Below are 125,214 nucleotides of genomic sequence, written 5' to 3' on the forward strand. Positions count from 1 at the left end.
GCTATACTTGTGGTGAACATAGTATAATGCATAAAGTTGTCAAATCATTAAGTTGTACACTTGAAACTAACATAACATTGTATGTCAACTATAGTCAAATAAAATTAATAAATATATTTAAAAAAATACTGGACAATAGCTAAACATTGAAATGAATGGGATTAAGAATGACCGTAAATATTAGAAGGTCACATGCTGTATGTAATATTATGTAAGAAACACTAAAAGTTTCCCATCCATCATTTAAAAATCTTCCTAGTTAGGGCACCTGAGTGGCTCAGTTGGTTAAGCCTCCAACTGTTGATTTTGGCTCAGGTCATGATCTCATGGTTTGTAAGATCGAGCCCCACATCAGGCTTTGTGCTTCTAGCGTAGAGCCTGCTTGGGATTCTCTGTCTCCTTCTCTCCCTGGCCCACCCCTAACCCCCAATAAATAAACCTTTAGAAAAATAAAAACATTAAAATATCCCTGGTTATCACCAGTCTACCACAGTTGCCTAAATTCCTGTCTTACTCTTTCAGATATTTCAAAATGATGGCACACCCACATCCAATAAACTATCCATTAACATCTCAACAGAAATTACTTTATCATATTAGCTAGTCACTTTCAAGAAACTGTTTAGAAAACTCAAATTATGAAGAAATTGGAATAAAGTTAGATGTGTGAAAAATTGCCAGCATTAATGAGAAACCACAGTGAGGGGATATGGGAACCTAGCAACATGATAAATGGCCCAAATATAATCAGAGCAACACTGGAATGGTACTAACATGTTAAGATACATACTTTTTGTAGAAATTTTGTTTCCCTGGAAAGAAAAAGCTAATAAAAGGAAAGAAAGTTTACCTCTTTTATAGTTTGCATTTCATTCAATTTAAGTAAAATGCCATTAGTTCATAACCCAATTGATTCAAAGTTTGTCATTATTCAGTTAGAGATTTTTATTTTTCCAAATTTTTGTTTTGTTAAGCGAATCAATGCAGTTAAGATTATGAATATTTAAACTGTTCTATTTTTTAAGTACTGGAATAAAAATCAGCAATTAATTTTAGTTTCAGTTTGGCTATTACTTGTACTTGACATCAATGAATAAGAGCCTCTCTGAATTTGTCCCTTTACCAACAAAATGAAGATTTTCCTTACTAAATAAACTCTATGACACTTTCCTATTCTTCTTTCCTACCTTTATGGATTATGACCAGCAAACGAGGCATAATTTCACTGTAGTAATAAACACTTCAACATATGCCTCTAAAAAACAAAGTTGTTTTTTTTTCACAGCTAATTGCAGTACAATATCACAATAAAGTCTCAACACTGTTTAATATTCAGTTAACATCCAAATTTCCCCTATTGTCTCATGATTTATTGTTTACAGTTGATTTTTTTTTCAAATTGACATCCAATCAAAACCACAGATTGCAAAAGCTATTAGGTCTTTTCTGAATCTATATATCCCCTCCCCGCCACGCACACACACTTTATTTTCTTTCTTTTTTCCCCCGATGCACTTGCTTAAGAAGCAGAGTTCTTTCCATAGAATTTTTCGTACTCTGGTTTAGCTGATGGTGTCCCCTTTGGTGTCACCTAGCAAGTCTTTCTATCTCCTCTCCTATGAGCTAATAATAAGACCTTGAAGCTTGATAACAATAACCAATATTTTGGCAAGATTACCTCACAAGTAATAATGTGTACTTTCTATTGTGCATACTGTTTTGGTTGTTATGATTGATCAGGGTGTTATCCTGAACTATGCATTTAAAAACTCCTATCAGCTTTTCACCTGTTTTTACAATTATTGATGACCGTTCCCTAGATACATTATTTTATTAGGGATAGTAAAATGATCATATCCTGATTTTATCATTTTCCCACACTTAATAGTTGAAATCCTTCCTTAAAGAAAAACCTCCCAACTTCCAATTTCTGGTCCAACATGTAGGGAGCTTAGAAGTCAGCACTCCGACCTATCAACAAGTAAAAAACTAAACAGACCAAAAATCAACAACTTCTCTTGAATCTAGTGGAGAAGTGAAGTGGCAGGACAAACTTCTGTCATTAAAATTGGAGAGGTAGACAGATGGATTCAGAGAACGACTACTTATGAAAGCAGAAACCCACAAGCAGAAAACTGTGAGATCCTGTGTCAGGGTAGGCAAATACTGGATGCTAAGCAAGGACAACACTGAGAGTTAAAAACTCCAAAAGATTCCACTTTTGGGGGAGGGAGGGGACCATAGTTTTGCGAGTTTTACTCCAGGAGCTGTAGCAGAGAAAAATCCCCTCATGTTCTGGCAAGAAGAGAACAACCATTTTGAAATACATCAGAGTATTCCCTTTTTGTTAAAACGTCTGCCCACAGGAGACACTATTTTATGAGAGCTGAACTGCTAGGATTTTACCACAACCTAACCAACCTGGGAGAATAGAAATCCCCAACTCCAGCCCATTCTAGGCCATTCGTTCTCACTAAGGGGAGCTGGTGGTGAGATGCACTGGTGATGTTCACAGTCCAAGGGCACAGGCTCAGTAAAAGGCTGAGACTTAATCATAGGACTACAAAACACTTCTCTGTCCTCATACCTTACCGTTACATTAGGCCTATTTGCCAGTTTCTTTTACCCAGTACATTATGTCCACTTTTCTATCAGAACAGCAAATCACAAGGCAAACTTAAAGGCAAAAACCCAACAAATAAGCCAAAACAAAAAGCAATTTAAAGAGATTGCATCAGAAGCATCAGAACAGAGTCAGATATAGCAGAAATGCTGGAATTATTAAACCAGGAATTTTTTTTAATTTAATTTTTTATTTTTTAAAATTTACATACAAATTAGTTGGCATATAGTGCAACAATGATTTCAGGAGTAGATTCCTTAGCGCCCCTTACCCATTTAGCCCATCTCCCCCTCCCACAACCCCTTCAGTAACCCTCAGTTTGTTTTCCATATTTATGAGTCTCTTCTGTTTTGTCCCCCTCCCTGTTTTTATATTATTTTTGTTTCCCTTCCCTTATGTTCATCTGTTTTGTCTCTTAAAGTCCTCATATGAGTGAAATCATATGATTTTTGTCTTTCCCTGACTAATTTCACTTAGCATAATACCCTCCAGTTCCATCCATGTAGTTGCAAATGGCAAGATTTCATTCTTTTTGATTGCTGAGTAATACTGCATGGTATATATATACCACATCTTCTTTATCCACTCATCCATCAGTGGACATTTGGGCTCTTTCCATACTTTGGCTATTGTTGATAGTGCTGCTAAAAAACATGGGGGTGCATGTGTCCCTTTGAACCAGCACACCTGTATCCCATGGATAAATGCCTGGTAGTGCAATTGCTGGGTCATACGGCAGTTCTATTTTTAGTTTTTTGAGGAACCTCCATACTGTTTTCCAGAGTGGCTGCACCAGCTTGCGTTCCCAAGGCAGGAATTTTTTAAAACTGTAATTAGTATGCTATGGGCTTTAATAATAATTAAAAAAAAAATAGACTACCTGCAAAAGCAAATGGATAATGTAAACAGAGAAATGGAATTTCTAAGAAAGAATCAAAAAAGATTTCTGGGGAAAAAACCCACTGTTAGAGAAATGGAGAATGCCTCTGATGGGCTCATTAGTAGACTGGACACATAAGGATAGAATCTGAGTTTCAGGATATGACAACAGAAAATTCAGAAAGTGAAAAAAAAAAGAACTAAAGGCTAAAAATAAATAGAACATAATATTGAGAACTGTTGGACAATTAATCAATCTAATAGATAAAAGTTTGTTCAAAATAATAACAACAACTTGTTTGAGTATGCATGCACACACACACATATATATATGCACATATAAGCATGTACTTTTACACATATACTCATAAATGCTTACATATTCCTGTGTATAAGTGAAATAAATGACAGCAATGATGCTGTCATGAGGCAGTACGGGTATTATTTGAAAGTGGACTTGGATTAGTGGTAAATATATATTGTAAACTATAGTCCAGCCGCCAACAATGTGGAAGGAAAAAGACGTATAACTGATATGCTTAAGAAGGGAGAGAAAATGGAATTGTGTAAAATGTTCAATTAAAACCACAAAAGGCAGGAGAAAAAAAGCAGAAGGCAAAAATAGGACCAAAGACTCAGCAACAAATAGAATAACAAATAGAAAACAGTAACAAATATGGTAGTTAATCCAACTATATCAATAATCACTTTAGCATTAATGGTTTAAATACACCAATGAAAAGAAATATTGTCAGAAAGGGCAAAAAATAAGAATCAACTGTATGTTGCCTACAAGAAACCCACTTTAAATATAAAAAGAAATATAATTAAAAGTTAAGGGAGGGGCGCCTGGGTGGCGCAGTCGGTTAAGCGTCCGACTTCAGCCAGGTCACGATCTCGCGGTCCGTGAGTTCGAGCCCCGCGACGGGCTCTGGGCTGATGGCTCAGAGCCTGGAGCCTGTTTCTGATTCTGTGTCTCCCTCTCTCTCTGCCCCTCCCCTGTTCATGCTCTGTCTCTCTCTGTCCCAAAAAAATAAATAAACGTTAAAAAAAAAAAATTAAAAAAAAAAAATTAAGGGATAAAGAAATACCATAATAACTTAATAAAAAGAAAGTGGGAGTAGCTATATATATTCCAAACAGAGCAGATGTCAGAAAAAGGAAAGTTATAAGAAATAAAGAGGGACAACACATAATGATAGAGGGGTCAGTTCTGTAAGAAGACATTTGTTGACATTCATGCACCTAACATCACAGGATTAAAATATGTGAGACAAAACGGACAGAGAGGAGAGGAGAAATAGATGACTCTATTATCATATTTGGAAACTTTTACACCCCTGAATCAGAAATGAGCAGAGCTCACAGGCAGAAAATCAGTAAGACATGGTTTAATCCAACAATATCATCAACTGAATATAATTGATATATATAGACTACTTCATCCAGCATCAACAAATTGTTCTTCTCAAGGTCACATAGAATATCCACCAAGATAGAACACATTCTGGGTCATAAAACACATCTTAACAAATTTTAAAAATAGAAATCATACCACGTCTGTTCTCAGAACTAAACTGGAAATCAATAACAGAAATACAGCTGGCAATTCCCCCAAATATTTGCAGATTAAACAAAATACATCTAAATAATACATAAGTAAAATAAGAAATTTCAAGATAAGTTTTAAAATACTTGGAACTAAATGAAAATGAAAATATAATATCAAAATTTGTAGGATGCAGAAAAAAGAGTACTTAGAGGGGAATTTTTTTAGGATTGAATGCATTTATGAGAAAAGAATAAAGATCTAAAATCTGTAATCTATGATTCCACCTGAGGAAACTAGAAAAATAAGGGCAGATTAAGTTCAAAATAAGCAGGGGAAAGAAAAGAAATAATATTAGAGCAGAATTCAATAAAATTGAAAGCAGAAATCAATAGAGAAAAATTAACAAAGCCAAAATCTGGTGCTTTCAAAAGATTGATAAAATTGATAAACCTTTAGCCAGGCTAAGAAAAAAGAGAGATGACACAAATTACTAATATCAGAAATAAAGAGGGAACATCAGTAAAAATAATATGGTCACTAAAAGGATAGTAAGAGAATACTATAAACATCTTTCTGCCCAGAAATTTGTAACCTAATTTAAATGAACTAGCTCCTTGAAAGACAACATCTGCCAAAAGTCACACAGGAAGGAATAGACAGTCTGGCAATCTACATCTATTAAAGAAATTGAATCAATCATTAATAGCCTTCTAAAACAGAAATCAACCAGGGAGGCCAGCATTACCCTAATTCCAAAATCGGACAAAGACGTTACAAAAAGACTATAGGCCAAATATCTCTTATAAACATTGATGCAAAGTCCTCAACAAAATATTAGCAAATAAATCCAACAATGTCTAAAAAGAATATACCACAACCAAATGGAATTTATTCCAGGTATGAAAGTCCGGCTCAACATTTTAAAAACAATTAATATAATCACATCTATAGGCTGAAGAAGAAAAACTACATGATCATATCAGTAAAGGTAGAAAATGCATTTGACAAAATCCAACATTCATGATTAAAAAACAAAACAAAACAAACAAAAAACAAAAAACAAAAAAACTCTCACCAAACCAGGAATAGAAGGGAACTTCCTCAACTTGATAAAGAACATCTATAAAAAAAATGTACAGTTAAAACATCATATCAGTGGTGAGAAACTTGAAACTTTTTAACTGTTTTTCAACATTGTACTGGAAGTCCTAACTAATGCAATAAGACAAGAAAATCAAGTAAAAAGTTTAGAGATTGGGAAGGAAGAAATCAAACTCTTTTTGTTTACAGATAACAAAACTGTCTTTTTAGGAACTCTGAAAGAATTGATGAAAACAGAACTAATAAGCAATAATAGCAAGATTGCAAGATACAAGTTAACATACCAAAATCTATCACTTTCCCATATACCAGCAATAAACAATTGGAATTTGAAATTCAAAACACTTTACTACTTACATTAGCAGTCTTCCCCACCTCAAAAAAAAAAGAATATATATATGTAAATATACATATACACACACTTAAGTATATGTACATAAGTATATATATAAATATATATACACATATATATGATCAATGTGAGGAAAATTTTAAAACTGTGATGCAAGTTTTCAAATAATCACTAAAAAATTGAAGCAATATTCCATGTTCATGAGTAGGCAGGTTGAATAATGTCATGTCAGTTTTTCCAAACTAAACTATAGATTCAATGCAATCCTAATCAAAATACCTGCAAGCTGTATTGTGGATATTAACAACCTTATCTAAAGTTTATATGGAGAGGCAAAAGACCCAGAAGAGCCATCTTGATATTGAAGGAGAGGAATAAAGTCAGAGGACTGACAGTACCTAATTTTAAGACTTACTATGAAGCTATAATACCTAAGAATGCATGATTCTGATTAAAGAACAGATGAATAGATCAACAGAATAGAAACAAGAACCCAGAAATAGACCCACATAAATATAGTCAACATCACTTTGACAAACCAACAAAGGCAATACAATGAAGCAAAGATAGTCCTTTCAACAAATGGTGATGGAACAACTAGACAGCTATATGCTAAAAGAAAAAAAAAAATGAATCAAAACACAAACCTTACACCCTTAACAAAAATTCACTCAAAGTAGATCACAGATCTAAATATAAAATGCAAACCTATGAAAATCTTAGAAGATAACATAGAAGAAAGCCTAACTAACTGGTTGGGTATGGCAGTGAGGTTTCAGATATAACACCAAAGGCACAATCCATGAAAGAAATAGTTGATAAGCTGGACTCTATTAAAATTAAGAACTTCTGCTCCATAAGAGATAATGTCAAGAGAATGAGGAAACAACCCGCAGATTGGGAGAAAATATTTGCAAAATACACAGCTGATAAAGAACTATTGTCCAAAATATACAAAGAACTTTTAAAACTCAAGAATAAAAAAATGAAATGAACGATCCAATTTAAAAATAGGCAAGAGACCTGAACAGATACCTCACCGAAGATGCCAAGAAAGTATGTGGAAAGATATTCAACATCAGGGGTGCCTGGGTGGCTCAGTCAGTTCAGTGTCCGACTTCGGCTCGGGTCACGATCTCGCAGTTCACGAGTTCAAACCCCTCATCAGGCTCTGTGCTGACCGCTCAGAGCCTGAAGCCTGCTTCAGATTCTGTGTCACCCTCTCTCTCTGCCCCTCCCACACTCTCACTCTGTCTCTCTCTCTCTCTCTCTCTCTCTCTCTCTCAAAAATAAAATAAAATAAAAAACATGTAAGATACTCAACATCGTATATCATTACCGAAATGCAAATTAAAATGACAGTGAGATAACACAACACACCTACTAGACTGGCCAAAACCAGAACAGTGACAACACCAGAGGCTGAGGAGGGTGTGGGGCAACACGAGCTCCCGTTTACCGCTGCTTGGAATGCAAAAGGGTACAGTCACTTCGGAAGACCGGTTGGTAGTTTCTTACAAAACTCAACATACTCCTCCCATATGATCCCACAATTGTGCTTCTTGATATTTATCCAAAATAACTAAAAACTTGTGTCCACACGAAAACCTGCACACAGATGTTTATAGCAGCTTTAACATAATTGCCAAAACTTGGAAGCAGCCAGGATATCCTTCAGTAGGTAAATGGATAAATGCAGTACATCCAGACAATGGAATCTTATTCGGCACTAAAAGGAAATGACCTCTTAAGTCATGAAAAGATATGGAAGAATCTTAAATTCATATTATTAAATGAAAGAAGCCAATCTGAAAAGACTATATACTGTATGACTCCAACTATATGGTATTCTGGAAAAGGCAAAACTATAGAAACAATAAAAAAAAAAAAAAGTAGTTGCCAGGGGTTACAGGAGAGAGAGGGATACTGAGGAAGAGAACAGAATTTTTAGGGCAGTGAAACTATTCTGTATGATACAGCAATGTTGGCTATATATCATTATCATACTTGTCAAAACCCATAGATAATAAGTACCATACGAAGAGGGAACCTTGATGTAAACTGAGAAATTCCCATGACAATGCATCAATGTGGGTTCATCGATTGAAGTAAATGTACCACTGTGGTGTGGAATGCTGAGAGTGGGGCAAGTTTAACAGGGTGGCAAGGGTGAGGGTGGTGATGGAAACTACTTTCTGCTCAATTTTGCTGTGAACCTGAAACCTCCCTAAAAAATGAAGTTTATTAATTAAAAAAAGTTACATACCAAAAAAAAAAAAAAAAGAAAAAAGAAAACTTCTCTTCATGAACCATTCAGTTCCCCTGAAATAGGATTCATACAAATAGTCAAGGTAAACAAAAAATGTGTTCTTTTCCATTATTTTGCTAGTTAGAACAATGAAATATTCTCTTGCGTTTTCCAGAGATTCACTGATCTTGATATAGTAACTTGAGGGGCGCCTGGGTGGCTGAGTCAGTTAAGCATCTGACTTCTGCTCAGGTTCGTGGGTTCAAGCCCAACATCAGGCACTGTGATGACAGCTCAGATCCTGGAGCCTGCTTGGAATTCTGTCTCTCTCTCTCTCTCTCTTCCCAATCCCCTGCTCACTCTCTGTCTCTCTCTGTCTCTCAAAAATAAATAAACATTAAAAAAATTAAAAGATAAAATAAATAGTAACTTGAAAAATGGGAGCAAGAATATATAATAGATACGGTCCATGTCCTTACTTTGCAACCAGGCACATAAAACTTTTTACAACTCATAATTGTCTTTTACAATTATAGTTTTAGAAAAATTTGTCATATGTATGCAAAGCAGTTGATAGAAGGATGCAGTGAGATAGAGTATGTTAGGAGTCAAAACACTTGCATTCAAAATGCTAGTGGCACTACCTGGCCCGGTAACCTTGAGATTTTGTCTTAACCTCTCTTGCTTCACTTCCCTTCAGTTTCTCCACATGTAAATGCACACAATAATACCTATTTTATTATGATAAAGACCAGACACAATGTATCTAAAATGCTGGTGCTTGACAAAAAACTATGTATTATCAAATAAGACTTCCATATCATAATACAAAATCATGGGACATTCTACTTCATTTTCTCTGCCTCTGGAGAAACAACTTTGGAACAACCTAAAGGGAGGTTATCTAGCTCATGTTTATAGATGGTCCAGATGCCAGCAGCAAACCTCCCTACACAGTTGTGACAACCAAAAACATCCTCTGGACACTGCCAAATACCCTGAGGTGAGGGGAGGAGGGCAAAATCACTCCTGCCACAAAAGAGTAGTGAGGGTGACCTTCAAAAGGTAAAAAACTGAAATCGTCTTGACCTTTTTTCCAGAAAAACTGCCCTCACATTTTTCACTTTTCCTAAGAGGCTTTTTTTGAACAGAACTGTCTTTGGGGTCCAATGAAACTTCCCCCTAGTTTTCATTTATCTGAAAATGCAAGTGATAAAAGCCTAAGTATTAAGTTCTTTTGAACCTTTATAATCACATTTACATATCCCATTGTTCTATTACCAATTTGTTACAGTTGTAAGGATACTTACTAACTATGCAGGCTAATTATATTCAAATTTTATTCTTTCTCTAAACATTGAATACAATCATTAAAATAAGATAATGATGTAAAATCTTTCAAACAATCCCTTTAAATAGCAAATCATAAAATTTTCATGTTCTATTTTGACAGATTTTCAAGGGATAGACTGAAGATCACAAAAATCAGTCAGTTCCCCCTAAGACCTCAGTAAACATGCAGTCTTCAATCAAGGACCTTCTAGGAGCAATAGAAATAATACTATTTTTACTTTTATAAAATTTATATTTGTAAACATGACACTATTCATTCCCATTAGCTTCCCTTGGCACGTTTATCAAAATCCAATTGATCATGTATGTATTGATCTATGAATAGACTCAATTCTGTTCCGTTACTTAATTTATCTATCTTTTGGTCAATACTACACTGTTTCATTTAGTATAACTTTATGGTAAGTTTTGAAATCAAGTAATCTGAAGCCTCCAAAGTTTTGGGTATTTTAGTCTAGACTCACCTCCAAGACCCCATGAAGGCCTCTACCTATTGTCCACTTTAGGTACCGGGAACGACAAGGTAGGTCTGAATAAAAACTTATTTTGACTAAACTTGCAGCAGGCTGTTCACCAGAATTTCTAACAAATAAGCCCTTCTGTTCACTTATTGGAGTCATAATCAACTAGGAACCAAAACAAAAATACTGTTAATCTGTTAGGTTCTTTAATCATTGAAGAAAAAAACAAAAGATTGGGTCACTGATCTGGCAAAGTGTTCACCGATGGCTTAAAATGGGGAGTATAGGGGTGCCTGGGTGGCTCAGTTGGTTAAGCCTCCGACTTCAGCTCATGTCATGATCTCATGGTTTGTGAGTTCCAGCCCCACATTGGGCTCTGCGCTGACAGCTCGGAACCTGGAACCTGCCTCAGATTCTGTGTCTCTGCCTCTGATCCTCCCCCACTCGCGTGCTGTTTCTCTCTCTTTCAAAAATAAATAAAACATTGAAAAATAACAATAAAAAATCAAATGGGGTGTATAAAAAAAAGCAAAAATTTGTTTTTGTCTGAAAGTCAATTTCTAATATCATTCTATGTAGTTATACATTTTACTTTTCATGTCAAAGATAAGCCTATATCCTGTTTTCCATCGGTTTGCCATAACCAGAAAATGACTTCTAGTAGGAAAAATTTAAATTAGTATTTCACATAAATTTGTTTGTTAGACTTATTAACTATTAGTATTTATTCAATATAAATCTGTCCTCATAGATCAACTACAAGGAGGCATCAAAGTAATGTAAATCCATCCATTTGATAGATTTGAGAAAGTCAAGGAGAGGGAAGAAAAGAGATTGGAAGAAATGGATTTAAAATTCACTGTAATTCATTTTCTAGTGACTCTGCCCCACAAAATGATTATACATAAGAAGGAAGAAAAAATTTAATTTCTAGGATAAATTTTCTTTCCAATCTTTGCAAGAACTGTTTAGATACCTGTAAACATTTCCTATTGAAAAGATAAGCCTTTGCAAGCAGGAAAGTTCTTGAATTTTTTTTTTAACGTTTATCCAGTTTTGAGAGACAGAGAGAAAGCGTGACTGAGGGAGGGGCAGAGAGTGAGGGGAGACACAGAATCTGAATCAGGCTCTGCGGGGCTCCAACTCACAAACTGTGAGATCATGACCTGAGCCAAAGTCGGCCACTCAACCAACTGAGCCACCCAGACACCCTGAGAATCATCTGTTTTAGATGTCACTGTTAATATTACTGCTAACAAAAATAGTAATTACAAATAGATACCACTAATTTGAGCAGCGACTATATGCTTTACATACTTAATCTTCATTATATACGAATGAAAGTAGGATTGTTATCTCTGTCTATGGATAAGAAAAATGAGAGCCATATTAAGCAAATAACATTTTCAAAGTCATATAGCCAGTATGCTAAATTTGTTTTGCATTCATGATTCATGTTTTGTCTGAGAAATCCCTTCCAAACATGAGGTAGATTTTTCTCTATGTTTTCTTATGGTAATTATTTTAGTTTTAGATCTTACATTTTAGATCTATAATCCATTTTCAGCCAATTTTGTATATATTCTGAGACAGGTGTTGAATTCCATTATTTTGCATCTATATCCAAATTTTTTTCAATCTCACATGTTAAAAAGACTATTCATTCCCGTTAGCTTACCTTGGAGCCTTTATCAAAATCCAATTGATCATGTATGTATTGATCTATTTATAGACTCAGTTCTATCCCATTAATTTATCTATCTTGGAGTCAATACTACACTGTTTCATTTAGTATAGGTTTATGGTAAATTCTGAAATCAAGTAGTGTGAATCCTCCAAATTTTTGGATACTTTAAATTGTTTTGAGGAATCTAAGTCTCCTTTGATTTCCACATAAATTTTGGAATCAGTTTGTCAATTTCTACTCAATAACAACAAAAAAGCCTTCTTGGATGTCAATGAGAATTGACGTTTTATCAATATTGAGTCTTCTAATCTATAAATACAGTATTGCTCTCCAGTTATTTATGTCTTCATTAATTTCTCTCAATAATGTTTTGTGGGGTTTTTTTACTGTAATGGCCTTGCATATATTTTTTAAGATTTTATTCCTAAGGATTTGATGTATTTTATGCTATATAAATGGTATTTTTTTACTTCAATTTCCAGTTGTTTGCTGCTTATATATAGAAATACAATTAATTCTTATATGTTGACTTTGTACCTTTTTCCATATTCATTAACATAATGTTATGACTATTTTTAATCCTTTAACACAGTAAAGTACATTAACTGCTGTTTAAATTGTTCAAGCAACCTTGCAGTCCCAGGATAAATCCAGGTTTGTAATTATATTCTATTATTTTTCTATATTGCTAGATTTGATTTGCTAATATTTGTTGATCACTTTTCTGTCTATAATTATGAGAAATATTGGTCTGTATTTTCTTATCTTGTAGTCTCTATGATTTTGTATCAAGATATCAAGGTAATATTGACTTGATAAAATGAGTTTAGAAGTCTATCTTCTTATTTTTCTGGAAGAATTTATAAAATTTTGCTGTGATTACTTCATTAAATATTTAATAGAATTTACCAGTGAAGTCAAGTAATCTTAGAACTTTCTTTGTTGAAATATTTTTAACTACAAATACTACAAATTCAATGTCTTTAATAAAGAACGCTTTTCAGATTACATATTTCTTCTTGCATGCCATTTGGCAGTTTCTATCTTCTAAGAATTTTTTCCCTTTACCTAAGTTGTCAAATTTAAAACCATAAAATTCCTCATAATATTTCCTTATTATATTTTTAAATGTCTTTTTAGGGTCTGTAGTAATGTAAATTTTCATTCCTGATATTTTTAACTTCTACATCCTCTTCTTTTCCTTTGTCTGGCTAACTATTATTCATTTTATCAATCTTTTCAAAGAGCCAGCTTTTGGTTTCCCTTTTCTTATTAGCTTTATTTTTTCTATTTTATCGATTTTTCTCTTAAATGTATTATTTCCTTTATTCTTTACTTTATGTTTAATTTTCTTTTGTTTTTAGGGAGTCTTAAGTGGACGCTTAGATTATTTGGTTTAGCCCGTTGCTTCTCTTCCCTTTTTTTTTTAAATCCAGCTTTATTGAGATATAATTGAATATTTCATGATATAATTCTAAGGTATACAATGTGATGACTTGATACACATATATATTATGAAATATTTACCACAATAAAGCTCATTAACACATCTTGTACATTTCACATCTCATGTGAGAACATGAAATGAAAGCTCTACTTTTAACAACTTTCAAATATACGACACAGTATTGTTAACTATAGTCACCATACTGTATATCATATCCCCAGAAATTATTCATCTTTTAACTGAAAGTTTATATCTTTTGATCACCAGTTTTCTATTTCTCCTACCCCTCAGTCCCTGGCAACCACCATTCTACTGTTTCTATAAATTTGAAATTTCTAGGTTCTTCATATAAGTGAGATCATACAGTATTTGTCTTTGCCTGTCTGTCTTATTTCACTTAGCATGATGTTCATTCAAGGTCCATCCATGTTGTTGCAAATGGCAAGATTTCTTTCTTTTATATTGCTGAAAAATATTCCATTGTGTGTGTATATATACATATACATACGTATATACGTATACTATACATATATATATATATATACATATGCATATGCATATACAGTTTCTTTATTAATTCATTCATCAATAGATACTTAGGTTATTTCCATGTCTTGGCTGTTATAAATAATGCCACAATTAACATAGTTATTGAGATGTCTCTTGACAATAGTGATTTCATCTTCTTTAGATATCTACTCAGAAATGTGAGTGCTAGATCATATGACAGTTCCATTTTTAAGTTTTTGAGGAAACTCTATACTGTTTTCCACACTGGCTATACCAATTTACATTTCTAAGGATTCTTTTTTTTCTTTTTTTCTTTCTTTCTTTTTTTTTTTTTTTTTGAGAGAGAGAGAGAGAGAGAGACAGAGCACAAGCAGAGTAGGGGCACAGAGAGAGGGAGAGACAGATTCCAAAGCAGTCTCCAGCCTCTGAGCCAGTCAGTTCAGACCCTGATGTGGGGCTCAAACCCACAAACTGTGAGATCATGACCGGAGCCACAGTCGGATACTTAACCGGCTGAGCCACCCAGGCATCCCTACCAGTTTACGTTTCTACCTACAGTGCACAAGGGTTCTCTTTTTTCCACATCGCTGCCAGCATGTGTTAGTTCTTGTCTTTTTGATAATATCCATTGTAGCAGATGTGCAATGATATCTTATTGTGGTTTTGATTGGTGTTTTTTTGGATGGTTAGTGATATTGAGCACCCTTTCATGTACCAACTGGCCATTTTGATGTCTTCTTTGGAAAAAAAATGTCCATTTAGTTCTGTCCATTTTTTGAAGGCCTATTTTTTTATTTATTTGAGAAAGAGAGAGAGAGAAAGAAAGAGAGAGAGAGAAAGAGAGAGAGTAGGGGTGAGGGGTAGAGGGAGAGAGAGAGAGAGAGAGAGAGAGAGAGAGACTCCTAAGCAGGCTCCACGTTCAGCACAGAGTCTGATGCAAAGCTCGATCCCGTAACACTGGGATCATGACCTGAGCTGAAATCAAGAGTGGGTCACCTAAGTGACTGAGCCATCTAGGCACCCCAGTTGTGTCCATTTTTTAGTTTGTTTGGGTTTTCTGCTATTGAGCTGTATGGATTCTTTATACATTTGTTTTTTTTTTTTTTAATATATTTTGGACATTAGCCCCTTGTCAAATACATGGTTTGTAAATATTTCCTGTAGTTTGACTTTTCATTTTGTTGATTTTTCCTTTTGCTGTGCAGAAGATTATTAGTTTGACGTAGTCCCACTTGTTAATTTTTGCTTTTGTTGCTTGTGATTTTGTTGTTTCATTGCCTTTTTTTCTTTACTAATATAACCATTTGATGCTATACATTTGCAATTTAGCAGCTCTTTGGCTGCATCCCTTCAAATTTAATTTGTCATATTTTTATTATCATTCAGTTCAACGTATTTTCTAATATACTTGTGATTTATTTTTTGGCCTATGGGATATTTGGAAGTTTAATTTCCAAATACTTAGAGATTTTTCCAAGTATCTTTCTGATATTAAATTCTGATTTGATTTTATTTTGGTCTAAACATAAATTGTATGGTTTCATTTCTTTAGCATTTGTGGCATTTTGAATGGCCGATAGAATGTTATTCATTAATGTTCCATATCTATTTAAAAAGGATATGCATTTTGCTAGTATTTGTTGAAATAATCTATAAACGTCAGTGTCATAAAGATGGTTAATAGTATGGTGCGAATCTTCTTACTGACTTTGTTTTGTCTACATGAACCATTTAAAAAGAGAAAAATATTGAAGTCTCTGATTACAATTGTGGATGTCTCTTTATTCTTTCAATTCTATCAGTTTTTTTTCTCATACATTCTGAAGCTCTAATTTTGAAGAATGCATATTTAAGAGTGTTAAAGTTCCTGGATTAAAGGACCTCTTCATCATTATGTAATGTCCCTTTATATCTCTTGTAATGTCTCTTGTTTTAATGTCTACTTTGTCTAATGCTAATATATATGCTTCAGTTTCATTTGATTAGTGTTTATATACTTTTTCCATCATTTGACTTTGAATCTATCTATATCTTTATATTTAAAGTGAGTTTTTTTGTAGACAGACTATAGATGGATCTTGCTGTTGTTAATCCAATTTAATAATATTTAGCTTTTTTTTTTTTAATTTTTTTTTCAACGTTTATTTATTTTTGGGACAGAGAGAGACAGAGCATGAACGGGGGAGGGGCAGAGAGAGAGGGAGACACAGAATCAGAAACAGGCTCCAGGCTCCGAGCCATCAGCCCAGAGCCTGACGCGGGGCTTGAACTCACGGACCGCGAGATCATGACCTGGCTGAAGTCGGACGCTTAACCGACTGCGCCACCCAGGCGCCCCAATATTTAGCTTTTAAATGACATGTTTACACCATTTATATTTGATATAGTCATCAATAGGGTTGTATTTAAATCTATCTTTTTACTATTTGCCTTCTAAGTATGCCATATATTCTTTGTTCTTTTTCTTTTTTCCTGCCGTCTTTTGGTAAATGAGTGTTTTTCTGACTCAGTTTTATCTCCAACATTGGCCTATTAGTTACAGCTTTTTGTTTTGCTTTTTCGTGTTTTCTAGAGGGTTTACAATATGCATGTTTAACTTCTCACCACGTATTTTCCAAAAATGTATTACTTCAATATAAGAGCCACACAATATTATTTCCTTCCACTAATTCCTCACTATTATTTTTGTATGTTTTACTCCTATGTCATAAATCCCACAATACAGTGTTACTATTTTTGCTTAGACACTCAATTATCTTCTTAAAGTGATTTAAAAACAGAAAAAAAAATGTTTTGTATTCTCACATTTTTATCATTCACAGCATTCAATCTCATAGATCCAAAGATTCATCTTGTATCATATTTCTTCTACCTAAAATACTTCCTTTAACATTTCTTACAGTGCAAATTTACCATTGATGAATTTTCTCATTATTGTGCTTACTGAACGAGTCCTCTATTTTACTTTCATGTTTCGAAACCATTTTGCGTGGTATAAAATTACCAATTAACGCTTCCTTTTTTTTTTCCTTTCAGCACCTTAAAGATACATGTCCATTACCATCTGCCTTGTTTAGTCTCTAATAAGAAGCCTATTGCCATTCTTATCTTTTGTCTTCTGTGGATGAGGTTTCTTTTTCTTCCTCTGGATGCTTTCCAGATTTTTTTTTCATATTTTGTTTGAAGAAATTTGGCTATGATGTGTCTAAGTGTGTTTTTTTCTTTTAATTGATTGTGCTTGAGAGTCTCTAGCTTCTTTGTTCTTCGTTGTTGTTGTTTATTTTATTTATTTTGAGAGAGAGAAGTGGGGGTGCATGTGCAAGTTTTGTTTTAGTTTAGATAATTTCTACTGGTTTAATTTTAAGTTCACCAGTTTTTTCCACTGCTAACCCAGACTGCTAAGCCCAACAGTTGAAATTTTCTTCTCTGTTAGCATGTTTTTCATTGCCACCATTTTCATTATATTTTTTTAATCTCCATATGCCTGTTGAAATTTCCCACCTGTTCATTCATGTATTGTTCCTTTCTTCTACATGATTTCAGATGTTTAATATAGTCATCTCAAAGGACTTCATATAATATTTCATAATCAGGGTCATATCTTGCTTTGAGTCTGTTGACAGTTTATCTCCTGCTAATTGGTTATTGTTGTTGTTGCCGCTGCTTTTTTTGTGTATTGTATGAGAAACGGTCAAATGCAGATCAAATGCTGCTTTTTTGTGTGTTTTGTATAATAAATGAGCAAATGCAGCTTATAAAAGAATGACAGCAAAGTAAAATTAAAACAGGAAATGGGTACATTTCTTCTTCTGTCAGTCCATTAATGTGAAGGTTCGGTAAATCTAAGCAGTAGTTGAACTCAGGTGCATTTGGTTATTGCTTTAATTACCTTTCGTTCACAGCAGACTTCAAGCTCCTCCAGTGGTTGACTGCTACCATCTTGTATGCAGTGTGAGACGTAGAGTGCTGGAGGAGTTTTATCAGTATTTCTGCTCCATCGTCACCTTTTAGCACACTCTGCGTGCCTGTGCCACAGAGAGGATCTCTCTCCAGAATCTCTCTCCTCCCGCTGAGACAGACTATCTGCTTTAGCTTCTTACTAAGTGCAAGGCTTATGTGGGTGCCTGAGAATTTTCAGTCTCTTGTTTTCGCTTTCTTAGCATTACTTCGCCTTTCATGATGGTAGTGAAAATCTGCCTTGTAGTGGTTGAGCGGCTTGTGAAAAATTGAGTCATGTGGTCCTATCCTTTAACAGAACCCTGATATTATCAGTACAAGATCTTGTAAATTTCCTCTTGTAAATTACAAGATCTTGTAAATTTCCAAGCTCAAGTAAATTTCCTATTCCATTCCTTAGTGGCAGACAAAGTTTTTTTCTGCTACTCCTACCCCAATAATAACCAAGTTTTGTCTGATATCAGGGGTGAGAGGCTATAGATTTACCTACCCCTTGCCCAGTGGCAGATACCTTTTTTTTTTTTAATTCATGTAATAAAATTATTCAGAACAGGACCAGACATTTACACCTTTCCTCAGTAGCAGCCTGTCACCAGCCACATGCCTGCACCATTAAAGAGTTTCTCAGGTCTCCTACCATGCCTCTCATTCAGAAGCATCCAGCTAGGGCCCATGAGCAAGCATTGGTGAGTGCCTGCAGATTCTTCTTTGTCTGGGGCTTTCAAGTTTTCTAAACTGTCATACAGGTGCATATGTAATTGTTAAGAATTTATTAAATATTTAGTTTCTATTGGTCAGAGTTCTCCAAAGAAATAGGGCCAATAGGATGTGTGTGTGTTTGTACGTGTGTATAAAGAAATTTATTATAAGGAAATAGCTCATGTAATTTTAAAGGCTGAGAAGTCCAGACCCAGGAGAGTTGATGGCATACTTTTAGTTTGAGTCTGAAGGTCTGAGAAGCAGGAGAGCCAATAGTATACATTTCAGTCCAAGTTCAAGTCTAAAGGCAGAAAGAAGACCAATGTCCCAGCTCAAAGACAGGCAGAGAGAAAGAATACTTTCTTACTCAACCTTTTATTCTATTCAGGCCATTAGGGATTAGATGAGACCCACCCACAATGGGAAGGTCAATTTGCTTTACTCAGTCTATTTATTCAAATATTAATCTCATTTAGAAACCATCCTCACAGACACATGGAATAATAATTTTAATAATAAGAAAACTCATTTAACCAACTACCTGGGCATCTCATGGCCCAGTTAAGTTGACACACAAAATAAAGACTGCACAATTGTTCTCTTATCTGCTTTTATGGCCGCCTCCTTATCTTGCTGTGCTCTACCAAAGGTAATTGTTTGGTGGCCCTCATCTCTTTAGAGGGACTTGTCGTCCTTTGGAATTCAGTGATCCTAGTTGCTCTGCAACCTCAGTTCTTTGATGACAACAAATAAATCATGGTTTTATAGATTATCCCATATTTTTGTTGTTAGATTAGGAATGATCTATATCCAAAGAATAGGCAGTTTTCCCAAGTACTCCCAACATTCAGAGTAAAAAACTTGAATCAAGACATGTTTATTAAACACCTGTCAGCTTTGTTTTTATTTTTTCACAGTAACTAGAAAGACAAGTAATGATGCGATGTCTCTACTCTCAAGGCATTATAAATGTAGTGCATGAGAATGTTGGGTGTGCAACAATAATTCTAATAGTCCAGTGGGAATAATGAAAATAATGATATTGTTTAAGCTAGGACCCAGGATCAGACACTTTCTAAACTACAAAAATAGCTTTGTCACTCAAATTTTGCATAAGGCCAGTCCTGTGTTGCTCAATATTAAAATAATACTGTCATTGGCCCGAAAAGATAATTTATGGTATGCTTCTATCTCTAGATATTTCACATGCAGAATATTTGTAATAGCTTTCTTTGTCTTATATTTGTCATCCTTTGTAAGGATAAAATTAAGGTTCTTTATTTTTTGATAATCATTCTAGGCTCCCTACATTAAAAAAAATTTTTTTTTGAATCTTTATTTATTTTTGAGAGAGAGACAGAGTGCGAGTGGAGGAGGAACAGAGAGAGAGGGAGACACAGAATCCGAAACAGGCTCCAGGCTCTGAGCTATCAGCACAGAGCCTGACACAGGGCTCGGACTCATGAACTGTGAGATCTTGACGTGAGCTGAAGTTGGCCGCTTAACCAACTGAGCCACCCAGGCGCCCCTAGGCTCCCTAAATTTTATTCCTAAATTCCAACAAGCATCATGCTTAGCATCTTCTTATCTTTTATGAAGAGTATTAGATTTAGCAGCTAAAATGTGATGGCCTTCATCACGAGGCAAAGATGCACCTTGTTTTCTTTGCTGAATAAAAGCATGGAAAGAGGAAGGTAGCTTGATAGAGATTGGCTACATTTTATATTAAAGTTTTTCTCATAACCAACATAAAAAAATGCACCCCGCAATAAAGATTATTTACATACTACTGCTGAAGAATTTAGTAAAATAACAATTGATTATGTTTTTGAATTACATGTTGTAAATAAGTAAAAAAAAAAAAAAAAACTTTCCAGTTTCAACTTCAGTATCAAATTATAAGAATCAGTTTTTAAAAGTTTAGGAGGCAAACATTCTCTGGAACCTTAACAAATTCAAAGGTTCTTGGCACAATGCCTCTAAGCGTATCATAAATAAAATAATCTCACCCCTACCTTCTTTCCCAAGGGTGGTAATAAAGGCAGGGAAGATGTCAAAGGCCAAACCACCAGTAGCAGCAGCTCTGTAGTCCCCAAAGCAAACGATTTATAAACTAACACTAGCAGAAAGAAACATACTTTACATCTTAAAAGGGGAAAGGGGAGATGTGTCCTTAATGAGTGATACACGTTTATGGTTATTCAGATTCATACGCGTGAACACATGAAAAAAGAGAAGTTTCTATTTTCTTTTCTTTTCTTTTCTTTTCTTTTCTTTTCTTTTCTTTTCTTTTAATGTTAATTCATTTTTGAGACAGAGGCAGAGCACGAGTGAGGGAGGGGCAGAGAGAGAGGGAGACACAGAAACTGAAGCCTGCTCCAAGCTCCAAGCCGAGCTGTCAGCAGAGAGTCCGATGCGGGATTCAAACTCACAAAACCATGAGATCGTGACCTGAGCCTAAGTCAGATGCTTAACTAAGACACCCCAGTGCCCCGCCAGTGTTTCTTTAGAAGAAAATACAGACCAACATTCCCTTGGGAAGAGATAATAAATAGTTTCAAAATTACATAAATCTCAGCAGGTATAAACCATGTAATATTCCCCCTAAATTTGGAGAATTCCATTAAACTCGCATCATATTTTCTCCAATATATGAATCATGTTTCCAGGAAAATCTCCACCGTCTTCAACTAATTGTTGCTCACGCTACGCGTGCCGGTGCCAAATTCAAACCCACAAGAATTAACCAAAGATTTAAGTACCTGGAAAAATTATGCTTCCCTCTCATCCCCAGTAATATAGCCAAGAATGGGCTGAGCATGAAAATTCTTACAATTTTGACGCCTTAGGATTTTCTGGAGTCTAACTGACAATGAAAACGTTCTCTAAAATTTTCATTTCAAAAATCTATTCCAGCCTCTCTAGGAATTGTTCAAGAATTGTTCATGAAGAAGTAACAGCATCAAGGACATTTTGTGGGCAGTGGCCAACTTCCACTTGCTCTTCTCCCTCTGTTTTCCCTGTTAACGGGCAGTGAAGAGATGGCAGTGCAATTGGTCTTCCCCGATGGGAAAATTTCTCACTCTTTCTAACCTGTTCAGCGGCCTCACTACAGAGCAAAGTAACGGTCATGGGTCAGCGCCCACCGCTCTTTGCCGTCTGTCTGGTTATCTTTACAGCTACGCTATATGATGATTGTCCTCTGAATTTCAATGTTCTGACGACAAGATCACAAATCTATTTCAACTATTCTGATGTAGAAAGCTAATTAAGTAAACTAGCTCAGCAACTGATCGCGTTTCACTAATTTCAACCATCTGCCTCGACATTTGTTCCTATGTGCACCAGCTTTCGTAGCTTCGTTCCTCTAATAGCAATTAATGAAACTGTTAATAAGCTACATATATCATACAGTGTTGTAACAATTTACCAAAGGATAACATTATGAGATAAATTATATTTAACAATTGTAGAAAAATGACTCTGATTATCAAATGTACAGCGTCTACTGGTTTTCGCTTTAACTCATGCTTCCCAATTACTTCTCTAATTAATTTAACACATATTTTATGTATAATTTGTAATTTTAAACTCTTGGTCAGCTATGCCATCTATTTTTACATGCTGTCTGCTTATATGAGACACATATTAATGAAACACAACCACTGCACAAATTACTAAGGCTTAATTTTATTTTCATTTACAATCTGAAGTTCACTGTGTGTTTTCATAAGAATGACTTTCAAAATTGTGGAATGCATAAAGAGGCAAACTATACTATTACCCACTTTTTTTGCTACATTCAAAAAAAATAGTACGTGCACAAACACACATTTATATCATGATTCTCATTTTTAAAATGAGATTAATTTGTAAATACTTTGAATCAAACAGTACACTGAAAAACAAAACATAAATGGCCCTGAAAAAATAAGTCCTATCAAACTAAATTAATATTTTATAATAGTTTGATGGCTCTGGTAACACTTATACAACTAAAACACTTAAAATCTCATTTGACTTTGCCAAAGATTTGGAGTTTATTTTCATGGTGATTCAGAAAAAAAAAATCAAGCAAAACATATTAACCTGTCTTTAATATGTTTTCATGAAATACACAGTAAATACTAAAGTTTACTTCATCAATACTAAGCAGCTCTCTGTTTAACCACTACTCTTCATTCAAATATACACCCATACGCATGTATTCACCCATACTCACGACTGTACTCTTCTCTATGGTGACCACCACCTTCTGTTTCCATATGCACAATTAAAATGTTGTTATAGAGGAAAAAATCCTCGATGTATGTCATAACCTATCCAAGACATTTTCATAAAGCTGCAAAATATAGAAGGCCTTACACATTTCTCCTCCAATAAGTTGTTTGGATAACATAGACCAAAGCCAAGAATTTTCAAGCTTACTGATTTATAGTGAATGGTATGAAGAAGTAAATATATCTGAAATCATAATGGTAAAAATATATAGCAAGCTTCCAAATGAATTGAGTAAATAGACAATTTGGAATCTTAATGAAATCATAAAATAATTACAGTTACAGAATTATTCCCATCCTACACTAAGCTGTGCTCACCCTATGACTCAGGTGCATCAAGACTGGACACGACCGAAGGACCAATTAAGTGCCTTTACCAAAAGTCTGTTTACAAGATGGACGTAAAAGCCTTTGATAAGTAACTCATTCTAGCACCACTCAGGTTATCTCTAGCTATATACCATTTAGGCAATCTTTAGCTCAGTTCCATGAATCTGTGTTTTATCTTATTTAACCCATGAGGAGATTGAAATTTAAAGAATGTTTGGTTCACGTGATAAAAGTCAAAGTATGACCATTAGCAACTTGACTAAACACGTAACTAGTATTGTCTAACACAGCTCATCAGCCGTTCATTAGTCCTTCCCTGCTCTTCACTTAACTTGCAGATTATGTTTGTCCTTCCCTGCCCCACACTTAAAACAAATCTACTGAGAACACCTTTACGTACATCTCGTGAAAAGTTATTCTTAGATTTTGTTTGATATTATCATTTATAGAGATAAACGAGTACGTATTGATATAGTTGAGTTTGGAGTAAACGACTATAGGTTGAAGGACTGTAATGTGATGCTAAGCAGTCTTGGTTCTCCTGCAATTTGCATATTTTTATATAATTTAGCAATTCTTATGGTAACTATTGCTATTTTACTGTTGGTATAGAGAGAGAATTTAAATAACCCAGAGAAGAGTAATAAAGATAACTCAAAAATGGGAACTAGATTCTTGAAAAGAATGATGAAACAGAATTGGGAACCATACTAGAAAGATTAAGCTCAAGATGATAGTATAAACTAGTCTGGCCTCCCTTAAACCTGAGCATTTTTATTATATAAATATCTTTCATTGTACAATGGATATTCAATGGCTTGCATAATTAAACGATTGGGCTAAAAATCTCCTAAAAGAGGCAGTGGAACTGAAAAGCACTACCCTTTCAATTCGAAGGAGAATAATTCCACCCTAGTAGTCTAGCATTCACTTAAATCACTTCATCAGTAAATTATTTCATTAGTTGTGTTCAAATTAATTTCAGTCTTTAAAATAAAAAGGCACATCATTCATATCTTGTATTTCATCCTAAGCAACACTCACTCTTAAATTTTACATCTACAACTCCAAAAGCAAGGCATACAAATCACAACCCTGCCATTTCTCAATAACTCAATAACAGAGTTATCGTATGGCCCATTCACAGAAAGAACCTGTGAATGGGCCATACATAGGGAAAGACAAATTCTCTCACTTATGTCAGAAGAAAGAAAGGAAGGAATGAGGGAGGAAAAGAGGGAGGAAAAAAATCATGATTATATATTATGTAAATCTCACACCTAAACTCATAAAATCCAATCAATCTGCACTTCACTAGGGACTGTGTCAATGATGGACGGGTGAATGAATGAATGAATGAATGAGAGAAAAAAGTGTGCCCAGTTCAAGGCAATATCACCACATACAAACCACAATGCCTCTAATAGATTGAATATTATGACCCAGGGCAACTTGTGCTTCAAAAGGCATAGCTCAAGTGCCTTTGATATTTATTAAACATGTATAAGAGCTTCTAAGCTTTATTTGCCATTTTCTAACGTCGTTCATAATCACAGTCCCTCCATTGTTTGAAATATTCCAGCCTTTTTTCTTTCCTTTCTCTTTTGGAATTTTTCTCCCTTATTTCTTTCTATTCAAAGAAGCCTATGGAGTGCTTCAAGTTAATTTCCCATCAAAATTTACTATAAAAGACATACATTAGAAGACAAAGAACCAACCCATTAACACCACAATAAAGGGAAAAAACAAGCATTTCAGCATAACCTGAAATAGTTGTAATTTTTTTTTTTTTTTTTTATGTAGCAAAAGGTGGCTGCCATATTTAAACACTGATTTTAGCTGTGAGCTCTCTTTCAGCCAGGGCAAAAAGAAGATACTGGTTTCTATGGTTCTCACTATTCAGGGTCTTATGAGGGCGCCTCCCATGATGAGGAGAAGAATACAAGGAGCCCTGACAATCATAATAGAGGGTCCTTAAATTAGCTGGTTCTCTAGGTATAACTGAGTCCTAAGATGATTCTGGCTCCATTCCTCTTTCCTAAACTAATCCCTTACTCTTGAACTCCATAACCTGGGAAGTGGATAAAAATGGAGACACATACCACAAAATCCAGCGAATACCACTCATGGACTGGCAATGAGAAATCTGGTTCTAAAGATTTCATAGATTGAGATCTAACTCTGCAGGTACTGTAACAGTAAGTGAAAACCTTGGACCCTGCCCCTTCCCTTTACTGCCATTTCAAACACAGCTACTCAGAGAGAGAGAGAGAGAGAAAGAATGAGCAGGAGAGGGGCAGAGAGAGAGAGCAGGAGACACAGAATCCGAAGCAGGCTCCAGGCTCTGAGCTGTCAGCACAGAGCCGATGCAGGGCTCGAACTCTTGAACCACAAGATCTGACCTGAGCCGAAGTCGGATGCTTAACTAACAGGGCCACCCAGGCTCCCCCAAACCCACTTTTTAAAGAAAATTATTTAAACGTCTGTAATGATAACCTCAGGGTTATTCTTCTGATTATTAATTACTGAACGTAGGAACTCATGAGACAGGTTGGGTGCCTTATCTGTGTAAACTGTCCCTAATATGTTTCTCTTTTGCACAAGGAGCTCTCTAATCTTCTTTGAAATCATCTCTCATTTCTCACGGCTGTTGTTGTGTTACTGCTTTTCATCTGCTCCCCATCTATAACAATTGTGTAGGTAAGATTTTCAAAGTGTGCCAGCCTCTTTTCTGGAATAAGCTCTGGACTGTCACCTATCACTTGGGATATTCATTTACTCCCTGATTCATAATTTGATTTCACATTGTGGACTAAAATCTACCTTCTGGACCCACCAAGGTTCACTGTATTGTATATGTTATTGTTGCTTTCCCAGAGCGCATATGTTTAAAATAGATTGGCTTGTGTTACCATAAATAAGAAATAAGAACTTGCCAGGAACTTAGCGTGGCAAGGCTATAGCCTATTAGCCTTAGAGATATTTAAGGAACTTTTAAGTGTCATTCTCATAGGCATCTTGGGTGTTCACCCAAAAAATCCACTTAAATAAGAAAAACATATTTATTTCCATCATGGTCAGCTCTGGCTTTTTAAACCAGGCCAACTCAAATACATGCGTATTACGCAAACCCTTAAGGCAAACCTTAAATATCTACAAAGATTTACAGCTTTTCTCATTAGCGTCCTCTTAATTATTCCTAATCAATTCCTTCATTTTATCTTTATTAACCCCCAGTCTTCTGGATCTGTGACTCTTGACTTCATTACTACTTCTGATATTTGAGCTTCAGCTTTTCCAGTGAACTTGGCTGTTCTTCTGCCTTTTGACTCGATGGGTTACCTCTGATAGAAAGCCCTTGCTATCATTCCAGCAAAGAAAAGGAAGAAGAAACCAGTGCAAACCTAGTCACAGGAGCCCAGCCAGTCACCTTTACACTCTACATAGAGAGGTTTAGACTCCCAGTTTCAAGGCCATTGTGCATTAGACCAAATTCAACTCCAATTGATATTTTGTATCAATTGGAGGCAAGCCATGTTATATATCCTGGCAAAGTGAAAGACTTACGGGATGGATAAATGGAAAAAAAAATACTTCATGATTTCTTTTAATATGTATTCAATCACATCACAGGATTAAGTTTGCAGAAATTTAGTCAGAAACGTGTGAATAGCAAGTTAGTAATGGCTAACTAGGAATACTTAACTCTTCTCAAAACCAAGAAAATTGCCAACCTACTGACTACTCCATAAGGTAATGCAGCAGGATGTTGAGGGAACTTTTCCTATTGTGGAAATTCTGCCTACGCCCCAATAATGAAAGTCCTAAGCAAGAAGCATATTCACCTTCTGAAGAAACAATGTTTAAATACACCTATGCTAGACTTAAGATGGCAGAAATGATGTAACAATTTTATCAATCACAACAACCCACCTCCTGCCTATAGAGAGTAGAAAGTAAATTGGAAAAGTGATTTGTGATGGATCATCAAATGGAGAATGCTGTGTCATTCATTTCCTTTCTCTAACAAGTAAAGAAAGGAACTGCTGCTCCCCACCCTTGAGCAAAGAAAGGTTGAGGTGCCTGAAATTCAGACAGGCATTTAACTTCCCAGCTAAATATTTGCTAAATTAAGGAGATTTGAGGGGACCAGAAGTTAGTGACATGATGAGGTAATTGGAGAGTTTGTGAAGTGTCCCATGGAGACCGGGAACATGGATGAACAAAGAGATGGGCATCCGCTTCCTGCTTGGAAAATTTTGAAGGCAAGGATCTGGGGGATTGTAAGAGGAGACAGTTTGGCTGTGAGATCAATCTGTCCTTTCAGCATCTGGTACGCTTAGAAAGCCTAACTCTCCGTAGGCCAAATGATCACTACTTAAAGTAGATGGGTTCAAATCAAGTCCATGAGATTTTGTCCAAGATGTTACCTTCTGGACTGAGGAGTCCCCGTAGAAGTGGCTAAGTGAAGTGCTCCCCTGGGGTCAGGAAGTAAAGCAGGTGAGGCGGAGTCATTGCTGAGTCAGGGAAAGGGAGCAGGCTCTGAACAAAGTGAGAGCCTACTGTACTATGACCCTAATCCGGTGAAATCATCATGAGTTGTGGACAAGGGGGCAGATGACCATTTGCCAAAGGAGATGAAGAATTTAGTATATTTAAGTGTGGATTTCAGGTGGTAGATCATAATCAATTCTAAAATACAAGTCTTTTTTAAAAATTTTTTTTAATGTTTTTATTTTTGAGACAGAGAGAGACAGAGCATGAACGGGGGAGGGGCAGAGAGAGAGGGAGACACAGAATACAAAACAGGCTCCAGGCTCTGAGCAGTCAGCACAGAGCCCGACGCGGGGCTTGAACTCACAGACAGGGAGATCATGACCTGAGCTGAAGTCAGACGCTTAGCCTACTGAGCCACCCAGGTGCCCCCTAAAATACAAGTCTTAAGAAATCCACGATGGACTGTGCTGCAGAAACAGGTTTATGCTTAAAAATAACACCAAAAATCATGTGTTGGAGCATTCTGGCACATTTTGCACTATCGATATTCTATGCCTGATATGGCTCTGAAGGCTGTGCAGTGAAAAGAAAGAGGGAAATGTGAGTAAGAAAGCCCTAAGCCATTGGCAACACAATGATATAGGGCCTTGATTTAATGCCAACAAATAGAGATATTTCAAGTAATGACTTGGCCTTTTGGAAACAGATATTGAGGACGACTCCAAAGAAACAGTATGGTAGTCTCAGCAATACTCCCAAATTGGTAGACTGTCACAAGTAAAAGGCAAGGACACAGCAGAAGTGGCCGTCCTCCCTCGTTTGGTGACAGACCCAAAGCTTGGGAGTGAAAAGCTCGGGATTTATTCCGCGATCAAAGTACTAAACGTGAACCTTTCTCTTCTTTCTAAAAATACCCCTTTGCTTTAATACAGCAAACCCACTGACTACATGAGGAGATAATCCAACTCCGACGGTTGTCAGCAAAACTTGAAAACAGTACTTTGGTTGCTAAAGTGGTATTCAGTTCCAAATCGGAAACTGGGACGATACGCATCAACACGCACCTTCTTTGGAAGAAAGGGAAAGAATTTAAATTTGAACAAGTGATCTGATCTGTGGTGCACTCTTGCATTACAAACCACATGCCTTCCAATACTTTCAAAACCTACTGTGTCTTTTCTAGACATTATTCTGCCAACCTTAGACCTTCGTCAAATGTCACCACTCTGATTTCTAAAATGATCTTGTTCAGATATAACAAGCCACATCTTCTTGTTTTCAGGCGTTCCAGATTATTTAAACTCTATGAATGGTTGTTTGCAGTAGTACCTGGAAAATCTGAAAAAAAGTGTTCACATCATTTAGAAATTCACCTTGGATTCAACGTTTTGGAAAAAAAGAAGAGGTAATGACATAGGTTCCATATTTGGAGGGTTTTTTTGGTTTACCTCGGGGTTTAATTGAACAGAGGATCTTTCTAAATCCTAATATTGGGAGTTTCCTATTCTTCTGGTTCTAGAAGAGGGTTTGTTTTTTTTTTTTAAACAGAATTTTTTTTATTAAAATCATATTCTCATTTTCTTCTCACACATTTCTCAGTTTTCTGCCAAACTGATTGGAGGTTGCTGGGTTTGAAAAACATGTTTATATTTTCTGACTCCTGGAAACCACTTTAAAAATGTGTCGATGTTAGAGGCAAATAATATCAACCACCCTTTTTTTTTAATGTTTATTTTTGAGAGAGAGAAAGAGAGAGAGAGAGAGAGGGCGAGTGGGGGGAGGAACAGAGAGAGAGGGAGACACAGAATCTCAAGCAGGCTCCAGGTTCTGAGCTGCCAGCAAAGAGCCCGACACAGGGCTTGAACTCCCGTTGGTGAGATCATGACCTGAGCCAAAGTCAGACGCTTAACTGACTGAGCCACCCAGGTGCCCCAATATCAACCACATTTTTAAAATTAATGTGGGGCACCTGGGTGGCTCCGTCGGTTAAGCGTCCGACTTCAGCTCAGGTCATGATCTCTCAGTCCGTGAGTTCGAGCCCTGCGTCGCGCTCTGGGCTGATGGCTCAAAGCCTGGAGCCTGCTTCCGATTCTGTGTCTCCCTCTCTCTGCCCCTCCCCCGTTCATGCTCTGTCTCTCTCTGTCTCAAAATAAATAAACGTTAAAATTTTTTTTTTAAATTAATTTAAGAGTGGAGGTAAATGCTGTGTTTATAGGCCCAGATTCTGTTCGGACACATCTGGCCTTCCTGCCCTGCTTACCAGTTAGATGTGTGGTAGATTAGTGTAGTCCAGCTGTAGAAATACAATCACGCATGAGAGGGATGAAAATGAACTGCAGAATGTGAGGCTGATATGGTGTTTTACCTCTCCAAAGATCAAGCAGGGTACATCAGGCAGGTGAGGGTTGGGAGGTGACCCCAATAGCCAGCTCTCTCCCCAAATCCTTTATAACTAAGGAATGATTGTTTTCTCCAGCATTATGTGCAAATGATAAAAGAAAAATTCAAAAATATAAAAAAAAAGTTTCCATGTGTCAGGTGCCACCTACCTCTGCCTACGGATCTTCATGACGCACATTGAGAAGAGCCCGCATATGTCACTAGACAGAGGGGGTTGGAGTTCATAGCACGAATCCCATTGGCAAGGATGTGCTTTAGTGGGTGGAATTCTACCCATCTGATAAACAACATTTGGGTTCACCACAGGGAAGGCTTGGAAAGAGAGAGCCTGTTCACGAAGAGATGCTGACACCTGAGAAGAAGCAGTGAGGAAGCGTGGCAGAACAAAACCCCATTTAACGCTCCGTGATGGCTTCTCCAGCATGAGACCTGGCTGTCCATTGCCATCTTGGAAGAAGTTGTGTGCAGATACTGATATGCCCGGATAAAACAAAAATAGGCTCATTCTTCAAATAACTTACTTCACTTAAAGTTATCCTTCAAATAACTTACCATACCTATAGCATTCTGCTGCGGAAAGCCTATAAAAAACAAACTTCAGAGAATGTTAACATCATTTGGGATAGACTCTTTCCACAGATGCAACTGGATTAAAATTAATTCCACTTCTGAGTCTGCCTAAAATTTTGCATTCGGCTCAGTGGCATAGCTAACACTTTGAAGTTCATTTCAGCTCCTACAAGTGTATCATATATATATGAAAGCAAGCAATATTTTTCTCAACTGACCTCTTATACAGCAAGCTTGCTAAATTAACTTATAAAGGCTAATAATTTAGCTATAGATGCTTCTAAATATTTTAGTTTAAGCAGTCATATCACCTAAAATATGATGACAATTGCATTTCTTCCTTCCAATTGTCATACCTCCTTTTTCTTGACTGACTACGTTGGTTAGGCTCTGCAGGGCAGCACTGAAAAGAAGCAAATATTCAGCTAACTTTTCCATTCCTTCAAATCAAAAGGAGAGCCTCAGGGGCGACTCGGTGGCTCAGTCAGTTAAGTGCCTGACTTCAGCTCGGCTCATGATCTCACGGGTTGTGAGTTTGAGCCCCACGTCAGGCTCTGTGCTGACAGCTCTGAGCCTGGAGACTGCTTCGGATTCTGAGTCTCTCTCTGTGTCTCTTTCTTTCTCTGCCCCTCCCCCACTTGCACTCTCTTTCCAAATAAATCAATCACTTACAAAAAAAAAAAAAAAAAGGAAAGCCTCAGCATTTCCCATTAAAGGTGATATTTCTAGATTTATTTTGTAGATACCATTTATTAAATTAAGAATCTTCTATTACTAGCTTATGAAAACTTTTGATCATAATAAGAACTGAATTCTATCATAAGTTTCCTCCATTTATTGATGTGGGCACATGATTATTCTCCTTTATTTATGAAATGTACTCTTTGTTTTTTAATGATAAATCAACTTTGCATTCCTAGAATAAATTGAACTTAATCATGGTGAACCTTTTTTTGGGTATTACTATATTGGGTTTGCTAATATTTTGTTTAGGGCTTTTAATATCTATGCTCATGAGTAAGCTTGGCCTATAAATTTCCTTACTTATAATGCCCTTATGAGTTTTCAGTGTCAGGATTATACACTGGCCACATAAAACAAGTTGGGGGGGGTGTCCCTTTATTCTCTGGTAGAATTTATCTAAATTGATGTATTTCTTTTTAATTTATGTGATAGGATTCATCAAAGATGACAAATGAATTGGGAGTAGTCTTTGTGGCAAATTGAATTTTGTTTGTTGATTTGTTTATTTTTTTAATTTCGAACTCAATACCTTTGGGGCACCTGGGTGGCTCAGTTGGTTAAGCGTCCGATTTCAGCTCAGGTCATGATCTCACACTCCGTGAGTTCGAGCCCCACATTTTCCTCTGTGCTGACAGCTTAGAGCTTGGAGCCTGCTTCAGATTCTATGCCTCCCTCTCTCTCTTCCCTCCCCTGTTTGCTCTCTCTCTTAAAAATAAATAAACATTTTAAAAGTTAAAAAAAAAAAGCTCAATATCTTTAACAGTCAAAGAACCATTCCTGTTTTTTTTCTTGTATCAGTTTTGGTAAGTTGTGTATTTTTAGGAATTTATCAATATTCAAATTTATTATTATAGAGTTGTTCATAATATCCTCTTTTGTTTTTTTTAATTTCTGAAGGATCTATTACAATGTCATTTGTTTTTCCATTTTTTTTGTTGGCTATTTGTGCCTTCTTACTGTTTTTCTTGATCATTCTTACTATTTATCTATGTTTTAATCTTTTCAAAAAACTAATTTTTGGCTTTGTTGATTTGTATTTTATGATTGCTTTTAGTTACATTGTTATCTGCTTTTTAAAAATTATTTACTGTCTTCTACTTTTATGGGGTTTAACTTACTGTTTTTAATTTTTTGAGATTGATGTCTGCCTCACTGATTTTCAACCATTCTTCGTTTCTAATACATGTATCATAAGATTTGATGTATAGTGTTTTTACCATCTTTATTTATACATTTTCCATTTTTTTTTTTTTAATTTTTTTTTCAACGTTTTTTATTTATTTTTGGGACAGAGAGAGACAGAGCATGAACGGGGGAGGGGCAGAGAGAGAGGGAGACACAGAATCGGAAACAGGCTCCAGGCTCTGAGCCATCAGCCCAGAGCCCGATGCGGGGCTCGAACTCACGGACCGCGAGATCGTGACCTGGCTGAAGTCGGACGCTTAACCGACTGCGCCACCCAGGCGCCCCTACATTTTCCATTTTTTATTGTAATTTTTTTTCTTAGAACCATAGTTTACCTAGAAATATGCATTTTGATTTCCAAATACATAAAGATTTTGTAGTTATCTTCCTGACTGATTTCTATCTAGCCCAACTGCATTGTAGTTCAATAACGTACTCTGTTTTCATTCCTTTGAAATATTTGAGAGTTGATTTGCAGTCTAATATAATGTGCCTCTTGAAATATCATATTGTTGAAACGTTTGTGATCTGAAAAATTTTTTTTTTTTTAATTTTTTTTTTCAACGTTTATTTATTTTTGGGACAGAGAGAGACAGAGCATGAACGGGGGAGGGGCAGAGAGAGAGGGAGACACAGAATCGGAAACAGGCTCCAGGCTCTGAGCCATCAGCCCAGAGCCTGACGCGGGGCTCAAACTCCCGGACCGCGAGATCGTGACCTGGCTGAAGTCGGACGCTTAACCGACTGCGCCACCCAGGCGCCCCATCATCTGAAAATATTTTTAATGAAAACATTAATCCCTTTACATTGAACACAGCTACTGATACTCATGGTTTAAATATATTATTTTGCCTTTTTGTTTTCTATTTTTTTTACCTGTTCTTTCTTTTTTCTTTCACACTTTATCTTCATTTCTCACACTTTACCTTCATTTAGATTGATTTTAAATTCTTCCACTTTCCCCCCTATATTAGTTTGCAAGTTTTACTTATTTCTACCATTCTTTGTGCACTTAGCCTAGAAATTACAGTGTGCATTCTTAACATATCAAAGTCTAACATGGTACTTTTACCACTTTCTGAACAATATAAGCACCTTGGATTATTTTAAGTCACTACCCCCATATTATATGCCATTGTTTTATATTTTAATTCTCTGTGTACTTTAAATTTTATATCATTATTATTACTATTGGGTTATACAGTCAGTTCCACTTAGATTTATATATATTTTATAATTTTGTTATTCTCATTACTCCTTGTTCTTTTCTGAATCTCCAAGAATTTCTCTGAATTCTATGTAGAATTATTTTTTTTTTCCCTTTCCTCTGAAAAATATCGCTTAGTATGTCCTTTAGTATGTGAGTCTGCTGGTCATAAATCTCTTGGGTTGTTTCTTTGGTTTTTTTCCTAAAGATTTTTATCAGCTATGGATAAATCATCTGTCAGCAATTATTTTGCTAATAATACTTTAAAGAAATCATTGTATTGGTTTTGGTTTCTTTTTTTTTTCTTGGTTTTGGTTGTATTTATCTGTTTTGGTTTGTTTACTTTTTGAGAAATCACTTATCAGCTAATTGTTACTCCTTTGACGGTAACCAGTGTCTTTTCTTTAGTGACATTTAAGTTTTTCTTCTGAGCTTTAGTTTTCTGATTTTTAACCATGATTTTCTTAGGTTTCCTCTTCATCATAGCTTGGGGTTTTTAGTATCTTAAATATTTGGCTTAATGTCTTTTAGCAGTTTTGGATAATTATCATCAATTATCTCTGCAATTATTGCTTCTGCCTCATACTTTTTCTTCTTTCCTATTAGACTTTGGTTAAACATATGTTAACTCTTCTCACTGTATTCCCCCATCTCTTACCCTCTTTTCTTTTTTTTTTTCAACTTTTTTTTTTTTTTTTTATTTTTGGGATAGAGAGAGACAGAGCATGAACGGGGGAGGGGCAGAGAGAGAGGGAGACACAGAATCTGCAACAGGCTCCAGGCTCTGAGCCATCAGCCCAGAGCCTGACGCGGGGCTCGAACTCACGGACCGCGAGATCGTGACCTGGCTGAAGTCGGACGCTTAACCGACTGCGCCACCCCGGCGCCCCTCTTACCCTCTTTTCTATATATTCCATTCTTTCCTCTCTCTGAGCATCACTGTCTAAAGTGGCGCTCAGCCTCTAATCCTCTCTGTGTCCTCCCTCTGCAATTACCTAATTCCCCCCCGCCCCGGGGAAAATCATCCCTAAACCCTGTCTCTCTGCCCTCCCCACCTCGAGCCCCACTTTTATTTGTCTCTCATACTGTCCATATTTCTCTCTATTTTGTTAAAGTTCTAAAGAGTTCAAGTGAATGTTTAATTTTTATATTTTGTTTAAATTTTCTAGTTTTTCTCAGCAGGAGGATAGGTTGCATATACCTCATCCACCGACACCTCTGCCTATAGTGTGTGTGTATATATATATAATATATATATATTATATATATATATTAAAAAACTGATGCACTTACATTCCCATTGGCTGAATCATCCTCAAAATTTGAGAAGACATCCATATTACAGAACTAGAAAGGTATCTAGACAGTACTTTTTTTGGGTTGATACCCTTGGTTTCTTGGGTTACATCTGATACCTACAACGTGAAGAAGCAGAGACAAAGATATCCATAGTTCCATAACACTGAGATAAGTGAAATTTGCCTTTAGTGAGTGTCTTTTTGGATTCTCTTTCCCAAGGCCCGTAACTTTTCTCAATGATGTCAGAATAGGGTGGAAAGGATGTCTTGGGGCCTCAAATCAATCATCTTTCTCTGTGCATATAAGGATGTTAATGGTTTAGAATACGAAATGTGGAAAAAGCTTTAGAGTTCAAAAGTACTCGGAGCATAGTTAACAGAGCTTCAAGATATTACAGACTTGTGGGATAATATTTTGACACATTTTTTAAAATTGTCTCTCAAATTAAAACACACAAATAACCCCCTAAGTCCATCCCTGAGCAGAAGGGTTGTCCGTCAGCCGCAGGAGCAGGTTTGTGACAATGCTAATCAGGAAATTACAGCAGCCCCCACTTACTGAACACTTACTATAGAAGTAGGAATGTGCTGTATTCTCTACCTACATTATCTTACTTTTTCTTCACTAACACCCAATGACAATTTGCCCAAAGCTATTCAATTGCAAAGTGTCACAGCCAGGATTCAAACCAAAACCACATCATCTCACCTCAGGGTTCATGCTCTACGAATGGGAATGGTACGTAAGGAGTGAAAATGACTATTTCTCCCAATATACATTTTTTTTTTCCAGAACTTTGACTCTTCATTAGTATTCTTTCTTTTTGTTTATAATTTAACTCATAAATTCAGTAGGCTCAATATTTGTTTAATTGGGTCTTGGTTAAGCAAATAATAACTAGGCCACTACATTCCATGGGCTAATGACTGGCTAATCTTTGGGAAATAAATGATAAGAATGATGTATTGGAAATCAGGATTTATAATGCTAAGGCAGAACTCTTGGGAAAAGAGTACAGATAAGTCTGTGGAGAATTCACAATCAAAGACAATAAAGAAGCCCTTGGTCAAAGAGTAAGCAGGAAAGTAAAGTCAAATATTCACAGTCCACATCTCCTTTCTCAGTGGTTCCACTGACCCATTGATGCCCCATTTCCTTGGTATTTATTTAGGTATTTTTTGATGTCTGCATCCCCCCATTATTAGGGAACTTCTGGGTAGCTGGAATAAAAATGTATCCCACATTCCCTCTTCACACCATACCAGGCACATGGATACAGTGAATAAATGAGAAAAGAAAATAAGGAAGGTTCTCCAGATACTTGAGGATCATGAAATGGTTCCTATAATAAAATTCTTCTCCTCTTGAGTGGGAGGGGGACTAGAGGTTTAAAGCTGAGTTCAATACAGTACCTGGTGGAATACCCTGACATTAAATAAGGTAGATATTTCTACATTAAAATTAAATAAGAAGCTGTCTTTACTAAGAAAGGAAAGAATAAAATGCACATTTCTGCCAATTATAAAGTTCTCTAAATTAAATTTCCAGTAGCAATTTGTTACTATACCACTGTATTTTCATTTAAAAAATTATTGTGTTTGAAAAGGTGGAGGAAGTTTCTGGAGAAAATGAAGTCTATTATTTGACACAGCTCAGATGGATAGCTGATCATCCACCAAAGTATAGATAACCCTCTATACTTTTTAAAACTTATTTTTATTTTTTAGAGACAGGGGAGAAGAGGGGCAGAGGGAGAGAGAGAGAGAGAGAGAGAGAGAGAGAATCTTAAGCAGTCTCCATGTTCAGCACAAAGTCTGACTCAGGGCTCCATTCCTCTGGGATGGACCCTGGAATCATGACCTGAGCCAAAATCAAGAGTTGGATGCTCAACTGATTGAGCCACCCAGGTGCCCCAACCCTCTATAGTTTTCAACTTTGTGCTCTTGACCTGAACTCTGAAAAATATTTCTAATAGCCTGGCCAAACATTCCCACTGCAAGTATTATAGACAGAGTTTCTCCACAAATACAACACATATTCCTGTCTATTTGAACAGCACTTCCTCCCTTGAGAAAACAGTCATCTTTGTATGGATAAATTGATTAGTTAAGCCCATACTGGTCCAATTTTAAAATAGCATGAAGAGCTATGTTTCAACACTCAAAGATGAGGAGTTTCTTACTTAAGTAATGAGATACTCTTCAAAGTAGTGACAATAGCAGAACAAGATAAATATTCTGTGTGAAGTAGAAAGCTACTTCAGCTAATGATTAAAAGGAAATAAAAAATGAGGACCCAATATTATATAAGGTAAAGGAAACAACAAAAAGGGAAACCAAGTGTCTGGATTTGAGGGGTTTATGATCTTTGGTGGTTATGCTGATAAATTATCCATATAAATGTCTATATATAAACTCTCTGACTGCAAGGTAGGACACTGTGTTCAAAATATTTAAAAGGTATTGTGGGTAATTTTTAATCTACATGTAAAATTTACATTTGAATTTAATTTCAACTTAATTTAATTTAATCTACATGTGAATTTCCATTCACATGGAAGCACGTAATAAGGACAAAATTATCAGAGAACAAATAATCATGGCACTTTCCACCCACTCCATCGGACCCCCTAGGACTCAGTGCTGAGACTAGTCGTAAGTCAAGAACAAGAAGATCCCATTTTATTTTAATTAATATGGGCAATGTTATTGTAGTTTGTCAGATAGAACACTGTGCTGAATCAGGTGTATGAAAAGATAGTGAAAAGCACAAGTTAAGGAAGAATGGACTAACAGCCAAGCCGAAAGCAGATAAACATTGTGTAATTACAGACCACGCAAAGCTACAGTATCGCACAACTCCAAGGGCACCACTTTCGAAGAACAAAGTGGTGGTGCTTGCCAGAATCATGCAATGGCATTTCCTCTAAGAACTTGCCTGGTGAGGATATATGATATGATCAAGGCTGTAAGTATTGCATCTGATAAGAGAAAGGATTTGATTAGTGAAAAAGTCAAGAGTTTAATAATTATACGTTTTGTTCAAGACAGACCGGAATATTGTCAGACTGCAATAGCGATTGCTGGTTTGTCCAGTGCAATTGTGGGTCTTGTAATTCTTTTAAGTAGACCACTAAAATTTGTAGCAAACTCTGAAATCGAAAAGAATGAGAACCACTGAACTTAGCAAGAAAATTCCTCAGTGCAGCAAAATCAGTGACCTCTTTGGGTTGAGTGACTTAAGGAAAAGCCAAAGACCCCTCTTCTCAGAATGTCCCCCAGGTCAGTCTACTATGATGCCAGTCCACTCATGGAGGCCTATTTTCAGTTTCAACATTAAAGGATTTGGGGGTAGTACAGGTATTTCTTTCTCTCCATTCTTTATTTATCTCAGTGGTCTTTTTTCAAAAAGAAAGAAGAAAGAAAGAAAGAAAGAAAGAAAGAAAGAAAGAAAGAAAGAAGTTTGAGAATGACTTACATTTACACAAGAACCTGCACATAGATGTTCACAGCAGCTTTATTCATAATTGCAAAAACTTGGAAACAGCCAAGATGTCATTCAGTAGGTGAGTAGATAATAAACTGTGACAGATCCAGACAGTGGAATATTATTCAGCACTAAAAACATGAGCTATCAAACCATAAGGCGACATGAAAGAGGTTTAACTGGCATTACTAAGTGAAAGAAGCCAATCTGAAAGGGCTACATGCTCTGTTATCCAAACCATTTGACATTCCGGAAAAGGCAAAACTGTGGAGACCGTAAAAAGATCAGTGATTGCCGGGAGGTAGATAGGAGGAAGGATGAATAGGTAGAGCACAGACGACTTTTAGGACAGTGAAAATATGGTACTGTGGTACCGTAAGTCTGTATTCTATAACGATGGATGCATGCCATTATCCATCTGTCCAAATCCTCAGAATAAATAACCCCAAGAATGAACTGTAATGTGAACTATGGACTTGGAGTGATGACGATGTGTCGATGTAGGTTCATCATATACACATTTCAGGCACATAAGGTAGTATTTATATACCTTGTCCCTAAGGTCTGTGGCCAATGTGGTCTGGGAACTGTGGGCTTCTGCTTTCTTACGATATAGCGAGTTCTTGGGTTTAGTTTCCAACCTTTTTGTTGTTGTTATTACTGCTGCAAGCACTACTCTATAGTGTCATAACTGAAAAAAAAAATGACAATATTTAACAAAACCATTTATCAAAAAAATGTACATGCAGAGAATCATGGCAACTGCCATTAATTGCCACCTTAGCATTTGATAAGCATCTACCACGTGCATCTACCAAAACCAGACACAGAGCTAGGTGTTTTGCAGTTCTCACAAATATGCATCAAAATATGCATCAAGTATGCATCAAAATCCACAGCTTGTACCTGAGGACACCGGGGTACCTAAGCCCCAACACACACAAAAAGGAAAAAACAGCACAGCTAAGATATAACTTTGAGACTCAGTGACCTCAAACTCTGTCAGCTCTTCACTATACCCGGCTGTCTCCCTAAGAGAATTTTGTATATGTGGTTCTCTACTCAATGTTTTGGTTTTTTACAAAAAATAAATTATGGGTAAGTACTCATTTGCCAATGCAACTAGACCTTTAATGCACAAAAACACCAACAAACAGAACAGTAAAGACAAAAGAAAACAATGCAAATTATAGCCAGCTTATAGCCATGTACACTAATGAACCCAGAGCACTTTAGACAGACCAGCTGTACCAATCATACATCTATGAAGACCGGTGTTGTGTGCTTTCCTTCCTAGGCCAGGCTTCCTCACCGGCAGACAAACAGAAATCAGTAAATAAAAATTCCTTATAGAGTCAAATTCTGGTGACACCCCCAAGGGAGTTACCGGTGAAGGTATACATGAGAGAAAAGAAATAAATTAAATAAAGTATCGGTTTTATAAACCCTCAACTATTCATTATTATTATTTTACAATCTGAATCTTAGTCCCAGTAGTATGTTTGAGCGTTTAGTAGACTTTTTTAAGTAAACTCTATGCCAAATCAACATGGCATGTTGGACTCACGACCCCAAGATCAACGGTTGCATGCTCTGTAGACTGAGCCAGCCAGGTGCCCCAATAGACTTTATTTTTTAGAGCAGTTTTATTTTCCAGCAAAACTGAGCAGAAAGTACATAGAGTTCCCATACTCTTCCTGTCCACCAACATTCATAGCCACCCCCACTATCAAGATCATGGACCAGAGTGGTACATAAAGTACTCATATTTTAATAAGTTATACAGTATTTCCATCCTTTCCATAGAATTTGTTGAGTACTGGTTCATCATGTTCCAACTCCCTGAAAACCAGTTAAGGCTTACAGAAATTCTCATATAATCAACATGTAAGATGAATCCAAATAGCTCATCTCCAGCCATTTCAGAAATATCAGAATTGTAGCTGACAGTTGCTGAATGTTTCATTTGTCTGTGCTTTTCTAGCCCTTGAGTTCTAAGAAGTCATTTAATTCTCCTAACAAATAGTGAAAAGTGGGTGAGTATACATATTTTAATCAACTATAAATGTCTCCATTCTCTCCATGGAATTTGTGGCATCCACATATGCAAGCTACATGTGCCAGAGGTAGATCAGCTAATGCATCCAGGAAAGGCAGGAAATCAATCTAGACTTATAGAAAAATACAATAGTCATATCTTGGGGGAATAATACGGTTCATACCACATATTGTCATGTGTACTTGTGTTTCCCTCCAAATGGCCACATAAAATGGAAAGAGAAATTATTTAAACAAATAGGACAAAATCCGTTGGAGATATTGTTCATCGTACTAAAATGTACATTATTATGAAGAATCTTGACTCTGCATAAAATAGATAAAATGAAAAGTAAACAAGCTAATGCCAGGGATTGTATTTTCCTAAAAGGAATTTCTATGTCAGTACAATATTTGAACAGATTTTCTTAATGAACTGTGTCTTCCAGAGCTGGCTTATGACAGAATTATCATTAAAGTCCATGATTATGACCTTGGGATATGACAAATCTTGAAATACCTTCTGAGTCATTCTTTAGAAAGAAAATTATCTGCAACGCCTGGCAGTTAAGTATCCAGCTCTTGATTTGGGCTTGGTCATGATTTCGAGATTCATGAGTTTGAGCCCTGAGTCAGGCTCCATGCTAAGTGTGGAGCCTGCTTGGGATTCTCTGTCTCTCCCTCTCTCTCTGCCCTTCCCCGACTCATGCTATCTCTCAAATAAATAAATAAATTTAAAAACAAAACAAAAAAAAGAATCTTCATTATCGGGGTATGGTTAAAAATGGTCTGTGGTATGAATTGTAACCTGTCTAAGCATAAGGAATTAAAGAAAAATCTTTTTCAAAATTCTGTAGTCCCTACATGTTGTTTTTGTATCCACTTATTGAGCAAATGCATAGTGACAAAACTCCTAGGACTTTTAGTGCATTCACATTTTATTAATTACAGCTGCGTGTGTGTGTGTGTGTGTATGTGTGTGTGTGCGCGCGTGCTAGGGAAATGGTTAGGGATGTTTTGCATATGTGAGAGAAGAAAAAGAAAGACTCATTTTATCTTGCCAATGCTCACTGCACAGAAGTGTCCGTGGTGGTATCATAGCCGCTTCACAACTTGAAGTGGTCCGTGAGGCACACCTCTGCAAATACTGGTCCATCATGTCCTAGTGCCCTAAAAACTGGTTAAATCATGTAAAAACTCACATAAACTCAATTTTACAATGAATCCAAGTAGCCTATTCCTGGCCATTTCAGAACCATGAAACTCAGAGCTGACACTTGTGTGTGTTTTCTTTGTCTGTGCTCCTTTGATCACTTGGCTTGTTAGTTCATTTCTCCTTCGCAACAGCCTCGTGAGGTGGATGCTCTTATCACTCTCCATGTTACAGATGAGAAAAACAAAAGCCCGGGAAAGTTAAAGTACTTGGCCAGCATCACAAAGGGAAAAAAGTCAGAACCGAGATTCAAACCCAAGTTGTCTATCACCAAAGCCTTCACTTACAGGATGAATGGGGTTCTAGTTTCATTTGTGGAGGCATAATACTTGATTAGATGAGACTGTCCCACACATTTTAGGACATTAAACATTCCTTCCCTTCTCCCATTAAATGCAACTCATAGCCCTCATATATTATGACGGTTAAAAGTGGTTCCCAATTCCCAGTTTTTCCAAACACGCACTTGGGAGAGGAATTGTCTAGGTTAAAAACACTACAAGCCTTATTTTCCAAGCAATAGCACAGCTCTCTGAGCATTTACACACGCACACACACGCACACACATGCACACATACACACACACACACACACACACACCACGTATACATATACATATTCACGTACTCATACACAGCCACAATTTGAAGGGGAAATAAAAGTCAGTTGAGTCAAACATTTGTCTTCCTCATTTTACTTTCTCAACAAACATTGCCTTTACTCCATCCCCCATGTCTCGATGGCACAGACAGGACAAAGGAGAGGAAAGGTAAAAAAAAATTTTAAAAGAACAGAAAATATAAAAAAACAAAGGTGAAGAAAAGAAGTGGGAAGAACAGAAATCAAATAGAAGACAAAAAAATGTTATCTCTACGACCTATTGAGATAGGAACTAACTGCTCACAAGTCACTGAACAATATAAAAGCAGTCACAAAGCCAAATCCATCAGCTGATGTGACTTGTCTCAAAATATGTTTATATATTTTCGAGAACCATTGAATTTCAGAATGGTGAATTTCAGACCCAGCAAATGACTGCGGTCCAAACGCCCACCAAATGGAAGAAGGCCCCTGACAACTTTTGCGACAGATGGCCATGCAGCCTCTGCCGCATGTCATTTCCAAAAGCAAGGCAGATCATTATCTACTTTTAGAAGGAATCCGTGTCTCTTTTGTGTGGTACTAATTGTTAGAAAGTCTTTCTCAGAATAGAAAACGGCTGCGCCTCAGCCCCATTTCGACTCTCTGTAACCATATGGAAGACGTTGCATCCTTCTTCCACATGCTACTGCTCCAAAATTTTGAAGCAGTTGTTATGTTGCCCCGAGTCTTCTTTTACCCAAAATCAACGTATGCAAAACATACGACATGTCCTCCAAAACCAGGATACCTGGTAGTAGGAGCGTGTCTTCAAAAGGCCTGTTTCATTTCTTTCTCCATAGTACTCTTTCTCTTCCAGAGCTCCAAATCAGCACATCTGGTGTGTGTTTGTTTGGGTGTGCTTTGTGCACTCCATACATGCATATGCATGTAACGACGGATATGTGCCCACAAACATAAACGGCACATGGAGTTTGTGTGTTTGCATGTAAATATATAGACATAGATGTGTGCACACGTGTCAAATCTACATGTTGCTCATCTCTCCTGCGCTCTCAAATGTTCCTTCTTTGCGTGGGTCCAGTTCAGCCCCAATATGTGTGTAGGGGGGGAGTTCCCCTAATTCCAGAGTGATTTGATCCCTCTAGAAATATCAGGGGCAGGGGGGCTTTAGAGCTGTCTTCCCCTCTCTCAAGTCAACTGTGAATGGATGTGTGCACGCTTCTGTCTCCAGTGTTTCCAGCCTTGAGTAATTAGTTAATCCTCAGCTTCCAAAGGGAAAGAAAACACTTAGACACTCCACGTCAGAAGAGCAGAGTAACTCTGAAGCTATGTGATAATGTAAACAAAATTCAGATTCTGTGATAAAATACAAGCCTGACATTAATCTAAATCTATTCTTCTTTTCTACTCTGAGCTTCATTTCCAGTTAGGTATTGCTTCCACCATACCTCAGTTCGTATATCACTTGTCCATTTCTTAGGCTGTTTTCAGATTTTAAAAATCTACTTTGATATTGCGGGAAATGTCCAAAGGGCCCTGAGTTCAAATCTCTTTTATTTCTCACACTGTTTTTGAGTTTCACAGTTCAGTACTTTAACAAGCCTCAAATGAGAGGGTTGTTTCAAGGTTATGATAACGTAATTGGATCCAAAGTCATTGTCATCATTTCAGCCCACAGACAGTTATTTTGATCTTTCTCCTGGGGGCAGGAGTTGAGTTGGTGGGGGCGGGGGGGACAGCAACTTGCTGTATTTGAAAGGCTTTAATTTCATCCCACTTCTTCATAGCACATGAAAAGTGCCCTCAAATGCCCTCCATAGCTCTTGCTATCTGCCCCTCCCATGACACTTCTTTTTCTACTCCTCTTTGTTAAAATGGAGGTCATAAAGAGAACAGAAAGGTACCAGGGTAAGAAGGATGAGAAGAGAAGTGTCAGGACATGTTCTGAGAGTATTATTTGTATAGGCTCCTGGAGAACCCAGAGGTGGCCCAAACTGGGCATGTGGAGCTCCCTGGGGGTCAGGACAGAGGACTGGGCACCAAGCACTCTTTTCACTTCACCTGGCAATTTTGCTCTGGCCAAGCCCTAAAGAGACCTGGCCACGTCTTTGTTCTTTTAACCCAAACTCTGCATATAAGTCACTGAAACTTTTAAGGGAGTGATGTCAGAGAGCAGCTGGAGATTAATCCAGTTTCTCCCAAAAGAGACAGAGGCAGAATTTTTTTCTATCATTGATAATAGATTTTCAAAGGTAAAGCCCCTACACACCTGTGGTCATTAAGTACGCCTCCTTCCACCAAAAAAAGCAAACAGCAACAACAGCAAAAAAACCCTAGTACCTACCTCCTACTCTAACCTGTGTGAGTTCTATGAATGCTTCAAGATCCAACCATTCCACTTCCTCCAAGAGGTAAGAAGTGTTTCGTGACATCCTGCTTCCCACCAAGGTGGTCAGAAATCACACTCCATATCTGTTTCCCCCTCACCCTCTGTCACTTCTGCCTCATGAATGTTATGCGACTCTCCAGATCCCCACTCTGTTCTGTTGTCACTCAGTGTGTTTTCCCCTGGATTAGAGACATTGCTTTAAATGTCATTGGCTCCCAACTTGTCATGTCTGCCCTGTACTTATTTAAAACAATCTGAAGGCTTCATGCACAAATTCTCTCAACTTTCCTTGCTTCCTATCCACTCATCCTTATCTGCCCTGGAACAGGTACAATTTCAAAATGAGACTTGCCCCTAGTCCTTTCTAATGAATTAAATAATCCACCTGGGTTTGTAAGCCTATTATCTGTCTCCTCTGGGACTTCACTTTTATCTGATAAGACCTTATCTACTCTCCATCTTTAATCGTACCATCTTCCTGCCTTAGTCTGGAAAACACCCAGCTCTTCTCTAACCTCCAATAAAAGACAGTCTCATCAAGCTACTGACTTATGCCTATTGTTCCCTTATTTGTAAGAAAATTTTAAATAAAAGCATTTATTAAAAGATCTTACTTATTTATAAGAAAAAGCATTCACTTACTTATAAGATTTATTTACAAGAAATTTTACCATAAATTATGCTTATGAGAAGCATTACAATGTAGTGCATACATTTTCTCAATGAAGAGATGTTGCCTTTAAGGGGGCAATAATTGGACTTTGGGGCAAAAAATTCTAAAATATTACAATTGTTTCTGGCCCTCCAAAGCTCAACTCTACTCAACAAAATAGTAATTCTGAGTAATTAATTTATCTCTCTTTAGGGAGTTTTAATTTAATTTTTTCTCCCAAGGAGTGGGGTCCAATAATGAAAAGGCGATTGAGAAATACTGGTGTGGATCCAGACTACCTGAGTTCACATCCTGGACCCACCAATACTCAACTGGTTGTGTGAGCTTTGGCAGGTTACTTAACCTCACTATGCCTCGGTTTTCTTATCTGTAAAATAGGGATATTAGCACACACACAGGTGATTTTTTTCCCTTTTTTTATTTTTTTAAATTTTACTTAAATCCAAGTTGGTTAGTATATAGCGTAATAATGGGTTCAGGAGTAGAATTTAGTGATTCATCATTTACGTATAACACCCAGTGCTCATCCCAACAAATGCCCTCCTTAATGCCCATCACTCATTTAGTCCTTCCCCCCACTGACCTCTCCTCGAGCAACCTGTAGTCTGTTCTTTGTACTTAAGAGTCTCTTATGGTTTGCCTCCCTCTCTGTTTTTATCTTATTTTTCCTTCCCTTCCCTTATGTTCATCTGTTTTGCCTCTTCAATTCCACCTGTACCGTTGATTTTTTAAAAAGACTACCTGAGGTAATGTACGTAATGCCAGGAATGCAAGCCCGCTCTCTTAGCCAATTCAATCATGTATACAACAAATTAGCTATGATATCTGGCCCCTGCCTACCTCTCCAAATTCATCTCCTTCCACTCCAGGTCTCACCCCTTCTTTTCCAGCTACATGTGCATTTCCACCAATCCCCTGCACTCCGGGCTTGGGCCCAATTTCTGGTCTTGGCTCGTTCTGTTTTCTCCACCTGGAATCGCTTCCCCTGGATGTTCTCATGGGTCACTCCCTCACTTGGTTCGGGTTTATGCTTAGATACTATCTCTTTAAAGGGGCATTCCTGATTTATATGCTTATTGATCCCTTTCTCTTCCCTTTTCTCTTTCTAGCATGCATCAGTACCTGACACTGTATTTTTCCTCAGGTTACTTAGTTGCGTACCCCCCACTAGAGTGGAACTATAGAAGCATGGACCCTTCTCTGGTTTAGTCATTCTTGTAGTCTCAGTGCCCAGAACATTGTGAACAGGTTGCATATTGCATGATTCCATTTACATGAAATATCCAGAATAGGTAAATCCATAGGCACAGAAAGCAGATCAGACCGCCAGGGACTGAGGGAGGGGAAGTGTGGGGAGTGAAGGCTTAATGAGTTGGGGTGTCCTTTTGAGGTAATGAACATTTTTTGTTGCCTGTACAACATTGTGAATGTATTGGATGGCACTGAATTATTCACTTTAAAATAGTTTTATGTTATATGAATTTCACCTCAATAAAAACAGATTCACTTGAAAATGACCAAAGATCTCTTAACTGGCAAATCTAAAGGATTATTTTTAGAATACATTTGGTTTAATTTCTTAGAAGCCTCTGACCCTGTTGACTGTCTTCTGTTCCCTCCTCCCTGGGATTTCTTGACTACTTTTTCCCAGACTTCCTCTTCTCTATTCTTTCTCATTCTCTTCTTTACTATACACTTCTTCTACCTTCCTTGTATGATTTTCCCAGCTATTTCAGGTCTTGTTCTCTCTGCCATGTTAGAGTAATCTTATAGTAATCTTATGCATACAATACTAAATATATGCTTATGACTCTACAAAGGCCTTGAGCCTTGGCTTCTTTACAAAAATCCAAACCAATTTTTTTTTTTTTTTTTTTTACAAAGCATCTCTAATCAAATATCCATTGGCATATGAAACTCAGCATGACCAATCAAAATTATCATCATCCTCCACAGACTTCTTTCTCCTCTACGCTCCTCATTCTTAGCAATTAGCCTCATTAGGGAATTTGTTATAAATTACTAGTAAGTTCCGGGATTCATTGCAGACTCACTCAATCAGAAACTTTGGCTTTAAGGCCACTAGAGCCCTGGGTGATTCTGGTTCAGGCTAAAGTTTGGAAACCACGGGATAAAAATATAACAGCTACCCAGTCACCCAAGTAAAAATCTTGAGTTTCTTCTATACTCCCTGGGGTTATAATTGATTACTAAACCGTCCTAACCATTGAGGTCTGTTCTCCCACCACTCGCACCCCCACCCACTTTCACCCTCTTTCTATACTTCTAAAGCCCTCACCATCACTCTTGGAAATGGACCCTGGCACAATTTCCATCTTTGGTCTGGGTCTGGAATCCCTTCCTATCCATAAGGTGAATTCATACACAATCATCACCAGCAGAAGCCTTCTCAGCCACCCCCCAATAAATCAGTGGCTTGTTTCACTTTCTTTAATTTTAATATTAATATATTTGCTGCCTCTATTGAACCATGGAGCCTCAAAGTATGATTCTTGGTTCACCTGTATCAGAATCATGCAATAATCTAATTAAAAATCTAGATTCCTAGATTCTGACCTCAAAATCTCTGAGGGTGAAACATGGCAATCTATAATTTAACAATCCCTCCCCATGAGCTTTTTGATATACAGTAAAATTGGGAACAACTATACTAAACTATGAGCGTGAGTTTTTTGTTTTCCCAAAGCCTAGTACATGATTGGTACTCAATAAATATTTGGTAACAATAATGTGATACACACACGCGCACGCGCGCGCACACACACACACACACACTTATATAATCAGCATATATATTTTGCATTTTCAATTCAAGTATAATTAACATATAATGTTATATTGGTTTCGTGTGTACAATGTAGAATATAATCATTAACAATTCTATACATTTCTCAGTACTCATAAAGATAAGTGTGCTCTTAATCCCTTTATCTTTCACCCATCCCCCACCCTCTCTGTTTTGGCAACCATCAGTTTGTTCTCTGTTTTTAAAAGTCTTTTTTGTTTCTCTTTTTTTCTTTGTTCATTTTGTTTCTTGAATTCCACATATGAAAGAAATGATATAGTATTTGTCTTCCTCTGACAGACCTATTTCATTTAGCATTATACTTCCTAGGTCCATCAATGTTTTGCAAATGGCAAGATTTCATTTTTTTATGGATGAGTAATAGTCGTGTGTGTGTGTGTGTGTGTGTGTGTGTGTGCGTGTATCACATTGTTGTTACCCATTCATCTACCAATGGACAGTTGGGCTGCTTCTATATTTTGGCTATTATAAATAATGCTGCTATAAACATAGGGGTGCATATATTGTAGAATTATTGGATCATAAGGTAATTCTATTGTTGATTTTTTGAGGGATTCACATACTGTTTTCCACAGTGGCTGCAACAGTTTGAATGCTCACCAATAGTCCACAAAGGTTCTTTTTTCTTTACATTCTAGCCAACACGTATTATTTCTTGTGTGTTTTTATTTTAGCCATTCTCACAGGTGTAAAGTGATGTCTCATTGTGATTTTAATTTGCATTTCCCTGTTGATTAGTGATGTTGAGCATTTTTTTTTCATGTCTGTTAGCCATCTGTCTTCTTTAGAAAAATGTCTATTCAAGTCCTTTGCCCATTTTTTAACTTACTTGATTTCTTTTTGTTGTTAATCTCCATATATATTTCAAACCCAACATGCTTAAGTCTAAACTTCTCTTTTCTCTCAAACTATCCTTGTTCTCCCTGCCTTACCTGTCTGAGTTAGTGAAGCCCTTGTAAGAGTCACCCTGTAGTATTTTCTTTTTTTATCCCCAAATTCATAATTAACAATACCAACGGCTCTATTAGCTTCATATTTGAGTTACAAGTCTTGGGCTCATTGACGACTTGACTTTTAGGCATTTTCATTTTCTTTTTTCTGATTAGTAGTGAAATTTTTTATCCACAGGAGATACTCCATTAATGTCTTCCATTTAAATTTATTAAATTTTTCCTAATTAAAATAAAATAATCCAGAATTAAAATTGGCCAGGGGCCTATAATAGAAGCACAAATGTTGACTTGGTTCTACTCTTCAATGATCAGTGAAAACTGAGGTCCAAGCACGGTATAATCTCTTTTGAGGAAGGTCTTGCTTTCTTTAAACACAGGCTTAACTGGTTGTGATTCACCACCATTAACATAGGAAACGCTTTTCTTTTTTTTATTATTATTTTTTTACATTTATTTATTTTTGAGAAACAAGAGTGAGACAAAGCGTGAGCGGGGGAGGGGCAGAGAGAAAAGGAGACACAGAATCCGAAGCAGGCTCCAGGCTCTGAGCAAGCGGTCAGCACAGAGCCTGCTGTGGGGCTCGAACCCACCAACTGTGAGATCATGACCTGAGCCAAAGTGGGACGCTCAACCGATTGTGCCACCCAGGCGCCCCAGACCCTTTTCAAGAACAAATGTCTAATGGAATATTACAACAGCTCTCCTTCTCTGGGCCTTACCTTAGACACTGAGGCCATTTCTTAACCAGCTTTCAAACATTCTAAAGAAGGAGACATATACCAATGCTTAAATGGCTGCCAGAATTTATAGTCAATTGTCTTCTTTGGAGGAACTGGTCCGAATGGAATGAGATTCTGATTTGTATTTTCAGTCTACCCATGGATTTTGCAATAACTCCAGCCTTAAATTATAATTCAATCTTCTCTCTTTTTTGTGTGTGGATTTTGTTCACAGGATGGTGATATCCTGTTAAACACAATTTCTCTTTATCTACAAAAAAAAAAAAAAAAAAAAGAATTTTGAAGGAAAAAACATAACCATATTAAAACAAGAAAGCAAAATGATATGTGACATATACTTGGCATTCTTACTTGAATTTCCCAAATGAATAATAATTTCATCCCATATTGTCTTTAAGTAGAATCCATAAATTTATATCTAACTTCAAATTCAGTGACGCATCCATAGATTATCATTATTCTCTGTAAAATATATGTCTAAATATATTTTTTTAACGCCGTTGTAATTAGAGGTAAGCAGTTGAGTAAAAATCATAAAAGAAAGTAGATGTTAAGTAATTGGAATTTACTTATATAGTCAAGAGCTATTCAAATACCCTGAGAAAGTAATTTTACTGCAAAGCCAGAGAACTAGAACTCGTGCTTCTCAGATTCTATATTTCAACTGGAGAAGTTTAAGGACAGAAATAAAAACATGTTTATTAATCTCCACCGATTAACAATGAAGATGATTCAAAGATATTTGCCATGGAAGTAGAATAAAGGTTCAGTTCCCACACTATACACAGCGCTGTCCTACTGAACAGTCCATGAACTTGTCTGGGAGAACCTAGTGGCAGGAACTCAGTAAATTTTCAAATTTGGTTACTGTTAATATAATTGTTTTGACAGCAACCGAGTAAAGGACAACCCTCTTCCTACCGATACACCCATTTTACAGAAGAAAAATATTATTATTATTTTTTTTTACTACACAGGTGGAGTCAGAATGAAAATTAGAACAGTGTCTCCAAAAGCCTCCCAAGGACTACTTGATAACTCAAGGTTTATAGACCGATATCCACTCCAACAAAGTGTGTGCAGATTCTTGAGAAATTTGATCAGTTAAAGCTCCCATTTGGGATGACAACTAGAAGTATCTTACATAGCCAACCCACCCATATATGTTTTCTGTTGGTAATATGGACATTAATACAGCTAAAACAAGAAACAAAAACAAACAAACAAACAAAAAAACAGCACCTTTTACCTATTTGAAAGGTCATCTGTTGGATAGTGTGTGTATTCACTTCTATTAAGTGTAGAATTTCTTAATTTCTTTATTTTCTATTTCTTTGTATTTACACTTTTGTCATTCATATGAACATCACGTGTCCACACAAGAGAGGAAAAAGAGGAGAGATGTATAGCTGTCGGGGGTCACAGAAATTATTGCTAGGTTCCTGAAGATCCATAGTGTTGGGTTTGTAATGTAGTTTAAAACCAACTTCTGTCATCCTAACAGATTCTTATAGACTCACTGGTGGGGGGGGGGGGGGGGGAGGATGGGGAAGAGGCTGAAAGAGGCCCGTAGAGGAGCTTTTTCATGTGTGACATACCCATAATCATGTCTATTAATAATCAAGTCAGTACTTTAGACCAAGTCTATCAATCCACTCTTTCCATTACAGGGGACTGGGTCAATGCTTCTTTCCTTTCTTATGTACTCTTCACATCTTATTCTGTATTTTATATCAGCTGGAACTCAAGACTAAGGCAGAGTTAATACAGAACTTTACCTTAAGTAGATAAGCCAACACTCTCCTTTAATTTTCTTAACAATTTTCTCTCCTGTTGCAAGTGCTTTATGTTTTGATTTGTATGGACAAACCAGAGACAGAGAGACAGAGGGAGAAAGAAATCATTGTTCTTTGATCAAATGAATATCGAAGACTCAGGATATTTTTCGAGCAGTGTTTTACAACTGTCAAGATGAAGTAAGGATGTAATAAGTGTTGACTTTTCTAACATGAGTTTGATTAATTCCAGATGCTGTTTGAGGTGGAGATGTTGTTGGACAAGACTTACATCTTGGATAGTAAAATATTTCAAAGAATCCTATTTTCATATTTAAAGCAATATCGTAACATAAACCACATATCCACGATATGAGAAATAACTTCTCACTGTATTTTGGAACTTGGATCCCAATTAGTTGCACTATGTTTTATGTTGAAGGTATTCTATTTCAGTGGAGTTTCAAAGCCATTAGGGGCAGAAACAATGTTACCAACTTCAAAGTTTCGGGTCTGTAGTGAGTTCTCCGTGAGCAATGGTTCACTGAACCCAAAATAAAGGAAATAAGAATAGCAAGGAAAAATAAAATACTCAACTATACTTCTTGTCCTATTGCCAAAATCATGTTAGTCATCAGGCTTCTTATCTGATTTTCAAGGAGAGGTTGTGTTCAGTCTCCCACATGCACCCCCCACTGCTATCACACAAAAGATCAGCAACCAGATTAGAGACACTGACTATCATTCAATAGAAAAAGAATTTTAACTTGTTTTCTCTAATCTTTACATTCACCTGCAAGGCAAAACTTGTTTTCTTCTTCTTCTTCTTCTTCTTCTTCTTCTTCTTCTTCTTCTTTTTTAATGGAAGAGTAAACACACAAAATTAACTAATTTACAAGATTATACAGGGAGAGAAGCAGTGCTCTGTGGCATTTAGCCACGTGGACTGTCGTGCCACACATTTATTAGAGATCCAATCCTCCTTTTCCACTTCAAGTTCTTTGACCTCTCTAAGCTGTGTTTCTGTGATAAAGAAAAAAAGTGATAGTTCTTTCTTTATTAATGTTTTTAATGTTTATTTATTTTTGAAAGAGGAGAGACAGAGTGCAGTCAGGGGAGGAGCAGAGAGAGGGAGGCACAGAAACCAAAGCAGGCTCCAAGCTCTGAGCTATCAGCACAGAGCCCAATGCAAAGCTCGGACTCACAAACCATGAGATCATGACCTGAGCCTAAGCCGGATGCTTACCCAACTGAGCTACCCAGGCGCCCCAACAAAGTGATAGTTCTAACTGTGTCTTCCCTACTGGGTTGTTTGGAAATTAAGTGAGATGCTCAATGGAAAGAGACTAGTAAAGTGTTTGGAACATATTGGGTACACACGCATGCACTCATGCACGCTCAAGCCAAAGCCTATGTTTCCAATCATGCTTGTTCTCAGAAATTTATTTCCCATCAGGTATTATACGTCTCTTCACTTCTGTGATTCTGTTAATTTTTCTTAACGTTTTTTTAATTATTATTTATTTTTGAGACAAAGAGAGACAAAGCATGAACGGGGGAGGGTCAGAGAGAGGGAGACACAGAATCCGAAACAGACTCCAGGCTCTGAGCTGTCAGCATGGAGCATGACGTGGGGCTCGAACCCACAGACCACGAGATCATGACCTGAGCCGAAGTCGGCCTCTCAACCGACTGAGCCACCCAGGCGCCCCTGTGATTCTGTTAATTTATCTGCCTTTCACCATCCAACTAATATTTCTTTTCTCAGACCACAATATGAGCCGAAATAACTATATTGTCATTCATCTCTCAACATTAAGGAAAATTTCTTCAAAAATTATCATGCAGCCCCAAACTAAGCGAGGTCCCCATAGAATCCAGTATATTATTCTCTCATATTATTTATTATGTACTATAGATGTGCCTACCTGTCCACGTCCACCAATAGAGTGTGAGATCCCAGACAAGCTCTATGCCCTTTACTTAATATCCCTCAACACCCAACACAGGCCCTGAGTCATAAAACATAATAAATATTGGAAAGGTGGATGAATCACAGCAGGGAGGAAATGGCTGAGGTACCAAGGCTGTCATCCATGTGGACATCCCAAATCTGAGTGAGCAGCTGCTGAATAAAAAGGAGAATTGGGGATTCAAGAAACATGTTACTATAGCTGCACTTATCTAGTTCTCTGCTTTGGGGCAAGGTGCTAATTTAAAAACCAAATGCTACAGCAATGCGTAAGTATGGAGAATTCAGAATTTGTCCTTCTTGGGGTGCCTGGATGACTCAGTGGGTTAAGTGTCCAACTCGATTTCAGATCAGGTCATGATTTCACAGTTCATGAGATTGAGCCCTGTGTCGGGCTCTGTGTTGACAGCACAGAGTCTGCTTGGGATTCTCTCTCCCTCTCTTTCTGCCCCTCCCTCCCAGTCTCTCTCCCTCTCTCTCTCTCTCTGTCTCAATAAATAAATTTTTTTTTAATTTTTTTTTTTAACATTTATTTATTTTTGAGACAGAGGGAGACAGAGCATGATGGGGGAGGGTCAGAGAGAGGGAGACACAGAATCTGAAACAGGCTCCAGGCTCTGAGCTGTCAGCACAGAGCCCGACGCGGGGCTCAAACTCACGGACTGTAAGATCGTGACCTGAGCCGAAGTCGGCTGCTTAACCGACTGAGCCACCCAGGCGCCCCTAAATAAATTTTTAAAACCTTAAAAAATAATAATTTGTCCTTCTTCCTTTTCCAAGTCTTTGGGAGCCTAAATTTATCTCAAAGCAAAGACTCTATACCCCTCCTGACACTAGAGTAGTAAGTAAGTGGTAACACCAGCCACCGATCACTCAAAGCTCGTGGGAGAACAGAGCTCCTGGGAAGTGCTTCTCAAACTTTATGGACAATGTTTATAGCAGGTGATATTAAAACGCAGTTTTACTCTGTTTGGGAGGGAATTTCCCAAAAACTATGAGCAGCGTTCCAGAACCACAAAAATAAGAGGTATTTTATTCTAGACCAGCGTGTCTCAGCTTTGGCTGTACATTATAAAGACCTGGGAAGCTTCTTAAAAACACAAGACCAGACCAGCTGCCATTGTTGTCGCCACCCCCATCAGTCCATCAAAATCTGGGGGGACATCTTTAGAATGATTCTTTAAAACATTTTTTTTAACGTTTATTCATTTTTGAGAGAGAGAGAGAGAGACAGAGCATGAGCGGGGAAGGGGCGGAGAGACAGGGAGACACAGAATACGAAGCAGGCTCCAGGCTCTGAGATGTCAGCACAGAGGCCAATGTGGGGCTCAAACCCACCAACCGTGAGATCATGACCTGAGCCGAAGTCGGGCGCTCAACCGAATGAGCCACCCAAGCATCCCTTTAGAATGATTCTTATGTGGGGCGCCTGGGTGGCGCAGTCGGTTAAGCGTCCGACTTCAGCCAGGTCACGATCTCGCGGTCCGTGAGTTCGAGCCCCGCGTCAGGCTCTGGGCTGATGGCTCAGAGCCTGGAGCCTGTTTCCGATTCTGTGTCTCCCTCTCTCTCTGCCCCTCCCCCGTTCATGCTCTGTCTCTCTCTGTCCCAAAAATAAATAAACGTTGAAAAAAAAAAAAAAAAAAAAAAAAAAAAAAAAAAAAAAGAATGATTCTTATGCAAAGCCCGGGTGGGGTCCACCAGGGCTATTCCAACTCCGATCCCACTGCTGGTCCAATGTGCAAAGTGCTCGATCCTGATCCGTGACAAAATGAGTACTGAAACCTAGAGTAAGTATGCGTTTAGCAGCTTCTACAGCAATGTGACAAGTCACCTTTATGTCTGGTGAACTTAATAATGAAAATCAATGAAGCCAATTTAAAGATGCGTTGACTTATAAAGAAACATTCCGAGACCCACTTGAGAAAAACTTCTGAATAATTAAACATCCACCTCTGCACACAGCGATTATGGCACCTTCTTTAAACTGTTAACGTCTCAGAGCCGAACCACTAAGGTCAGTGATTATTTGCTGGGGCAAATCATTCAGAGACCTGGGGACAACAGGGTTAATGAGCAGGCATGGGGTAGGTGGGGTTACAAACCAGGAACACATGCCCTCCAAGTTTTCTTTCCCTTTAATTGCCCTGAAAACACACACACACACACACACACACACACACTCACCGAACACGGAAGGTGCGAGCTGAATGAAGTTTTCTGGGTAACGGCTTGAAATGTTTTCCTTATGAGAAGTGGTGTTGAGTTACAGCGTGCAGACGGGTAAGCTGGGAGGAGAGGAGTGGCCGTCCCAGCCCGGCCCCCACCTTTCCTCGGGATTATAGGAAGGTGGATGTGGGCTCAGGGAGACAAGTGATATGTTGAATTGTCTGGTGGCTGCAGTCAACTGTTCCCAGGGTGACCTGAGGGCAGTGTTTAGCACAGTGTAGCCAGGGGCCAGCCAAGCAGGCAGCGATGCTCTGCTGTGAAATGCCACGCAGGCAGAGACTGACAAGCACTAGGAGCTGAGCTTTCCCCCTTGGACTGCTGTTTCCTGCTGTTTTCAGGGGAGGGGGCGCTTTCTGGCCACGCTGCTGCTACTTGAGCTCTCTCTCCACTCAAGGTAAGCAGGCTCAAAGGGAGGGAAGGCTGCAAGCGGAGCCTTTGCACCATGAACAAGATTCGAAAGTTTTTCCGAGGAAGTGGGCGAGTCCTGGCATTTATATTTGTCGCTTCTGTCATCTGGCTGCTCTTTGACATGGCAGCTCTCCGCCTGTCATTCAGCGAGATCAACACTCGGGTCCTCAAGGAAGACATCGTCAGGAGGGAGAGGATGGGATTCAGAGTTCAGCCAGACCAGATGAAGATCCTTTACAGTAGCATGAAAGAAATGAAGCCCTCACTGAGGGGACATGGGAAGGGCGTGTGGGGCAAAGAGAACTTTAGAAAAACTGAGAAGAGTATGGTCAAGGTTGAGGATGACTTGGACCAAACCCAGAGGGAAAGAAAAACGCCGAACGCCCTGGGAAGGGGCAAGGTTGCCCCTTTGTGGCATCCTGCGTATTTCCAGAGCCTTCCAGTGACTTTCACCAAGCAGAAGACAGAGAAGCAGGACCTCGAGCCTGAAGCCTACTCTCACCACAGGGCAAAGCAAGGGGGCACTCGGGGGGCTCAGAAAACCCCATTCACAGCAGCAAGAGAAACTCAATTGGCAGAAACATCCGTCCAGGCAAGACCTGTCAGTATAAACCAGGAGACCCTGAAGAGTCATAGTCTCAGCAGTGACACATCAAAACAAGCAGCCGAGAGAAACCCAAATGTGACCATCGGGCCTAATACTGACAGATCAAAGCAGCAATCACAGGCAGTAGCAAATGAGAGGGCACACCCTGCCGGCCCACTCGTGCCAAAACCCAGGGAAGCCGTAGCCTTAAATAAAACTGAGACTCAGAGCAAAGAACTAGACTCAAATAAACACAAAGCCAACAAGAACCTTCCCTTTTCCAAGTTGGTTGCCAATTCAAATCGCTCAAAGAAGCAATATATTAATGAAACACAGTTGGGGGGCTTGCCAAAGGACGACCGAGCCAAAGTGGCTGGTGGGAAGAAATTCAATTTCTCTGAAAGCCACGTTGTGATTATAACCAAGGAGGAGCTAAAGACAGACTCCAAAGAGGCCCCCAATCCTAAAAACAAAACTGCACTCCCTCTTGTATTGGGTGAAAGCCAAGGGAAACACATTTCCAGGAATAGAAGTGAGGCATCTCTCTCTCCACTTGCTCTACAGAGAGTGACAGTATCTCAAACCCATCAAGCCTTAGCTGAGGGGCCAGAGCGAGCAAGAATCAACTTGACTGCCAAGGCCGAACCTGCAGAAGTCAACCAAAACCATATAAAAGCTTTTTTACCTGAAGAACATGGAATGCACCATGTGTTAAGAATTGACCTGACACTTTCTCCAAGGGACCCGAAAGCTCCAGGCCAATTTGGACGTCCTGTAGTTGTCCCCCGGGGCAAAGAGAAGGAGGCGGAAAGAAGATGGAAGGAAGGAAACTTCAATGTCTACCTCAGTGATTTGATTCCAGTGGACAGAGCCATCGAAGACACAAGACCTGCTGGGTAAGATCCGTTTCTCTTCTCTTTCCTCGACCCAAAGTATTTTGGCTCTTATGTAGAGAATATATATTTCTAGACAATTTTGCATGAGTCTCGGTCACCTAGAGAATTAAAGCAACATGAATCATTAGACACAGTCCAAATAGTCTACCATCCACAGAGAGAATAATTCTGATATACCACACCCACGGTGTCCTCTCTCTACACTTAACTTCTCTGAGACTTTGGCTCCCACCTCTATTAGCTCATCTTCCATTCCTTCCTTCCTGCTACTGAAAACCTATTAAACTTATTAGATGAACTTAATTCCTAATAAGGTATATATGAATGATAGAGCTTAAAATGCAATTCCATTAAAATAGTGACAACGAAGTGAATTCCCAATTTCAGAACTTATACATGATTAGTGGGTTTGTCAGGAATGTATTTGGGAAATGAGCATAGAGAAGGTGCCTTCCAGGCCTCCCTGGAATTATATCTTAACCAGGAGAATTCTGCCTAACCGTGACTAATGATCACCAGAATAGCAAGTGAAGAAATGACTTTACTCCCTAAAACTTAATATCCTTTGTAGGTGGGATGATAGACATTTTGGGAGTTCATTTCTACAGGAAAAATAATGTCGGAAAAAGTCAATCGGTCGATAACTTACAACACCTGCAGGGTGTACGAGTGCCTATTCCCAACCACTTAAATGTTTAGAATTTCACCATTTACAAAGAGCCTGCATACCCATCACGTGAACTTCATAAGAGACCTAGAAAGGAGCCGGCAGTTGTTATGGGTTCAAGGTAATAGAGGACACTCAGAAATCATATCACTTCCCCAGGATAGCACAACTCTGAAGCTTCCCGATGAGGCTTCGCCAACCAATTCGTCAATGAGCTAAATTCCTCTAACTACATCAACGGGAGGTGGATCAAATCACAAAATATCTCCTCTGATTCAAACGCATTTTGGTTCCTGGTCCCTTTTGGCCCATTCATAAATGAAAGTACGTTGTAGGCATATGTTCGCTCTCCATCAATACCGTTAATACAGTTAACTGATAATACAGATCCATGAATGCCTGGATATGCAATCCCTGAGCCACACAATGTTTGCCTAAAGGTCGGAATTAGGGAACGTCAAGACTCAGACTTAGCACCAGTGGTATGTAAACAGTGGCCTTGTTTATCCTCGGTGGAAAACTCTTGTTTATGGCCGAGATAGTCAGCGTTCCTAGGAGGAAGGCAGACAGAGATGTGCCTGTCACGTTAGTAAGAGGAGCCTCTTCAGCTAAGGGAAGCCCTTGTCAGCCCTCTGAGCAACTGGCAAGTAGCTTTCAGCCAAGCACCAACGCCTGCTGAGACCAAGCACTGTGCCCCCCACGTCCCTTACCCTGGGGGGCTCACAACCTGGAGGAGAACACAAACATGCCCAAACTAAACATGGTAAAAGTGAGGCCCTGGGAAGTTATATTGTCCGTGGGCAGAGAGCAGTAAATGTAAAGAAGTTATTAAAATCCGTTCCCGAAATTATGCTGTGCTCTTTATCGCTTATCTCTTGCCGATTACCGCCCCCCCACTCCCCCCCCCCCAGCCCAAAAGGATCCTAAAAATTATGTTGGACCAGCTCTGATCTGAAATCCTGGATATCACATATCACACATTTATTTTATGTATGCACACATAAATTTGCCAGCTTTGAACACGAAATGCCAGAGAGCGAAGCAGTAGGCAAAGCGGCTTCAGTTGTACCTCCCTACCGTGGTCTGGCAGACTGCTATGGAGCGTGGGGAAGAGTCAGGCAGCGCCCAGGAGCACGGACCCCAGTTCCCAACCTGAGAAAGGGCAATCGTGTGAGGGCCAACAGCAAGTAATAATGATGTTATCAGCCATGCGATTTATTGAGGGCTCAGTGGTGCCCAGCACCTCGTAGCTTCTGCAAATTGGTCTGTGGAAGATGAAGTTCGTGGAAACGTCACAGTCAGGCTCTGTCTTCTGAAGGAGGCTGTCCCAGCTGAGGAGGAACTGACACGTAGGCTTGACAGGATGAGTCAGGCAGCATGTGGCCAGGCCCCCTCCCTCTTGTCACACAACCCACCTTGGCTAAACATAGGCGCTCTCGGCCAGCTGCCTCCCTCGTGCTCTACGCCAGCAGGGTGGAGGGGACGGTGTAGCCACACAGATCCTAGGTATAGGGCCCACCGGACTATTTACAGCCTTTGTGTGCCTCTCTTCCTTGAAAGAGGATACGTTATTTTGCTTTTCTTTTACCCAAACACCCTGCCTACAAATATGTGCAAATTATGTATTCATATGGATAAAGTTGGAAGAAAATACAAATGAAAACCATTTGACTCGTCAGGTTGCCGTGATCTGTGGCCTTCTGACTTCGAATTTATTTATTTTCAGCCTTGCTCAAAAAGTTTGTGAAATGGTTTACAAGAATGCACACAAGAAGAGTTTTGGATCTAATGCATTTTAAAGTCAGTGTGAGGGGGAAATTGTTATAGAATATAGCAAGAAAATATATGTGTGTGTATGAGAGAGCAGAGACAGACACAGAGAGAGATCTGTTAGGAACACAGGTGGACAGGAGGGCTTGCCTTAAAAGTAGCTACAGTAGCCCCCCACTGAAACCCTTCAGTGTTAAGAATTCTGGGGGATATCTCCCCCACTGTTCTTGATATTTCCAAAAATCCACCGCTATGGAATGATTAACACAATAACTGGCATATCATAACTGTCTACTGAATGCACACTGAACCAAGAGAAAAGGGTAAAGACCATAGATTTGCTAGTATGTTCATTTGGATTCAATTCCCCTGAGTAAAGATATTAACCAGTTACCAGCTAATAACTTCTTCAGGATGAGTTAACTGATACGCTAGGAGGGACGACGTTGGCCCTGACAAAGACAGGAGACAGGCAGGATGCCCAGGACGCTTTCGCCTGCTCTACTTCCAAAATCAAACTCTCTTCTCCAAAACTGCCCTGCCCTCCTTTTCTCCTGAGTCCCAGAGAACCATTTCTAAGCTGTTGAGATGCAGTCGTGGCTTTTTCCAAAAGCACAAGGGCTCCTGTCTGTCATCAGCATTGTTCTCACTCTCCTTTTCAGTGCCACCCAGGTCTCTGCCCCTTGCAGTGTGGCTATAGCTTTCTGCATGTGGCATTCTCTCTTCTGTGGGCCCTTACCATTAAGAAAGTATCTCGTTACCCTTGTCTGCCTATGATGCTCACTCCATCTACTGATGTTCCTTTTCACTGGCGCCTTCGCCCAGACCCCCACCATCCCTACCTTGGGAACCTTAGTCTGACATCACTTTTCTCCTGCACACCTTAGTCTGACATCACTCAAAATCCAACTGTAGTTTCTCTCCTCCTAGACCATAAATCGACTCCGACCTCTAAATTCCAATGACCTTTAAGGTGCTCACATTTACCGAACCACTCCTTGTTGTGTGCTCTTTCTTCACTGGAGCCTTGAGAATCCGTTTGTTCTTCTCACCGAAAGTGTAAAGCTTCTGAAGGAAACTCTGTCTCTTCCTTCATTTTCTACCCCCTTAGCATCGAGCAACATGGTTTTAAAAGGTATGTTTCTCAGAAACGATTTTTGAAAATTCGTCCTATCTTAAAACCGTACATGAGAGGTAGCTATTCAACTACGGCATGCAAGACGTCTTTTTATAAATTAACAATGACGACCTAATTTTTCATTTTGAATATATAGACTATGTTAGTATCTGGTTTAAGGTAAATACATCCTGTTCTAACACTATGATCTATTCGTTGATCTATTTTATCTATTCATTATTCTTTAGTTCATAGTTTCGTTGTTTGGTTTCTCATTTCAGTGTTTTGACTTTCAAGGGAGGAAAAAAAATCTCCTTATTTTATTGACAATGATGCTTTATGTCAGTAAGTAAAGTACAATTTCATTTTTTGCCTAGAAGTTTTGCCTGTAAAATACTCTTCAAATAAAAAATTGTTGATAGTCATTTTAAAGTTCCACATGCAATTTTTTTTTCTTTATAAAAAGCTAATCCTTACGGTTCTTGCTCTTAGTTACTGAAGTTTGTTTCAGTCAGCAACAATCAATACTCACAGATTTTGCTAAAACGTGGCTCTGTCCATGGAAAGTGTAGGGCCATGCTACAGAGAGAAGTCTGTCTTCTGGCTTGCAGCTATATAGTTAGGATGAAAGTCCAAAAATGAACTTATTTTCAGAGTGCACTTCCGGAATCTGTTTTAGAGGAAAATGGCTCAAGAAGGTTTTTGCTGCCAGCATTTGGTTTTTAAAGCACAATAAGAATTACAGCATGCTGTTCTACGACTGCTGCATCGTCATGAGGTTACTCGATTGCTTAATTTAGTGCTTTGCTTTTCCTACAGAACTCTGGCAAGCCCCTCTATAAAGCAATTAAAACCAGTCTTTACTCTCTTAGCCCAGTCCTGGGATTGTCAACCAATAATTTGATTCCTTCCTACACAGCTACAGAGAGTTTTCTTTTGGTTCATACGAAAAGCAAACGATAGCACCAGGCATTTGCCACAAACCAGTCTAAATTACTGAGGGGAAAGAAAAACCTTTCTAGAACCCTAATTTCCACCCCTTCCTCCCCTCTCAATCCTACTGAGGTCAAAAACCATAACTAATAAATTACTGGAGGACGAGGAACGATCGGGAGGGAAAAAAAATAAAAACTGACCACACATCTTTCCAAGGATTGGGCTCCTACACGTTCATCAGGCTGGGAAAAAAAGAGAAACTTTAAAGTTAAATAAAGTTCAAATGCTTTATTTTTTCATGGGATAGATATTTTAACTGATGAAATGAGACCACTCTTGTGACTAACAGTGATCAGGGAATATTATCTAGAATTGACTGGTGATGCTGTAGGATCTCCCTGGAAAATGAAACAGGAGTGGGAAAGAAAAATCTGACAAGGTGATTTAAAAGGGTTATTTCTCGTGCTTTGGAGTGTGTGTGTGTGTGTGTGTGTGTGCGCGCGTGCGTGTATGCTCATTTGTGTGCATTTGCGTGTTTGTATGTGCTATTTCATGCGGAGAGCAGGAAATAAAAAGCAAAAATTGCTTAAAAGGTACAGACTAGACCATAGCATGACAAAGGTTAAATGGGGCCAAAAGATGACACAGAACATTTCCATACTCTCCTTTATCATACTCTCCCCATCATGCAAGAGTAATAAGGAGAAAGATGATCAGAGGACCTAAAACACATTTCTGCTACTAGCTCAGAGAGAAGGAAACAGCTAAACCATGCCTCATTAATGTAAAACTGAGAAAACTGTTGCAGCAGATCGGGGACTTTTTCTCCCAAACACTGCCAGAGACTTAGAAATATTTCTGGGAGAGAATAATTAGTAAATGCAGGAATCCGAAACTATTTACACGTCTCTTTTACACATCTAATCCATGTGCCTAATATAACCTCATTTTATCAAACTCTTGCTGCTCTTGTCTCAGAAAATAAGTGCCTGTTGGGCTGTTCTGGGAGATCCATTCAGAGCAGAGCCTCTCAAGAATGAAACGTTGTTCACTCGAGGGTCAGAAAGTTGGGGGAAAATAACAGTGTTTAGAAGCTCTATTTTGTTGTTTGCTCTCAAAGTGAAAGAGGCTTTGCAGAGTCCCCTCTATGTTTAAAAAAAAATCTCTGTTATTCCAAATGAAAGTATCTTCCAAATGGCCTCCACTTCTAAAATGTTATGTGTGGACACGTGTGAGAAGGAGCAGTATTTACGAGGGCTTTTCTGACTTGCCTCCTCTTATCTGGTCCTTAAGACCATTCTCAAAGGCAGGTGCTATCATCGTCCCAGCTCTGCCGGTGGAGAAACAGGACCTAGAAGAGGCGCCTGAGATCTGAGATGGCAGCAGATAATTCCCCGGGGGCAGTCCCTTTCCTTTATGTTCTGGGCAGTGATGTGCGTGCGTGCGTGCATGTGTGTGTGTGTGTGTGTGTGTGTGTGTGTGTGTGTAGATTTTCTAAATGTGTGTGTGTGCATGCTTTTATTCTAACCAATCCTCACAGCAGTGCTATGAAAGATATCCTCTCTCTCGTATGATTTACAGATGAGAAAAATGAGGCTGAGGCTCTAAAGGAACAAATGATATATCTCCTGTCCCTGCAAGCCTACAGCCGAGCTGAGATTCAAAAGAAAATTTCCTGACAGCTAATTCTAGTGGTCTTTCCATAAAGATACAGCTCCTCCTTCTTTTGCTTCCTTATAATCCTATAACTTTGACAGAAATAAAGACATCTCTATTTCTCTTCCTTACACGTGGGTCAGAGGTGTAGGAAGGGAATTAGTTTTGCATGTTAGGTACCTCTTCAGAGAAAAAACTTGTAGGAAATTATTTTCTGCACAGCACTAAGCAAAGGTGAGTCCAACACTGCCAACAACGTCAGCAGTGAACATCCCTAGGCTCCCGCTATGTGATCTGACATCTGAACATGGCCCCTGCCTCCAAGGTGCATACAGCAAAACGTTATGTGGGAGCACTGGGTACTCCTGGAGTAAGGAAGAGAGAGGCCAAACCCGGCCTGAGAGAGGACAGAGGTGTTTGAAATGCGACCTGAAGGGGTAGGAAGTTGGAGAAGTGGGGGAAAGATATTTTTAAAAAATGATCCATTAAGAAACTGAGGGAAATCTGACATGGGGTGGGAGAGGGCCGTGGAAATGAGACCACAGAAGATCAGCCAAATCCAGATCACTCAGGATCTTGTTAAGGTTCTTCTAAGGGCCAGCAAGAAAAGGTGGGAGGGGTTAAAGCCATAGTAATAGGAATTTAATTTCCCTTTTCTCAAGCGTCTCATGACCCAGAAGGAATCACTTATGGGTGAATGAGGCTAACGCCGTATAGAGAATCACAGAACGTGAGTACTGGATGAAGCTTCGAAGTCCATCTAATCCAGTCCCTTATGTGACAGAGAAATCTGAGAAGGGAAGTGACTTGCTCAAGGTCACACACCGTAGGAGAGACAGAGCTACCTACCCCCAAGGTGCCCTGACCTCCACCCAGAACTATTTCTGCCACGTTACCCCACCCCCGCTCTTCACCCTGTCATCTCACTCTGACAGCTGCCTGTTCAAAATAGACTATTGTTAAAGTGGTGCATGTGGATCCTGAGTCCAGTGGCTTTGATGGATATACGGTTACTTCAGGAGCCACAGCCTCAGCTGGCGAAAGCCTTTGGAGTAGAGGTGGTGAGCGTGACTGAAATCTTATAAATTAGTTGGGCAATTCTGACCGAATGTCAAGGTAGTCTACCCTAGAAAGAACAAAACATATAAAAGTAAACTTTTTATGTAACTATGCCCTGTGGTCAGGGAGAGGAAAAGAAACCCCAATACAGCTGAGTTCTCATAGAAAAGAATAGAATACTGGACAGAGCTCCTCAGCTGAATGCCCGATTCTCCTTCTGATCCTCCCGAAGATAGCAGAGCTTGGGGAGTGAAGGCCCCTGAAGGCTCACCTCCAGGCACTAGTTGAATTGCAAATCAAAGTTGAGAAACATTCTCCTCGACCTTCTGTTCAAACCTGAGAAGACTGAGACTTGACCCACATAGTGCATTTTGATGGTTTTGGAATAAAATGAAAAATTCATAAAAATGAGAGAATGTTATCGTTCCCCCAATCTTATGATTTGAAACCTTCTTTATTGGAGAGACGACATTCAAATCAGGTGAGTGGCTGAGCATTCAGCCTCACAAGCCAAGAAGGCAAAACGCATCCCTGTTCTGAGTCTCTTGATAAAGGATGAGCCTTGATAGAGCTGAATTAAAGGTTGGCCTGAGAAAAGGTCAATATACCCAGTCAAAATGGGTGTGTTTGCATTGTAGGTAATCACAGGTCCTCACGCGGGTTTTGACTATGGAACTTACACGGTATTTTTATATCCATCATCACATCAAATCTTCTCAGACATTCTGTGATGCAGGCACTGTGATCTTCACCCTAAAAGTGAAGAAACTGAGGGTCCGCACAGTTACGCGACTTACTGATGGTCACGCAGTCAATAAGTGTCAGAAAGGAATCAAAACTCGGTCCCTCGTCATCTTTCCCAAGTCTAGACAAGGTCCAGAAAGCTGTCCCACGACGGTACTCCCCATTTGTACCAAGTACTTAGATTGGCTGCCATAATGTGAGTCTAGGCTTCCCCCTAACAATACAGATTGGGTTCATTTTTAGGTGCAGCATGAAATCTGTGGACTCTAAACACCTAATTTGTGTAACGGATGAGCATACGGAAGAAAGATGTGACTCCCTAAACCTCAAAAAACATTACCAACCCAGAAATATCTTGCATTTAAATAAGACTTGACTTGGGCTTCAGCCCCTCCCTTCAGTACAGCAGCAAGGTTTCCAACAGGCACATTGGAAGAAAGGAAATTTGTTTTAGTTGGGTCAGTTTTGAAACAGTTTTTACAGACTGCAGAAACTAGATGACTGTACATAAGAAAGGGAGCGAGAGTTAACATGGAAAGTCTTACTGGCCTGCTGGTTTTTCTGGACACCTGGAAACACATTTAACCTGCTGAGTTGTGCAGGAAACCAGGTACCTATAAATGCTAGAGTGCCCTGATATCCCAGCCACCTGAAGCAAGGCACGCTCTGCAACTTTGTACTTCAAACCTCTTTCACCTCCTTCTGTGCCCCTTTTCCCCATCCTTTCATGCTCCCCCTTTTTCCGGGCACCAGTATGGCCTGTGCAATGTTACCTTCTTTGAATGGATTCCGTCCATGCATCTGGAATATGTATCTGTCAATAATTGGCACAGATCCTACTTATTTCTTAGGAAACTGGCATCTAGTAGAATCCTTCAGGACCCACCCATGTGGATGCCTAATGGTGAAACTAAGGAACCATGATAGGATAGGGTAAATGGAAGCTCAGATATTTGGCCAGTGGAGGCGCTTTCCCCAAATCTCCCAAATCTCTGAGAGCTGTTTCTGCCTCCAGTTTCAAACTGTCTAGCATTATGACACGTCTTAGAACTTCCTTCTAAAAGAGACATAAAAAAATCTACTGATTTATTATCCAAGAAGATTCATCTGTTAGCCCGCTTGTTTACCTCCCCAATGCATTCTCATTTGTAGCTAGATTTTCTAATTTTAACAATGAAGAAACTCTCAGGACTTCCCAGTGGAGGCTTATTGGTTCAGATGGCTCAGGCAGAACTTGGGCAGCTGACCCTTCCTTTTTAGAAATTTTTTTTTTTTCTCAGCACCAAATGTTATAAGGAACGTTTAAGTGTGAAATGCAGTTTACATCCACTTGCGTTATAAAATTAGAAATGAAGAAGTCACAGGAAGTCACCGACGTCTTCCGTAAGCTTCCTTTCGCTCAGGCTGTTACACTCCTCTTAGCTTTACTTCCTCTCTCCCAGCCTAGAGCCCACAATGGCACATTTATCTATTTTATACCAGTATCCTCAAAACCTGCTACCACTTTTCTACCTCATTTTCTCTGATGACCTCTGGATTTGGATTAATTCAGCAATTTGCTTTTATCTTCTCCCACCCCGGGGGCTGACCGACCCTGGTGGAGCAAATCGCACCGGGTATTTTCACTAGAGGTTTGAAATCTCCCAATTCAGGAGGGTACTCAACGCTCCTCAAAAATCCTTTTAGGTGTAGTTAGCCAGTACTCCTTCCCTTTATTCATGGTGTCTCAATATTCTCTCTTCTTCTCAACACCCTACCCTATTACATTAACAAATAACCCTTTCTCCAACATGAGCTACAAATTCTTTCAACTTCTCATCCCATGTGCATAAACTCATCTATATACATTACCACGTTTTTTCTTCCGATCTCAGAGAAAAATACCTCTTCTTCCACCATTAATCTTTTGATTTAAGCTCCATGCCATCTCCGTTTTTTTCCATCCATCCATTTAATGTATACTTATCAAATATTAACTACGTGCAACTATGCTACAAGCTTGTGGCGTTGTAGTAAGCAGGAAATTCTAGATGCAGAAGACATGAAATAAAATCAATAAATTAATGCTGTGGCCTCCAAACCTGTGAAACCACATGTTTCTGTTGTTTTAAGCCAGAAGGTTCATCATGGGCAGTCACAGGAAACTAAGACAGAGTTTGGAATCAAAACGTGGGTTGCTGCTATAATAAATACCTAAAACTGTGCAAGTGTCATCCATTTACCTTGAAGAAAATTGCTGGCAGAAACACAGACATTAGCGATGCTGCAGGTGAGGGCTTAGAAGGAAGTGAGGAGCACAGAAAAGAAAGTTTCTGTCCTCTTTAAGAATACATACATTTGGGGCGCCTGGGTGGCTCAGTTGGTTGCGAGTCCAACTTCGGCTCAGGTCATGATCTCACAGTTCATGGGTTCGAGCCCCACGTCAGGCTCTGTGCTGACAGCTCAGAGCCTGGAGCCTGCTTTGAATTCTGTGTCTCCCTCTCTCTCTGCTCCTCCCCTGTTCACGCTCTCTCTGTCTCTCTCAAAAATAAACATTTAAAAAATGCTTTACGAATACATATATTGTCTTGAACAGAATGTTGGTAAAAAGATGACCTTTCTAAGTGCCTTTTGTGAGGGTTCAGAAGGAAATGCAGAACACATTAGTGTGAACTGGAGGGAAGATGATCTTTGCAAGATAGTGGCAGAAACCTTGGCTAAATTGTGTCCTACAGCTGTGTGGAAAGAAGAATGTGTAAGTCATGAACTTGGATATTTAGCTGAGGAAAATTCCAAGCCAAGCGTTGAAGGTGTGGCCTGGTGTTTCTGTTCATAGTAAAATGTGAGAAGAAAGATAAATTGAGGAAGAAACTGAGAAGCAGATTTTTTTTTCTTGTAATTTGTTACAGCAGCCACAGGAAACTAATATAGCCCTTAGTGAAGTCAAGAATATCTCATATTATTCAGAAATGTCAATCTGTGGATCTTTAGTGTAGGATAAGATTAGTTTAGGCTGCCTGTTAGTTAATGTTAACATTAAATACCTGATCACTAGATCGCGATACCTGATCAAAACGTGTTTGTTTGTTTTATTTTATGTCACTTGAACATTCAGGTCATGCTCCTATCAGCACTCAGTTGATTTTTTTTAAAGATTATCCACCAAAAATAAGTAAAATAAATCCACTTTCTCTTAGAACTCACGTTCCCAAACTGGCCTATTAACAACTCGTGAGTTGTCCTTTTGTTTGTAGATTTTTATTTATACTGATTGTTTTTTAAGACATATATTCTCAGGGCCTACTGCTGAATTGATTTGGGGGATATGGAGATTGGATATTTATGTTTTCATGAGGCTCTTGTAGGTCACTATAATAACCATCCACTTTAGGGAACCATTGGAATTACAGACCAAAGCTGGATTTGCCTACCTTTTCTTAAGTATCTGCTGCATGTCAGATATATACTAGGTGAGTTTTATATAATATTTGCATTGAATCCTACAATAAGTGGATTCTTAATCTCTGCTTGGAGGTTCTTAATCTCTGGCAAACTGAGGTTTGAAGAAGTTGTACAATTTATCTAAGCCAGTAATTAGGGGAACTGATATTTGACCACTTATCTATCTGCTGCCAAAACCCATGCTCTTAGTACAGAAAAATCAGCATAACGCAGTGAAATGAAGACCATTCGTTCGCATTTCCTTATATATCTTTTCCAGGTGAATCATGCTGAGTAAGTAATCTAACTTCTCAAGCGTCGGTTTGCTGTATTTAGAGAAGAGGTTAATAATATGGATCACAACCAGTTGTTACAATTATCTGCATAATAGTACTTTATTAAGTATGATGGGTAAATGGTGGATGCATGCAAATATGGTTTTACTATGGTTTTTACTCGTATCTATTTCTTCTTTACAGACTAAGCAAAGTGTAGTTATATTATCTGGCAGAAGTGTCTACTCCCACAAAATGATACATAGACTGCCAGCTTCTTTTATTCTCGAGAACTGAAGGCTTCCTGAATGGCTATTTCTAGAGCCAGACTGCAGCAGAGTTTGAGTCCCAACTGTGTCATTCACTAACAGTCCAATCATGAACTAGCCTCGTCATGATTTCAATTATTCACCCGTAAAAGGGGGAAGAGATCCTGTTGGTTTAAATTGAAATGATACAGAGTGCCCATAATATTTATTTAGGATCATCATAATTTAATTATGACATTACTAACAGTAGCCGTGTTAGAAGGATGGTGAATATTCTTTGTGAGGTTCTGCTGGGCACCCTCCTGAGAAGTGTAGCACAGGCAGGGGATGGAAGAAACCAGCAGTGAGGCAGTGGGCACTGCAGGACAAGGTGAAAAACCAAGACTAATTACAACCTACCTGAATACCAACTCCCACTGGAGCCTTATCCCCCTCTCTATGCCAGCAAACTTATTTCAACTGTGGTTACTCTGTAGCACAGAGAGTCTCAGCAAGTAACCCCTAAGTAGATAGGGAAGATGAAGAGTTTAATTATATATCTCCATATATCTCCATACATGCATTCACGTGCAGAGTGAGAAAAAGAATATTTCCTTTGGCACTTGGCAGGAGGCCAGTTGGCAGGGCAATCATAAGCTACTTGGTAACATTAATTATGTCGGAGTGTTCTCTTGTGGTATATGGTCTAATTAGCATAGCGGTGGCTACCATTTGGTGAATTCCTGTGCCAGGAACTGTGCTAGACAATTTGTGTGCATTCTTTCTAGACCGGAAAACTCTATTGAATAAGAACTTTCACCTAATTTTAAAGATGAAGGAACTGAGATATAGAGATATTAAGTACGGTATCAAAGGATAAAGATCTGAGAAATATTGGTGCTGAGATTCAAAATAGTGTCTAACCAATACAGCCTATGTCCTGTCCACTACAACGAGATGCCTCCACAGGAACTTCTCATGGCTTGCGTTGCTTTTATAGCAACTACTGTTACTGGTTATTCTTCCTCCGCTTGTTTATTTTACTTATACCCTTCCTCAAGAAAGATACATGAGAAAATTATCACTGATATATGTAGTAGATGATGGATGGATGGATGAACAGATATATAGAAAAACAGATAGACATACCCACAGATAAACAGAGCGTGTGAGTCTATGTGTATATACATACAATTGTACTCTGTGACTTTTAAAACCAACTCATGGCTCTTGTTAGCACATCACTGTGCCCTGCTTGTGTCCTGGCCCAGGTGTGCAGAGCAGCTAGTTCACAACAACCTCCCGACCACCAGTGTCATCATGTGCTTTGTGGATGAAGTGTGGTCCACTCTGCTGAGGTCTGTTCATAGTGTACTTAATCGCTCTCCTCCGCACCTCATCAAGGAGATTCTTCTGGTGGATGACTTCAGCACCAAAGGTAAGAAAAACACTCCTGAAAATTAAACTTTGGTATATATGTAACAAGTCAGAGTTAGACTCCGTGGAAAACAAAGATATGGACGGTCTGTGGTTTCTTCCTCAAGAGCAAAGCACATTACATGTTAAGTGTTGAGAAGACAAATTGTCTATAGGACCAAACAGATGAAGCTTCAACAGAGTTCAAAGGCAGAATCCACCATGGTGCAGAAGAAGTGAAGAATCTCTCTATTGGGGTTATCACATAATTTGTGTACGTAAGTGGACCTTTTCCACCTGAAGTCCCCTTACCACCACACCACAAATTTCCAAAATGCAGCCCACTTCAGAAAACTTTAGCGAATAGCAAAGAGAGGACAACCCTAATAGAACAATGTAGCTTTGATCATGACCACAATGACATGGGCCAGTTTCATCAGCCTCAGAGTGCCTACCAGAATCACACTGAGGTCCGGGAGCAGGGAAAATCCATGAGAAAAACTGGTTGAAAACTTTGAGAAGGGGCCCAAGCAAATGATAGTCTTCTGTATGAATGGCAGGTCCAGATTTGGAGGGACCTAAAGCTTAGATGGTTTCAGGGTCCTCTTTAAGAAAAAAATCCCACAGGGGTGACTGGATGGCTCAGTCAGTTAAGCATCCGGCTCAGGTCATGATCTCATGGTTCATGAATTCAAGCCCTGCATAAGCTCTGTGCTAACAGCTTAGAGCCTGGAGCCTGCTTCGGATTCTGTGTCTCCCTCTCTCTCTGCCCCTCCCCTGCTTGCTCTCTTCCTCTCTCACATAAATAAACATTAAAAAAAGAAAGAAAGAAAAAGTCCCACAAAATTAGTAGGACAGTGAGCAGCAGAAGTACTTTTGGAAGCCATTCTTACCTAGGATATCTGTCAATAGCTTAATTACACATAGAAGTGATTGCAAGTCATATAAATATACCCCATAGAACCCCAACAACATTCTTTTAGATGGATTCCTCTTTGGCCACCCAACAAGACAAAAGAGGTATGATGGAGAGGGCATCATAGTAGGGAAGTGACAGTGGACTTAACCAATTGCAGTTGCAATATCTTTCTTTCACAAATTTTTCAATTTGCATACAATGTTTATTTAGCCTTCTGCCTGGGTCTTGGCTTGGCTTGGTTTGTAAGCTGGGAAGTTTGTACAGAAACCTGAGCTTATTTTATTTCAAGGCAAATTTGCCCTGTCCTGACAAATACTCAGAAAAGGTGAGCCCTTCTCTGTAACTTGGCAACCCTGAAAAGGATTTGAGATTTAAGAAACAGATAGCTTAGAGAATTGAATACAGACAAAAACCTATCCAAGAAAATGACATCAGAAAATAAAATCATGGCCCAAGGAATAAAATTTATCGACGATAGTAAATATCAGAGTTTCTAGAATTTGATGTTAAGGAGGCACTGCTAGTATTATCCAGATCTAGTTACTCAAAGTGTTTCCTTATCTATTCTTGCTGTGATATAGACTACCTAAAAGATAATCTGGATAAATACATGTCTCAGTTTCCAAAAGTTCGAATTCTTCGCCTCAAAGAGAGACACGGCTTAATAAGAGCCAGGCTGGCAGGAGCACAGAATGCAACAGGTAAGAAGCTGTTAATTTTGTATTTTGGCTATATTTTTGTTTTAGTTTCTTTTTTTATTTTCAAATATACAGCAAATTTGAAATAATACTGCAGGGAACAACCATAATGCCATCATCATTCCACCAATATTTAGCTTTTTGCAATATGTGCTTTCTCTCTCTCTCTCTCTCTCACACACACACACACACACACATACACACGTTTGTTTACACACACTTTTTTTTCTCAACTTTTGAGTTTACAGACATCATGACCCTACAACTCTGTGTACCTTAATAGGCATCTCTGAAAAAATAGAGACATTCTATTAGATAAGCACACTTTCATATCTGAATATCGTCTGGTTTATGCTCTTTTCAGACTCCCTTATTGCTCCTGAAATGTTTTTAATAGTTGCTTCTGTCTTTCGAAATTTGAGATCTAATTAAGTTTCATGCACTGCATTTGGTTATTTACTCTTCTTGGTTTCTCAATCTAGAGTAGAAAACACCCTACTTATCACTGACTTGTGTTTTTTTCAGTGTCCAGGACATTTGTTCTGAACATCGGACCACATTCTGAAATTTCCTCACTGTTTCCTCATGTTACACTCAGGCTAAACATTTCTGGCGTGCATACTGGATAGAATTCTACTCTGTAGGTGGTAGGACTTGCGTACTGCTTATGGCTTCAAATCAAGCGACACATGATGTCAAGTTGTCCAACTGTTGGTGATGGTAAATTTGAGCACTTAGTTAAAATGTTGACAGATTTTTCTTTGGGGAGTAAGAAGCCATTTGTGGGGTAATACTTTGATCCACATGAATACTCTGTTTTCCCTACATTTTACTCAATGGTTTTGCACCCATTGATGATCATTGCTTGGATCATTTATTGCACTGAGGGCTGTTCATCTCTTTTGCCTTCCCTCCCTCTTCTTTTTCTCCCACCCTTCCCCTCTCTCCCTCCCTACTCTTTCCCTCTTATAGGGAAATCCCCACTATTAATTTATGCTTTCAAAAATTCAATTTGTATGTTATCAGCTTCCTTCCTTCCTTCCTTCCTTCCTTCCTTCCTTCCTTCCTTCCTTCTTTCCTTTATTTATTTATGGTACTCAAATTGTCCCAAATCCGATCACTAGGAGCTCCCTCACGCCTAAACTGTCTTGGCCTGATCCTATCTGTATTTGAGGACTTAGAATTGTTTACTTCTCTCTTCCCTGACCTGTGTCTGCTCTTCTGATAGCAATTTCTACCTTCCCAAGAGCAATATGCTCTTTTCTTCACCTCTTTTTGGTGTGTGGGTGTTGGGGAGTGAAAGGGAGGAGGCAAATCTTTTCTCTCATGAGTACTCTAACATTAATGCCAAACATATAGGTTCATTTTCACATCCTGCTGTGGAAAGACCTGTACGCCATGATAATAGCTGAACTTACATACCAGGTTCCATTCTAAACACTTTCTGGACTAATTGATTTGATCTTCACAATAACTCTAGGAGGTAGGTACAAGTAGTTTCCTCATTTCACAGAGGAAGATATAAAGGCACAGTGAGGTTATGACTTGCCCAAGTTCTCCCAGCTAGTAAGTGATACAGCAGGATTGGAACCCAGAAAACTCCGAATCCTCAGTCTTACCTACTACATTTTGCTGCCTCTAGACATTTAGATATCACTCTCCTCTGTAAGCCATGGCATTGCAGATTTCCACCAGCTTGTATTTAAGCATGTTCTAATGGTAAATTATCTACTCACCTGAGTTACACCACCTTGTAACGAGACCACAAATCTGGAACTTTTCATATCCCACTGGTTTGCTAACAAATTTCTTTGGCCTGTAATGGAAATTTTAAACTAACTACAAACACATCACACTAAAATTAACATTGCAGGGACAGATAAGATTCTTAATGATAGACTGCATTTGAAAAATTAAGTAAAAAATCCATGTTTGACTTCTTTTGGGAAGTAATTACCCACAAATGATACAAAACTAGGAAGTGAGGAAATAGTCCAAACTGACAAGTTTGGGGCTAAGATCTGGATAAGGAACATCCCCAGGCAAGTGGGACAAGAAGTACAATGTCCTGATGTAGAAATATGTTCTGTCTATTCAAGCTAAAGAAGGAAGTTTATTATGGTTGATGGGTGCTGACCATAAAGAGAGTGGTATGAGATTCATTTGGGGGGCAAGGCAAAGGCAGGCTTTTGCAAAGTTTTATGAGTCATCTGAGGAGTGTAGGCATTATTTTTGGTATAATATGAAGCCAATGAAGTACATTAAACAGGTGAATAAAATTGTCTGACTTAATTTAAAGCTCACTTTGGCTGCCTTGTAGAGAACGGGTATTAGGGAAATGTGAGAAGAAGTAGGGAGACCATTTAGGAGGCTATTACAGTTGTCCAGGCACCAGGGAGGTACTAGGACAGAAGAAGGGAGTGGTCAGAGTAAGAATATATTGTGGATATGGAGCCCACAGGACTTGTCATCAAGTAAGATAATAAAGAGAGTAAAAATGAAATGAGTCAAAAAATAAAACAAAACAAAAACAAAAAACCCCTAGGACTGGAATCAGAGCAACTTGGTGGATGTTCCTCATAACCAGAGGAACAGATTTGGGATTGCAGTTGAGTTCCAATTTTGTTCATGTAAATTTGAGATGAAAATGAGATATCCATGTAGAGAAAGCTGACAAGTGCAGAACCAGAAATGCAATGCTTATAAAAACTTCTCTCTGCCTTGCATGGAGCACGACGCATGCTGGAGATGATCTCCGCAATAGTCCATACTGTTAGACAACACAGGAGGCCTCTTCAGATGGGGTACAATGAACTTGGTCAAAGCAATTGCCTACTTGGCCTGTTCAAGTACTTACGGTTACAGCCATCAAATCATTCTTTGAATTTAGTAAATCCAAAGGTAATAATGTAAATTTGGCTCTTTGTCCCTAATACTCTCGAGCACATTAGCTCAATTTTAGTCTGGTAACTCTTAAAACTATTTTGACCATAACCCATGTTAAGAAATATATTTTGCATCAGAACCTACTGCATACCTATGTTACACATATAACTACAATAGACATTTCATGAAATAACATGTGCAACAAATTCTAGTATCTTCTCTTTTCGTTTTATTTGTTTTTTAGATTCTGGCCAATCCCACTATGTTGTGGTAGTGACTTGCTAAGGGGTCCCAAATTTAGTTTGGAAAGGCCAGCTAGGTGCATCTTAATTGCTTGTCACTGTCTAATGAAGAGTTGCTTCTAAACTATCGTAGAAGAAGAAGTAGAAAGGTATGTTTCAATGGGATTAGTAATGGCTTTGTCCAAGGATATATCCAAGGGCCCTGAAGTGTACTTGAGTCCTGTGAAAAATTCAAGGGGATTCAGAATCCTGTACCAGCTTTAGGTGAGGAAATAATTCAAGGACTATTCAGGGTCTGGACTGAGCAAGGCTGGTCAACCTGGTGAGTTCTCCCAGACTCCCCTCTGAGCACTCCCCAGCCATCACAAATAGAGCATTAGTAGGAGACGCCCTGGACTTGAACAGTCTCTGTAATCAGAGATCAGCAAAGGTATCAGGGCAGAAAATGTCTCTAGACTGCTTCAGCCAAACAAAGAGATGAAGGACCAGAATCTGAATCCAAAATCTGACAGACCTTAATAGCTATGATTTCCTAAAGATTTACCCTTTAGGATTCAGAGAAAAGGAAGGGGAAACCACAGACAAGGAAGGATGAGATCAAAGATCCAAGGACCTGCAAAAATTGGTCAAGTGGCCCTGTTTTGGTCCCAGGGTATTATTAGACTCTCTGAAAGTACATAATACAAAATATTAAGGGAAAAACAGTAACTCTCTGACAACTGGCAATGTTCACTACATATTCAGTTTTCAGGGCACGATACGTCCTTCATCTGGATCTGATTCAGGCAAAAAGATCAGGTCCAGGTCCAATCAGTTATTTCCTGAGAATGAGGAGTTAGACTGGCCAAACAGGATTTAAAAACTTGAAGGGTATGCCACGGTCAATGGATCTCTAGGGAAAATGTTCTGTATGAAGACACAGAAGTAAAAAGAGACACAGTGATTGAGGTGCAAAGTGTATAAGCCAACCTCCAGGATCTCATGCTAGTATTGAATGAAAGAGTAAGTTACTGCCCTGCCAAGAAGAGTCTGCAGTCAGGAAGGATCAGTAGTACACTCCAGAGAGTCAGAATAGAGATCAGATTCTCATTTCCTTTATAACAATGGCATTTAGGACATATTTGACATTGCTGTGAGCATTCCAAAGAATCAGTTGGCTAACTTTAAGTATGTGGACTAAAGTGGCATCTAATTCCTGGACAACCCTGAGGTCTCCTGAAAAGCAACAGTCCTTCCGTAAATTTCTACAACTTGTTTTTTGCTGCAGGTAAAACAGATGGTTTCCTTAGCATCATTTATAAATTATTATGAAAATTTAAACAGCCAGACAGGTTCACATTCCTCAAGGAACCCTACACACAGCAAACCAACACTAACTGGTGCTGGCACCAATATCCCAAGCTGGTTAGCTAAACATATATGGGAGCCCATACTCAACAAGAAGCCAAAGCTTTACGCACATTAAGCATCTCTGGGCTGGTCAAAAAGTAAATAAATAAGTAAGTTACAATCAAATCCATCTGCAAACAATCCAGCATTGCTGGGACCTACTCTTAGGAAACAGAAAAACCTGCCAGTTGGCCATCAAGATAAGATTATTTTGAGCTCTTGCTTAAATACTCATTGACAAACAGTAACAATACTAGCCGTTTATAAGGAATTTAGGTATTAAGTAGATCTTAGAAGTAGCTCTATTAGGTAAAGCTCAGAAAGGTTAAGTGACTTATCCAGTGTGGCTAAGGAAAGCAGAGCTGCATGACCTCAGTCCTACGTCTATTTCACCGTGGCTCTCCAGGATAGGAATGGTGTGTGAAATGTCCCCAGACCATATCCACCACAAGTGGAAATCCTAACCAGAGTCAGCAACATAGACAGATCCCTGGTCTAGTTCCTGAGATCTTATTTTAAGTTAAAAAGTGTCTGAAAATGGAGCAATGACATTCACGCATAGGAGGATTCTCTTCTTGCCCAAAATAAAACAGTATAAAATTCCAGTCTATGTTTTGGGCAGAGGCTGCTTCCTTTGGGTCCTGGCAACAAGTGAATGAAAATCTGTATGGGGATCTGGGCCAGGTGGGAAGTGAATGTAGGGTTGGGGACCCATCTAGCTACAACCAAGGACTGAGAAAGTCAATCCAGACTCTTTGACCCTATAAGCGTATCCTGAGGATACGAACAGGCAGTCTAGTAGAGACTGCTCTTTGGTTTAAATGGACCAGCAGTAGCAGTGATAAGAGGTAAAAACAGAGAAGGAGGCAAACCATAAGAGACTCTTAAATACAGAGAACAAAGGGTTTGCTGGAGGAGAGATGGGTGGGGGGGATGGGCTAAATGGGTGATGGGCATTAAGGAGGGCAGCTGTTGGGATAAGCACTGGGGTGTTATATGTAAGTAATGAACCACTGGGTTCTATTCCCGAAACCAATACTGCATTGTTTGTTAACTACCTTGACTTTAAATTAAAAAAAATAATAAGTAGTAAGAGAAAGGGACTGTCTTCTGCACCTGTTATATATACCAACCAAGTAGGACCTTAGCAGACCATGCTTACATACCTTACACACTAGATGGCCCCTGTGAACCTTCACACACAGGCAGCAGGCTGTGCAAGGGGAGATAATGATCTTTCATTATCAAACAAGCCATAATCTCTGAAAATAAGACTCTCCCAGCATGATCAGGAGTTATAACCGTTGTGTCCCAACAATTGAAGATGAGCGGGGATGGAGACTTTGGTCTAGCACAACCCACTTCTGCCTAAAGAGACTTCTCAAGAACATTCCTCACCAACATTTTGGCTAAGTTCGGTTTCTTCACCCTCTTTCAAAAATTCCATTGTTGATCAGTTAATTGATAAAATATTGAACCATTAATTAAGAGGTTGGTTACAGTTTTTAGTGGATCATGATCTATCATCCGGGTATCTAATTTCACCTTGTTCTTTGCCTGCTATTGTCTTCTGCCTTTACTTCAAGCCTTCACGGTCTAATAGCTTTTCCTCTCTCTGGCCATTTTTTCTTTCTTTTTTTAGGCACACAGGCAATGGAATAAACTCTTTTCGAATATCAGGCTGCCACTTGGCTGTGCAAACTTGGAAAAGTTTAAGTTTTTGTTTCTCTTCAAAAGGAATAAAACTTAGACCTACATTTCATTTCCGAAGTGGGATTAAAAATTAGACTTATACTTCAGGGTTGTTGCATGAATTAAACAAGACAGCCATGTAGAATGCTTAGAACCATTGTCTGGCATAGAAAAAAACACTTAATTGAAAATAACTGATGTTGTTACTTGTTAGTCAAGAGCTAAAGGGGGGGGGGGGCAGCCGGGTATTAGAGTGGTCAGTTCAAACAAGACAAAATCAAAGTAACGCTCAAGTCTTTAATCATTTCCTCCAATAATGTAAGTAAGAAGTGTAAGTAAGAATTGAAACAGAAGAAAAGTGCTGACTCCCTCAATGTTCCATTCTTCCCTGTAGAGAAATGGACTGATGGATTGAGCAGATGTGAGGATCGTCTTACTGCCTAAAGGAGCCCAGAACAAAAGACTCCTCCTGTTTTATAGCCCTGGGGGCTAGGGTGAGAGAAAAGAGAGGGGTAGGAGTGGGAAAGTACCAAATGCTGAATCAGAGTGGAGGCAAATGTGCTGGAGATCTACCCATCTCCCACATGGTGAAGCCGGGTTCCTGGCCTGAAGCGGTCCTCGGAGTGGAGGAACATGGAAGAATGTGGACTGGAAACACAGCTTTGCTGAGGGCATGTCCACTGAGTGGGAGGGAGGGCCTGAGCTCTTGACTGCAATTCCCTTCAGAGGCTGGGGCGCGCTGGCTGCAGACCGTGTCTGGTGTGAGAGGGTGGCCTCCCGCCACAAGGCCTGCTAGAGAAGCTTCTGTGATTGCCTCTGGTCAGGCCTGAAAGGATACATAGGATTTCGGTCATAGTTCAGATTCCTCAGTTTATTATTAATTTTAGACGCACACACACATACACACACACATAACCCACTTGCATAAATCATTTGGAACAATGTAGATGCTACTTAGAATTTTATTGAGATGAAAGTACTGCTGCACACAACGACTAGGAGAACAAGGATTTTTAATGAGTATTTTTTAGCCTCCAAGTTTCTCTTTCTTTTCTCTTTCTCCTGCCACGCTCGTATTTTTTATTGTGGTAAAATACAGGTGACATATAATTTACCATCTCAGTTGTATTTCTTCAGTGCACAGTCCAGTGCTCTTAAGTATATTCACACGGTTGTACAACCCATCTCTAGAATGCTTTTCAGCTTATAAAACTAAAACTCTCTACCCATTAACCTATTCCCTATTCTTCCTCCCACCCCTGTAGCCCTTCCATACTGCCTTCTAGCCTTGCTGATTCCTCCCCTTTTGCCTGTTTGTACCCCTATTATGCAAAATGGTATTTCCCCTTTCTGATGCCAACCTTGGATTATCAAACTCTGCCTGGTCTTCTGAAAAACAAAGCTCAGTTTTCCACAGACCCCCCACCCCACCCCAGGGTAATGGGACCCACCCTCCTTAGAAGAGACAAAGCAGCCACCCTTTTAATACTAAGGATTCCCTTCAAAGTCTTGGCTACCCATTCAAAGTGGCTTATCAATTTTTTTTTTTTTTTTTTTTTGCAAACAAAAATGATGCTTCCAGAAACAAAATTTCTTTTATTTCATGATAGAATGAAAATATAGGGACCAGGAATTCGGTGATAGTTCCGGCCTTTACAATGTACTGCCTTTGCAATCACCTTTCTGGAGCAATCTCCAAGACCTTTGAACACAACAAACACACACTCACTATATCGTTTTTTTCAAATGAACTTTTTTTTTCTGGCTCTCTAGGTGATGTGCTGACATTCTTAGATTCTCACGTGGAATGTAACGTTGGTTGGTTGGAACCTCTTCTGGAAAGAGTTTATTTAAGTAGAAAGAAGGTAGCCTGTCCAGTAATCGAAGTCATCAATGATAAAGATATGAGGTAATATTGTCATATTCCACAAGATACTTCTAAGTGACTCATTAACTAACAGCAGCAGAAAGTACTGGCCATATTCCTAGGCTGCACACTTTTACAAATCTGAGAAATACACAGTTAATCCATTTACATAAATGGAAACACATAATAGATATATCGAGATCAGAGAACGTCAATCCAATTGTTTACTTGATCATCAAAATGCTTAACCCTTAATACCAAGAATTCCTAATACTCATTGTCCAGTTCTTTCCTCTTTCTATTCAGCTGTGCCCCAAAATATTTATCTCCCTTAAGATTCATTCATCTTTTTTGTGGGAAATATACATATGCTCCTAATTTTTTCCCTCAACAATATCCGGAACATTATTAAAAGAAAAGTGGAAGTTAAAAACAAGCAATCTAGCCAATTAGTCACTAATTCAAGTTGTACTCATAAATTCTCTTGAAATGTTATAAAAAGTTTGTGATAATCTCGAGTCATTTGTGTAAGCACTTGCTTCATTCATTTTAACAAGACATGGTGTCAGGTTGATCAAGTATATGTGTATGATCTCAAGCAGCATTTGTGTTCTTTTCCTGGATTAGTTACATGACAGTGGACAACTTTCAAAGAGGCATCTTCGTGTGGCCCATGAACTTTGGTTGGAGAACAATTCCTCCAGATGTTGTTGCAAAAAACAGAATTAAAGAAACTGATATAATACGGTAAGTGTGTGAGATTTAAGATTAGGAGGCAATCGTGTATCTTTTTGCAAAGGCATGGGAAGCAATCCCACGAAACAAGTATTTCCCGTTGTTCTATAGACCATCAAGAATTATGGTTTTAGCCAATAGATGATCAAAAGCAAGCAAAGTTTCCCTAAGAAATTAGTTTCCCACTACCAAAACTCATTTTTTAAATGGTCAATTACACCCTATTCAGCCCTGAATCCAGAGAAATTTGCTAACACTATTCCTTCTCCCTGGGATTTACAACCTAAGAAATATAAACTAGTTGAATATGCTGCATAAATGCTATATAAGCACACCTAACATTAAAGGCAACATGAGTAAAAATTAGAAGAGTAAATAATAGTAATAAAAGTATTATTGTAATAATAACTATTGTTGGGATTTTCTTTTGGTGTCTAACTCTACCCCTTCCATGGGAGGGGTGCCATATTCTGTAAGTGAATTGAGAAATATACACAGAAGCAGATATGAACTGAAAGTGGGGTTTTATTGCTAGAGAAGCTGGATTGAAGAACACAGCTTAGACCTGAAGTCAAAGTGAAGACTTCTGAACACTTCCCCAGGAGTCTAGACCTGCATGAAGCCAGCCTCAGGCAGAGTGGCAGGAGTCCCAAAGACTCCCCAGTTGGAGAGAGAACTTGAACTGACAAATGTAAAGAGAAAGCCCAGCCCAGACTGTGCATTGTGGCATTATCTCTCAGAACTTACCCCCTATCCTTTGCTAGGTGCCATGCTTTCAGAATTGATGATATTCCTAGCAAGTCAGGTAGGCTTATTATCATTTATTAAGCAGTCTGCATTTAGCCCTCTCTATAACCCTAGAGAAGGTGGTGGGTAGGATTGCCATTACAGAGATGAGGACACTGAGCCTTAAAATAATTAATTTTGCCAGGGATATATAGCTTGTAAAAGAACAAATTGGGATTCAAATCCATATCTGCCTGAATGTAACACTCTTGCTCTGATCCCACACCTAAAGAACATCTTTGCCTTTTTCAGACTCCCATATGGAGGGTCAATGTACTGATCGAGCTCAGATTATATCCAACATAACATTGGGAAGAGAATGCATTCTGGATAGATGGGAAAGGACATTTGTCATTCAGACAGAATATGTGCCTAAGGGGAAGGGAAGTAGGTGTGGGGTAGGAATTATTTTACCCTTAAGATTGCTGTATACCCTAAACACAAGGCAAGCTCTCCACACAAACCCCTTTCAGCTGGCTCAATCTTAACACCATGGGAAGTGATTACTGCTGATTCAAGTCTAGTTTCTATCCCCCATGATCTATAACAGTAATGAAGGATCTGGAGTCAGACTCTTTGGATTCAAATCTCAACTGTACTATTGACTGATGGCGTGAGCTTTAAAAGGTTACTTAACCTCTTTGAATCTCTGTTTCCTCAGTTCTGCGTTAAGACTAATAGAAGTAGCTACCTCCATTATCTGAGAATTAAATCTGATTATATAACATGCTTTAAAAAGTGTTTGCCACATAACAAGCTGTCAGTTAAGTCTGTCTACAGTTGAGGCAGTGTGGTGGAGTGAGAGATCATAACATCAAACCAGACCACCTAAATTGAACCCCAGATGTACATCATACTAATCTGTGGCCTTGGGAACATTTCTAACCTTTTCTGTGTTGTCCTTTCTTAATGGTATATAGTTTCAGGGTTTTTGTAAAGTCTGAGGTTTTATATATATATATATATATATATATATATATATATACACACACATACATACACATATACATACACATATATATACACATATATATACATACACACATATATACATACATATATATGCATACATACATACGTATATGTATGTGTGTATATATATAATACTTAGAGCAGTGCCTGGTACTCCCTTAGCACTAAATAAGCATTTTTAAAAATAACATATTTGGAGAGTTTGGGTCAGAGAGTAAAGACAATGAGAATCATACTTCCAAACCCCATCTTTGTTGACCCCAATCAATTCTGCCACCATGAACCACGGAACTGATCACTTCAGTGCTATTTGTGACTCCTTTCCAAGACCTCCCCACCCTCGATAGCTATTTTGAAATGTCTCTTAACTCCACCACAACTGCACAGGGGACCCACTCTAAAAAGTTGAATTCACATGACATGCAAGTTTAAAAAAACAAACATTTCTTTTTGTAGGTGTCCCGTCATGGCGGGTGGACTATTTTCCATTGATAAAAATTACTTTTTCGAACTTGGAACATACGACCCTGGGCTTGATGTCTGGGGTGGAGAAAATATGGAGCTCTCATTCAAGGTATTACCAAGCGGTCCTCAAATTCTTTCTACAATTAAGAGTTTATCATTTGGTTTCATTTTACTAACATAATCAGCTATGGGACTGTCTCTGGGAAGAAATTTCACAGAAACTTTAGGGTCTCTAGATGAATGTTTTTCTATCCCAGATTGAATTTGGAAGAATCAATAGCTCCCATGAAATTTATCAGAGTTCCCTAGTATTTTATAACACTGTTTCTACATCTGAATATAGGGGGAATATTGTCTGCCATTTGACCTAAATGATGTGAGATTCATACTTCATACAAAATATCTCCAGGAACATTTTTCTGATATATCAGAAGTAATGAAAGCATTCAGTAATGGGTCATCTTAGTGAAAGTGACAGATGTACAAAAAGTGCCTTTAGAGCAGGCCATCAACAGGCGATGTTGCAGCAACTTTGGACATCTCAGACAGCTCTGGGTATTTATGATCATCGATCAACACCTAAGAAATCCTTGGCAGTAGCCAGAGTGAAGAGAATCCAAAAGGCAACTGTTTTCTTAGGGAGTGGGTTGGTATATAGTAAAAGCGGTATTACTTTGAGCTCATTTTCAAGTTGTGTTCCATTAAGTTATATGGATCACCCCAAGATGTAAGGAGGGAAAATTGAAAGAAAAAAAAAGGAAATACATACTCCTTACCCTGATCCAACCAAAGCAGGACTTCATACGATATATTTTATACATTGGGATTCTGTGAGAATTTCTTTATTAAAAAAAAGATGTACACTGCAGCGTAGGGAAGAAAACAATATATATTTTACGAATCCTAAAATGCTCCACAGCAATGTACAAAGCTAAATAAACCTGTTGAGCTTAATTTGAAACCATTGAAAAAGATTTTAGACGTTGACAGTAGTACTTCAAGCTGGGTCACCAGGTGGTTCCTGTCATTGTTAATTGCCCATGAATTGTGGGCAGTCATGTGATAATTGATGCTTCCTATCAAACTGTTACAGGTATGGATGTGTGGTGGTGAAATTGAGATCATTCCCTGTTCCCGAGTAGGCCACATATTCAGAAATGACAATCCATATACCTTCCCCAAGGACCGGATGAAGACAGTCGAGCGGAACTTGGTGCGGGTTGCTGAGGTCTGGCTTGATGAGTACAAGGAGCTATTCTATGGCCACGGGGACCACCTCATAGACCAAGGCTTAGATGTTGGAAACCTCACCGAACAACGGAAACTTCGAAAGAAACTAAAATGCAAAAGTTTCAAATGGTATTTGGAGAATGTTTTTCCTGATTTGAAGGCTCCCATTGTGAGGGCTAATGGTGTGGTAAGTTCAAGGAGCAAGTTAAATTGTGAGTCCATAAATATTAAATTTAAAAACTCTTGAAAAAGTGTGGGAAAGAATGAAGGATTACACTATAAATAAATATCCAATATGAGGGCAGATGAGACAGAGCATGGTTAAGGATTAAATACAGGTGAACTTGAGGGAGGCTTTTAGGCAGCTACATTCATTGATTAATTCGGCAAGTACCTACTGGATATCAATAAACCATACAGTATTTCAGAACTGGATTATAGGGTAAATATGTATAAAGTAGACTTGATGCCTATTTGTGGAGCTTAAAGGTGAGTAAGGGAAACCATGTACAAATATGTAATGCTTAAATAAAAAGTAAAATGGCTCTAATTTAGGGAACTGGTCCCTAGTGACCAGTCCTTCTAAGCTAGAATATTCAACTCTGAGGAGATATTGAATGCTAGCCCTCAAAGACAAGGGTCAGCCAAACTTCAAAAAGAGAGCCCTAGGCAGAGGATGCCCCTTGTACAAAAACTCTAAGTTAGATGACCGTCTAGGCACTCAAGAACCAGAAAGAAGATGAATGTTGTCAGGGTGTGAAGGAGAAAATAATGGCAACAGATGAAGAGGGAGAGGAAGGAAGAGTGGTCCCATGGGTCCTTATAGGCAGACTAAGGATTCTCCTTTCCCTTTCTTTTTCTTGTTTCTTACTTCCTTTCTTTTTCCTCCCTCCCTCCCTCCCTCTCTCTCTCCTGCTCTTTCTTCCCTTCCTTCTCTTTCTTCCCCTTCCTTCTCTTCCTTCCTTCCTTCCTTCCTTCCTTCCTTCCTTCCTTCCTCCCTTCCTTCCTTCCTCCTTCCCACCCTCCCTCCCGTCTGTCTTTTCTTTCTTTTCCTTTCTTTCCTTTCCTTTCCTTTCTCTCTCTCTCTCTCTCTCTCTCTCTCTCTCTCTCTCTCTCTCTCTTTTCTTCTCTCTCCTGAATGTAATAGGGAGCTATTGAGTAGGGTTAAGATTGGGATGACATGATTTAATTAGGTTTTCACAGATTTCAAACAGGAACTGAAAATAAAAGACAATGACAGAGAAAATTCCAGGGCACAACATAATGTACCAAAAAGGAAGAAACTGAGCTAGACAGGTTGGACACAGTACAAAATCTATGAACTAAAGCAAGAAAGTAGAGAAACTGGATGAAAGCCATTTCAAACCCATTCTAGGAGTGGGGCTTAATTCGAAGAGGATGGCAAGAGGTGAGGATACTTATCATAAAATGGGTTTAGAGGTGATTAGTCAAGACTTGACCTAGAGCTTTTCCCAGTCATGTATATTTTTAATCCGTGTTACTGCTTTCTCATTTAATTTTTATTTATAAATATTCCCAGCATTATTTTATTTTCTTTCAGAGTTTTCTTTTTCTTCACACAAGAGGTTCTCAGACTTGACCATCAGTAAGCCTGCTATTTTAGGCCATGTTTTTTTCAATTCTCCCTAGAAAGTGAATTACACAAACCAATCACTCTCTGTCTAGGAAAATTCCTGATGGCAAGGACGTAGTAGAGCCATTCTTCCAGTGTAGGGAAGATCCTGGAAGAGTATAAAAAAGAGGAAACTTGAAAATTCAATTGACAAATAGTAAAAGTGATCTGTTTGTAACATAATGTAGTATAAAATGATCATTTTTATAGGTCAAAATAGAATAACAGCTATTTCAGGTGGTTTATCCTGATATTTTTTTTCTAGGTAACTCATTAGGGAGAACACCGTGGATTTATACACTATTCAAATTATTTGTCTGTAAAATAAACTGACACTTTTTTTTTTTTAATTCCAACTCCTGAGTAAGGAAAAAAGAAATTCTCACCATATTCTGTCCTAACACAGAATCTCAGCAAGAGCATTACTGAACTTTAACCACCAGAGGGAACTAAAAAACTACCTTTTGTCTCCTATGTGAGGCTAATGCGTATAAGAGTTCCCATGAAATTTTTGAAGAGCTCTTCTATGAACAGCCTGCTGATGCCTGAGCTATAATATATTAAAATGCACAAAATATTTTTAAATTATTTTTTTGAATTCTATTTGTTGCCTTCCTCAGACAAATTATAATCAAGATGCCACTGGCTTCTCTTTGAAGCAACTAGTAGGGAGTATTATTACCACTTAAAAAAAAAAAAAAGAAGATCTTTCACTAGGCATTTCAGACTTAAGATTAACTGAACCATTATTTTAGCTGGAGAGTCTTGAAAAACCCCAAGAAAATATTTTACAATTTAAATCCAGTGAAAAGGTTTTTGTTTGTTTTCTTTTCTTTTTTATAAGAACCGATCGTTTATTGTTGAACCAAAAATGTTTGATGAATAAAAGAACCTCACTAACAATGTGTTTTTATACACATTGGATTAAATGGTTAGTAAGGAGCCTATAGCCTAATGTTTAGCAAATGCTGTGATAAATTGTGGGGAACTCCACCTCCTAAATTGGAAAACGAAAGAATTCAAAATGGATAGATTTTGAAAAACAATTGAAAAATTTACATACTGCCTGGTGAAAAAAAAAGATTGAAATGGTTTACATTAAAAACACAAATATAATTTTTTAAGTTTATTTATTTATTTTGAGAGAGACAAAGAGAGAGCATGAGCAGGAGAGAGACACAGGGGGAGAGAGTAGAATCTCAAGCAGGGATCCATGCTCAGCATGGAGCCTGAGGCAGAGCTCAATCCCAGGACCCTGGGATCATGACCCGAGCCAAAATCAAGAGTCAGATGCTCAACCTACTGAGCCACCCAGGCGCCCCTGAATACAAGTCAATGCTTAAAACCAGTCACAAGTCAATAAAGAATAACAACCCCTTAGCACTTCATAAATCGTTTATACATGCAGAAAAGCAGTTTCTCCAGAAATCTCTGATCAGGAGGAAGGGAAACAAATCTTCAGAGAACTGGGGGGGAGTGGTAAGTAAGGGAAAGAAAAATCTTCTCCTTCCATCCAATGCCTTTCCATGTTTGGCAGAAGGGACTGTACAAAATAAATACAAAGTAATCAGTTAAACCAGGGGTTCCCATACACTGCTCTGGGCAAGGTTAGTTGTGCTGCCAGAAATAGGATCCCAGGGCCAAATATATTTGGCAAACACACTGCACTCCCTCGTGTAGCAGACAACTAAACATTACCGTCCTGGGGGTTCTGCCAGGTTCTGGAACAGTCCAACCTGTTCAGCTGTAGTGAAGCCAGAGTTTTCCAAACACGTGGGAAGATATTTTCTGAGTAATCCACAAATACAGAAGTTTATATTTATCTCAGTGAAAATCCAGACAACAACTGGATCGCATTTCCCTTCTTTAATCTCTAGGATTATCCTCCTTCAGTGCATTCTTATTAAATCTCTTCTCTGAAGTTGATTCCTTCTGTGTGTCCTGACTGCTCCATTAACTAGTGGTGGATTGTCTCTTCCCATATTTGTCACGTTAAATTGTGAATGGAGCTTTCTTTGGAGATTTCTGATGGAAATTCTGTCCTTCTAGAGTTCTTTTCCATGCCAGCCACCCTAGAAATAACCACCCTGGCACTATTTTTACGTCTGTCAAAGTTCCTATCCAATGCAAGCAGTTCAACTTGCATCTCAAACCCAAATGAAGGTCAATGCAAGGTTCAGATTCCCAAGGGAGAATCTAGCTTCCCTGTTGTCTCCCTGTGCCACTGGGTAAATTGTTTTCCCCGGGACACCATTCTAGTGAGGGTCTACAGTTGTCCATCTTTATGTGAAAGACTGCAATCCCAACTCTCTGGCTTGTCCATGCCCAAGTTCTTTCTCCTGTCCTTACAATATCAGTCTGTTGCTTACCGGTATTTGCCATTTTCCCACTTGCTAAAAGGTTTTGTTTTGTTTTGTTTTGTTTTGTTTTCTGCATTTGGTGGTCCCTGAATATTTGCCTTACTTTCTTGCAACCTAAGCTATGCATGTAAAAGTGAGGACCAACCAGTGAGCATGCTGTTATGAAGGCTCACAACTCTGTGAGCTGGACAGTTGCATCATAAAGCACCCTGGATTTAGAGCTCTGTGTTAGGCACGATAGAACAGGAAAGGGCACAAATAGTGTCCCTGCCAACAAAGACTTTCCCCCCACTCCCAGCTCAGAAGGCTTTCCTGAGTGTAGATTTGACTCTACACAGCTCTTCTAGAAATCTAAGAAGTCTAAATTGCCCTATTAACTCACCATCTCATTAGCCTTCCCCAAGATGTCAAAGAGGGCAAGGGAATCAACATTTTTCTGCATTAAATGGTGACTTATAGAAAGCTGCCTCCATATTTGACCCTGTAAATCCACTAAAAACCTGGGGGGCCTGCCAGATAGTGTCTTTAAGCTTGGCTCTGTACTAGCTTTCATGACTTTCCTATAATGAATTGTAGCTTGCCTGAGTCATTAGGAAGATTCTGACAGGGAATCAGCTGGACTCTGCTGTTCTTTGAAGGACTCCATTTATCTATGATTCAGTGCCTAAGCAGTGAAATAGCTTGGAGGGGTCAGCCAGGGAACAGAGCCCATAACTGTTGGTTTGATTAAATTGCAAGTATGTGCGTTGACTTTTAATGTATGCATCAGAAAAACTTGAGACAAGAAAATAACTACTTCTCATGCTACCTTTTGCTCATTCCCTATTCAGCATTCCAGGCAAGGGTTAATTAAAAGCTTCTGTTTGTTGGCTTTGTGGCTGAATCATAGGCCTAAATTGACAGATTGAAGCTGTACTTTAGCAAGATTACATTATGTCTCTGTTAGAGATAGCAACCAATAAAATCGTATAGTGCTAAGTAATGCTAAGCTATCAACTTAACTATCTTTTAACCTTATTATAGTTTTATGGCCTGTGTTTTCTGAATGTCTTGTTCTACTTCAAAATATTTTTTTCTTAATGCATATTTTATATTTTGCTTCCTAGCTTATTAATGTGGCCTTGGGCAAATGCATTTCCATTGAAAACACCACAGCCACTTTGGAAGACTGTGACGGAAGCAGCAAGGTACCTGGCCTGGGTTTTCTCTCTCATAGGTGCAGTGGATAGATGGCCCAGGTGTAGGTGATAAGTGCAGGGTATGGCACATTTACTGCTCGCTTGAGAAATTTATTTTCGCATTTACAAACAATAATTAATTTATACATTTCTATATAATCATACGGTTGGTGATAAGAGAGCCCACGTACAGACAGCGAGCAAGGGAGTAAAAGTGTGGGTACTGAAGTCAACCCACCAGGGACCCAATGCTGGCTCCACTGCTTTCGAAAGTGTGTTAACTTTGCAAACCCTTTAACCTTTAGGTAAATAGTCGTGATAACAGTCCCTACCCCTAAAACAGGTTTGAAGATCAAATTATGTGATACCGATGAAACATGTAGAATGATATTTAACACTTAGTGCTCCACAAATGTTCACTGTTATAATGATAAAGACACAAAATGTGAAAAATTAAAAAAAGTTACATATAAAGATAAAATAATAAAGGAAATGAAGGAAGAACATATTTTTAAATAATCTAAGGGAGAAATTTTGTTTTGATTCAGTCCCCTCCTCCCCATTCTCATACATATAAAGGAGCATGTGTAATTTGCATATGTAATGCAAATTACATAATCCATGATCCATGATGGAAAACCCTTCAACAAATCTCTGACAAACTCAGAACACAATGGATAGGGGAGGAAGGAGGGCCCAGGAGCACAGGGCAAGGACTCTGCAGGGCTGGAGGTGAGCTCTGAGTGATGGGACCTCCCTCTTCAACATGCGTTCCCTACCCATTCTCATTCTGTGGGGATATTATTGGTTTGGGTGCCAAATAAAACTCATAGGAACATCAGTACATGAGTACAATGCAGCTTCCTAAAATTGTAGATCACACTTTGGTGGAGAAATTATTTTGTGATGACAATCTAGGCTTGCCCAGACTTACTTGTTTGCTTTGACTTAGAGACATTGCCTATATATATATATATATTAATGTTTTTTTAGTTTTGACAGAGAGAGAGACAGAACATGAGCGGGGGAGAGGCAGAGAGAGAGGGAGACACAGCATCCAAAGCAGGCTCCAGGCTCTGAGCTGTCAGCACAGAGCCCGATGCAGGGCTCGGACTCACAGACTGCAAGATCATGACCTGAGCCGAAGTCAGACACTCAACCGACTGAGCCACCCAGGCACCCCAAGACATTGCTTATATTTTTGAGCACATTTCCTCTCCACTCTTAATTCAAAGCTGCTACTAGAAGAAAGGCATCTTTGTCATCTGTGTTGCTATAATTCAGCTAAGGATTATAAACTTGAAGCTAAGGGAACTCTCTTTTAATTAGGAAAGAAGGGAGGTAGAGGGAAGAGAAATGTGTCAAAAATCGTTTGAAATACACAACTTGCATATTAACCATTCCGAGAGGAAATAAAGTCATAAATTATAAAACCACAAGTAGTCCGAATCATGTGAAAACAAAATATTATTTAACTCAGTCCTTCAAGACTCATCATTTTAGTGATTTTCCATGCCTGATTAAACCAGTATTTTATCTGAAGACCGAAATTGTAGTCTGGATAACCACTGAGCCTCTCAAGGAGATACTAGGAGGTGAAAATATGAATATGCAGCCCCCTGCTTTCAAAAAAAAAAAAAAACACCCATCTCCCTTTTTGTCTTGTTACTCATTTTTAGCTTCTGCTTCTTATAGTTTGTTTGAGTAATAAGAAGTAAGGGAAAGTTGGAGGAAGTTAACTTATCTGGGGCCGAATTAACTAAACTTTATACCAAGCCAGTTAATAACATTCATCCAAAAAAAGCACAAAAGGAATAAATTTCTAGGATTAACCACCAAGTTCTATCCTTCACCTTACCTAAAAAGTCCCCTATTAGCTTTTCAGTAACTATTAACTTTTCAACCAGTTGAGATGTCCCTTCTAAAGGTAATATCTAGCTTCTCTTTGTAGCCACCTCGCTTCCTTGTACTATGGCATAAGACCATGCATCTCAAATTTTAATGTGCACACAAATCACCTGGAAAGTTTGTTACAATACAGATTCCGATTCAATAGTTCATGATGGGGCTGAGAGTCAGGCGTTTCAACTACCTCCCCGGTGATACTGATGTTGGTCCAGGGAGTACCCTTTGAGTGGTGAGGTTTAACCCAATGACAAGTGTTCATTACATCTCAGTTACATTACAAATGATTCACTAGATAAAAACATTTAGATAGATTTTACCAGAACTCTATTTTTTATGTTTATATTAGTGCAAAACAACAGACGTCCCCCAGACCAAGAGCCATAAAGTAATTGATCAGACAGTACTAGGTTGTAAATAACTGGAGAAAGGACTTATAAAAATCTAAAACCAGGTTTCAATACCTGAATCAGTATTTACTTTAGACTTCAGGAACTCTCCCAAACTGGACTTCTCCAAGAGTAATTCTTGGGAACTAGGGGATGCTAACAGAGCAGAGCCCGATGAGTCTTTCTGCTATCAGCAAAGAAAGATTTTTGACATTGCTTACATTAGAAACATTTTTTACCCTTAAGAAAGATTGTGGATCTTTCCTACAAAGCCTCTAGGAGTCCAGTAATCTGGATACTCTTAAAGAAGCATAATCATTTCCACCAAAGTAATTTCGGGCTGTGACTTAGACCTCCTTGTAGCCCTAATGGCTGCAGGTGGTTTGAATGTTTCACTGCTTCAAAACACCAGGCTTATCTGGGGTTCCGAGTTACCTGAAATGACCTCCGTTCGCGCCTATGTACTAACTGCACTAAATAATTTTTATTATTGTAACTCACATTTATTGAGGGCTTACTGTGTGTTAAATAAACACCTAGCAGTCATTACCTCAACTCTCTGAGATACACGCTGTTGCTATCCAACTTAAAAATGACAAGAATGAAATGCGATATGGTAATAGCACGCCCGTACTGTCCGAACTGAAAGTGGCAATACCAGGATTTGGGTACAAAACATTTGATCAGAGTGCCCATCTCCTTAACCATTGCTAACAAAACTGTGAAGCAAAGACCCTACCTGTGTTTGCTGCTGAAAGTGACCTTTTCTTTATTCATTTCCCGACAGCTTCAGCAATTTAATTATACCTGGCTAAGACTTATTAAACATGGAGAGTGGTGCTTAGCTCCAGTCCCTGATACCGGGGCCCTGAGGCTGCACCCTTGTGATAACAGAAACAAAGGGCTAAAATGGCTGCATAAATCAACATCAGTCTTTCATCCGGAACTGGTAAGCAAAATATCTGTACCTCTTCTTTGTCACAAATCCAACTTCCAATTAAAGGGGACATAAAACTCTCATTGTCGGCTTCCTCACTCAGAACCTTTAAATGTGCTTGTGATGATCGATGCAAAATAAAAGTTCATACAGAGAGATAAACAGATTTTTTTTTTTTTTATAAATTGGCAAGTCCTTCTTTTTCTTTTACAAAATTTATTTCAGGTAGGTTGTTTTAAATATAAGTCACCAGGTTCCTTGGTTACATTAGTATCAGCATCTTTGTTTCTGTAAGTCATTTGCTTCAGTCAACTAACAACGGCAAAAATAACGCTTATGGGCTAGAACTGGTTCTCAATGGTCACCAGAAAAGTCTATAAGGAGAGTATATGGGGAAAACAAGAACCAGCATGCTTTCTACAAGGCCTGCACTTTAGGATGAATCCGTTTTGGTTTTTTTTTGGCATTCTGCTTCCTTTCCACAAGGGGTGACTTTTCCTCATCCCCCACCCTGGTAACCAGAGACCTGGCTCTCAACAGTGTTGTAACCATCTCCCACCAGCTTGTAGGAGCTAATTGTGCGCTAACTTCACATTCAATGACATCACATTGGTATCTTGAAACAAGCCATGATGGGAGTATTACATAAACCCATGCTACAAATCTGGGGGTGTTTGTCCAGAGGTCCAGCTGTTAATATTTCCTAGCCCACCCCTGCTATATCTTCTTCATTCTCAAAGTCCTGACAGTTTTCCTCAATGGTATTTTTTAAAGTTTATTTATTTCTTTTGAGAGAGGGTGAGTGTGTGTGTGTGTGTGTGTGTGTGAGTGATGGAGGGACAGAGAGAGAGGAAGAGAGACAACCCCAGGCAGCCTCCCTGCTGTCCGCACAGAGCCTGACACGGTGCTCGATCTCACGAACTGTGAGATGATGACCTGAGCCGAAACCAAGAGTCAGATGCCTAACTGCTTGAGCCACCCAGGCACCCCTTCCGCAATTCTATTTTAACAAGATATCAAATCGTAAGCTTTGGTGTAAGATCTTGGGGTGGCAAGAATAGTTTCAGGAGGGCCTTCCTAAAGTTTCTACTATCTCACTAGCAAGTAGCCATCAAATCCACAAAATGTACTGGGTGCATAAAGACCATCATTTTGCTCAGGCCTGTCCCCAAAGTCAGCACGCTTCTTTTTCTCCTTAGAGTGCCTCCATTCCTTTTGATGTCACAGCCAGTGACCACCCCCTTCATGACAGTTTTCTTCCTGCCCGGGATCAAAACCAGGGTCTGAGCAACATGCTTCCCAACCTTCCTCCCTTTTAATTTTCTCTGTTATATTTCAGTTCCTTCTGGACATTTTTTTTTCCTTGTTAGTGATAATGGCTCTTGTTGACTTATTCAGAAAAATGAAATATTACTAGTGTACAAGTTACTAATTTCATATTTCATGGTGTTGGGAAAATGCATAAACATCTATTGAATATTTTCTTTGGCTTCCTTAACCTTATGCCAAACAAAGCAGGAGGTGGTGGGGGGATGGGGGAGGTGTTGGGGGAGGCGGTGGGTGCAGGGGAGAGAAAGGATGAGAATGAGAACACATTTTTCATCTCCAGAAGTGAATCTGTTACCAGGAAAAAAATTCAGGCTGGTGAGAAAATATTTAGGAGTAAGCAGCCCTTAAATCACATAGGTCTTATTTACAAACTGGCTTGACCCCATTGAGAACTTAAGCCTTCATTAGCTGATTTTTATACAGGCTTAATTTTGGTCCCTCTAAATGGTAAACCAGTTTGTAAAGAGAGTAATTTAATTAAGATAGCAAAACTTGGATAGCTGTTTCCCGACATTGGTTGTGCCTGTGACTTTGTATCATGTCGCATAGCTGCCTTCTGCCTTCGGTTCCCCATTTCCATGCTGCTAGATGTTATGGAGATGAATATCTTAATAATAGCCTTCCTTATTTTTTCAGTATTTTGGTAGTTTTTATACTAAACCTCCTGAATCCTCCAAAGCATGTTAAGAGAAATGGAGAATAAGACTATGAGTAACAAGAACATATCTTTTCTTTTAGCGTTAGGAGTTGAGAGCTTCATGGAAGGAAGTAGGGTAATAGTGAGTTTGACCCTGAATACCAATGCATTGTTAAAATGATACATTTCCAACCTGCATTTCAAAGATGTTCTCTAAGCCCACCCACCCAAATGCTCTGGACTATGGACACCTAAAAGGAAATCATTTCATAGGTAGCTTCTAAATACTGGGTCATGGAATGACCCTCCACTACTGGTTCCCTCATCAAATGTCTTTAGGTTGGGGACAAGTTGTTCAGTTACCACTTTATAATCCACTGGCAGAACATTGTAGATAATCCAGGATGATTTTGCTCAAGGCCAACTCCTTTACAAAATCTTGAGCATACTCAAACATCGCCTTACCAGAGTCCTACAGGATGACAATGTTTTTGTAGGAACATCTTTAAAACAAACTATTATGAAGTCACCCCTGTTTGATATATTCTTTTGAATAATTCAAAACAATGTACGTATGATTAAGATTACCTTTGTCATAGTCATGGAAAATTGAGAGAATTAAAAGGTGAAAAAATATATAAAGCCATAAGCATGTTCTAAATTGGTTATCCATTATTTCTAGGATATTCAGTAAATATTAACCAATAATAGAACTTCTCTGAAATACCTTTGACTTTTTTCTAAGTACCTCTGGATTTTCTGAACATCAGGTATTATGTACTATCAGAGATTATGGTGGAAAGATTATAAATATATACATCATTTCTAGCACTTTGTATTCCAAGTTTGCATTCTAAGGTATGAACTCAATTAAGACATTAACTAACTCACTTTTTGCAATGGGTATTTTTTCATGATCACCATCAATTAGAGAACCATCATCCATCAAATATAGTAAATGCCGTATGGAATTATTTTCTTTAAATAATAGAGTAATCAAACCTATTGTCAGAAAATAAATCTTTTGCCTCCTCCCTGAGGAAGTCGTAAAAGTCTTAACAGCCTTGTAGCTTGGCGAAGTGAGATAGAGACAAATTTAATACAGTCTAAAGACTGTGTGCATGTGGTTAATTTAGGCAAGAAGAATTCCTGAGGAATCAAAAATATAGTTATCTTTTTTTTTTTATTAGTTTGTATTTCTTTATATGGCAGTTGTCAAATTCATTCTGTGGCTCATTCCAGATTCTCTTTCTTTCTAGGTGAATCACATTGTTTTCGGAAACAATCATCAGTTGTTATGCTTAGAAGGAAATGTTTCTCAGAAGACCCTGAAAGTTGCTGCTTGTGACCCAATGAAGCAGTATCAGAAGTGGAAATTTGAAAAATATTATGAAGACTAAAGAGCAACTAATATTTTTTATCCAGTAAACCCATTAGACACTGTGAAAATTACAGTGGAGGTGGGGACTGTGTTTCTCCGTGGTAGTTTACATTCTCAAAATTAATAGCCTTTGAATAGGAGATTAAAAAACCCACAATAGTTAAGAAACCAAAAGTGAGCTCAGGGAAAGAGTCTAACATTGGATTGGAGTCCTTCTTCAACTCTAGGTGGCCTTTTGAATTGCCTGCTTCCTGTCCTGTGCTGGACCTCAGCCTGCAAGCTTCCCTACGTGATCAAACAGGTAACTGGAAATGAAGCCAAAAGTACTGGAGGAAGCACAGTGATATTCATGATGACTGAGTCTGATAACAACCAGCTCCTTGGGCCTCACAAGTTGGTATCATCGATGAGAACCTAGACCTTTATTTACTATTTTTAATAAAACAATGACTTGAGTTCCTATGGTGAAAAGACCTTAGAAACACACGCAGCTGCCATCTTGATGAAGTCCCTTCCAACTGCACTCATGTTCGCCTACCGGTGTGAAGAGTATCAATATCATACTCCCCAATGGTAGAGCTTTAATCTAGAGGACTACATAATGTTGTTTTGTTTTGTTTTTTCCCCATATGAGTCAATGGAAAAAAATTTTCAGTGAGGAAGTGAAATGCTGATTCAATTCTAGACATAGACATTGTTTTAATTCATTTTGTGCTTTTAAAGCTACACTTAAAAAAAAAAAAAACAGTCTTAGTAGCAACCTCCTAGACCTATGTGGACGTTAAAAAAGAAAGAAAAAAGGCAAAGAAAAAGACTGGGTGGGTCACAATACACAGTAGTCACGAAAAATACACTTAAGCGTTGAACATGCTCTCATGCAAGATCAGATAAGAGGAGCTGAAATAAATAAAGCAGAAATAGAGCGATGAGGGGCACCTGGGTGGCTCCGTCAGTTAGGCCTCTGACTCTTGATTTAGGCTCAGGTCATGATCCCATGATGGAATAGAGCCCTGCATCCTGCTTGGGATTCTCTCTCCCTCTCTCTCTGCATTTCCCCTGCTTGTGCTGTCTCTCTCTCTCTCAAAATAAATAAATAAATAAACAAACATATTTTTTTTTTAAAAAAAGAAATAAAGCACTGAAAAATATTAAAGATTTATATAAAATAGTATTTTAGATTTAACAGCATTCACAGGGTTGAAATATGTTTAAAAAGCTCTAAAAGATTCCAAAGTAGAAATAAAAGGAAGTAAACATAATGAAAGGGGAAGAGAATAAGAATATACAACCCTCAGGAAGAGAGTTAAGAAAAAAAATTGATCTAGACTTGGCCAAAAAAGAAAGGGAATATAGCACCTCTATGGGGTGGGGTGGGAGTGGGGAATAAGGCCATAGATGTGGACCTAGTGATAACACCGATAAATTGGGGACAAAGTCCAATTTTTCTTTGGTCCAAACTGAGCTCCTAATCTTAGGGATGCCAATACTTAGGCAAACTAGAAAAGGTTTTAGAAATCCTAGTATCTTTTATACTGTTTTTTTAGTAAGAAAATTGATACCCAAAAGATGAATTATGTGTCTAAAAATCCCACACCAGTTAGTGAGAGATGATGATTAGAATTTGGATCTCTAAAGAGAGGGCTCATTCCACTGTCCCAAGCCACTGGCCCAAACAAATCTGATCTAGAGCATTCTTAAGATAGAGATACATAAAGCTTTTCGCTGGAGTTGGGTCTCTGGAGGATAACCATGCTATACGCTTGTTAATATAAAAACAGATGAAACTTTGTTCAGTCGAGCTGATGGTAAAACTGGGCATCTTAATTCTGACTTCCTATTTAAAATTTAATTTTATCTCCCAATTAATTACACAAAAGCCGAACTATAACTATGACTCAGAAGGGAAAATAGGTTTGCCTATTTGCATCGTATTTAAGATGTTTTGTTCTGATAATTGACATTGCAGATGAGATAAAAGAATGACTAGAAAATGAGATAATTCTTTTCAAAACGGATAAAACACAAGCCAGTTGCCAAAGGACTAACTGAATTGCTGACCCAAACTGAATCTGCTGAGTGCCTCATGCAATTATTTGTGTGACTGCAAAAATGTTGAAAGGTTTTATTTTATTTTTTTCCCCCAGTGTAAAAACTCTTTTTATTCAAAAAACGTTTCCATGAAAAACATCAACTCTGTTCAGAAAAAGACGAATTATGGTTTGGATTCACTTATCTTTGGGCATACCAATGAAAGAAATTGGAATGTTTTTCACAAAAAAAACAAAACAAAACAAAACTTCTATAGTCTGTTTAGTGCACACTCTCCCTGACTTCACCATGACATGCTCATAATATGAAGCTATATTTGAATCCATACTGTCAATATCGCAGAGGATTATTTTCATATGTGACATGTTTATTCTTAGAAAGAATTTTAAAAACAGCTTTTACCATGTATTTTTCTATTACTCTGAGATTCAAGCAATGAATCATTCGTTAGAAATCTTATAGACCTAAATTTAAGAGTATTGACTAATTGTGAAATCTCCTACCAACATTTTTTAAGCATTATCCTCTAAATTCTATTTTTAGAAGACTATAGTAAAGGAGTAAATGCTACTAGGTCTCTAGTACTTCTAGTGAGAAACCTTGAATGGGACACATTAGGGTCCTCTTCAGCCCTAAATCCATTAGTAGGAGGCAGTGTTACAGGGACTTCAGAGTTTTCCCTGAATTGGTTTGAGTCATTGCCTTTTCTTAGAAAAGCGTCTATACATTTTGTTACTTTAAACACAAGCATAGTTTTGGTAACATTTCACAGGACTTGTTTGATCAAAAGCTAACTTACCAGACCATCGAAGTACTTCTGAACCTTTCAGTTTGCCCAGTTTCTTTCTCTTTTTCAACAGTTACCCAGCACTTCCCCCTAAAAGATGACAGAGCTGTTGTTGGTACAGCCATGTTTCATCACTAGCATCAAATTTGCTCATTTCTGTCTGCTGGCGTTCAATCAGCTGTCATTCACAGGGCCCCCAAACCACCATATGCCATAATCACAATGTATTGTTAGCTTCTCCACAACTAATCTGGAAATATTCTCGATATGAAAAACCCTTGCTTATAGTATCGCCTTAGGGATTGTAGAGGAGTTAAAGGATACCAGCTACTGTAAGTAGGAATTCAATCTCTCCAGTCCACCTTGATTTTATGAATGGTTTAGAATGGTTTTCAAGGGGCTCTCATGTAAGAGAGTAGGGTTGAGGCCAGCCAGCCAGTACCATTTTATTTGTTTTAACAACTTTAACTTCCCATTCAAACACAGAAAAGAAATATGCCGCAGGTGAGGGTCCCAATATCTTCCATAAAAAAACAAGGAATTTACAGGGAATAAAGAGAAAAGAGATGAGAACTAATTATCTTTGAATATCTTTGATGTGCTAGGCACTGTTTATGCCCCATCTCACTGTTGTGCACAACTCCATGAGTTAGGTCTTTTTCTCCCCAATACGCAGACAAGGAGGATGGCTGAGAGGGATTGTCTAAGATCATCCCACGAGTAAGAGATTAAAATTTAGTTTCCATTCTGTCTGAAGAAGAAGAAGAAGAAGAAGAAGAAGAAGAAGAAGAAGAAGAAGAAGAAAAAGGAGAAGGAGAAGGAGAAGGAGGAGAAGGAGAAGGAGAAGATGGAAAAAAAACAAGATAGAAGAAGAAGGAGGAGGAGGAGGAGGAGGAGAAGGAGAAGCAAAGAATCTCTTTGACTACAGCATGCTGCTATGATTTGTTTTTTAAGTAGAGAGGTCAACTCAGGTGGACTCAGTTAAAATCCCTTCATTGTGATGTCAAGCTTCTTAGGTCTTTCTTGGCTGTTGTATAGATAGGATAAAAGGCTACATCCTTTCTGTTAATCAACCGAAATGTAGGCTTAAGGTTAGCTACGCCCACATGCTTTGCAATAGTCCATCTCCTTGACTTCGTGGAGGACATACTCTTTTCCGTTTCCTATAACATATATGAGAAGGAGAAGCGGACATAGAGAAATTGCTTCTCTGTAAATAATACTGCCGACCCTTTCTTCTACCAACCATTAATCAGAGCTGAAAGACTGTCCAGTTTGAACAGAGGTGGGAAGTAAAAAATTGAAGGGTCCTTTAATTTAAAATACAAACCAAGTCTTGTAACTTTTACTACATTGTGCAGATTGTCACCATAGTGCTTCTACAACTTTTGTGTAGGTTATTCAAACATTGCTACAAGCTGCATGCCTTGAAATGAGAAAAGGAACAGTAACCAAAGCTGATGTACACAAAATATTTATTTCTGGCAAACAGCCATTCCATGGACAGGTTTGAGTAAGCCAATGTAAAGCATTATCTACTCCTGCTGAGGTTTAATGGATATTTCAGGTGTTGGTGGTCCTAAAAGAAAGGACCTAAAAGAAAGGGGCGGGGGGAAACCCCTTCACAACAAGCAGATTTAATGCCTCTGTTTTCAACCTAATGGGGCAGCTAATAGTTACCATCCCAATTAGGGTCTGTTTGCAAACTTATGTGAATCATCACTTTGCAGAAACATACAGGAAAGTTCTCATTTTTCAGTAGATAGAGCAAGCTTCTAATATGTTGCATTTCTAATGATGAAAGTTGCCATCAAATAAGTAACAAATATTTTTTTTGATAACAAAGGCTCTCTATTTTATTATTGATTGGTATTTGCCAGTTCAAGGATATTAGTCATAAATATCTATATAAAATATAACCTATATATAAGATATTAACACTAATTTTTGAGAGCACAGATTACTTGACCAAAAAAATCAATCTTTGTAAATATATATGTAAATAAATGTATATTTATATAGATACATATGTGTATATATTTATATATATGTGTGTCTATATAAATATATGAGGCTCTATCTCTTATGTTTTGAAGTGAGAGAAAATAAAACCAAGAGTTTCTACTCACAAATAAAGAAAACTATGAAATGTGTTTAGATATTTTGAATTATTTTAGGTGCACAGCCTTGTCTGAATCTGGCCTTCTGGACAAAAACGTCTCCAGTAGACTTTCACTCTGGGTATTGTTTTCCATACTTGAAGGGAGTAACCAAACTTTAAATTATCAAGATGCTTATTCACTCAGGAATATGCACATGCCTTAATTCTCTTCCTTCAGACAACTGCCTAAATGTTGCAAGTTTTATACATATTATCTAGAAGAAGTGGGCAGAGAAACAAGAGAAGGCAAAGGTACAGTTAATGAAAACATCTGTTCGTTCTGTTAACAGAACGAGATTAAAACTATGGAGCATAATGGAATTTAGAGTAATTTGAACATTTTGAAGTATCCGTTTTTTCCTGCCTCTGCCCAACCGAAGTCATTACAAAGAAAGAATCAAATGCGTAATATTACGTTTTGAACTAAAACCGCAAATTACTTTCCAAATTCCTGTCCAAACCTCTCCCACACTGGCAGTTAATTACTAGATTATCATCCTTTGATTTTGTAACTTGCCACGTATCTATCTGTTCGGTGACCGCTGCTGTTGATTACTGCCCACATCATTGTGTTTACATTGATTGTGTGGCTTAGTCACCTCGTGTTCTTCATGAGCTATATACACATTTTGGTATTCATATTTATTATGTTACTGTCTGATATTTTAATATTGTCAAATGTTTGCTGTAACTTTTGACATTACTTTTTATAACCCTCTTGTTTTTATAGAGCAATGAAAGTTAAGGCTTTAAAAGTAGTTGCCTTTCTCATGTGGTCAAACATGTTTCTTCTTTATGATACCCCAGTGCTTCATCTTTTTCCATAATTCTCTATTATTATGTATTTTAAATATTTTTTCCTATCACTTTGAAAAACTTAAATGTCCGTTCTTCATCAGAAAATGTACCAAAAGTACTACCCCATGTGAATATGCAGAAACAATTACTATAAAAGTGTCATCATGGTTGGGGCGCCTGGGTGGCGCAGTCGGTTGGGCGTCCGACTTCAGCCAGGTCACGATCTCGCGGTCCGGGAGTTCGAGCCCCGCGTCAGGCTCTGGGCGGATGGCTCAGAGCCTGGAGCCTGTTTCCGATTCTGTGTCTCCCTCTCTCTCTGCCCCTTCCCCGTTCATGCTCTGTCTCTCTCTGTCCCAAAAATAAATAAACGTTGAAAAAAAAAAAAAAGTGTCATCATGGTTTAAATGTATTACTTTGATGACTGTAAAGAGATATATATACATATATATATATATATATATATATATGTTTTTCAAGTTATTGGAATTAAGATGTATCTAAAACAAGGGCTCAGTTCCTATAAAAAATAATAAAGATTTTTTTAAATGAACATTACATATGTATCCACCAGAAATTTTTTTTTTTGCAATTTTCTACACAACCATTTTAAGACCTTTTTGAAATAAATAATGCTGTTTTGATTTTAAATAAGGTGTTCTGTTGGTTTCTAAACAGCATTTATGAATAATCTTTAGTAGCTGTTGATATGCAAGGGCTCTTTCTACGTTTTAAAAAGCAGCTAAAGAAAATAAATTTTAGACACCAAAAACAAGGACACAAACTTTTATTGAGAGCAAGTCAGACACAGCAGTTTTTTATTTAAGTTGTAGACGGATGATAGACAGATTCGGACATGTTCCATGCCTTTAAATGTAGCATTATATGAAAGGTGAATTTTATATTGACTATGAAACAGAGCTTTTTATTAATTCCTGTTCACCCAAAAACTAAGAAAAATTAAAACTCGTGTAAGAAGTATCAACATTCTCACAATAAACCAATTTCCCTCCTACCAGGTACCAGAGTCCTTCTTGCACCCTCAAAGCTTGAATCACAAAAGCAGTAAATCTTCCAGTATAATTACCAATTTGTGTTCTAATTTATCCCATAGGAGTGTCTAATATGTCAAATATCCCTCGTGCAATCTGAATCATACCCTTGCCTTTCCTAGGTTATAAAGAATCAAACAGTCATCTAACCCCATCATGTTACTTATAATCACTCAAGTCTGTGGCCTTCGTGTAAGATGGAAGCACAGGGCAGTGGGCATTAATGTCAAAGAATGGTTTCAGTGCTCTTTTGCAACTACACTGCCTCATCCATGAGCACTAAGCATTTACTCCTTGAGCTTACCCCGAAAAAGTCTTTGTGGACAAAATATTTTGTGGTTGGTTAATTTTTGGTAAGAGCACAAAGCTAAAAAGGCCACGGTTACTAGGCGTTGGATCCCCATAAGAGCTAGTTGCTAGGCCGTGTCACACTATCGACGGTGGCCGTAGACCACCCACCTCACTCAGATTCCACAGGGATTCAACACTTCTGCTGGAACAGTTCATAATATAGGCTCTGCTGATGGTAGGTTAACAAAATGCTCCTATTCCATGATGGATAACACAATACTGTGTTTTGAAGTTAAGTGGAAAATTGTAGGGGTCATCAGTAATCCAGAAAAGAGAATAGGTTGTCCAGGTGGAATGATTTAGAGGATCTAAATAAATAGGAAATTGTCCTAGTGCACTAATCTTCTACCTAAATTTATCAAGAAAGACCTGATTTCCCCGGCTTTATTCTGAGAACTTGCATTGTCAAAAATGAAATCTTTAAGTTCCACAGATGAAGAGTGACAGAACTTTTACGTGATCAGGTTGCAAAATATCTGTTTGAAAGAATAAAAGGAGCACTTCAATCTTGAATTCAAAATTGAGTCTTGTAAACAGTAAATAATAGTACATGATACCCTGGAAATATATGACCAGGAAGAATTAAAGAAATTTCCATTAGAATGTGCAGGATTTGTTACACATAAATAAGCAATAATCTAAGAAGGGCTAACCCAGGGTTTTTCACAAAATGAAAAAGAAATAAACAAAGGGTTGAATAGTACAATGAAGACTGTATTACATTCAGACAATAAGGAATTGTCTTTTTATTTGCAGGGCCAAAAATATCTTTAACAGTGGTGACAGAAAGTTCAGAGTGATATATATGGAAGCATGAAATGAAAAATTATGAAACTATCTAAGAATATAAATATAGACTCTCCCTTTTCATAAATATTCAATACATTATTTGACACACCGGTTTGAGTGAAGCTCCATAAGTACAATTTTAAGCATCTTGATTTGGGCTGAGGTCCAGTAAATTATATATTCCCAACTATCAGAGCTTTCTCACTAAAAATACAGGCTCACGCTCTACTTTGAAAATACCCTAAGATAATTATTTCCATTTTCATAGTAACTAGTACAGTTATGACGAGACTTCTCTTGGGTTTCTAAGGAAAGAAAATTCTTCTGAGATACTGTTAATAAGAGCAAGTATAGTAATAGAGAAGGATATCCTCTTAAAATTTCACCGAAGCTGTCGTTTTCATTTTTAATGAATTTAACTATGCCAGATGAGATTTTATTTTCCGTCACAGAAATAAACTATCTGACTCTTTAATCTATTGCCCACCCATCTTCTAGCCCCTCCTTGTACCAACCTTACAATGAATTTCATTCATCCTGAGAACATAAAGCCAACATTTAGTCAACACAATCGTCCTGACTGACAATTGCTCAGCCCCTCTAGTGAGAAAATTCAGCGAATGATAACACCTAGGAAGGAGGCCTGTACAGAGTTTTCACTCTGTAGATGCCAAGGAAAACCACTTAAAATCTTTTCTGAAGATAATAGGAAAGGCAAAGTATTTTGGAAAGCTTATTGCCAGAGTCTATAAAAGCATATTTAAAAGAAAGAGAACTGAACCAGTCTTTCCAGCACCCTCAATGTACAGGAAGAAAGATACCAAGAGAAATACAGGTCATTTCTAAGAGTCCTCTTTCATTTGAAGACTGTGTTTTCCAGTGTTGCTGCTTTTAAAGCCAAATCATGCCACAGTCTCCAAGAGTGCTTGCTATTTGCTATCTAGTGCTTACCACACGAGGCTATATTAGTAAAGTTTTAAAAAGCAAATGCCCAAGAATGAATCTAAAGCGTTTTGATTGAGGTTACCAGACTGAATTTTGTCTAGGGTTATTTCCATATTATTCTACAGTGAAGCAGGGGTTAACCTCTCACATCTTTAAAGGGGGTGACTCAAATAAGGCAGGCAAAGACGCATCTCAGGAAAATCGAATTAGCTTTTGCTTTAGTGGGCACAAGAACTTCTCAGTTCCATTTAGTTTATAAATGCATCATTGACTCGAATTCATCAATTCTTTGTTTGGTGTTCCCCTTCCTGATTTTCCGATAGGATATTGTATTGTATCTTGAATAAGCATTTCTGGAGATATCACTCTTCTTCCCAAAGGGTGGCTGCTCATCAGGTGTCACAGGTTGGGAACTAGGGCTGCTCAGTGGGGAGTCCTCATTTGCATTTCCTTCCTCTTTTAATTGGGAATCTTCAACATTTTTTTTCTGAAATTCTATCACTCGAACTTCATCTTCGTCATCATTGCAACCATCATCATCATCGTTATTAATTTCTTCATCCCAAACCTCTTGCTCCTCCTCATGTTTAGAATGCAACACATCGACTTGGCTAGGTTTCCGATATCCCAACCATTCAATTTCAGTTGCTTGATGAGCTTTGTTCTTCCCGTCCTCCTCTCCTTTCTCTTCTAGAGATTGTTCAGCAATCCTTTCCTGTCTACTTATTTCCTGGTTACTGACGCTCAGAGGAATCTTCTTCCATTGATACCCTGTAGCAAAATCAATTCGTAATTGAAATACCCAGCTGTTATTCTTTAAATTACCTTTCTGGACAATCATTTCCCCACAATATTCTTTATAGGATATTATTCTGTGGGCTATGGGTATGTTTTACACAATAAAATGGGTTGCACCATCTAATTAGTTTGGGCCATGGGTGGTCAGGAGTCAAATGCTAGGCTAACTATAACACCAAGCCCCCCAAAGCACACACAATGTAGTCTAAGATCTGCCTCTGATTTCTGGAGAGCCTAGATTTAAAGAGCATGCTGAGATCATCTCTATATAGCTAGATTGGCCTATCATTTTAGACATGTCCCTAAAGACAACTGAATCAAGTGGTTTGGTATCATGGAGTGACTTTTACATGGCTTAATTCATCACAAATTTCACTTTTCAAGCAGATCACATCAGCATATCTGCACAATTACTACAGCATATCAGCACAATATTTATTTTACATGCTAAAGAGAACTAATTATAAGAGAATGGAGAGTGGAAGTTGTTCTCTAGGCTTTCGCCACTAAAGGAACTTCTTTTATATATATATTTTCTAAATTTTTTCTTAATGTTTATTTATCATCGACAGAGAGACAGAGCGTGAGTGGGGGAGGAGCAGAGAGAGAGGGAGACAGAATCTGAAGCAGACTCCAGGCTCTGAGCTGTCAGCCCAGAGCCCGATAGAGGACTCGAACTCAGGAACCATGAGATCATGGTCAAAGCCAGATGCTTAACCCACTGAGCCACCCGGGTGCCCCTCTAAAGGGACTTCTGTGGGAAGTTTCAGTCTGTCGTATGCATGACTCCAAGATATTGTCTGGATTGTGTCCCTCGTTGGGCCTGGGTTCACTATTCCCTTTCAACACCATGAGAGTCTTTAAAATAAAATGAGAGACAATGTTCCTCTTTGCCTTTCCCCTCCACGATTTTCTACGTTTACTGAAAGATGTTCACAAATCCATGCCCAGTTAAGAATTTTCATTCTTTTTTCCATTGTTTTGTTTTCCCAACTACAGGAACCAGATTGTAAACTCGTAAAAAGAGACAGAAGTGAAGATGGATTATCATTCCTAACTAGTTATACACGGTTCCTACCAGCATGTTGGTGCCTAGTCAATGTTCTTTACATTATAAATAAATATATGTTAGAATGTTTGCTATAATATTAAGCTTTCTTTTATTCACTTTTTTTCCCCCACAGAAACAAAGAAGCTGATCTTTAAAAGAAGAAGAAGAAGAAGAAGAAGAAGAAGAAGAAGAAGAAGAAGAAAAAGCTGATCTTTTTGCTCCTATCATGACTCAGGCCTGGAGTTGTCACGCATGAAATTACTTCTTGAATTTAAATTACAGTTTTTCCTCAGTTTTTTTAGCATCTTGCTATTTTCAACCCAGGAGTATTCTCTTTGGAGACTTTATAGCTGTTTGTCATTGTGAAAACAGGAGACACCAACATGTGTCTTACAGGAAAAACATATGTTCCACCAAACACAAAAGGATTTATTCTGGGAAAAATTCACCCTGAGACCATCTACTTGAAAATCCAGATTGCATTCATTCTCTGTTTGATAAAAATGAAAGATTCCAGCAAACTGTTGTCTCCAGCAGACTTCCTGATCAGAAATTTGAAAGGGTCTCCTGATGGACCTTGACATCCCTGCCTCTGAGAACTTGCTACATTGGGAACAGAGAGATTAGGGCAAAGAAGTTATTTAATTCACTTCACGGGGCATAAGTTTTATAAATGGCGTGTGATAATGTAAAAGCTTAAAAATGGTTGTTCCTTACTACATTACTACAATAATGGAGGTTCCACGACTACATATGGACAGCAGATAGTCTGAGAGGCATCCAGGCAAAGTGGACAAACCCAAGAAACTGCCAGTCACATCCCTGTCTTTTTTGGTATCTATTATTTTATGCGATGTTCTAATTTTTTTTTTTTTTTTTAAATGTATCTCTTCCACATTTTTTCCTGTTAAGGTCTTAACTAAGCTAAATCGTTCAGGTCTAATGAACTGACTTCAATTTTGAGACAAGATGTTTATGGCGGCAAAAGAGGAAATGAGTGCTTCATTAATAGGTGTTTATCCTGTACTTGATTTGGAAATTGCTTCAACGTGGATATCTTCTCAGAAGTAAAGTCTGTAAGACTTTGTGTCTCTTAGTCTCTTGAGTTTATTTGAAATATAAGTCTCTTAAAAATCAATATTCTCTTGGGGCGCCTGGGTGGCTCAGTCAGTTAAGCGTCCGACTTTGGCTCAGGTCATGATCTCGCGGTCCGTGAGTTCAAGCCCCGTGTCAGGCTCTGTGCTGACTGCTCAGAGCCTGGAGCCTGTTTCAGATTCTGTGTCTCCCTCTCTCTCTGACCCTCCCCCGTTCATGCTCTGTCTCTCTCTGTCTCAAAAATAAATAAACGTTGAAAAAAATTAAAAGTCAATATTCTCTCAATTTGTGAAAGAACACAATTAAAATTAACTTCATCACCTGGGAGATTTCATTAACAAGAATTAGAAAACCATCTTCTGCTTGCATCAGAGGCCTGGAATTTTTCTACAGATCAAATAAATTTATAGTGTTATTTTAGGTAAAACTTTAGGACAAACCCCTTTATGAAACATTCATATTTTGCAAGGTACCTGACACAGATTTGGAGACACTAAATAAACCTGTTGTTGTTGATGTTGTTGTTGTCATTGTTGTTTTGTTAAAGGATCGATTTAGTGGACTAACTTACTGAGAAACTGATATCATATGGTTAGGTCAAGGCATGTCAATCAGTTATGCCAATCCAGTCAGTATTAGTCTTGATCTTCCTAGAATACTCCTTAAGGTGAAACCCACAGATAATCAGGACTACTCCCTTATCTGTCTCTAGCAGCTCTGAGTTTTTGAAGGCATTGCCTGGATTGCTTTTTCAAACCACACTCACGCAATATCCCATGCAAAACCTGCCATCCATATTCAGTCAAACAATTTCGGTGTACAAAATGGAAGTTTGTCTTACCTCCTCTGAATGTCATTTCATCACGACTCGTTTCCTGGAGAGAAAGATCTGCCACAGCCTTATGAACAATAAAAAGATTCTCTTCTGGTTTTTCTGAGGGGAAAAACAAAAAACAACAGACACCCACAAGATTAATCCCATAATACTTAAAGCCATTCAGGATTAAATAAATTATCAATTTAGACTCTAGCTAGGTAGATCTATTTGATTTGCAATTGTGATCCCTAAAAGTAACCATTTCACTTCTTCCAATTCATTTCTTCATTGGTTCCTACTTATAAACATAAGGATAACCTCTCACTTTACATCTATATAAAGGTATAGAACCATGAATTGGGATACATTCAGGTATATTTCAGAAGAAAAACTTGAAATACTGAATTTCCTTTGCTTAAGTAATATGTGGGCTGTAGACAATAATAATAAATAACGGCAGCAAACGTTTAAGCAACACTGAGTAATCCTTGCAACAACCGTACAAATGTCAGTACTGTCATTTCTGCCTTCTGCTAACAGAGAAAGCTAAGGCTTCAAGGAGGGGAGGGGAGATGTCTAGGGTCCCAGAGCTATCAAAGAAAGAAGCCTGAGTTTGACCTGAGGCAGAAGTTTTGTCCTTCTGCTATCCAGCTCCAGTAGAACAATTGCTCAGGTCTGGGACACGGGTGGGAGGAAGGACAGCACATTCCTGTCATAATGGTTTATCAAAAGAGAATCCTGAGTGAGTTTATAAGCCAAATCAAGCAAATCGAAGACAAGGAAAATGCTTTACCTTTGAGAAGCTCCCCATCGGTGGACCAGCTGACAAGCCTATTCCCTTGTAATTTTTCATTTTTCTCCTGATTTCCTTCTGTGGGTAAGTCTTCAAGACGGCGTTCGACCCGGTAGTATGGTGGGGTGCCATCCACATCACTGGCTCCCTCATTTGTTTTAGGGATTGGTTGTTGACCGTTTTCAGGTGGTGTATCCCCGTTGCACTCAGCCTGACCGAATGTCCCGGGAACGTCTGTCATGATGTGCAGTTGCGCTAGACGGTGTGGAGACAGCTTTGGGGAAACTGAGTGAACAGGTCCTTGATAGAAGCGCTCCAACCCCTACTCTAAGAATACAGAGTATTTACTTTAGTACATAATAAATGCTGCTTTTCTTAAAGGTATCCAGATAGAGCTTAGAACCAAAGCAATAGGATTTGTTAGATTTGCCACCAGCCCACGAGCAAGCATCCGGCCAATCACCACCTTCTTTGTCACTGAGCAGCCCCACTTGCTGAATTAATGGCAGCCTTTTGATTTACATAAACAAACAATCTGAGGCAATCAGGCTTTTGTGTTGGCATGTAGATGGGGACTTTCAGCTTGTCAGTCCCCCCTCTGGGAACAGAGATTTTTGTCCCTTTTCATAATGGCCCTTTGTCATTTTCCTTGTAACAGGAGCCACAATTGTTCCACAGCTTTAATCCAGAGAGAATGACCACCTTGAGGCATATTAGTTCTGTGTCACCAGCTTAACATTCCCAAACGGATTTTGTTCAAGTAAAACCTCAGCTATGTTGTAGGGGATAATGGCATCATTTCTCATTTATTAAAGAATAAAAACAGCTTACCGAACCTGTAAACAGGACGACCTTATTGTAAGTGGTTCTGGCAGCAGATTCCATGGTGTACTTTCAGGAGCTCAGAGAAAAGACCGAAGTAGAAGCAAAACAACACAAAACAAAAACAAAAACAAATCTTGCTGTATCTTGCTAATACCAAAAATTTTACATTTCAGAATAATCCACTTGGTCTGTAGCTTCTTTTCCTTTAGTTTATTTATGTCTATTGAAGCCCAAGCCCATCCTTTATAGCCCTAGTAGAATTTCCTCCATGAAATTTTCCCTTTCCCCAGTCAGATTTATTCTCGATATTCTCTATTGATATTACTTGATGCTGGTAAAATTATAGAGCACCAACATATTCTGCCCTTGAGGGAAACTGGTACTTATGGAAAACACCTGCTACTTACCAACCTTTCCTTTTTAAAGGAAGATGTTAATTCTTTTTCTTTTTTCTTTCTTTCTTTTCTTTTCTTTCTTCTTCTTTTTTTTTTTTTTTTTTTTTTTTTTGGATCTCATATAGTGCAAATGATTCCAGAAACTTTTGCCCATGCTGCTCCCTCTGCTTAGAATGCCCTTCTCTTCCTCAAGGCCAAATCCCTGGCCTAACCAGTTCCTTTAAATCTCAATTCTTCAGCTGAAATATCGTCTCTTCCGTGACACTTTCCCTGACCCACAGGGGTAAGATGGGACTCCTGTTTCACATTATTTTGTCCTTCAGAGTGTTCTTTACAGTTATGATTAAACACGTAAGTGCACAATTATCTGCGTGACATCTCTTTCACCAACCAGAATCTAAGATTTTTCTAAGCAGGGACCATGGTTTGTTTGTATACATAAGTCTCCAGCAGGTAGTATCTGCTTCGAACTAGGTAAGTAAGAGATATAGATGATAGATAGATAGATAGATAGATAGACAGATAGATAGATAAAATTGAATAACTGAGTAAATTTGATTCCCTATTAGGTCATTTCTAAAGGGAATAATAATAGAGGTTGGCAAATAATTAAAAATTGTCACCTTTAAAATTGTGTTTAGGGCTGAGCCCATTAGGATCTATAGCAGGGATGACAAATATCTGACACTCTGGCCTCATCCTCTTGTCACATGTCCTTGGAAGACATGTCTAACAGACCCTAGAACGCTTTCCCTTATCATCACCAGCTCTTCCCTACCCAACACACTGATTGTGTAGGAGAGGAAAAATAATGGTCCCTCTACCTTTTTAAGTCCTTGGCTGAGACCCCTGCAATAAAAGATTAACGAAAAAAGGAACAAAAGTTTATTAACATGTGTACCTGATATATACAAGGGAGATACCCAGGATAATTGAGTAACTCCCTGAAGGCCCAAGCTACCAACTTAAATAGCATCTTCAGTTAAAGACAAAAAGAAAAAAAAAGTTGTATATTGGGGGTTGGTGTGGGGGCAGTTATGACGGGTTACCAGGAAAAGCATAGTAAACAAGGGTGAGGTTTGTTATTCACATTTGAGTGGGTGCCTTTTCCATTAGTAAGATTCTTTTGTGATTTAGAGTCATTTTTCTTTTCCTGATACAGAGAGAAAGACAGATAACAGGAAATTTTCTTTATAAATGTCAGTTTCCCCTATGAAAGAGTAACTTCTTGTTTGTTTTCAGAGCTTCTTCAGTGTCTGCTGCTTCTCAAAAATAATCGGCTCAACATAATCCTGATGCCAAAGAGACGTATTTTGAGGTAGCATAATCTGGTACCCTTCACTTAGTTTTCAAAGATTTCTTTAATATTTATATAGCACTTATTATATGCCAGGCACTGTTCACAAATAGCAACACATTTGATTTTCATAACAGTGCTATAAGGTAGGTGCTATTATCATCCCCATTTTGCACACTAATGAAATGAAGCACAGAGAAATAAAGGAACCTGCTCAAGGTCACAGAGCTAGTAAACTCACTGATGAGGTTGCAGCATAAATGAAACCTAGTGCCATCCTTGGCCTAGCTACTAATGTTTCCTTGGGCCAGAGGTCTCAGTGGGCTCCATCCAGCCTGATGCATTAATCTCCTTGGCAGAGAAGTAGTTGCAGCCAGGAGAGGGCAGCAGAGGGCCTGAGGCCATATCAAGGCCTTCCCAAGACAGACAGCCCAGCTGCTGTGGACAGGGTTGGGAGGCCAGGAAATTTCCTCCCACCAGGAATAACAGGGTTATCCACTTAATTCCAAGATCAGAATCTGAAGCTTCAAAGGCAGGTCAGACAGCCTCACAACTTAGAGCTGGAATAGCCCTTGATCTGGAGAAAGAAGAAAATATTGAATGGAATCAGGGGAAATGAAGACACTAAGACCAAAGCTAGAAATATGTGGGGATATACTAAATTGTGAGGCCCTTAAGGGCAGGAAGGAGCACAAGTTCAACTGAATGCCCAGCAGTAAACATAGACATAGAGAAATGCTCACATTGGCTTTAAAGACCTGACTCCAATTCCCATTCTCCATTCCCTCAAGACTGCCATATGAAAGGGCGGGCCTACGCCAGCCGACTCCATCTTGTTCTGTGTCCTTCACCTTGACCACACCTCCTCCCCTTGAGTAACCCCCCCTCACCTGCCTAACAGGACTCGGACCCTTCCCCAGGACCCTTCCCCAGCCAATCGGCTGAGGCCATAGCCATTACCTCACCAACTGCCCCCAGGCCCCAATAAAACCTTTGTCCTTTTGAAACTCGCTCTCTCTCCCTGGTATCTCACCGCTGCGTCGGTGCAGGTAGGGGAATGAGCTCGAGCTAGCTCGAATAAAGGCTCTTTGCTTTTGCATCGGACTCGGCTCCCTAGTGGTCTTTGGGGATCATGAATTCTGGGCAAAACACCATACACTTCAATTCAAGGATATGGCAGAGCTTAGAGAGTTTAATTTGTCTCTCTCCTACTCCTATATTTCCGTGACCCTGTAACAACATGCAACTTATACTTTAGTTTTTATGGGAGTTTTATTTTTCTTCTTTGGATTATCTTCTTTCTGAATGCCCTGCTTTGACAGTTGTTTTCTGGCATTAGAATTAGTTCAGCTTTGAAACATAAAAAAATAATCCAGAGTTCTGTCTATGCAGCATGTTCACCTCTATAAAAAGCAGAGTCTTTATGCTGTCCTACAGAATAGGAGGTCAGGTAGACGTTTGTAACATACATTATTTTTCCTACAAGCACATGGTGACACAAGATACATTTGGCACCAAGATGAGTCTATCCAACTACCAAATAAAACATAGGGTGTTTTATCCATAAAGATATAATAGTAATAAACTGTCACCGATTGTCTGTAACGTTAGGGAGAAAATCATTTTCTATACCTTTCACAATTCTTTTGGTTGGTCTAAGAATTAAATTGACATGAAAAAAATTAACAGGAGAAAAACGAAAGTTTAATAACACATATACCTCCCGTATACACAAGACAGACCCAGGAAAACTGAGTCATTCCCCAAAATAGCTGAAGTCACACCTTAAATACAATCTTTAGCTCAAGACAAAAGATATTGGGGATGGGGAGTTACTAATGGGAATTTACCAGGAAAAGCACAGTAAATAAGGGCAAGTTTGTTATGCAGATTTAAGTCGTAGGCTTCTCCATTGATAAGAGTTTCTAGAGATTGAGTCATTCCCTTCTTTCTGGTAGAGCAGACAGACACCCTTAAAAATGGAAATTTCCTCTATAAAGGTGAATATCTCTTAAAAGAAGGTAATTTCTACTTGTTTTTCAAAACGTCTCTATTTTTTCTGCAGTTTCTTAAAAGTAACCAGCTTAAAATAATCAATATTCCAGAAGCATATATTGGGATAACAATATTTTCTCCTCTTCAGTAAAAACGTATGACTTGTACAGTTTTAGAATTTGTACTAACAGTCCTTAATTCAAATACTATTGCATAACCTCCACTGCATGAAATATGACTTTTTTTAGGACGACTTAGTGGAGTGTTTGTCTTTTTTTCCTGGTTATTATGCTGAATGGTATAGGATATTGTATAAATGTAACCATCATCACATCTATAGTAAAATATGATAATAATGAAAGGATAATCGTTTGGGAATGTAAAGTATCAAAATAAAATTATGTAAATACCCATATTTCATTTGTCAAATACCAAATGATAAATGTTAAGGCTATATTAGGTCCAGAAATAAGATTTGGGGAAAAGTCATAAAATCCTAACTTTTAATAATATGTAAAAAGCCAAGCCACAAGTCAGTGTTGTATCTAAAAGATGGCCAATGATCACTGGAGAAAAACAAGAAATAAATTTGAAACATCAGCTTTTGATCCTGACAGCTTGGAGTCAATTCTTATACAAATTGATTTGTATGGCTGGAAAAGGGCTATTTCAACAATCAGGGGTGAAACAGAAAAGTAGAAGCACTAAGGGATCTGTAGCTTGATCTATTGTGATCTCTCTATCTATCTGAAGGGTTTTGACCTTACACAATGGTGCGTGCTGCTTAAGGGGTCTCTGTAGGTTTGTGGTTGAGTCTGGTACTGGAGCTTAAAGTCTACAAAGGCAGGAAGTTGGGAAAGAAAGATGGTGAAGATGTGAAAAACATCAGAAAGAAAGATGTGAAAAACAAGAACAAGCTGGAACACACAAGGACAAATTGAAACCTCAGTTCTCGCTGCCTCTGACCTCAGTGGTAGGAGTGTCCTGTAGGAGAAGGTGGTCCTCTTGTCAAGGCCGAGAAATCAGAGAAGCTGAAGGAAGATCCAGGGGAAGGTGGGACACTTGCAGGCTGAGTACCACCATGCAACAGGTAAGCCAACAGGTCAATAAGAGTGTATGCGTTACAGAATAGCGAAACAATCAGGAAAGAGAATTTGGGGAAATGTAGTTTAGACTGGCCAGGTCGATACATAACATCAGCACGATGGACTTTCATCACCTCTCTGAGCCGGGGTGGTACTACAGGCAAACTTTCGGCTCAAAATCCTACCCAAAACCCATAGAACCTTCTATAGGGAATAGGTAATGCCTCAAGGGAATGTGCAGTCCTGAAGGAGACAGGATAATCCGAATCGCTTCATTTAAGGGATTAACATTCCAAATTGGAGGGACAACCCAGCTAAAGGAAACAGCAATATAAAACATGACATAATAAAATCTATCAGTATCCATATATCCATAAAAAGTAATTGCCTGCCACTTAGTACAAAATAGATTAAGTTGATTATCTGATGCCATCTTAATACTCTGTGTTTATATTTATGCCTGGTATAAAACCACACTTTCGTTTGGCAATAATAAGATTTCAAAGTATAAAGGATGGGGTTTTTCCCTCAAAAAGCTAAGAGTGAAGTTTATGAGTAGCATGTAAGATTTTAAAATTTATTAGAATAGGGACACCTGGGTGGCTCAGTCAGTTGAGCATCTGACTTTGGCTCAGGTCATGATCTCACAGTTCGTGAGTTCAAGCCCCACATTGAGCTCACTGCTATCAGTGCAGAGCCCATTTCAGATCCTGTATCACCCTCTCTCTCTCCCTGCCCCTCCCCCACTCATGCTCACTCTCTCTCTCTCTCTTTCTCTCAAAAATAAATAAAACATTTAAAAATTTTAATGTAATAGAATTTGACAATTCAACCACATCTTACGAAAACATGCTTTCCAATCTTGGAGGCAAGTTGGGGTTGGGAGCAGGTGTTGTCCATCATCTCTATAAAGATACAGACTTTCTTATACCCCAGTGAAGGTATATCTCTTTGTGGTCCTAGAGTCTAAGGCCTGGCATCCCAGTGAGTCCCCAGTACACGTTTTTTTTTTTTTTTTTTTTAAATGTTACCTTGGTGAGTTTTTCTTTAAGTTTATTTATTTATTTTGAGAGAGAGAGAAAGAGAGAAGTCGTGAGCAGGGAAGGGGCAGAGAGAGCAGAGAGACAGGGCGAGAGAGAATCCCAAGCAGGCTCTGCACGCTCAGTGATAAGCCTGATGTGGGGCTTGAACTCACAAACCATGAGATCCTGACCTGAACCAAAACCCAGAATTGGACACTTACCAACTGAGCCACCCGGTGACCCTTCCCCAGTACAGCTTTTAAAGAAAAGTACTGGTAGAAACAAGCAAGGTATTTCTTGAAGACGAAAAAAGAAGAAGCCACAGCATAAGCTCCTGTGGCCAAGGCAGGGAGGTGTGTGGGATTAGAATTTGTCCCCTCAGAGGACAAATGAACATTATCATCACTGATCCCTATAGTGGTCAAGAGGAGGGACTCAGGCATCAGATGACCTGACATGAAATCCTAGCTTTGCTGCTTTGTAATCCTTGGCAAGTGTACAAATCAGGCCTCTTTGGATTGCAGATTAAAGAAACACAATTTAAAGGATCTTAAACTCTGTGAACATAACAGATCATTTAACTAGAAAGTCCAGAGTTGGTTTCCTACTTATTTGGATCCAAGCATTTAGGCAGTGTCACAGGTAACCTTTCTCTCTTGGCCACAAACTGGTGAGTATTAGGAGATTAGGAGGTACTTAGGTGAACCTGAGGGTTCAATCTTTTTCCATGTCTCATAATATCTCTAGCTGAGTGTAGTGGGTGTCCAAAGGTGTCCAAGTTCTAATTCCTATAACTTCTGAATTGTTACCTTACATGATAAAAGGGACTTTGCAGATGTATTAAATTAAGGATTTTGAAATGGGGAGATTGTCTTGGAATATCAGATCAAACCCAATGTAATAATCATAAGGGCCCTGATAGAAGAGAAGCTACAAGGTGAAAGGGAGTACTAGATGTGACAAGATAGCCCATAAAAGCTGGAAAGGCAAGGTAACAGATTCTCCCCTGAAGCCTCTAAATGAAATACAGGCCTGTCAACATCTTGATTTTAGACGTCTAACCTCCAGGACTGAAAGAGAGTAAATCTGTACCGTTTTAAGCCACTAAATTTGTGATAATTTGTTACAGCAATAATAGGAAACTAATACACTGAATTCCTTGCTTCTCTGCCTTAATTTTCATTGACTGGCTAGGGGAAGAAAATTTAGCTTTCCAAACCATTTGCAGGCTATGTATTTTTGAATCTCAACTATCATGGACTGCTTGCTACAGGCCAAAAAGACTTCCCATAATAAGGTTGTATTTTCTTCTCTTTTCATCTTTTTGACAGTACAGGCTTGATTGAAACTTGTAGTTTGGGTGGAGTTAGATCACCAAAGGGCTGTTTTTTACTCAGTAGGAGGCAAACTGGAGGCTGTGATATGCCGGCTCCTGAGACTTCTGCACATACATGAAGTTTGAATCGAATATGGCTTCAGTCCTGTCCCTTCCTGCCGTCTTCAGGAAAATCTCAGTCACTGGAACCGTTTAAAATGGCTTGTTGTAGAAGATCGTTGCAGACAATGGTGGCATCTGTTCCATCTAATAACACACACTGGAATGAGTGCCATGACTTCATCCTTCTCTTCTTGGATTGGAATGAGTGTGTGAGTCCCAGCCTATGGCCGCTACAAACACCCCCCCCCAGTGCACTGCCTTGCTAGAAACTGATCCTAAAAGTGTATGAAATAATAGGGTGACTCTCTAAACCCTGACCCATAGATCTATCTCTCGTACAAATCCATGCGGTAGAGAATGAATTGTGTTTGAGATTATTGGAGAGCAATTACACAAGGAAGGAAAAGGGAAGCCCCATGAAATAAGCTTCAGAGTATACTATCTTACATACATAAGGAAATGCCCCCAGTGGACAGGGTTCTCCAGAGCTTTGGGCCAGAAAATTATAATCTTGTCCTACAGTGGGATTTCCCTTGATGCATTTTAATGGAAAACATGGCTTCACCATTCATGAAGAGTCCCTAAGTGTTCAGTGGATAGAAATGGAATGTGTACAGGTGTTTATAAAACCATAAAAAGAGAATTTTAGCTGTATATGCATATACACTGTTTGGCAGTTTAAAAGCATTTTATAATCCTCCTGGGGAAGCAGAGCTATATGAAAGTAGTATCGCCATTGGCAGAATCTCTCCTGAACTATGTTGAATGTTACTACGAGTTTAGGGCAACTTGTTTTTCAGAGGAGAAAGGCAAAAAAATAATTAAACACATTTTTCCTTAAAGAAAAAAAAAAGAAGTAAGTCATCTATACATTTGAAAGAAGGTGATAGTGACGTGACCGTGAACAAATAAAATTTCTCTCCTAAGATGCCTGTGACATTTTAGTTTCATAAACTTTGTCTCAGGGTGAGCAGGAAAAATTCGCATACTCCCAATGAGTGAAATAAATCTGTAGATGTATTAGTGTCTCTTGTAAAGCCTTTGTGTTGAGTCCAAGAAAAGAACATTGGACAGCTGTGTAGATTCTCCTGACCTTTAGATGAGGGGGGCAATGATTTTAAAGCTCTATTGATTCGCTTACTCATCCCCAAGCATTTGAAAACAGAAAATGCACTATATGCATTTTCTCTTGAACAACTCAAGAGAAATGTGGGGAGAAGAACAACACACTCAATCAGTGGGTTCGACACAGTGAAGTAAATTTGGGCTCTCAGATTTGTCCACATGGACCATTGTAAGAGTCTTCTGCTTTGTTCCGCACCTCAGTCTCCAGTCCTTTGTCCCCCACCTCCCAATTGAAATATTTTGAATAACCCCTTAGTACATTATAATAGACGTCCAATAGAAAAGGAAAATTTTAAAAGATTCTCTATTTGCCATAATCTCCTACATGTGGGTGCGTGCACACACACACACACACACACTTAGCTTTTGCCCATTGCCCCACTGATTATCATTTTGAGTACAAACTCATAACATGATACAGCTACTTTTCAGGCTTATCACTAAAAATTTCCCAGCACTCTTTTTCTACACTAGTAATAGACAACTATTCTACACTACTAAACATGATGCCCCATTTCCATGTCTTGGTTTATTCTTTCCCACACATGGAACACCTTCCTCCTCACATCCCCTAGCATCATCTTCACTCAATACCAAAGTCACAGTCATGTTTCAAGGTACATCACACACATTATATCTTCTTTTTTTTTTTTTTTAATGTTTATTTCTTTATTTTGAGAGAGAGAAAAAGAGCACAAGCTGGGAGGGGCAGAAAGAAAGAATCCCAAGCAGGCTCCATGATGTTAGCACAGAATCCAATGTGGGGTTTGATCTCACGAACTGTGAGATCGTAACCTGAGCCAAAATCAAGAGTTGGAAGCTTAACCAACTAAGCTACCCAGGAGCTCCAACATTACATCTTGTACCAAATGTTTTATGACATTTTTAGCCACAGTTTCTACTTGGACTTTTCTTTGAGCCTCCTTCACAATTTATCTTTATATTGTTTTATGGATACCTCATTATTTTGCCTTGCATTATTATTTGTGCAATTGTTTTATCTCACTACCAAAAAACCTTGTTCGAATTGAAAGACCTCCATTTAAATCTCAGTTCTCCTACTGAAATGCTATGTGAACTTAGGAAAATTATGTAATTTTCAGGACCTCAAAGCATCCAAAGAATGCCTTATGGAATTTTTGGAAAGATTAAATTTTGTGACAAAATAAATGTAGATAACCTGTTACAGTGCCTGACACATGATGAGAGCTGAATTATAATAGCTATGCTATTTATTAATATATTATCAGGTCCTTGCAAGTTTTGTGTGATTCATTTTTATATTTCTTCAGGGGCAAGCATTGCATCCAGTTCATGGTCTACATTATATACGTATGCTTTGAATTGGCCATAGAAGGTTCTGGCATTGGAATGTGACAGGAAAATTCATTTGAACATATCCCTGACCCAGTTTTCCATCCTTAATTAATTAATTATTTTAATTATTTTTTTTAATTTGCATCCAAGTTAGTTAGCATATAGTGCAATAATGATTTCAGGAATATAATCCAACAATTCATCCCCTACGTATAACACTCAGTGCTCATCCCAACAAGTGCCTCCTTCATGCCCCTTGCCCATTTAGCCATCCCCAACCCACAACTTTTCCAGCAACCCTATTTGTTCTCTATATTTCAGAGTCTCTTATGTTTTGTCCCCCTCCTTGTTTTTATATTTTTGCTTACCTTCCCCTATGTTCATCTGTTATATGTCTTATATTTCACATGTGAGTGAAGTCATATGATATTTGTCTTTCTCTGACTAATTTCACTTAGCATAATACCCTCTAGTTCCATCCATGTTGTTGCAAATGGCAAGATTTCATTCTTTTTGATTGCTGAGTAATACTCCATGGTATTTACGTACCACGTATTCTTTATCCATTCATCTGTCCATGGACATTTGGGCTCTTTCCATAATTTGAATATTGTTGATAGTGCTGCTATAAACACTGGGGGCGCATGTCTCCTTTTGAAAAAGCACACCTGTATCTTTGGATAAATACCTAGTAATGCAATTATTGGGTCATAGGGTAGTTCCATTTTTAATTTTTTGAGTAACCTCCATACTGTTTTCCAGAGTGGCTGTACCAGTTTGCATTCCCACCAACAGCGCAAAATAATTTCCCTTTCTCCACATCCTCGCCAACATCTGTTGTTGACAGAGTTGTTAATGTTAGCCATTCTGACAGGTGTAAGGTGGTATCTCATTGTGGTTTTGATTTGTATTTTGATTTGTATTTCCCTGATGTTGAGCATTTTTTCATGTGTCAGTTGGCCAGCTGGATGTCTTCTTAGAAGTGTCTATTCATGTCTTTTGTCCATTTCTTCACTGGATTATTTGTTTTTTCGGTGTTGAGTTTGGTAAGTTCTTTGTAGATTTTGAATACTACCCCTTTATCCAATATGTCATTTGCAAATATCCTCTCCCATTCCATAAGTAGCCTTTTAGTTTGTTGATTGTTCCCTTCAGAATCTAAGGAGAGACAAACGGTTTCTAAGACAAGCAAAAACTAAAGGACTTCATGAACATTAAACAATCTCTGAAGGAAATATTAAAGGGGACACTTTGAGCGGGAAAAAGACCAAAAGCAACAAAGACTAGAAAGGAACAAAGGCAATCTCCAGGAATAGCAACTTTATAGGGAACACAGTGGATGTTCTTTAATCTCCAAGTATTCGTTGTCTTTCTAAATTTTTTCTTGTGGTTGATTACGAGTTTCATAGTGTTGTGGTCTGAAAATATGCACGATATGATCTCGATCTTTTTGTACTTGTCAAGGGCTGATTTGTCTCCCAGTATGTGATCTATTCTGGAGAATGTTTCATGTGCTGCACTCGAGAAGAATGTGTATTCCACTGCTTTAGGATGAAATCTTCTGAATATATCTGTTAAGTCCATCTGGTCCAGTGTGTCATTCAAAGCCATTGTTTCTTTGTTGATTTTCTGCTTAGATTATCTGTCCATTGTTGTAAGTGGGGTGTTGAAGTCCCCTACTATTTTATCATTGTCAATGAGTTTCTTTATGTTTTTGATTAATTGATTTATATATTTGGGTGTTCTAAGTTGGGGAAATAAATGTTTACATTTGTTAGATCTTCTTGGTGGATAGACTCCTTAATTATGATATAATTGTCTTCTTCATCTCTTGATACAGTCTTTATTTTAAAGTTTAGATTGTCTGATATAAGTATGGCTACTCTGGCTTCCTTTTGGCAACCATTAGCTTGCTAGATGGTTCTCTATCCCCTTATTTTCAATCTTAAGATATCTGTAGGTCCAAAATGAGTCTTGTAAATAGCATATAGATGGATCTTGTTTTCTTATCCATTCTGTTACCCTATGTCTTTTGATTGGAGTGTTTAGTCCATTGACATTTGGAGTGAGTATTGGATGACATGAACTTATTGCCATTGTGTTACCTGTAGAGTTGGAGTTTGTGGTGGTCCTTTCTAGTCCTCTGGTCCTTTCTAGTCTTTGTTGCTTTTGGTCTTTTTGGTTCTGTTTTGTCTTTTCTCCCCTCAAAGAGGGCTTGGTTTCTTAAAATTTTTGCAGGGTTAGTTTAGTGGTGACAAACTCCTTTATTTATTTATTTATTTTTTTTGTCTGGGAAACTATCTCTCCTTCTATGTGGAATTGCAGACTTGCTGAATAAAGAATCCTTGGCTGCATATTTTTCCAATTCAGCATGTTGAATATATCCTGCCACTCCTTTCTGGCCTGCCAAGTTTCTGTGGATAGGTCTGCTGCAACCCTGATCCGTCTTCCCTTTTAGGTTAAGGATTTTTTTCCCTTGCTGCTCTCATAATTCTTTCCTTGTCCGTGTATTTTGTGAATTTGACTATTATGTGCCTTGTTGATGGTCGTTTTTTGTTGAATCTCATGGGAGTTCTCTGTGCTTCCTGGATTTTGATGTCTGTGTCTTTCCCCAGGTTAGGAAAGTTTTCAGCTATGATTTGCTCACATAAACCTTCTACCCCTTTTTTTCTCTTTTCATCTTCTGGGACCCCTATGATTCAGATATTATTCCTTTTTAATGCATCACTGAGTTCTCTAATTCTTATATCATGTTCTTTTGCCTCAGTTTCCCTCTTTTGTTTTTGCTTCATTATTCTCCCTAAGTTTGTCTTCTATATCACTGATTTGCTGCTCCGCTTCATCCATTTTTGCTGCCATGGCATCCTGTAGGCATTGCATTTTAGTTCTAGCATTTTCAGTTTCATCCTGACTAGATTTTACTTCTTTTCTCTCCAAGAACAGGATTCTATGCTTTTTTCAACCCCATATCGTATTCTTATAGTGATTCTAAATTCTGGTTCAGACATCTTGCTTATATCTGTTTTGATTAAGTCCCCAGCTGTCATTTCTTCCTGTTCTCTCTTTTGGAGTAAATTCCTTTGTTTTGTCATTTTGGAGGAAGAAAGATAATTAAGAAAATAAAATTTTTTTTTAAATTAAAAACAACACAAAAAATCAAAGAAAGTAAGCTAGATCCTACGTGTGTTTTGGTCTGGTTGTCGAAAGAAGCTTGATAGAATAGAGAAAAAAGGGAAAGAAGAGAAAAAAGGGGAAAAAGGAAGAAAACATTTAAAATAAAAAAGTATATAATAAAGTAGAATAAAATAAAATAAAGTAAGATTGAAGTAATTTACAAAAAAGAATGAAAAATATAGCAGAAAAAATTAAAGAAAAATATTTTTTATAAAAATGGAAAATAAAAATGTGTTTCCTCTTTCTGTGTCCAAGAATATGAAAGGGAAAAAAACATTGAATAGATGGACCAGAGAACAGAATGAAATCCAAACAAAATAACATCAAGTTTCCCCTAGAAGTCAAATTGTGAAGCCCTTTATAGCCCATAAGCTAAACAGACAGAGAAACTTATGGTGGTCCTCTAGAGCTTAGTTGGCACATTTGGACGAGGCTCGTAACAGCTCCGTGTTCCACTAGGTGGCAATGCTTAGCTTACTGGGTTGGACTGGTGTGGCGCATATGTGTGTATGCATATGCACAGGACAGGTGAAAATGGCATCACCCAGTTTCCTAGTTTCTAGCATCAGAACTCTGTGCTCTCGCCAACCAGCAATTGAGCACCCCCTCCTTTGTCTCCGGCTTCTATCCATTCCCTGCCTTTACACTGTCCACAACCAAGTCATCTGTCTGCCAAACTGCACCTCCCTCCCTAATTTTATTTCAGGTGGGGTTATGTTTCCAAATCCCTCATTTCTAAGGGCCTTGTGGCTTGAACCTACTCTGACCCTCTGGGAGAGGGTCTTGCTCAGCAATTGCTGGGTACCATCCCACTCCTGGGAATGCTCATGCTACCATGTCACTGCAGAGGCCCAGAGACTGTGACTGGGTGCCCACCCTGCCCCCCAAAAATTTGCATGATTGTGTAGCAACAGTGGTTAAGGGACTATGGTAAATCACTAAAGACATCTTGTGC

At 38.5% G+C, this 125,214-nt stretch overlaps 2 protein-coding genes across 2 annotated transcripts; one reads left to right on the forward strand and one right to left on the reverse strand.

Moving 5' to 3' along the window:
• Positions 1–56,226: 56,226 nt before the first annotated feature.
• Positions 56,227–97,558, forward strand: GALNT5 (polypeptide N-acetylgalactosaminyltransferase 5). The gene is made up of 10 exons (XM_025912501.2): positions 56,227–58,165; positions 71,329–71,495; positions 72,974–73,093; positions 81,073–81,208; positions 81,794–81,913; positions 84,116–84,233; positions 85,218–85,541; positions 90,454–90,534; positions 93,607–93,768; positions 96,982–97,558. The coding sequence occupies exons 1-10, from the start codon at positions 56,718–56,720 to the stop codon at positions 97,120–97,122; spliced, it is 2,817 nt and encodes a 938-aa protein (XP_025768286.1). The 5' UTR covers positions 56,227–56,717; the 3' UTR covers positions 97,123–97,558.
• Positions 97,559–103,665: 6,107 nt separating this feature from the next.
• On the reverse strand, positions 103,666–111,031 carry ERMN (ermin). The gene is made up of 3 exons (XM_025912355.2): positions 110,587–111,031; positions 109,818–109,910; positions 103,666–106,803 (listed from the first exon to the last, which is right to left on the reverse strand). The coding sequence occupies exons 1-3, from the start codon at positions 110,825–110,827 to the stop codon at positions 106,286–106,288; spliced, it is 852 nt and encodes a 283-aa protein (XP_025768140.1). The 5' UTR covers positions 110,828–111,031; the 3' UTR covers positions 103,666–106,285.
• Between the last annotated feature and the right edge of the window lie 14,183 nt (positions 111,032–125,214).

Source organism: Puma concolor, chromosome C1 (genome assembly GCF_028749965.1).
Source record: "Puma concolor isolate L17-30 chromosome C1, mPumCon1.1.hap2, whole genome shotgun sequence".
NCBI classification, from domain to species: Eukaryota; Metazoa; Chordata; class Mammalia; order Carnivora; family Felidae; genus Puma; species Puma concolor.

What these genes read in the sequence shown, in the direction of transcription:
- GALNT5 (XM_025912501.2), top strand. Translation starts at nt 56,718, where the DNA reads ATGAACAAGATTCGAAAGTTTTTCCGAGGAAGTGGGCGAGTCCTGGCA. An exon ending in GAAGACACAAGACCTGCTGG is followed by an intron (nt 58,166 to 71,328) that starts GTAAGATCCGTT and finishes GTCCTGGCCCAG; the next exon opens with GTGTGCAGAGCAGCTAGTTC. An exon ending in ATCAATGATAAAGATATGAG is followed by an intron (nt 81,209 to 81,793) that starts GTAATATTGTCA and finishes TTCCTGGATTAG; the next exon opens with TTACATGACAGTGGACAACT.
- ERMN (XM_025912355.2), bottom strand. Translation starts at nt 110,827, where the DNA reads ATGACAGACGTTCCCGGGACATTCGGTCAGGCTGAGTGCAACGGGGAT. An exon ending in CGATGGGGAGCTTCTCAAAG is followed by an intron (nt 109,911 to 110,586) that starts GTAAAGCATTTT and finishes TTTTCCCCTCAG; the next exon opens with AAAAACCAGAAGAGAATCTT. An exon ending in TGAAATGACATTCAGAGGAG is followed by an intron (nt 106,804 to 109,817) that starts GTAAGACAAACT and finishes ATTTTGCTACAG; the next exon opens with GGTATCAATGGAAGAAGATT.